The sequence below is a fragment of the Ictidomys tridecemlineatus genome, chromosome 8 (genome assembly GCF_052094955.1).
Source record: "Ictidomys tridecemlineatus isolate mIctTri1 chromosome 8, mIctTri1.hap1, whole genome shotgun sequence".
Taxonomy (NCBI): domain Eukaryota; kingdom Metazoa; phylum Chordata; class Mammalia; order Rodentia; family Sciuridae; genus Ictidomys; species Ictidomys tridecemlineatus.
In genome coordinates, this window is record NC_135484.1 from 132231996 (window position 1) to 132376174 (window position 144179).

Sequence of the window (144179 nt, forward strand, 5' to 3'; positions counted from 1 at the left end):
CCAGATTTTCTGGTTTTTGCCAAATGAATCTGGCTTATCTTTAGTCAATCTGGAATATTTGATTGCAAAGAAATTCTCTAATTTTTGCCCACTGAAGAATTTCACTGAGCCTGAACTCACTCTGAACTCTTCTCATCACTTATAGCTATTGGATTATTAAAGGAAAATCAATAGCCTCTCCATAAACTAGACTTTGGGCTTGTGTTCTTTGGAACCTTGGGATAATAATTTAAAATTAATTCTATAATTTTCTTACATTCTTTGAAAATCAGTTATTATTTCCTCAATAAAAATATTGTTTGATAACTGGTATAAGTTCTTTAAATGAACCTTTCAAACAGATTACCAGTCTTGCTCCTTTGTCATTCCAAAGCTTATATTAAGTTTTTGCCTATTCATTTACTTATAACCTGTTATTTTATAATAATGTCAAACATACATAAAAGTTTCTGAACTACTATAAAGGCCTTCTATTTTTCCATCACACAGAGTTCACAAATGTTAGTATTGAACCAGATTGGCCTTATCTATATTAATGCTCTTAAAAAAAAAAACAGCGATCTCTAGGGTGGATGATGGGATTTAGGTCATTTCAGCCAGTGGCAGGCAGTCAACTAACTCTAATGCAGTTAGTTAGGCAGTTTTTGTTCTGTTTTAGTTTGGTTTTTGGTCTCCCCCTCCCCCATGCAGGGATTGAACCCCCAGGGGCACTTTACCACTGAGCCACATCCCCAGCCCTTTATATTTTTAATTTTGATACAAGGTCTCACTAAGTTGCTTAGGGCTTCTAAGTTGCTGAGGCTGGCTTTGAACTTATGATCCTCCTGCTTCAGCCTCCAGAGCTGCTGGGATTACAGGTGCATAGCACCTGTGCCTGGCTAAATTTTTTATTGTTATTCAAAACTCATCATCAACTTTCTTAACCAGTTGGTTGTTTTCCTTCTTAGCTTTGCTTGTTTCTTGAACCTTGTTTCAAAAGGCGTAAACACATAACTTGTGGTCCATTTAAAAAATATTGAAGGACCTGAAAAAGTCTGTTTTTAAATTATTTCACAACTGAAACTAAAACAAGTCTTAGCATGTAAATCTGATATTGTAAGTCATACACAGGAAGCCCAAGTTCAGTGTACAGTAGCTTATTTTAGAAGGCTAAGCCTGGTATTATTGTTCCTTCCATAGAGCATTATATAAATTAAGACTGACACTCATTTATCAACATTCATACCTTAATTTAGAGATTAAAGAGACTTTCATTTTCTACCTAACAGTGACAGTGTGGTTATCTCAGTGAGTGAAATAATAACAAAATCCAGACAGTGAAATGAATCTGACATAATATTCCCATGTACCTATATCAATATAGCATAGTGAATCTCACCATCACGTACATCCACAAGAAATTAATATAAAAATAAAATAATTATGAGTAAATGGCAAAAAGATAAGTAGAGGGGAGGGTATAGGGGATGGGGAGAGGGGAGGGGAAAGGGAGGTACTGGGACCTGAACTAGAACAAGATATATTCTGTGTTTTATAATTGTATCAAATTGGATTCTCTCTACTGTCATACATAACTAAAAAGAAATCAAGAAAAATAATAACAAAACCCCAAAATATTTGAAGTTTTCTAGTTTGGGAGAGATAATATATTGATACCATAATTACTCTCTTTTCCTTTTTCTTTCTCATCTCTGGGTCTCAGTTTTATAGAATTGGATTACTCACAATCCTTGATTCACACCACACTTTGACCATTGCTCCATTGGGTCTTCTTTGCAAATTTATCCATTTTTTTATTTTTAATGATGTTTAAAAGACACAATAACTAAACTTTGAAACCAACACAGGTGCCCTTCAATAGATGAATGGATAAAGAAAGTGTGGTATACCTACACAATGGAATGTTACTCAACCTTAATGAAATGATGGCATTTGTAGGTAAATGGACGGAGCTGGAGAATATCATGCTAATCGAAATAAACCAATCCCAAAGAACCAGAGGCCAAATATTTTCTCTGATACGAAGATGCTAATTCACAATAAAGGAGGGAATAGGGAAAAACAGAGGTACTTTGGATTAAACAGAGGAGAGTAAAGGGAGGGGAGGGGTGTGGGAGTAGGGAGGATAATAGACTGAATCAGACATTATTACTCTATGTGCATATTATGATTACATGACAAGTATAAGTCTACATCATATACTACCAGAAGAATGAGAAGTTATACTCCATTTATGTATGATGTGTCAAAATGCATTGTATTGTCATGTAAAACTAATTAGAAAATTTTTTTAAAATTAGATTAAAAAATAAAACCCACGAACCTACCAACACAGAAGTAAAGGCCATGACAACTGAGCTCCAGTGTTCTGGCCCTTCTCCATCTAATAGCCTTCCCTCCCTCTACCTAACATTTAAATTGATAACTGTTATCCTAACTCCTGTGTCTATCATTCCCCTGTCTCTCTTTCTAATATAGGCTTTTCTGTTTGTGATTTTTCGATCAGCAAGTTGTGTTGTTAATTTATTTTTAATTCTTTCCCAAAGCATATGTCTTTCACATCCTTGCTCTTGAGATAATGTTTTTTGCTCCTAAGTTTTGAGGTAAGCAATTCTACCCTTAGTCATACGATTGGCAAAGACAAAGAATAATTCCAACTTGGATAACAAACCAAGAAGCAGTTTCGCAAGTTGTCTTGGTTACCTTGTGCTGGGTCTTGTCATGACACGCTAGCTTTGGGTGGTTCCTCCTCTTATTGAATAGTGTCTGTGGCTGGCCAAGCCCAGTGATGATCAACACCATGTGTTTCCTCTTTGGGAGTTGTTCCATATGATGACTGAATTGAGGACCTGTACTGAGGTGATTTTTAAATGGGGGAGGCTGACTTTGGGGGCTTTTTGCTTTTTTGAGGTCACTGGAAGTTGATTCAGAAGGAAGAGGGTATAGTAAGGTAGTGGAAAGAGCATTGGATTTAGAGCTTGGAGACGTGAATTGTAGTTTCAGTTCTGCTGCTAACTAGCTGTGTGACCTTGGGCAAATGGTTTTTTAACCTCTCTGGGCCTCAAGTTCCTCTTCTGTAAAATAAACACTTAAACCAAATGATTTCTACAGGTCCCTGCAGAGAAGGAACCTAGGGAAAGAGTGATTAATAACCTGCCCAAAGTCCCACTGACCTTCCTTCACTAATTTTGTTGTAAAGCCAACATGGACTCCATGAAGCTCCTCCACTGGGCCAAGGATGCAGGGATGCATGAGAACTGTAGTTCCTGATCCAAAATCTCGAAAGTTCTCTCACACTGGGAAATACTGTACGTGCGTTTTTCTGTCTGTCTTACTAAGTTCTTACTTCTCTGCAAGAGAACAAGGACACCGTTTTAAGACAACAGAAGCACACTGTTGCTAACTTAAGTGAAGTGCAGATTTATGGTAAGAACATAGGGACATTTGGTAGTTCATAAGTGTTACACAGAGGAATACAACTGGGGCTCTGTTAAAAAAATAAACTAGAGTGTGGGAGGGAACCCAGTAAGGCATCTCCTTCTATCTCTATCTCAGTCTACTTTATTCTTCACTTTTGCAGTAACTGCTACTTTGTAGGAAATAGCTTTGACAATGTTTTTATGGGAAGAGACAGACTCCCTCTCTCTCTATCAATTTTGAATTCCAGGAAAGAATAATGATGGGCCAGTTTTGAACTGGCCACTCCCCTATACCAAAACCATTCCACAATAACCAGGCTGGAGAGGAGGCTGGGGAGGTCTCTTATCTATCTAAACACAAGAAAGGGACAGGAGATACAGGTCTGAGAAAGGTGCCCTGGCTTCTAGCTCTCAGTGGGCGCAGGATTGATGCTGGCTTACTTGACTCTCTGAGCCTGACTCTGGCCCAGACCCTTAGCTATGCTAACAAAGAGAAGGAGAGAGAAAACTCAAATTACCAGCATACGTGATGAAAAAGGTAATATTACAAGAGACATTACAGAAATACAGAGGATAATTAGAAATTATTTTGAAAGCTGATACTCCAATAAAATAAGAGCTATTGAAGGCATCAACAAATTTCTTAAGTCATACGATTTGCCCAGATTGAATCAGGAACATATACACAATTTAAACAGACTAATATCAAGTGATGAAATAGAAAACACCATCAGAAGCCTACCAACCAAGAAAAGCCCAGGACCAGATGGATACACAGCCGAGTTCTACAAGACCTTTAAAGAAGAACTAATATCAATACTCTTCAATTTATTTCAGGAAATAGAAAAAGAGGGAGCACTTCCAAACTCATTCTATGAGGCCAATATCATCCTGATTCCAAAACCAGGCAAAGACACATCAAAAAAAGAAAACTTCAGACCAATATCTCTAATGAACACAGATGCAAAAATTCTTAATAAAATTCTGGCAAATCAAATACAAAAACATATCAAAAGATTGTGCACCATGATCAAGTGGGATTCATCCCAGGGATTGCAAAGTTGGTTCAACATAAGGAAATCAATAAATGTAATTCATCACATCAATAGATTCTAAGATAAGAATTATATGATCATCTCAATAGATGCAGAAAAAAGCATTTGACAAAATATATCAGCCATTCATGTTCAAAACACTAGAAAAACTAGGGATTATAGGAACGTATCTCAACATTGTAAAGGCTATCTACGCTAAGCCCCAAACCAACATCATTCCAAATGGAGAAAAATTGAAGGCATTCCCTCTAAAAACTGGAACAAGACAGGGATGCCCTCTCTCACCACTTCTATTCAACACAGTTCTTGAAACACTGGTCAGAGCAATTAGACAGATGAAAGAAATTAAAGGGATACGTACAGGAAAAGAAGAACTTAAATGGGCACTATTTAGTCTATGCTTTCTGAATGATTGCACAAATGAATGTGAGCCACTAAAAGTGAAATTATAGGGAAATAAAGGTTTGCTAAGTGAACCCCACTTTTGGTTTAAAAAGAAACTAAAAAAAAAATGATCTGAAGAGAACAAGCCACTCAATTTTGAAATGAGGTTCCTAGAAGGCAGTGAAACTTGACCCTAGACACTGTAAATTTACAATCGTGTTTTATTACTACGTAATAGAAAAAAGTTGATCATGACTCTGAGAACAAGTGTGTATTTTCTTATTATAAGTCATTGAAAAAGAAGGAAGTGATAATGAAATGATATTGTTTTTCAGTGACTTAAGAGATCTTTCTTATATTTTCTCACATCCCTTTAAAAATACTGACATCAGTAAGGAATGGATAAGGCCTGCAGAGAGGCCCATTTTCTATTTGCTTTCTTGTTGTCATGGTCTTAAATTCTGAAGAAAGTGTCTAATGTAAAATAGTGGCATTCTAGAGCTCAGAGGAACCTAACCCATCAGCTCATTCTTGTTTCTATTTTACAAAAGTCATTCCACTGCTTGCTGCTAACTGAGGCAGAGGGAACCCCCAGGTTAGTGTACTGGAAAATCTCAATCTTCAATTGCCACTAATGTTTGCATGTATATGATGCCTAAAGGCTGCATTGTCACAAAAAGCTGAGAGCAGAACCAAGAACAGAGTCACATATTAGGACTATTAATAGTTTAATGACTACTAATGCTATCTCTGATCTGAATATACCTGTAGCTGAGCTTTGTGATTATTTATCAAGTTATTTGTTTGGTATAAAGTGAAGCAGGAGGCATCACAATACCAAACTTTAAATTATATTACAGGGCTATCGTCACAAAAACACGTGGTACTGGCACCAAAACAGACATGAAGACCAATGAAATAGAAGACATAGAGACAAAGCCACATAAATGCTGTTATCTCATACTAGACAAAGGTGCCACCAGAGGAAAGATAGCCTCTTCAACAAATGGTTCTGGGAAAACTGGAAATCCATATGTAGCAGAATGAAATTTAACTCCAATCTCTCACTCCTACACAAGACTCAACTCACAGTGGATCAAGGACCTAGGGATTAGACCGGAACCCCTGTGCCTGCTAGAAGAAATGTAGGCCCAGTTTTCCATCATGTCAGATGGAAAGTTCCCAGCTTAGGAACTGACTTCCTCAACAAGACTTCTAAAGTCCAAGAAGTAAAATCAAGGATCAATAAATAGGATGGTATCAAACTTAAAACCTTCTTCACATCAAGGAAAAAATCAGGAGTGTGAAGAAAGAGCCTACAGAATGGAAGAAAATCTTTACCACCTGCTCCTCAGATAGAGCATTCATCTCCAGGATACATAAAGAACTATGATGATATTTTGAACTGATTTGTTTTTGACAGACAACACTTAGTCTCCCAGTTGTGTCTACAAGTGCCACATTAAGACCAGGCTATGTGAGTCTGAGCCTTACTGGCTCCACAGTGGATGACGGAAGAAGTTCACAGATCAGTATTTACACTGAAAGGCACCAAGACACAGTGGTAGGAGAGCTGGAATATTTTATGCTAAATTATATTCAATATATATTTATAGATATTTATATCATGTTTACATGAAATTACTTTTATAATTTAATGTTACATTATGTTTAATATTAATATTGTGCAAATAAATACGGTTTGTGATAGATATACACTTGTCATAGAGTCTGTCTATATTTTGTTTCATGGGCTTTTATAAAGGAAAGGAATCTCTGATATTTCATTTAAAAACACTAAACTGATTACAACCTTACATCAATAATCTGAATTTTGAACAGAGATCTAAAATTCCTTAAAGAAAACAGTTCTCAAGATATTTTTCAGCTTAAAAATTCAACTTACATTATTAAAGTAGAACATATGCACATACAAAGTCAACACATTTTTCTCTAAAACACTAAAGGTATTCTAGAAAACATGTACTTCCTGAAGAAGTGGTTTCCCTTTTAAAATTAATTTTATCTTCCTCTGACTGTTTTTGGTTGACTAATCATGAGAATTGTCCCAGTGATGAGGTAATTCTATTTCTGATGTTGTCACCAGAGGGAAAAGTTCCAATTTTTCCTTAAGAGAATGTCAGTGCCCTGGAAGAATAACATCTCCTGATAAGTAGAATCGTTTATGCTTTAAAAAAAATAATATTTCATTGTTTAAAAAGCAATGCTGTTGCCAGTATTTGTCAATGGGGCACAATTTAATGATTATGTTTGTAAGTTAAATTCTAGAAAAGAAACAATGTGTTATGATGGGACAGAATATTATTGGTGTAAAATGAACTTTTTACTTTAAAAAAATACATCTATGGGCTTGGATTTGGGGTGCTGGGAAGGACTCTAAGATATCCCTCAAGAAAGCAGAAGTTATGGCCAAGTGCTTTAAAAAAATGGCTCTGAAGATATTCTATCTCCTGATCAGGTCATGGTTGCATAGCTGGGGTGTAGACCCCAAAATGCCTTTACTCTCAAGTACTGTGCCCTTTACTGCATGTAGGTTACACCCCAGTAGAGAAGGCAGAGTGAGTCAGTGAGCAGGGGAGGGAGAGCTGCTCTCTCTGTTTCCCATCGGCCTTCCCTCTTGTTCCTGGCTCCAATCCAGCAGGCACTCAGCTCACTTTTTGAAAAGTTGCCCAAAGATGACTGGTAACTGGTCTAAGCCACTCCTAACCTCCGTTTTTATTGTTCAAGCTGGGAGTGCTTTATTATTGCTCACACTGTCATAGGTATGCACTCTTTCCATGTGGAGAAATGTCATTACTGGAATGCTCTAGCTGCTTTCCACATATTCCACTGTACCTCCTCACCTGTTTGGAAAGGAGAAAGTAAAGATGCCCCTCTCTCCCTTCTTCTCATTCTTTAGGAACAAATTATAGTTAAAAAGCTGGGGTTCTTCATTGTTCCCACTGTGAGTCTTGCAAAGGCAAACCTCCCCCTCCCCATCAGGAGCAGGGTGTTGCTATATTTGAATATGGTTTGTCCCCACCAAAATGCATGTGAAAATTTGGTTGTTAATATGGTGGTATTGGGAAGTGGGGCCTTTAAGAGGTGATTAGGTCCCTAAGAGGAATTAATGTCTTTCTAATAAGATTAGATCAGTTCTCACAGAAATGGATTAGTTACCTCAAGAGTGGGTTGTTACAAAGCAAGGCTACCCCTCCTTTTGCATGTATCCACTTGCCCTCTGCTTTCCACCATGAGTCAAAGCACCCTGCGGGAATTACTAGAAACTAAACAGGCTTATGTTCTTGAACTTCCAGAACCATGAGCTAAAATAAACCTCTTTCTTCTACAAATTGTCTGGTCTCAGGTATTCCATGATAGCAACAACAACAAAAAAAAAAATGGACGAAGACAGGGGCCTCTGACATCTCCCATGGGGCCTGCACTTGCTTGCAACTATGTCTATATAACTATCCAACTCATTGGTCTTATTTCTGAATTTGTTTCAGATTCAAGTGGGAATAAAGATGCCAATAAATAGGTTCTCACATATATCCCAACACTGGCAAGAATGGATACAAATCTTCCACTTCTCTAAAACTCAAACTAAGCCTGACATATCTGATTTCAGCCTCACCAAAGCCCTAAGAGAGTTATTATGAGAAAGTTTTCCCTGGTCTTCTCTTGTTTACTTTTAAATGTCTTCCATCCTTTTAAATTTTTATTTAAAAATAGGGCTTTATTAAGATCTTGGTACATCTACTATGGAAATCCAACATTTGTTGACTCTACTTTAGTTCTTCTTTGATTTGCCCTTTGTTCCTACAAAATCAGCCACATGTTTTAAAGCATCGTGTCGTATTTTAATCTGCCATTTATCTGAACCTGGAGATTTTTCAAGGAAAATCAAACACATTATTGTGGTTGGGGGTTTGAGAATGCTTAGTGATCACACTCCTTTCCTATTAAAGTTTTTACAAACTTAGTTGAAAACCAGGTACCAGTCAACATTTTTATTTTGCTCCATGTAAGCCTGGGTTAAAACTCTTGGCTTTGATCCAAGGACCAAATGGTCTTCAATTGAACTTGCCCATATCCACCCACCCACCCACCCACAGTCGGGACAGCTGTGGGCCTCCCCCAGCAAAGGTGCACCTGGCTTCTTGGGCTTACCCCATGGAGGGGAGGAGGACAGGTGCATCCTGTGGAAGGCAGTTCAGAAAAAAAATGATGAAAGAAAGAGAAAGAGAGAGAGGGAGCACACCAGTGAGGGAGGGGAGGGGAGCGGTGGCCTATATTGACCCCCAACCCTTGACGGGCAGCAGAATTAGTTGTCTATGCTGAGGAGAGAGAGTAAAGAGGAGAAGAGAACGATTCTGTACAATCCTTCTGAAAGGTCAGAAGTTTCCTTTTCCTGAGCTGAAGCAGAAACAAGAGGGGAAAGGGGAATAGATCTTTCCTTGACTGATCATTCCGCTAGGTTACTAATAATGATCTTCTGGGCCCAAACTGCAACTTGACTTTGCCGAATGTGGCTTTTCCCACAAAATTTGAGCTCCCAGCAAAAGTTTTAAATACTCATCTGAAAACTCTATGAAAGACATTCAATCCTACCTCCTCAGTAAACCAGCACCATGGCCTCACCATTAGAAGTATTAGCCCAGCTCTGGCCTCAGACCAGGCTGGGCACCAGCAAAGATGAATGGGACTGGAGATCCAATACTCCTCTGTGGAAATGGGGTGGGGAGCTTTCTCCTCCTCCTCTCTCCCTCCCCTTTTTTCCTGCCTCTCCCCGCCCTTTTTTTGGCACTAGGGATTGAACTCAAGGTCACTTGACCACTGACCCACATCACAGTGCCTTGCTTTTGCTGAGGCTGGCTTTGAACTTTCAATCCTCCTGCCTCAGCCTCCCGAGCTGCTGGATTACAGGCATGCACCACGGCACCTGGCTCTGCCTCTCTTGATTTGAGGAATTTTTCATGCTTTTGTCGCCATCATCAAAATTGTAACATCAGTTAAGGTGTTGAAGCAGAAGGATTTCATTCAAGTAATTGTTAGAATTCTCTCAACAGTTATTTACAGATCACTTGCTTTGTGCAATTCTAGTTGCTAATCAGGAAGCAGTAAACAAAATAGGGTTTACATTCTGGTAGAAGTGAACAGCAGTGACCATGTGATTAATCTTTGGAGAGAATTTTGCCTGTGTATATTTGCCATTTACAGGTTTCCATATAAACCAGTCTGTTAATAAGGCACAATGCATCTTACTTTGAAGACAGTCATTGAGACAATTCTTCAAGGAATGATTATTTTATGAAGGCATAATATAACAAATCAGATACCAACACAGATTTACATGACTGATTTATTGATCATTCAGGCTGTGCAACACTTTCATCTTAAAGCTTACTACACCGCAGAAAGCATATTATTCACTACAAACTGTTTCCTTTTTAATTGTGAACTTACATCTCTGCTTTGTAGCCAAAGAACAAATTTTTAATTTTTTAAAATATCTTTTTGAATTTTTTTCAAAGTGTAGTATGGTCTCACATAATGGTAGAATTCATTTTAATATATTCATAAATACATGTAACATAATTTGTTCCATTTCAATCCTCAGCACTTCCCCTTTTCCTCCCCTCCCTTATTGTGGTAAAATGTTGAAAAAATTAACTTTACTATTTTAACCATCTTCGAGTGTACAGTTTAACAGCATTAATTGAATTCACATTGCTGCACAACCGTCACCACCATCCATCACTAGAACCATTTTCACCTTCCTAAACTGAAATTCTGTACCCAATAAACAATAACTGCTTCCTCCACATTCCAGCCCCCAATAACCACTGTTCTACTTCTGTCTCTACTAGCTTACGTACTCCAGGCACCACAAATAAGTTGGAGATCATATAGAACCTATTTAATTTAGAAAAATCCCTTTAAATTTCTTTCATATTGTAGCATGTATCCAAATTTTATTCCTTTGTAAGACTAAATGATACCTCATTGTATGGATATACACATTTTGTTTATTCATTTCTTGTTAGACATGAAGTGCCTCATCATTTAACTGTTATGAGTGGAATTGCCGGGTCATGTGATAATTCCACATTTAACCTTTGGAAGAACCACCACACTGTTTTTCTACAGTAATCACACCTTTGTTGTTGTTGTTTTTTGTTTGTTTGTACTGAGGATTGAACCCAGGGACTCAGTCACTGAGCCACATGCCTAGTCTATTTTTTACTTTGAAACAGGGTCTTGCTAAGGTGCTTAGAGCCTAAGTTGCTGAGGCTGGTTTTAAACTTGCAATCCTCCTGCCGCAGCCTCCCAAAACACTGGGATTACAGACATGTGCTACTGCACCTGGCACCATTTTTAATTTTCATCATTAATATACAAGGGCTTCAGTTTCTCTACATTCTCAGCATCACTTCTCAGTTTTTGTTTGGTTGTTGTTGTTAATATTACTATTAATATTGTCGTTCTAGTAGCTATAAAATATAGTATAGCTCATTGTAGTTTTAATTGGACATTTTCCTAGTGATTAATGATGTTGAGATTCTGATTCATGTGCTTATTAACCAGTTGTACATCTTCTTTGAAAAAATGTCTATCCAAGTCCTTTGCTCCTTTTATTTATTTGACTATTTGCTTTTGTGTTCTTGTTGTTGAGTTCTAGGAGTTCATTATATGTTCTGTATATTAATCCCTTATCCAATACATACATGATTTGCAAATATTTTCTATCATTATGCAATTGTCTTTCACTTTTTTGACAATGTCTTTGAGGTACAAATTTTTTTTAATATTTATTTTTTAGTTGTAGTTGGACACAATATCTTTAATTTATTTATTTTTATGTGGTGCTAAGGATCGAACCCAGGACCTTGCACATGCTAGGCAAGTGCTCTACCAACTGAGCCACAACCCCAGCCCTACAAAAATTTTGATAAAGTTCAATCTATCTACTTTTTTTCCTTTGTAACTTGTGTTCTTAGAGTTCTAAGAATCCATTGTCAAGTTCAATATCATGAACATTTTATTCCTATTCTAAAAGTTTTTTTAAGACTTTTTTTTATAATAGTTCTAGGTTCACAGAAAAATTGGGTGGAATATACAAAAATTTCCTATAAATTCCCTACCTCCCCTTAGATCAATATCCCTCATCAAAGTGGCACAACTGATAAACCTACTAAATACAACAAAATCAGTCAAAGTCCAAGGTTCACCTTAGAATTTACTTTTGATGTTGTGTATTCTACAGATAGCCATCATTACAGCATCATGCAGTATTTTCAAAGCCCTAAAAATCCTCTGTATCTTCCCAAAGCTTATGACTTTAGCTCTTACATTTAGTTTATGGATCCATTTTGAGATAGTTTTTATTATGTGGTGTGAGGTAAGTGTCCAACTTTACTCCTCTGCATGTGAATATCCAATTGTCCTTGCACTATTTATTAAAGGAACTGTTATTTCCCCCCATTGAATGAACATGGCACTTTTGTCAAAAAGCAATTGGCCAGGATATATGGGTTTATTTCTGGACTCTCAATTCTATTCCTTTGGTAATCCCTACATTTGTACCATATTGTTTTGATTATTGTAGTTTTACCACATATTTTAAAATCAGGAATTGTAGTCCTCCTGTTTATTTTTACTTTTTAACATTATTTTGGCTATTCTGGACCCCTTGCAATTCTCTACAAATTTAAACATTAGCTTTTCCATTTCTTCAGCAGAGACTGTTGGAATTTTAAAAAGAGTTCCATTAAATCTGTAGATTGGATAACATTAACATCTTAACAATATTGTTTCCTAATCCATATATATTTATTTCTTTAATTTCTTTCAGCAAGTTTTTATAGTTTTCAGTGTACATGTTTTTCATCTCCTTGGTTAAATTTATTCCTGGGTATTTACTTTTTCAGATGCAATTGTAAATTTTCTAAATTTGCTTTTATGATTATTCTTTGATAATATACTTCTGTATACCTGAATTTTTTTGGTGGTGATCTTTTTATCTAAAATTTTGCTAGATTTTTGTCTTCTGGGTTCTTTGGAATTTTCTATCTATAAGATTATGTTCCCTACAATAGAGGTAATTTTACTTCTTTTTCAATTTGGATATCTTTTCTTTCTTTACTTGTCTAATTCTCTACCTAGAATTTACAATGCTAAACAGCAGGGGTAAAAGTGTGCACCTTTGTTACTAGAGGGAAATGAGAGAATCAGGGAGAAAGCATTGCAGCCTTTCACTACTGAAAATATGTCAGTCATAGAGTTTTTAAAATAAGTATTCTTTATCTCATAGAGGTTTTCTTTTTTGAGATTGTTAATCCTGAAAGTATATTGAGTATTGCCAAACGTTTTGTCTTTTTTTCTTTTTCCATCAGTTGAGATAATTATGTGGTATTTTACCTTTGTTCTACTAATGTAAATCAATCTATTAGATTGATTGTTTTTTTTTTAAATACCTTTGCACTCCTTTGTCTGTAATCTTCTTGTGATGTCTTTTCCTAACTTGGTATCAGGAGCTCTAATACTGGCCTTCTAGAGTAAATTAAGATATATTCCCTCCATTTCTTGAAGAATTTTACTGATTTGGTTTTCTTCTTTAAACATTTGGTAAGATTCACTAGTGAAATTATATGGTCCTGGATTTTTGTTGAGAGATTCTGATTACTGATTCAATCTTTTTATAGATTTGTAGAGGTTCTCTATCTTTAGGTGAGTCAGTTTAGGTGATTCTTATGTTTCTAGAAATATTTCCATTTCTTCTATATTATCTAATTGTTGGTGCACATTGATCATAGTATTTTCTTATAATATTTCTATTTCTGCAAATTAGAACTAATGTTCTGTAATTGGTAATGATTTAAGATATTTGTGTTCTTTTTCCACTTTATCTAGCTAAAGACATGACAATTTTGTTGAAATTATTTTGGGGTCAATTTTAATGAAGAGTCAGTTTTAGGACTTATTGATTTTATTTTTCAATTCTCAGTTTCTCTGATCACCATTCTAATTCTTATTTCCTTTCTTCTTCTAGCCCAACAAAAGGAAGTTTAGTTTTCTCTTCTTGTTTAATATCCTCAAGGTGTAAAGTTAGTTTATTGACTTGAAATCTTTTTCTTATTGTATAATTTAGACACAGATGAACATTTCCCTTTAAGCACTGCTTTTGCTACACTCTGAAATTTTGGTTTGTTGTGTTTTCACTTTCAGTCATCTCTGGTATTTTCTAATTTCCTTTGTGATTTCTAGCACTGGTTATTTTAAAGCATATTGTTTAATTTCCACATATTTGTAATTTTTCTTTCTGTTCTTGGTTCCTGATTTCATTCCCTTGTGGTTGGAGTAGATACTTTTAATTGTTTTAATCTTTTTAAATTGACTGACTTGTTTTATGGTTTAACACAGGGTCTATCCTAGAGAATGTTCCACATGCACTTGAGAAGAACATGGATTTACCTTCCTTGGGTGGAGTGATCTACACATGACTATTGGATCTGCTTGTTTTTTGTGCTGTTCAAGTCCTCTATTTCTATTTATCTTCTGTTTGGTTTACTACCCATTATTTAGAGTAGGATGTTGAAGTATCCAACTGTTGTACAACTATTTTTCCTATCAATTCTGTCAATGTTTATCTCATATATCTCGTGGCCCTATTGTGTATACCTGTTTATAATTTTACAGCTTTATTCATTAATTGAACCCCCACATTTTTGCCAGCCTAAGTCTTGCTATCCAACTTTTCCATCTCCGCCAATGTGCCTGCTTCATTTGAATTTTATTATGAGTACAAGTCAGTATCTTCTTAATTAAAAGTCATTCTCTCCTTTTTTTTAAACTCCATGTTCATATCTTAGCTTTTTTTCCTATTTTAAAATTATTGCTATGTATCATCTCTTTGTTACAAAATTTTATTCAAATATTCATTTCACAGTATATCTTTTGTCATTTGACTCTTCTTATGATGTTTTTTACCATACAAAAATGGTTGATTTTCATGTATCTGAATTTATAAATATATTATGGTTTTTATTCAATAATTTGTGAGGTATTCTTCATTCAAATTTGTTTATGAAAGGCTCTTTACCTTTAATTTTTTAGTCTTCTTATTATTTCTTTCTTTTGTTTTTTTTTACCTATTATTACAATCCTTTAGAATGTAATGGTACAATGTAAGTTAGGAATAATGTTAATTTATCTTTCCAGGTGGTCTTCCAAAATATATATTGACAAGTTTATCTATTCAATTAGCTTTGATGTGACTTAACTGTAAAAATGCCATGTCCTACCTGAGGTAGATTTCTGCCCACCACAGAACTCTCCTAACAGAAGCCCACCTGAGAATGCAGCTCCGTCTCATAGTTACTAAACCTGTTCTCAGAAGAAGAGGCACCTAAGGATTACTAGTTCAACAAGATAAAGAATTTTTCATCAAGTCAGTGTTCCCACTCTGACTGGCTGTTCTAGTTTTCTGTAACTCAAACTTTATCTGCACCCCATTTCAGTAGTCATATCTTTAATTTGTACAACTTTGAGTAGGTCACTGAAAACTTGTGTGGTACCCTGAGTTCCTTTATTACGGAAGAATGGAGCTCCATTATAGTCTGCTGTGGCGAAGCCAACCATTTAACTATGACCTGTGTGCATCTTTAAATATTTCTTTCTATTCTTATTTTGGTGTCCCAATCATCTGTGAGAAAATATTTTCAAATTACTTATTGGATAAAGGACTTGTCACCTGGAATATATACAGAATTTTTAAAGCCCAATAATAAAAAAATATATGCAATCCCATTTAAAATGGCCAAATTTTACAGATTTTTCAGAAAAAAAGATTATACAGAGGGTGAATAAGCCCTGTAAAGATATTTAATGTCATATGGTATCAAGGAATGAGATACCATATCACACTTATTAGAATGTCTAAAATTATACAGACTAACCAAACCAAGTGTTGGTGACAATGTAGAACCAATAGAATGCTTATACAATACTGGTAGGATTGCAAATCAAACATAGTCAAACACACACATACTACATGATCCACTTTTTCAACTCCACTGTGATTTGGGTGTGTCCCCCAAAATTTAAGTACTGGAAACAATCCCCAAATCATATGTTAATGGTATTTGGAGACAAGGACTTATGGCAGGCAATTTGAAGAGCCCTCATGAATGGAATAATCTATTTTTAATTGATGGATTAATTATGGCATGAGCACCTTTGTTGTAAAAACAAGTACCCTCCAGCATACTTCTTCTGTCTCACCATATAATGCCCTCTGTCATGTTATAATGGAGCAATAAGATGCTCACAGGATGCTGAGCAGTTTCCAACACCATGGTTTTAGACTTCCCAGCCTACAGAGCTGTGAGTTTAATAAACCTCTATTCTTTATAAACTACCCAGCCTTGGTATTCTGTTGCAGCAACAGAAAACAGACTAGATAAACTCTTTGTTATTTACTCAACAGAAAGGAAACCTTGTGTTCATACAAAAACTTGTATGTGAACATTCATAGTAGTTTTATGTGTCATAGCCAGAAATTAGAAACCACCTAATTGTCTATCAATAGTTGAATAGATAAACAAATTGTGGTATTCCCTTCATACAAAGTAGTATTCATACTACCAAAAAATAAAAATAAATCAAATGTTGGTACCTACAACATGGAAGAATCTCAAAACATGCTGAGTGAAATCAGACAAAGAAGTATACAAACCACATGATTTTGTGTGTGTGTGTGTGTGTGTGTGTGTGTGTGTAGAAACACTACTTACTTTGAGGGAAAAAGCTCAAACTATCACCACTTTGGAAGGTCAGTATGCAGTATGAACTTTGTCTTGCTTAATACAGATCGAGGCATATAAATATTTATAGGCATGTGTGTGTACATGGGTTAGGGTACATCCATGTATGTCTTACTCTGACCATTGAGAAGACCTAGAAGCAGTAAGAGACCACAGTAGCCATGAGCATACCCAATGCTGAAATCTTCCTTTCTAACTATTTTCAGCAAAAAGGACCAGGGCTCCTTGAAAAATGGCTCATTGTAAGACTGTGACAGGGAAAATATAAGGTGAGCTTGGAGCATCTGATAATAGCAATAATAAAATGAGTTCTCAGGAAGCAAAATGATTGGAATACGACAAAGGAATTCAGAAGTCAACTTGAAAGATCTCCCAGTGGCCAAAGCAATAATAATTGATCAACAAGTAACATAGTATTGGATTATAATACAAAGTGTAAAATTAACTTCTGTGAATTTATACTGATATAAAAATGAATAAATAAATAATAAACAACTCTCTCACATATAAAAATTATGAATAATATATAGAGATATTCTGCCTCCCTGGAGATGTGCTTATTCCTTCCTTCCTGGGTTAGATTGGAGGCATCAGTATGAACAGGGTGGGCTTTGCTCCTTTTCAAAGTGTAGAATATAGAAAGGGGAAAGAAAACCTATAATAGGAAAAACTGGAAAATACTACCATAGCCAGGTGATTAAGGTTAACAGCATCAATGATAAGTCATGTTGAAAGAAAAATGGCTTAATCTAACCATGAGAAAATATGTCAGACAAACCTAAATTGAGGAATAGTCTACAAAATAAGCATTATGCCTCACACTTGTCAAGGTTGTTAAAAACAAGTTAGCTAAATGCAATGATGGTATTCTTGATGTGATCCTGGAACAGAAAAAGGACATTAATGGGAAAGCTATTGAAATCTGAATAAAATGTAGGTCGCTAATAGTATTGGAGCAATGTTGGTTTCCAAAATTTGACAAAAATACCCAAAATATGTAAGTTGGTAACAATTTGGAAAATAGAGAGAATATATAGAAAAACTCTCTGTACTATCTTTGAAACTTTTCTGTAAACCTAAACCTATTCTAAAATAAAAATTTACTGGAAATTTCTATCCATTCCATATTGATATTTGTTTGTCTCAGAGTGATTTCTTATTGGAGAAGAAAGACTTTCTTCTCTGTTGTCTCAACTATAAGTGTTATTGGCCTAAGTTCTTAGGCTGCACAATTTAAATCTGATAGCACAAAATTTCACAAAGAGAATCATTGGAGGACTAGAAGGGACCTAAGGCATTTCTCTGGGGATCCCCAGAGATACAGGTTACAGTGAGAGTTTCTTCCAATTGGGAAGAGGAGCCTGAGAAGGAAAGTACCATAAGGTTTTCCCTAAGGACAGAGTGAGTGAAAGAGCTTCAGTGTCAGGAAAAAAATCCTAAGGCACAAATCCTTGGAATTCCCAGTTGTCATCTTGGAAGTCTCCCTCAAATGTTGTTAATTTCTGTACTTTCAACCTAGGTTAGATTCCCTACTCTGCATTCAAAGCACCCAAAATATCCTATGATTGCAGTTGTGATTAGCTAGCTTAGTATTTATTTTCCCAACTATAAACTTCATGAGGGCCATGCCTCTGCTTCTACCCTACCCCATCCCTCACCATACCTTCACCTGGGTTCTTGCATACTTTATGTGGGTTTCCAATTATTTTCTGCCATAACAAAATGTCACAGATTTAGTGGCTTAAAACAAAAGAAGTTTATTATGTTATAGTTCTGTAGGTCAGAAGTCAGACATGGGTTCTGCTGAGCTAAAATCAATGTGTCAGCAAGCTACTTTCCTTTCGGGAGATATTAGAAGAGAATCTGTTTCCTCTTCATTTCAGAATTCTGTTCCCTGTGGTTGTAGGACCTAATCCCACATAGTCCAGCTGACTGTAAGATGAGGGCCATTCTCAGTTTCCAGTGGTTACTGAATTTCTTTGGCTCATGGTTTTCTTCCTCCATCTTGAAAGTTGTGGTGACTTGACTCCTTCACACAGTGCCTCTCTCTAACCCACTCATCTTTTGCCATCTTCCACTCTCAAGGACACATGTTTAGAGTAGACCAGGCTGATCTCCCATGTCAAGGTTCATAACCTTAACTGTATCTGAAAACTGCTTTGTGCCTAACATATTCACATGTACCAGGAACTGGGATGTAAACATCTCTTTGGGGTTGAGGGCATTATTCTGCCTACCACACATTTTTTTTAATGTGTTGAATGAGTCAGAAACTTTAGACTTAGAAGTTATTTTTTTTAATATGTGATGAGAATTCTGTAAGTTTTCAGTTCATGGTCAACTGACTCTGTAGTTTTGGGGCCTGTGATGAGGCAGCACATCATAGTAGGAGTGTTGATAGCTGGGAAAGGGTCTGGAGTCCCAATGTTTCCTTCAAAGGCACATCCCAGTGAGCTAACTTCCTTCCACTAGGCCTCATCTCCCATAGGTTCCGCCCCCTCCTAATAGCACCACAGGCTGGTGACCAAGCTTTCAACATGTGGGCCTCTCAATGACATTTCAAATCCACTGCTATTGGAGAAAAAAGAGGCCTTGGTGAAGTAAAAAAAAAAAATAAGAGCAAGTGGGACATGGGACTGGAGTGGGGGCGGGGGCAGGAGGAACAGATCTGATCCAGGAAAGGAACACCATACACTGACCCGTGTGTGTGTGTGTGCGCGCGCACACACACACAAGCGCATATGCACATATATACATATATAGGTATAAGCTTATTTATCACTTCTCAGTAGTTTTTTCCCCCAACACTTTTATTGAATATAATTCACATTTCATAATATTCACTATTTCTATTGTACAGTTCAATGGACTGAAGTATATCCATGGAGGTATGCAACCATCATCATAATCTAATTATGGAACTTTTTTATTACTTAAAGAAGAAGACTCGTACTCATTATCAGTAACTCCCACTCCTATTCCCTGCCCCCCAGCCTGAGGCAACCACTAGATTACTGTCTAACTCTATAAATTTGCCTATTCTGGACATTTCACTTTTATAGAATCATACAATATCTACTCTTTTGGACCTGACTTATTTCATTTAGCATATGTCTTCAAAATTTAGAATTCCATTTCATTTTAAGGTTTACTAATATTCCATTGTATAAGTATACTACATTTTGTTTTCCTCATTCATCTGTCAATGGACATTTTTTGTTAATTTTGGACAATGCTGCTGGGAATGTGAGTGTGCAAACATCTACTCGAGTCTCTGCATTCAATTATTTTGTGGAATTGTTAGATCATATGGTAATTTTATGTTTATTATTATTTTTTGGAGGAACTTTTCACAGTGGCTGCACCATTATATTTATTCCCACCAGCAATAGTAATGCAAGAGGTTCTAATTTGTCTATCTCATTGCCAACACTTGCTATTCTCCGTATTTTTAATAGTAGCTCTCCTAATGGATATGAAGTGGCATCTCACTGTGGTTGTAATATGAAGATCTCTACCAATTAATGATGGTGAACTTCTTTTCATGTACTTATTGACCACTCATAAATCTTCTTTAGAGAAATATATATTCAAGTCCTTTGACCATTTTAGAATTGGGTTTTTAATTCTTTTTGTTACTGTGGAGTATTAAGAGCTTTTTTATGTATTCTGGATATTAAATCCTTATCTAGGTTTGATTTTCAAATATTTTTTCTCATTTGAGTTGTGGTTTGTGGTAAGAGTGTTTTTAATGCAACAAAAGTTTTTAATTCGGATATAGTACAACTTGTTCATTACTTTCTTTCATTGCCTGTGATTTGAGTGCATAACGAAAGACAGTTTTCAAATCCAATGTCATGAAAATTTTTCTAGAAGTTTTCCGATATATTTATCATTTTAGCTTTTATGTTTATATCTTTGCTTTAACTTTAGAATATGATGTTAAGTAAAGCCCAATTTTATTTATTTCCACATAGATATCCAGTTTTCCTTGTACCATTTGTTGAAAAGAATATTCTTTCCCCTTCAATAATTTTGAAATTTGACAAAAATCATTTGATCATGTACTTCAGGACTCCCTTTTCTATTCTATGAGTCCTTAAGTCAATCTTTATGTCACTACCACACTGTTTTGATTACTGTAGGTTTGTAGTGAGTTCAAAATCAGGAATTATAAATCCAATTTTTCATTTGTTTTCAAGATTTTTTGACTATTTGGGATATTTTAAGAGTCTATATCAATCTTAGGATGAAAATTTCTATTTTTGAAAAAAACAAGGTTAGAGTTTTAATAGGGATGGCATTCAATCTGTGGATTTCTTTAAGCAGTATTGATATCTTAACAGTTTTGCCACAATCCATTGAACATATGATGTCTTTCCATTTATTAAGTTCTTTAATTTCCTTCAGCAATTTTTTAGGTTTCTTTTGTACAAGTATTTTACCTTTTTTGGTTAATGATTAAGTATTTCATTCTTTTCAATACTATTATAAATAGAACTGTTCACTTAGTTCCACTTTGGATTACTATTCTAAGTTGTATAGAGAACAAATGATTTTTGTATTTTAATTTTATATTCTGCAAATTTGTATGTTCTAAGTCTATAAATTTGTTTTCTACATATAAGATTATGCTGTCTATTAGTAGCAATTATTTTACTTCCTTCTCAATTTAAATGTATTTTATTTCTTTTTCTTAAATGATTGCTCTGGCTATGTTATGGACTGAATATTTGTGTCCTCCCCAAATTCATATGTTAAGGACTTGATCCCAACAGTGATGATACCTGGGGGTGTTTTTATGCTGGAAAGAGTGTTGAATTTTGTCAACTGCTTTTCCTGAATCAGTTGAAATGATCATGGTTTTTCCCTTCGTTTGTTAATGTGTATTACACAATTGATTATCATGTGTTGAACCATCTTTGCACTGCAGAACTTGATCCCATTTGGTCATAACGTACAATCCTTTTAATATGCTGCTAAATTTGGGTTAGTAGTATTTTGTTGAGGATATTTGCACCAATATTTATAAAATGTATTCATTTATAGTTTTCTTGTATTTCTGTTGTCTGGCTGTGATATTAATGCAATATTGAATTCTTAGAATGAGTTAGAATTCATCATCATTTTTTTTACTTTGTAGAATTAGAGGACTCATGTTATTTTTTTCTTTAAATATTTCATAGAATATATCAAAACCATCTTGTCCTAGGCTTTTTTTCCCATGGGATGTTTTGGGGGTTTTTATTACTAATTTGATCTCATTGGAAGTTATAGGTCTATTAATCTTTTTTCTATTTCTGCGTGATTCACTCTTGGTAGGTTTTGTGTCTCTAGGGTTTTCTCCATTCAGTGTAGGTTATCCACTTTGTTGGTGTTCAGTTGTTCATAGCAGTTTCTTATAACTTTTTATATTTCTGTAGAAATGGCAATAATGTTCCCACTTCCATTTCTGATTTTAATAACCTGAGTCTTCTCTCTTTTATTCTTAGTTAATAGTGCTAAAATTTGGTTGATTTTGTTGATCTGTTGCAAGAACCAACTTTTGGCTTCAGTGATTTTCTCTATTGTTTTTCTATTCTCTATTTTATTTATCTCACCCCTAATCTTTATTATTTCCTTCCTTCTTCTAGCTTTGGGGTTAGTTTGTTCTTCTTTTTGTAGTTCCTTAAAGTGTAAATTTAGGTTGTTGATTTGAAATCTTTCTTCTTTTTTAATGTAAGCATTTACAGCTATGAATTTCCCTCTCAGCAGTATTTTCACTGCATCTTGTAGATTTTGGCACATCGTGTTTTAATGTTCATTCATCTCTCTTTTCTAAATTCTCTTGTGATTTCTTTCTTTGACTCATTGGTAGTATAAGAGTGTACTATTTGGTTCCCAGATATTTGTGAAGTTTTCAGTTTTCTTTCTGATATTGATTTCTAACTTCAATTTATGCTCAGAGAAATTACTTATATTAAGACTAGTTTTGTGGCATAACATACAGCCCATCCTGAAGAATGTTCTATGAACCTTTGAGAAGAGTGTGTATTATAGTTTGCTAGATTGAGTGTTTTGTACGTATTTTGATGTAGTTGTCTTGCTGTGCTGTTCAAGTCCTCTATTTCCTGACTTATCTTCTTCTGGGTATTCTGTGAATACATTTGCAGTCTCCAACTATTGTAGAACTGTCCATTTCTCCCTTCACAGAAGTTCATTTTTGCTTTTTATTTTTTGGGAGTCTGTTATTAAGTGTGTAAATGTCTACGATTGTCATATAACATTTCTTGGTTGAGCTTTTATCCAAAGATAATGTCCTTTTTTGTCTCATAAATATTTTGATTTAAGTCTGTTTTGTATATTAATATATTCTCCCTAGCTTTCTTTGGTAACTATTTGCATGGAATATCTTCACTTGTTTACTTCTAATATTTTTGTGTCTTTGGATCTAAAAATAATCTTCTGTATACCACATATAGTTGGATCATTTTAAAAATCCATTCTGCCAATCTCTGTCTTTTCATTTGATAGTTCAATTCATTAATATTTAAAGAATTTAATGATAAAGAAATCAGTTCTACCATATCTTATTTATTTTCTATAGGATATATAGCTTTTCCCCCTCATTTCTTGCATTATGTTTATTTTAAAATTATAATTATTTTTTATTTAAATGATGTTTTAGTGAAACATTTTAATTACTTTTTATTTTATTTTGTGTATGTACTAGTTATTTTCTTTGTAGCTAACATGGAAATTGCCATGAATGTCTTAAATTTGCAAAAGTCTTATTTAAATGTATGCCAGTTTAAATTGAATAGTATATAAAAATCTCTGTTCCTATACAATTCTGTCCCCACCCTTTACTTATTGATATCAAAAATTATACAGGTTCAAAAACAATCACTAAGAATTGTTTTTCTATGTATCTTTTAGACTGTATAGTAAACAAAAATGGAGTTACAACCAAAAATCCAATAATACTAGACTTGATGATAATCCATGTAAATGACCTTTATCGGAGATCTTTATTTCTTCATATACTTTTAGTTCCCTCTTAACATTGTTTCATTTCAACTTGAAGGATTTCCTTTAGAAATTTTTGCAGAGAAAGACAAATACCAATAAACTTTCTCAGCTTTTGTTTATCTGGGAGTGCCTTAATTTCTCCTTCAGTTTTAAAGAAGGGTTTTGCCAAATGTAAAACTCTTAGTAGACAGTTTTCTTCTGACAATTTGATTACTTCAACCCATGGTGTTTAATCTCCCATATTTTTATGGGAAATATAATGAAATTCTTAGTGAAAATCCCTTATATATGATGAATAAGTTCTCTCTTACTCTTGTTAATATTCTGTTTCTCTTTGGCTCTCAACAGTTGGATTATGGTTTCTCTTGGTGCAAGTCTCTTTGCATTTATTCTACTTAGATTCATTTTGAGCTTCTTGGGTTTGAAGATCCATATCTTGCTTGTGACTTATGAAATTTTAGCCATTATTATTTCAAATATCTCTCTTCCCTCTTCTATTCTTTTCCTTCTACAACTCCCACATGTATATGTTGGTCTGTATGATGGAATCTCACATGTCCTTTAGGCTCTTTACAACTTCCTTCAGCATTTTTTCTTCCTGTTCTTGATTCAATAATTTCAATTATCCTAGCTTCAAATTCTATCCTGGTTCTTTCTTCTGCATAAGTATATCTGCCTTTGAATCCTTTTAGTAAAGTTTCTATTTCTGTTATTATACTTTCAACTCCATAATTTCTCTTTTTTGTTCTCTGTGTCTTTATCAACATTTCCATTTTGTTCATAATAATTTTCTTGAATTTTTCCCTGTCTTCCTTTAACTGTTTGACCATGCTCTAGACATTGTTTTTATATCTTTGTCCAGAAAGAATTCCACTTGGGATGGTTTCTGTCAATTTATTTTGTTCTTATTCTGTCCAATTATTTTGTTCTATAAGTAAGCCACACATTCCTATTTCTTTGTATTCTTGAGATTTGTTGTTGTTGTTGTTTTAATCTTATAATGTCTTAACCATGTAAATCATATTCTCCCTTTTCCAGAGTTTTCTAATTTTAAAAATTGTTGTAGGGTTTTGAGAGATCATCATAAGGTATAAACTTAAGGTCTTCTCTGAAATTTTTTGAGTCTGCATCTTTTTCTGAGCATGCATAACGACTTTGTAAATTCCCCCATATAAGCAGGGTTTTTTAATGTTTTAAATCTTAAATTTCAACCATGCTTTTCCCAGAAAGCCAGAAGCCTTCAAGTAGACTCCAATGTCCCAAATCATTACATAAGATAGATTCTGGCAGTATAATTTCTCTCAAAGGGGAAAGGTGGATTTTCAGAGCTTTCTATATTACAATCCTCCTTGACATTCCCCTGTATTTTTAGAAAATTTCTTAATCAAGAATGTATGAATGTGTATATGTGCCATATATATGCATTGAATACACACACACACACACACACACACACACACGTATAACTTATATAACATATACATATATAACTCACGGTGTATTTCATATATTACTTTACTTTTGTTTTATAAAATTAAATAAATATAAAAAAAGAAAACACAAAAATCAAAATTAACTGTATTCTCTTTCAACAAAATATTCCAGTAGGACAAAGCTGTGATTTGTTGCACAAGTTCACAAATCAATGAATGCACTGTGCATATGCCCCACAGTCAACCTACCAAGAGAGTCTCTACAACAGACTCACTACTCAGAATCACCCATGCAGATAAATGATTTTCAGTGGTATAAACAGAAAGCAGTGAATCTTGACACTTTTCAGGGATTATTGTAGAAAGTCTTAGTATATTTCTTGACATAGTCATCAATAGACAGTCCTTGCATTATCACATTCACTTTAATCCAAAAGTTATATGAGATGAGAACATTAATTTAATGAATATATTCTAATATTATTTTGAGAAACAGCTTTCACTACATTGTATTGGTCATCATTATCATACACAAAAATATGACACTGTGGTATATATCCATTTATTTAAATCTTTTTTATTTCTCTCATATGTTTCATTATTTTTAAACACATACCTTACACATACTAGGTTTATACCTATGATTTTCACATTTTTTGGTATTACTGCTAATGATATTATTTTAAAATTTTTAATTTCTACTTTTTAAAATTACATTTATACTTAAAAACTATTGATATTTTATGTTGACCTTGTTTCCTATAGCCTTGTTAGGTTTATATTGTCATGCTAGCAGATTTCTCTTGCCCTGCACAAAAGTCAACTCGAAGTGGATCAAAGACCTAGGAATTAGATGAGAAATTCTGCAACTGTTAGAAGAAAACCTAGGGTGAGCACTCCAACATATAGGTTCAGGCATTGACTTCCTTAATAAAAGTCTTAAAGCTCAATAAATAAAACCAAGAATCAATAAGTAGGATAAAGTCAAATTAAAAAGTTTCTGTACAGCAAAGAAAATAAGAGCATAAAGACAGCACCTACAGAAGGGAAGAAAATCTTTGCCAGCTACTCTTCAGACAGGACTAATATTCAGAATATACAAAGAATTTTAAAAAAACTTAATACCAACCAAAAAACACATAATGCAATCAATAAGTGAACAAATGAACTAAACAAACATTTCTTAAAAGAAGAAATGAAAATAGCCAATAAATAAATGAAAGAAACTTTGACATCTTTAGCAATTGGTAAAATGCTAATCAAAACTACACTGCAATTTCATCCTACTCCAGTTAGAATGGCAATCATCAAGAAGACAAACAATAATAAATGTTCACAAGAATGTGAGGAACAAGGAACAGTTACACTGTTGGGGGGATTGTAAATTAGTAAAACCATTATGGAAGTATGGAGATTCCACAAAAGGCTAGAAATGAAACCACCCACCGTATGACTCAGCTATCCCAGTCATTGGTATTTATTCAAAAGAACTAAAACTCAGCATACTATAGTAGTGATGCGTGCATACCAATACTTATAGCAGCATAAATCACAACAGCCATGTTATGGAACCAGTTTAGGTGTCTGTCAACAGATAAATGGATAAAGAAAATGTGGTATAGATATACTATGGAGTTCTACTTGGCCATAAAGAAGAATAAAATTATGCCAATTTCTGGTAAATGGATGGAACTGAAGAACCTCATGATAAGTGAAATGAGCCAGATTCAGAAAGTCAAGAGTGAATATTTTCCTTCATATGTAGAAGCAAGAGAGAAAAGATTAATAAAAAAGGGATCTCACAAAAATAGAAGGGAGACCAATAGAGTAGAAGAAGGAGATGAGGGGGTGGGAGGATGAACAGACCTGAAGAACGAAATAGATGAAATTATGCTATCTGAATGATAACTATATCACAATGAATTCCACTTTATCCATAATTACAATGTTCCAATTAAATAAAATAGAAGGCAGAACAGTAGAGGAAGGGGATCAGAGGGAGAAAGGGAGGGAAAAGAGAAAGGTACTAGGAAATTAATCAATTATGTTATGTGCATTTTTAAATGTGTCACAATGAATCCCACTATTATGTACAATTATAATGCACCAATAAAGACATTAGTTTTTTTCAATTTCTGCTTTTTCACTCCTATTATATTTAAAAATTTGATATTTTATATTGACATTTTTATATTGGCCTTGTACCCTATATCTCTACTAAGCTCATATCCTAGTTCTAGCAGTGATATTTAGTATATCATTTGAGATTTTTATGTAGGTAATCATATCACCTTCAGATAGAGAGAGTTTTATTTATTCTCTCAATCCATATTTTTTATTACCCCTAGTCCCACCTTGGTGTTTTCAGCTAGGATTTCTAATATGATGTTGAATAGGACTGGTGAGAGTTGTCATGCTTGCTTTGTTCCTGATCATAAAGGCAAAATATGTACTCTTTTTTGATGTTAGTAGCAGATTTTTTGTGGATTTCTTTTCTCAGGTTGAGGAAGTGAAGAAGTCCCCTTGTTGTCTTAGTTTGCTGAGAGGTTTTTTTTTTAAATTTAATCAGAAATGGATGCTAGCTTTTTTCAGTTTTATTTTCTGGATCTAGTTAAATTTTTTAGTCTATTGATATGATGAATTACATTGTTTGATTTCCTAATGTTCGAAGCAACATTGCATTCATGAAATTAAGTCCACTTGATCATGATTTATTTTACTTTTTAAATATCATTGGGTTTGATTTGATAATATTTTGTTGAAGTTTTTTACATTTACAGTCATGATGGAAACTGATCTGTAGATTTCTTTTCTTGTTTTAACATCTGGTTTTAGGGCCAAGTCAATGTTGTCTTCACAAAATGAGTTGAGAGGTGCTGTCTCTCAATTTTCTGGAAGATTTATAATGGAATAAAATTCCTATATATGAATAAACCTTGAAAGAATTATGCTATTATACTAAGTTTGCATAAAATTGGTACTACTTCTTCCTTTAATGTTTGTTAAATCTCTCATTGACATTAACTAAGCCTGGGAATGAGAAGTCTGAAAGTTATTTTTAAATTTTTTAAAATTGGGGAGATATAGATATTTAATTTACCATCATGGCATTCAATATATTCACAATAGGTGAAACTATCAACAACATCTATTTCCATAGCTTTTTATCACCCCAAATAATAACTCATTCCTCCTTTTCCCCAGTCCCTGGTAATGTCTGTTTTACCTTCTGTCTCTATGAGTTTGACAACTTTAGGTGCCTCATATAAGTGAAATCATATCCCTTTCTCCTTGATTTATTTAACTTAGCATAATGTTTTCAAGGTTCATCCGTATATCATAATTTAATTCCTTTTTAAAACTGTTTACTGTTCCATTGAATATACACACTACACCTTGCCTATCCATTCCTCTGTTGATGAACATTTGTGTTGCTTGCACCTTTTGCTGTGTGGACATTGGTATATGTGTTAGACAGCCTTTTGTAACTGTGACCAAAATACCTGGCAAGAACCACTTAGAGAAAGAAAAGTTAATTTGGGCTCATGGTTTCAGAAGTTCAGTCCATGTTCAACCATCTTCATTGCTCTGGGCCCAAGGTGAGGAGGAACATCATGGCAGAAGAACATGACAGAGGAGAGCTGCTCTGCTCATGGCACCCAGGAAATGGGGGGGGGCAATGGGGAAGATGAACCCTTCCAGGGCTCATTCCCACTGACCCATTTCTTCCAGCCATGCTCCTGTCTATAGTTACCACCCATTCAATTCAAACTGGTATGGACTGATTAGATATGTCTCATTATATAACCACTTGACCCCCTGAATATTCCTGCATTAACACAGAAGATTTTGGAGAACATAACATATTCAAACCCTAATAGAATATAACCATCTGTTTGAGTTCTTGCTTTTAAGTCTTTTGTGCATATACCCAGATATATAGTATCCATTACTGGAAATGGGTATGAACTTTCTCTCTATATAGTTAATGTGAGAAGTTGGCTCAATCTGGGCAGGAGTTGAGTTGGATTTGGGTTTTGTTATTGCTCTGGATACCTTCAGAGCACCGCTAGCCTAAAGTTTCTGTAGTGTTGTATTATACTTAGATGGGTGCACAGGAACTGAAGTGTTTCCCTCAATGCTCTTGCTGCATCCTCGACTTTGACTTTCCTGGTGCTTCCACACCATGGATTCCCTGTCCATGCTCCTGCCATCTCCAGTGATAGACTGCTGCTGTTGGTTACTTAGCATGTGCTATGCCTGTAGTGGGAGGCAGAATTCTTTGTTGTATTGGTCCAGCCTCACTAAGTCCTTTGTGCCTGGGACTCCCCTCTTTTCCTTGGAGCCAAATGCTCCTGCAGATCCTTGGGAAGTCTTATATGAATGAATGCCTGTAGACAAATTCCCATTATGTCTGTGACAGTTCATACTAGCACATTGGCCTCTAGCAATCTTAATGAGGCCCTATTTCTTCTATACTATTTGGTTCCACAGGGCTATCTGCTAACCAGTTAGGGTTGTCAAACTATCACTAAAAAAAAAAAATAGCTTTTTTCCTCTTGTCTCATATCTAAGATTGTCTTCCTCCCACGATGTACTACTGTTGGGCAACTGCTCATAAGATTTTTAATCCTAAAAAAGGACTATCTTTCCTTACTAAGAAGCTATTTTGTTACTCTATGGCATCAGATCTCCAATTGACTCAAGAAAAGTTATGATAATATGGTTTATCAAGTTTTCACTTTTTATTTCTGTATACAGATAATATAATAATTCAGCTTAATGATTTCTCAACTTTTTTGGTGCAAAAACAATATACATTAGGGAGAAACTGTACTTCAAATTTGATTTTGGATCTTTTAGCAGGTTAGCAATGTGCAATACAATCCTTGTGATGCATTTTCAATTTCTGATAATTCAATAAGTCATGGGTTTATTGGGATGCAGCTCCTTGTAATTTGAGAATCATCTGTATTTGGAACTCCTCCTATTTCTTTCTTTCTAAGTGGAAATCTCAATAATGTATAAACAATAAAACTTTAAATGTACGCATTAGATCATTCTTTAATTTGCCTTGCTGAAAGGATAAGTTTCTCTATTGCAATAAAGAAAAGGCATAGGGCCTTATCTGTGTTATTCTCTGAATGTATATTAGGAATATTTTGGGGACAGTAGTACACATGCTTTATTTTGATGCAGCAGCAACCCTCTCTCCCCAAATTTTTCAAATAGGTCCACTTTATATGAGCAGCAAACAAAGGCCCAGTGCCAACAGGTTACTTAAGTGAGCACATGCTCACAAGCAGATTTATGACCTTGGGTACATATGCTAAATGTAGGTATTTATGACCTTGACAATATACTAAAACATAGCTGGCTGGAAGCACTGGCAAGGGATCCTAACTTTACCCAACTTGGGCCTGCCCCACAATCCAGGTGTTTAGGATTCCTTGCCATATAATCTATGCAGTTAATATCTTCCACAATCATCCCTTAGTGAGGAGGGCAGAGTCCTGCATCCATAGACACAACAGCAGTACAAGCAGCAGCAACATATAGCCAGAAGACAGCCCACAACCTAGGATTTCTAAAAACCCTTGCCAGTTTCATCCTATGTTGAAGTGGTGATGGAAGCCTTTTCCAGCTACGTCCAATTGTCAAGGAACATAGGCTGGATTTGCCAAGTTAATCCAGCAGTAGAATTCACTGTGGCACTTTGGTGCTTACCCAACAGGCAGAGAAGTTTGCTGCTCTGGCATAAGTGCATGCACAGTGCACAATGGTGTTGGCAGGAACACACCTGGGCTGGTCTTGCCAGCTGTCCACCAGAGCCATTCACTGCTATTGTTTCATTTTTTCTGTATCACCACTGACTTGGCTTGCAGGTATTGATCCTCCCCTCTTCCTCTTCTGACTCCACCAACACTCTGGGGGAAGTCAAGGGGTATTTTCAAGGTAAGGAAATTCTCCTCTGTTTTCCAAAACCTATTCCTTATTTTGCAACTCCCTCATCTCAGTAGCAATATTTTTTTGATCAACAATATAACCACATAGATGTTATTGAGAAGGACTTTCAAAAGTATTAGGAGCCATCTCTTAATGAGGCCCTATTTCTTCTATACTGTTTGGTTCCAAAGGGCTATCTGCTAACCGTTAGGGTTGACAGACTATCAAATCACTGAAGTTAAAGTGGATAATAAGATGAATTATTTCAAGATCTCATAAACCTGTCACGGGTTCATTATTTAGCATTAACAGGCATTTTAAATTTATTTTTCCAAAGTATGGCATTGCATAGTTCACTTTCTCTATATTTGTTGCCTATTTAACAATTTTAAATGATGGGTTAGGAAAAAATGTACTGCATGACATGCATAATTTGCTCTCCCCTGGGATTTAAGAGCTGTTGTTTTCATCTAGTCTCAATGCCTGCCATATTTTCTTCTGCTGACAATATGACTCAAATGGAATTTGTAAGTATCTCTCATTATCATATCAATGTTTAGCTGTGAACTTTGGAATGCACCTGCACCATGTCCACATTGATTACTCACTCAGCACTCCATCCTCTCTGGCCACCCCCTTTTATTCATGTCAGGATCCCAACACCATCTTAACCTTCCCATCTCCCAACACTTATTTTATTTATTGCATATAAAATCAGAACTCCATAATTGCTTATGTAAAAAATTACTAAAATAGCATGGTTATTATTGTGACCTAACCATGGTGCTATGTTCTCATCACTCATACCAAAGCTGGGAAAATTCTTACTTCTTGCATAAATCAAAATATTGTGATTTTGCTGAAGATATTTGACAAAACTGAAGTTGTCATTGGGTTTGTTACATTTTTCTCATGTAATGTGGCTCTACATTTCCTGCTTGGAAAACTCAGCATCATTGAATGTTGGCTGTCCAGGTGGCAATTATAATTTTCTCCCTGAACCTGTTCCTCTGCCCATAGGAATGAAGCCACCGTCCGTGCAGTTTTTCAAAGTAAGAATCTGAAAGCCATCCTTGGGTCCTCTTGCCATCTTCTTCCTACTCCTAATTAGTTTCTATGTCCTGTGAATCTCCTGATTCATTTTCTTCATGCAACACCCTTCCCTCTGAACCCACTGCACATCTTGGTTAAAGGCCCTCACTATTTTTCACTTGGCTTTCTGCAATGCTCTTCTAACTGATTTCCCCTCCTTTGGTCTCACTTGCTAGAACATGATGTCCTCCACACTTCCCTCAAGGTCCTCGTTCTAAAATCCACATTCTTCAAAGGCTTTCCCAAGTTTCTGGGAAGGAGTTCCCAGTTCCTGGCATGGCATCTGAGGATGTTCTTTATCTGTCCCTGTCTGCTTTCCACTCACTTCCTGCCTCTCCCCTCTTGGCACTCAGCACTGGGGTCCTCAAAGGTATGTAGTCCCTTGTGCTAACAGGCCTTTGTGCCTATGCTATCCTCTTTTGGAACTGTCCTCTACTCAGGCTTCCTTATCTGACTAACAACTTTTCCTCAGGGGAAACAAACTTGGCCTATGTGAATGCTGGCTAAGCCATATACTCACCCTAGCTGGACCTACATTTTTTATACATAAATAGAAGAAAGCAATAGCAACCTTCCAGAAATTTCTAGGAAGAACTAGAAATAATAAATATAAATAGTCTGATGGTTAAAAAATACATAATAGCTCTTACTACAGGACAAGAAGTATTCTAAGTCCTTCAACTCATATTGGCACATTTGTTATTCCACACTTAGTTTAATACTCACATTCCCCCACGCAGCCTACCTTGATTTCTTGAGACTTGATTGAATGCCTTTACTGATCATTTTCTGTCCTCCTCTCTGAATTCATCTCACCACTCCCTGCTCTACAAAATGCCCTGGAGATTGACACAAATTAAACACAATGCTTGGGCTCCTTATTTGTCTTCCAGGTAGGTTTGGTTTTTAAGTGAGAACAGAAAATAGTTTATGAGAAAGGTCAGGATATTTCTTCTCATCCCTGATCAAGATATGTTCCTGGAAGTGGCTGAGTCTCTTTGCATTAATTGCTATGACTACCATAACAAAGCACCAACAGAAAATTATTTTCTCACAGTTCTAGGGGCTTGGAGTCCAAGAGTAAGGTTTAATCAGGGTTGGTTTATCCCAGGGTTTCTACTTGGCTTGTAGATGTCCATCTTAACCCTGCATCCTCACATGATCTTTCCTCTTTATGTGTCTATCTTACCATCTTCTTCGGACAAGGTCAACAGTCATAAGGCATTAAGGCCCACCCTAAAAACCTCATTTTACCTTAATTACATTTTAGTTTCACATAACATTAGGATTCATTTTGACATAATATGAAAGCAAAAAATGTAATTTCCTCTAATTCAGTACCCAGTACTTCCCCTTTCCCACCCCTCCTCCCCCTCCCCCGTTCTGTTCCCTCTACTCTACTAATCTGTCTGCTATTTACTTACTTGTTTAAATTTTTAATTGGTGTCTTGTAGATGTGTATAATGGTGAGATTCACTGTGATGTATTCATATATGTATATAGGAAAGTTAAGTCAGATTCATTCCACTGTTCCTCCTTTATCCCATCTCTCCTCCCTCCTCCACGATTCCCATCATCTAGTCCACCAATCTTGCTTCTATTTCAAGGAAATTATCTCCGTTCTCTCTCTCTCTCTCTCTCTCTCTCTCTCTCTCTCTCTCTCTCTCTCTCTCTCTCTCCTCTCTCTCTCTCTTTCTCTCTCTCTGTCTCTCCCTCCCTCCTTCTTTTTTTCTCTCTCTCTTATCCCCCTAATTTGGAATAGTTTCCTCATATCAGAGAAAACATTTTATCTTTGACTTTTGGGGTCTGGTTTATTTCATTTAGCAGAATAGTCTTCCATTCCATCCACTTACCAGCAAAAGCCATAATTTCATTCATTATGACTAATATTCCAATGTGTGCATATTACCACAAATTGGTAAAACTGCAAATTAGTAAAACCATTCTGGAAAGCAGTATGAAGACTCCTCGAAAAACTAGGAAAGGAACTACCATGTGACCAGCTATCCCACTCCTTGGTGTATATCCAGAAGATCTAAAATCAACATACTATAGGGATACAGTTACCACAATGTTTATAGCAGCACAATTCACAATAGCCAAACTATGTAACCAACCTAGTGCCCTTCAACAGATTATTGGATAAAGAAAATGTGGTATATGTACATTAATTACCTTTTCAAAGGCTATATCTCCGAATTCAGTAATATTCCAAGATATGGGAATCTAGGGTTTCAAAAAGATGAATTTGAGGGTATTTTGTTTGTTCTGCCTATAAGAATCTTCACCTATAGCTCCTTTGGGTTCTCTCAATGCTGGTATACCACCTGTGAATCAAGTCCTCACTGAAGTTACTTGATCTCTCTGACTGGGTTCAGTTTCCTTCCTGAACACTGTAAAGTGCCTTTTATGTGATTTTCCTTGGCCACTTTCCTGTGCCTGCTCCCAGCACTTAGCTATACATCTAGCTCCTTGCCTTTGTTCTCTGTGGGGCTACCAGTTCCTTGAGGTAAAATGTTTTTACTTTATCTTTAGGGCCTCCCCAGGTATCTGCTGTATGTGAGCACGCAAAGTTCACTGTACAGTTGCATCATTGACTAAGGCTCCCCTTGCCCATCACTTCCTCTGCTGTATCTTTTGGTTTTAGCTCCCTACCACATGCTTGGACTGTGGAAATGGAGTCTCAATGGATTTCACCAGTCCCAACCTCTTCCATCTTTGGCACTACTCCTGTCCTCTCATGCCTGGTTAATCTCCCTGGTAGGTGACATTCAGAGATATGACATTCCAGGCATGCTCATACAGTCTCAACCTGCCTTCAACTTCTCATGCTCTTACCTGCTCCTCACCACACTTCCCATCATCCAGATCATCCCTGTGCTCACACACCTCTCTCTCCCAGGAGCCATTGTTGTGCTCCATGCTTTCCTTTGGAAAAGCCTTGAGTGATGGGGTGATGTTCAAAATATCACTATATAATGAGTACTGACAAACAGAAGCAGAGTTTAAAGTCTTGAAGGCTCCAAGTGTACCAGACATTAACCCTCTAATTGCTGGAGAACAAGAAGGTGGGGGATCCTAGAGAAGAGGGCTGGGTAATTAGGTGGGAACTTGGGACAGCAGACATTTTCAGATTCTGCTCACTTTTTTGTGGCTCTGAAAAACCACTTCATGCCTCAGTTCACCAGATGACTTACACTAGAATCCAGGGGTCTTCAAGGACCCTTCCAGTGCTCTGACTTAATTTTCTCCAATATATGCATTTGATTTGCTTATTTTAGCTCCTTACCAGCTATGATATATATATATATATATATATATATATATATATATATATATATATATATATATATATATATATTTCTCTCTCTCCCTCTCTCCCTTCCTTCTTCACTCTCCAAGGTCTCCCTAGGTTGCCCAGGCTGGTCATGAACTCCTGGGCTCAGGTATCCTCCCACCTCAGCATCCTGAGAATGAGTGCTGGAACTAGGACTACTCAGCTATCAACACACACACATACACACACACACACACACACACACACTTGGTGCTGGGGAACTAATTCAGGGCCTTACTCATGCAAGGAAAGTGCTCTACCACTAAGCCATACCTCCAGCCCCAACCATGTATCTCTTGAGGCTGGGTTTCCCCCCAGAAATGGAGGAGAAAACATTTCTCTTTCTAAAGCTAAACATTTCCCAAGCCTGTGTTTACGTAATTATATTGATTTTATTGTCTATATTTGTAGCCTCTCTAATTTCCAAAGGGTTTCCTTGAAAATGGTATCTGTGAGAACCCATGAAAAGGAAAGAGACAGGACAGGCAGGAATGATGAAATGTGGGAATCAACCAAATTAGTTTTGGCTTATAAGCAAGGACACATTCTACACAGCCCCCAGTCTATCCAGGCATGACACACTGGCCCCCACTCTCTACCTCTCAGCTCCTCTGGAAATGAAAATTTATGGACCAAGTGCTTCATAATATGGCCCTAAGACATGCCAATCTTATTTTCTGGACCTAAATAACCAAAATTGTTAAGCTTAAAACACACAGGAACAAGTATGTATGTTTGGGGAAACCTATCATGTAAGAGGTATGGAAATATCAGGATGCCTACCCTTTACAGAAAAGCAAAGCCTGCTGAGGCATGTCTAAGCAACTTACAAACTCAGAGTATCCCTCATTGCATGGAAATTAGTTATGCATATCTCCCTTTTCTCACGGGCTTATAAATAAATGTGAGCTAAACATGGGACCAATTTTGTTTTTACTTGTGGAACAGTGCCTAGAATATAGCAGGTTCTAAATAAATGATTGAGTGAATAAAAAGGGCACCTCCATGCTTGAGATAAGCAGTGTGCACAAGTTCATTTGAGACCCTATCAGCTGGAGGGCAGTAAGTGGGCTGAGGGACAGCAGGCAGTGAGGGGACTTCAGAGGAGGAAGGAGATGAGCTATTAATGCATTATACCCAACCCCTCCACTTTACGGAACTCTAAAACCTTTAGGAGACTGTCCTGCTCATTTTAAAAATACTCTTTTAATCACTGTGATCCCCTGAATTTAACATTATAAGGAAAAGCTACAAGACTTTTGTTGTTATTCTGGAATGATTTCTAGGGAAATAATCAGATTAGAACCCAACATGCTTATTGATTTATTTGGGGAAAGATCAAAATGCATTTCACTCCCTAAAACAATACTGACATTGATTTTCCCTAGCCAATGTTTTCCTTTTGGAACATATCAACTGCCCATCACAAACCTCAAGTAGAAACATGTTTCTGCCATATGTTCAAAGCTGAAAATGCCTGGCCCTGCCAAGTACAGGAGGAAGTTGCTTCTTTTCCACATTTCACAGATGAGAGTATATGTAAATGAAGAGGAAGATGTTTAAATGATAATTGAGTATTTTTCCAATTTAAATTTCACCAAAATATGCCACAGATGTAGGGGAACTAGTTGTCCCAAACTGCTGGGGACTAAAGATTCCTGGGACACTAGACTTTCAGTTTTAAAATCAGGAAAACCCTGGACAAACCAGGACAAAATCAGTTACCCCATCAGACAGATATCTTATGCTACATCAAAGACCAAATTATCCCTTCTTTACAGATGATAACTAAACATCTTCGAAACAAGAAATGCTTAGAAATAAGAAAGTAACTAATGCAAACTAAAACAATATGTATCTTTAAGGAAATGAGAAGAAAGGGCTAAGGGATTCTTTTTATCTGCCTTCTATGAAACTATTACATTTAATCAATAACTAGAAGACAGAAGGTTCTGTCTCAGGACTTGATTAGACATCTTAATCTGCAGCCATGAGGCACAATATACAATTCTAGCCTTCTGGATCAACACCTATACTGACATTGAAGTTCTAAAGTTACTATTACTTAAGAAGAAACTAAACATACTTTTTGGCAAAAAAAGAAGTTTCATACTACAGCTTGAATAAGGTAATGATGAGAATTGCTTGTCCCCTTTGTATTATTGTTATGACTGCAACAAAAATAGTGAGATTTTTATATATTTTTAAAGCATTGTAGCAAATAAAGATAGCCACATATTAAATTGTTTTATATATAAGTTATATAACTCTCTTTCTACTACCCACTGTACTTGCCCACCTCTTGGGCTGCCCCACAAAACCTCAACAAGCAGAAGGGGAACTGCTGCTTAAAAGTTATAGTTTTCTGTCTGCAGAAACAGAGATCTCCTAACCTTTTGAAACAAACTCACCTTCACTTGAGAAAAGTCACCTTTATGGACTCAATTACATAAGAAATAAAATAAGAAAATAAGTGCATCTTGTATTTGGGGATGGGATGAGGAAGAAATTGATGTCTTTATTAAGCCAAATAGAGACTGAGACATCATTCTAGTCTGGTCAGTAATGGAACTTGTGGGTCAACCAAAGAGGGTGATCTTTGCTATGTTCTAGGAGGAAGGAGGCATATGAAAGGTGAAGGAGAAATTGACCAAGCCTTGTGTGATCCTATTATATCATCTTTGCAGCTGTCATTCTTGTCTTAGTCATTGTTTATAGGGGTGTGGAGCTGAAGTAGCATGCAGAAAGGACACATAGGTGTGACAAAGATAGTGAAAGTATAGGCCTACCAGCACTTGACATGGTCTTTGAGCAAACACTATAGATTGGTGCTATGCTATTGCCTTGGGTGAGGTTATCTTATCTGGGCCAGGGGCAGGTATCCTCCTTCAGGCCAAGTGGTATTGAGTGAAAAACTGTGAGCACCCTGTTGTAGATAATAAAGAAAATAATCCTGAACCTGTTGTCTGTCCAGCTCAAGTCCCATTGTCCAGCATTTGTGTGATGATTTTCTCATAATTCACGGGGGTTTTAATGATGAATAACTAATCAAAATAACAATAGCTATTAATAAATGTAAAACCCAACAGAATGTTCAATAACAACAGTGTTATGTCATACTAAACGGACTTCCCCTCTCAAAGTAGTGAAGTTTCTCTTGGGACATTCCATTCTCTTAGGAAATCCCCTGCTCCCTCCAGCCCCTATCCAGATATTTTTTAGTATCTTCTGTTCCAGTTCAATTTTGGTTTCACATAGAAAAGTGAATAACAAAATCAAGCAAAACCAACGATAAGCCCTCCTCTAGGGAAGAACTCCAAAGTAACTCCAAAGTAAGGACCTCTGAAGAGGGCTTGCCTTGCCCAGTCATTGCTTTGAGCTGGGCTTCCCTTGCTGTCTTGACTTCTGGGTTGCCCCCTGGCCTCTGCAGGCATTTGAAGAAGCAGAAGTGAGCCTCAGAGAGGGCAACTGGCTGTGCAGGTGCAATAAGTATAGAAGGATGACATCCTCTGACCAAGGACACTTAGGGGCTATCCAACTCTACGCTGCAATAGTTCACATAATCAAAGGGTTTTATGAAGATTTGGAGAATGTGACTAGAGGACTAGAGAGAAGGAAGCTGGCAAGTGCTCTTGGGTGTGTCTCCTTATGCCCAGGTGAGCTAGGGTGGAAAAACAAGACCCAAGTTGGGTCTTACACCAGTCTTGTCAGATACTAAGGAAAGGAGGTTCATACTACTGAGGCTAAGAATATATGAGGGGTTCAGATTTTGTTAGTTGGGGGTGTTTGTATTTTAAACCATGAAAGTTTTAAAGGATCTACTTTGTTGCCTTGGGTAGACCTTCCTTGACAGAGAAAGGAAAGAATATGGATCATGTCAAACCATTCCAGACAAGAAAAATAACCACAGGCAACTCACAAGATGGATGTGCATAAACCAGGCATGGTTCCATAATCAAATCTCAAATAACAGCATGATGCCAAGGGGCAGAACCACAGGAAGTAGTGGATTCTGCTATCTACAGCTACAGCTGCAGACCAAGCAGCAGATTTCAGCAATATGTAAAAGCACTGTTTGCAAAGACTCCCTCTTTCTCTCTCTCAACCAACCTCCCTCTCACCCTTCTCCCTCCCTCCTTCTCCTTCTCTCCCTCTCTCCCTCTCTCCCTCTCTCCCTCTCTCCCCCTCTCCCCCTCTCCCTCTCCCTCTCCCTCTCCCTCTCCCTCTCCCTCTCCCTCTCCCTCTCCCTCTCCCTCTCCCTCTCTCTCTCTCTCTCTCTCTCCCTCTCCCTCTCCCTCTCTCTTACTCTCATGCACTGTTTCAAAAATGAAAGACTAGAACTTTGGTCACTCCTAGATCACATAACCACCCCTCATGGAAGGTAGTAACATTGATCTAGAAAATAAAAGATAGCTGCAGAGTTGATAGAGTAGCCAGCATATAAAAGCATGAATTACTTTTGGGCCTCATACATGGACAAATTCAACAACCTCCCAGCTGTGCTGCATTGCTTAATAAACATTTAACTGATTCCTCACATATTAGGAATTATCTCAGGTGCTAGATGCTAAGAGTGATAATAACTCACCCATAGGGCTGGCGGGGAGGCTCAGTGGCAGATCATGTGCTTACCACATGCGGCCCTCAGTTCAAGCTCTAGTACCAAAACCAATAAAACAAACAATCATATTTAAAAAATTATCCCTCCCTTCATAAAGCTACATTTTTTTTTTTGCAAAAACCTGGCTGTACTGACAATACATAGGCATACCTGTTATGACATGGAGGAGGATAAGCATATCACCTTCTATTCAGGGTTAGGACCAAGGGCTCTGTCTTTGCATGACACTTTATTTATTTATTTATTTATTTATTTATGGTACTAATTTTATAACCGAGGGGGTTTCTTTGCCACTGAGCTACATGCCCAGTCCATTTTATTTTTTTACTTTGAAACAGGGTCTCACTAAGTTGCAGAGGGTCTTGTTAAGTTGCTGAGACTAACCTTGAACTTGCAATTCTCCTGGCTTGGCCTCCCAGATCACTGGGATTATAGGCATGTGCCCCTGTGACAAGCTCATGATATTGTTTTAAAATCTGCCTCATGCTTTTATTCCTGCAAGCCTCTGCCAATCCCCTCCCCAGGAACCCTACATGTCAACAGTTGATCAAATTCCCAACTAAATGTGTCCCCAAGCTTGAATGTACTTTGTATGCAACCAGAGATATGAAAAATTTTGCTCTATATGTATAATAAGAATTGTAATGCATTTTGATGTCATATATAAATTTTAAAAATAATTTTAAAAATAAGTAAATAAAATAAATTTTTAAAAAGTGAAAGGTAGAAGCCAAGTTTATATGACTGCTTAGAGTTATGGAAATTGATGGCCTTTTAAAGGTTGAGGACACACATCACAGGGGCCAAACTCATGATCAGGCTGTTCTTCATGGCCCAGTAGTCAACTGAGTATCTTCTAACTGGGTAATGCTAGCAAAAGAGAAAATGTTTTGTGTTTTTGCTTCTATGGTTCTAGATTCCACCTTGTTTCTTCTTTCCACAATTTATGGAATCACCTTTCTTTTTATTAATTAATTTTTATTGGTACATTATATTCATATATAATAGTGTGATTTGTTATGCCATATTCATTAATGCACATTATTTGCTCAATTTCCTTTCCCAGTACCTTCTCTTTTGAAGGGAATTTTAGTGAATTAAAGTACCATCATGCTCAGTTACTATATAAAAACAGCTGAATTAATAAAATTCTGATATTTGAGTTAGGGAAAATATCTTCCTTCCCCAAACCCACTTGCTCTAATCTATTTCCCTTCTATTGTTATCATTATTTTATTTAGTATATTATAATTATATATATAATCAGGATTCTTTGCGGTACATTTGTACCTGGCCATAGCATAAATCTAGCTTTCTTTTACTTTCAAGCCATGCTTTGACTAGATTAGCTCCTCATTTTAATTTCTTGGTTTTTTTCATTCTAATTCATTTTTATTGAATTGGAATAAGTACAATTCATTAAAATCATTGAAGAATGTGAATGGTTTTAAGAGAGAGTCATGGGATATTGTAAATTCAGCTGTTATTTATACAGTAACTGAGCATGATGGTATTTTTAATTCACTAAAAAATGTTTTGAAAGTGAAATAATTGTCCATGTACTAATGAGTAAGTTAAGTTGTAAAATAATGTAAAAATAATCATTATTAAATATTTAAAAGTGGATTACCCAAGGTTAAAATCCCTGACATTGAAAGTTCAAAGCGTTATGTCTTCACCATTCATAATTCAGCAAGTTTAAAAGTTAAAGTGTTTTTAATGATCTTTAATACACATAGAATGCCCTCTGAACATGTATTTTTATCATTAAATTAATGCCTTTATCATTAAATTAATGCATTGGTTGTGAAATCCTTTGTCATTGCTATTTTTTATTGATGTACTATAATTATACATAATGGGGGATTTGACTCTTGACTTTCTGAGTTTAGCTTATTTAATATATCCCATGTCTTTATTCTTTCTTTCTACACAAGATCATAGAGAAAATCATGGCTTGTGTAATGGCCAATAATTGTAGCTTCTTGTTCATAATTTGTTCTTATTTCACAAGGTGGCCTTACAAATCTGCAGAGAATGAATGTGATCTATTAGGATAGATTTAACTGTAATTTTTAAATTTTAAAATTTTTAACTTCACTTAGCATTATCTGCTCTAACTCCATCCATTTACTTGCAAATGCCATGATTTTATTTTCTTTTATTGCTAAGTAATATTCCATTGTGTATATATGCCACATTTTTTTGTCCATTCATCTATTGAAGGGCATCTAGGTTGGTTCCACAGTTTAGCTATTGTGAATCGTGCTGCTATAAACATCCATATGGCTGTAACCCTGTAGCATGATGTTCTTAAGTCCTTTGGGTATACACTGAGGAGAGGGATAGCTGGGTCAAATGGTGTTCCATTCCCAGTTTTCCAAGAAATTTCCATACTGCTTTCCATATTGGCTGCACCAATTTGCAGTCCCATCAGCAGTATATGATTGTGCCTTTTTCCCCACATCCTCGCCAAAACTTATTGTTGTTTGTCTTAGAGTGTTTTTGGTTTGCATTTCTCTAATTGCTAGTGATGATGAACATTTTTCCTATATTTGTTGACTGATTGTATATCATCTTCTGAGAAATGTCTGTTCAGGTCCTTGGCCCATTTATTGATTTTTTTTTTGTTTGTGCTCAGCTTTTTGAGTTCTTTATATACCCTAGTGATTAGTGCTCTAATGGGTGAGGAATAAAGATTTGCTCCCAAGATTAGGTTCTCTATTCACCTCACAGATTGTTTTTTTTGCTGAGAAAAAACTTTTTGAGATGGGGCAAATATATTTCATTTATAATACATCCCATCCCTGTAGCCTATAATACAGATGATAGTTGTGGGAAGTATTTTTCTCTCTAGATTGTCATAACCAATGGAGTGCTACTGGAAGGAAGTGAGTAGAAGTCAGAGATGCTTCTAGACATTCTATGATGCACAGGACAGTCCCCCAAATCAAAAGTCATCCAACCCCAAATGTCAGTAGTCCTGAAGTAATGAAGCCCTGGATTATAGTATATTCAAGAGACTAAGGAAGATTGCATAACTACTTCTCACTTCAACAGCGGTTTATCTCAATTCTCTGAAATCATCACTAACACCTCTAATGATTTGGCTGACTCTAATGGTTCAACTTCTGCTTGTGGGATTTTACTCATCTCTATCTTAAAGTTCAATGATTGCTCACTAAATATGCTACTCATCAAATATCCTTAACCATGTTGAAGTACGGACCCAGCTGGTTCCCATGACTTGCGGGCATTGTTTATTGTATACACATGAAAGCTTCACTTTTGTTTGGGAATTATTGGCAATATGTGTGATGGTGGCAGTGATGAGAAACTGGAAATGACAGGAAAGAAAAGGAAAATAAAATCTGTAAATGGAGTAGAAGTAGCACTTGGAATTTTTTATGAGAACACAAATGAATTAACAGATTCTACTTTGGATATGAAACATGCTAGCGTTGTTTACCAGTTTCTTTCCTTTTCTTCTTTCTATAATCGGTAGCTAGAGAGAGAAAATTCTTAGAATAGCAAGAGATGAAAAATTTATGTTTATATTGTCTTATGATAAGAAGTGGTTTTGGGCTCTAGGGTTAGGATGGAAGGGAGCAAAGAGACAGTCTTGAGAAGAATACCTCAAAATTAAAGAATAAGATTAAATTTAAAAATAAAATGTTTAAAAATATGACTCTTTCAACTTCTGGTATTAATTGTCTTCTCTTTTCCCACTTAAATAAAAAGAAAAATTAGGAAATTTGAGATGAGCTCTGGGTATGTGGACCTTCTAGAGCCATATTGAATGCAGCTATACTGAGGGCTAATTTTGACTGCTGGGAGATAGGTTTTGAGGAATTGTCAAGCAGATGATCTGAGCTGGAGAAATAAGTTTATCAGGTAAATATGTATAAGAAATGTTGCAAATGAATGACGGAAGAAAACTTGGGTATGGATTTGTCATTTATGGGAAAGTGCCACCTCATGAACCGGGGGTACTCTGAAAATTCATCTTTCTACTGGAAACAACAGCCCAAGGACATCAGAGGGAAATAAAAGCAGTTGGCTGATTGCTGTAGAGAACCTTCAAAAACTCACAGTTCAATGCTCTCATTTTAAAAATTTTGAAAAAGCTGGCTCAGAAAATTGATCATTTTGCCCAAGATTATTCTGAGTTAGGAATGGAGGTGAGCCTTGGGATTTCCGGGGTAGTTCACTAACTATGCTGTGCTCTCCCTAAACACAAGGTCAGTAAAAATAAAGACACAATGATGGTGTGGTACAGAGCAGATAGAGGCAGGCTGTTCAGCTATTGAGTGGGAGGCAGGAGGGAAAACAGGAAGTGAAGGTGATAGGAAAGGAACAATCCTAGAGTAAGGGGCAGAAAGGGCACAGCCTGGCTGGGTCCCATGTGGCCTATTAGAAACAATGCATGTGCACATTGAGTGGGGTTTCCTACACATGGTGTTCTGGTACCTTTTGTTGCCCAGAGATGTGGTGTGCAAGCAAAGAAAAAGCAGATGGAGTCTGTATGCTTTTCTTAAAAATGTTACCAATCTTCACAATATCACTTTTGTTTTTTCAGCCTACAAGAGTTCATTAATTTATTTGACAAATATTTACTACTCCCTATTTTGTGCGAGGTGACTGATAAAAAAGTAAGAAAACAAATATGATCATTTCTAATCATATTAAATGCTATAAAGAAAATATCATAGAGTACTGTGATCACAACTGGAGGCTCACCTTTAAACTGAGAGGTCAGGAAAAGCCTCTTTGATGAGATGACATTTGGGCTAAGACCTCAAAGACAAGAGGCTGCTACACAAAGAGCAGGAGACCAAAATGTCTGGGTAGAGAGTATGGCACAACACAAGTCCCTGGACAGGATCAAAGCTGACAGGTCTAAGGAACACACAGGAGGCCAGAGCGTGCAGCTCCATGAACAAGGAAGGGCCAATTAAATGAGTCAACAGTGAACTAGTTAGTTTGATAGTAGTGTTCGCTCATCAAATAATTTTTTAAGTACCTGCTATATGTAGTCATAGCAAGGATAAAAAATGAAACCAAGAAACCCCTAGCTTGAGTATTCTATGCCCAGAAAGGAACTTAATTAATAGTTTAGTAATTTAGTAATAATTTAGTAAGATAAAATACCCCCAAACAATTCTTCAGGTTAGAAAGTGATCCATTCCAGATAAAACCCCAATGCTATGTTGTTCAGCAATGAAGGGGCTTCTAGAAAGCAACCATATATATCAACATACCTAGGCGCCTATTAGAGCCAAGATACACTGATGAAGAGACACATCTAAAGCCTAGAGGTATGAGGTCCCTGGCCAACTGCTCCCCCAAATAAGGAGGTCATGCCTCCCCAGAGGTGAGTCACCTAGCCCACCACTCCCCAGCGGGCTAGCCTTCTCGGTGTGGTGGGTGGGGCAGGGCCACAGGAATGCCCCAGCCTAAATCTGTCACACACTCAGAAACCCCAGATAGGGGAGCCCCAAAGACTAGGGCTCTGATTAGCACCTGATTCACCAGGCAGGCAAGGCAAGGCAGCGACTGCTGGTAACAGCCCCCTCAAAGTTGTCCCAGGGGAAAAGGCCAGGGGGGGATTTGGGGACCCCGGACCACAGAGTGACCTCCCTGACATAGGACGTACAGCGCCTGCGCGTACTCCCAGGCCAGCTTGGCCAGGCCAGCCTCCCGGAGCTTGGACTCAGATTGCGCGTGCGCGCTGGTCTCCGCGCTGCAGCCAAGGAGCCGTCTGCCCGGCTCCTCCCGGTCCTCCGCAGAGCCTCCGCGGTCGGCGGGGGCGGGCGGGGCGCGGCCGCCGGGAATCCAACTACAAGTCCCAGGGTGCGCGCGGCGGGGCGCGCGTTCCGCCAGCCGACTGCGCACGGGGGCGGGGACCGGCAAAGCGAGACCATTTCCCGGCAAAGCCGCGGGCGCTTCTGCCCTGCTCGCGCTGGGAAGTTCCGGGGCGGCTGAGCGGAAAGCCCTGCCATCCATGCTCGATCCCTAGCGCGCGTCGGGTCTCCCGGGCGGACCCGGACGACAGTCATTGTTATTGTTGTTTATACAGCGAGCACTAACTCCCTCCCGAGCGCCTCTGCCCCCGCCCTACCTGCTCCTCCCTCCCGCTGTAATATGCCATTAGTGAGCCTGCGACCACATTGCCAAGGGTGCTAGAGTTCGCATTCAGCCACCATGGGGAATGGGATGAACAAGGTAACGTGTCTTTACGTCGTTTGTGCTGTTTCTGCCTCGACTTTTCAGCCTCCCTTCCCGCGGGCGTTTGGGTCGTCGGGGGTCCGCGCCAAGGTGAAGGGCGCTGGCCACCTGCCTCTCGGGACCCGCGACGTTAACACCAGACGCACCTTTCCTGTGGCGGGCAGAGGGAGGGCGTGGTGGGGGACGCGATCGCCGTCGGTGTTTCTGGGGTGTTCCCCCACCCCACCCGCGGCCGGCTTCCGGGTAAGCAGCCCCCCACCGCCTGCTGCGCCAGCCGAAGCGTTTTGTGGCTGAAACACGCTGTGCCCTTTAAAAGCGTTGACACTTGTTCTGCTGAGATCTCAGCTGAGCTCCGACTGGATGTGGTTTCTTCTCCCCTCCCCTCCGCTCCTGAATTGGGTTCTTGAAGCTTCACCACCCACATCATTCGTAAACTGGTGTACATGGGTGTCCTCTGTTCTGTAATTTCCTCTTTTCTCCCCCCATTTTTTTTCTTATGTACAGATAAGGGTTTTTTTTTTTTCCTTTCTTTTCCTGGTTCATAGAGAAGTTGATAAAGGCCTAAAAACTGAGCTGGTTTTAAATCACGGCTGACAAAACATTCATAGTTGATCTGTCCCTAGGTGATGTGGCTTCTGCTACAAGGGCAACCTGTTGGCTGTCTGCTTGTGCTTACCGATGCTTCTAGAAAATCAGTGTTGCTTTCTCTGTCCAAGTCCTCACCGTTTCCTCACAACCCCATTCCCAGGTGACTCTTTTCTTTGCTGTCATCCGAAGGTGCCAGATTCCAGCTCTTGCTTAAAGAGTTACCTGGGTATATTCATGTCGGTCTCAAGGTTAAAGGTTTTGTGATGTGGTACTTGATGGCTTAAAGGAAAGTCTGACAAAACTTTAAGAAGCCCTCAACAGGACAAGGACGTCTTTCCAGGTCTTTGATATGGTCTTGGTAAAATTAGTGTCTAACGTTCTGTTTTTCTTCCTCCTTTGTGTTCCACTTACTCATATCTTCAGATATTCAGCTTCCATATTTGGTGGGTACAACAAGGTGGCTTGCTTGTTTTCTCTCTTTTCTCTCTTTTGTTTATCTCAGCGTTGGGGTCAATAGTGGTTTGGTTCTTTCATTGGTAATGCGGAAGTGGGGACTCAAGACAGGGAAGGAAAAGTGTAGCCGATGGAGTCCTGTGTACCTACCAGACCCTTTTCACCTGTCCTCATCAAGTCTGTTGTGTCCTGGAGATCCAGTTCATGAAAGAACTGTGTTTTGTGCCTGCCTATCACTCACTGAGATATTTTGGAGACTAGATTTTTCATTCACACTTCTTTGTTAGGCAAGTGATCAAGTTTGGAAACAGACACTCTCTCTCTCGGATAAATACTTGCATTGTGTTTCCATTAGCACCGGAATCTATCAACACCATGAGCTTTCTGCTTTTAAAATTAAAACAGTAAAGATATTCATCACATGTTTGAGGTATCCATTTACCTTCCCATTGATTGTGGGGCTACCTCCGCTTTCCATAAGTTTGTTTCTAGAGTTTTTCCCACTAAGGTTGTTCCCTCTCAACATCTTTCTGTATTTAATTTGTAATATTTTATATTATAATTCAAAGACTTATTTAGAAATACAGTGATTGCCCAAGAGATCAAAACTAATTCCATACCTTTCAGCAATATTAATTTTTTTAACCTTTCAAAGGGAGTAATTTCTTCTCTATTATAATTATTTTGTGTTTAAACAAAGACACCATTTCCAATATAGAATGGAGAAACATATGTAGAGAGAGGTTTAGAGAATTTATTAATAAACACATATTGATTGTGTACTTAATAGGCAACAGGTATTGTGCTAGTTGGGAAAGGAGTCCCCGTGCAAGTGACAGAGACACAGTTCCTTCCTAGAACCTTTAACATAGACCAGCACTTGTCCAGTAGAAATATAACATGAACTATGTGATTTAAAATTTTCTAATAGTCACATTAAAAATAAAAAGAAACATAAAATTAATTTTACTAATATATTTTATGTAACTGAATATATTAAAATATTGTCATTTTAACATGTAACCAGTGTAAAAAATTATACGTGGAATATTTTACATTTTTTTCCTACAAAGTCTTTTAACGTATGCTATGTCTGAAATACTTCTTTGGAGACTAGCCACATTTTAAGTGCTCAGTGGCTACTCTTTTGTACAACATAGGTTGCTAGGTGTCTGAATGTGTCAGAGAGAAAGAACACATAAAAGGTAAGGGGACTGTCAGTTCCAAGATAGACAATTTCAGGAGAGTGGGGAAAGTAGATCTTTTTATAGAAACCTAAAATGGGCTTTCAGTCCAGGAAAGGATCTCCCAGATGAACATACTTAACTTGAGATCAGAAAGAATTATCCAATATTACAAGGTTAGTTAATGGCAAAGAAAATTGTTGGAAGGCAACAATTAAGACTTAACTAGAACTTTTCCACCTATCACTTTGTAACTTGTAATGAGACTTCCCGTTTTCCCCAACTGTAAAAAACAAAAGAACGATTGATTATTAGAATCAATGGAAGATGCTAACCATAGAAATGCTTTTTAAAGAACATGTGTAAATAAAAGAACTAAAAGCATAACTTGGAGTTTGTGGGTATGCTGAGGTTCCTGGGACAAAATTTCTTTCTTATCTCATACAAATTGCTCTTCCTTGGCTAAAGAAGGTGTATTAATTAAACAATGCAGATTTGACTGACTGCCCTTCGGATAGCAGTTCTTATTGTATATTTCATGTCCCTGTGGTAGATTTCCATCAGTATGTCCCAGCTTCCTATGGACTATTCAGAGGATGTGAGGGGAATTGGCTTCTATATTCTGGTCAATTGAAGATAACAAGGAAATAAAGATAGGCAACATAGCAGTTTGGTCTATTATGTTTTGAATTTCATGTCCTGTGCCTGTACTGTATAAAATCTAAGCCTCACAGGAACCTATGAGGTCAGGTCATCTTATCCTGTTTGTACAGATTGGGAAATAGAGACTAAGAATAGAATGACTAAGGTAGAATGACTAAGACCTAATGCAAAATAGTGGTAGAACCGGGTTTGGTCCCCAGTTTCCACTGATTTTCAAAGACAGTACAAGTCTTTCCTTTGAGCTACAGCACCAGTTCATCCCAAGCAATTTCTAAAGTTCCTAAAAAAAAAAAAACCCTGAAAAGATCCCCATAGTTTCAAATTAATTACAAAACAAGTCTCCTCCTCTCTTCCTTCATGTCTGATTTTGATAAAAGGGTGTGAAAGTATCTGGTAAGACTAGTGTTAAATTACATAGGCTATGGCCTGCAGACGTCATGTTTCTATAGAGACTTTGAAAACTCTTAGTTGATTCAAAGTTATCTCAAAGACTCTGAGCCCCCCACATCTTTTGGGGGAGGTCCCACACACTAAACTATCCTCACTGTCATTTCATTAGTCTTTAAGTACTACAATACCCAATTTAAAACAAAGCAAAGCTAAAAACTGGCCTCTGTAGATGAGCATTACATCAGAGAAGCCTGATGCTTCTTATGTGCATACCTTTGTCTAGATCAGCCTTAATAATGAACTAAAAGTGTGTGGAAGCCTTTTCCTAGGGCAGAACATGAGGACCCTGTGGCTCTACAGCTTGTCCTCCACTGACTGCCAGGGTTAGTTCAGCTCATCAAACATTGAGCTCCCTGGTCTGGTGGCTTCTTCCTTCCCCCCTCTTTTGTGTTCTCTGAAAGTGTCCTATCTGGTGGGAATGGATGTTGTCCTGTGTTTGTTTTTTTTTTTTTTAATTGGTTCTTTTTAGTTACACATGACAATAGGATTAATTTTGACATAATTATAAAAGCATGTGGACTGGGTTGTTGCTCATTGGCAGAGCACTTGCCTAGCATGTGTGAGACACTGAGTTTGTTTCTCAGCACCACATACAAATAAATAAAATAAAGGTCCATCGACAAACTAAAAAATAAAATAAAATAAAAGTATGGGATATACTCTGTTCTAATTCACTCCCCAGTGCTTTACCTCTCTTCTTCCCCCCGCCTGTTCCCTTTCCTCTATACTACTGATCTTTCTGCTGTTAAACTTTTTTTTTTAATTAGTATCTTGTGGACATACCTGATGATGAAATTCACTGTGGTATATTCATACATGTACATAGGAAAGTTACGTCAGATTCATTTCACTGCCTTTCACTATCCCATCCCTCATTCCTCCTCCCTTTCCTCCATCCCCTTTGTCTATCCACTGATCTTTCTTCTGTTCTTTTTTTTCCCCCTTTTGTCCTGGTATTTCATGGAAAGCTTGCTCATGGTGATGGGAGGCCAATTTGCAATTAGTGGGTAAGTTTTCCTTGAAAAGCTCACTTAGAAGGGCAGAGCTATCAAAAAGTCTGATCTGGGACATCTCTGCCACTCTGCTGATTCATTCATGTGATCTTGAACAAGTCACTTAACATTTCTGAGCTTCGCTTTCTTTTCCCTCCTGAATTCATAGATGTTTACAACTGAAAGACCTTTGTGGTTAGCTTAATCTAGACTCGTTATTTGCTCTAAAAGGAATGTAATGTTACCTTTTCTAATTTCTACATAAGTTCTTGGGAGAAGCAAATGAAAATTTATCAGAAGGCATTTTTACAAATTGTAAAGAGAAAAATATGCCCTATTATTGGTTTGTTGGATTTTTTCCTATCAATGGTCACGGTGATGGCATCAGGCCTTGGATATGATGAACACCTGTTTTAGATGGCTCTTTCCACTTTAGAAAGGGAGTATAGTTAAGAAAGGATCGTAATTCAAGGGGAATGGGTACCCCTAGGCATAGAGAAGGATTCCTCAACAACTGCACTGTTGATATTTTGGGCTGCATAAATATTTGTTGTGGGGACTATGCTGTACATTATAGGAAGCCTAGCAGCATCCCAGACTATGTCCAGATAGATGACAGTCACATCCTCCCCCCACAACAAAAAAAAATGTCTCCAGACATTGACAGATATCCCTGGGGTACAAACTTGTCCAAAGTTAAAAACTAGTACTCTAGTGTTCTCTGTCTCAGAATCTCCAGAGGTCTGTGCGATCTAGAACTGGATGATCATTAATAGGTAGACTAGAGCTTTAAAGTTTGAGGAGTATTGTTTTTGTATGGAGGTGGGGTGGGGGATAGAATGTCTAGTGTCCTTGTGTAACTTAATGCTGCTATTTCCATCTGGAAGCAAGTGACTTGGCTGCCTTCATAATTCATTCATCTGTCCATTCATCTATTCATCAAATTGTGAATACCTGCTATTGTCAAGGTACATGCAAGATCCTGTAGTGGGAAATAAATATGAAAGACGTTAAGACTCCGTTGCTCAAGTTCTAGGCAGCTTACAGAGGAGCCCCTTTACAGGAGCTGAACACACAGCCACAGCTCAGAACTGATGGACCAAAGACTCCACAATGGTGATCTCTGTCCTCTGTCCTCTGCACCGCCTGCTGAATGCTTTCTCTTTTCCCCTTTTAATGTTATATTTTTTATTTCACAATGACAGAACTGATATTTGAAGCAATGCTGTAAGGGCACACAAGGGTATTCTCAGATTCTTTCCCTTATAAAAGCATACTGGTTAGACCCATGCCAAATGGCATTAAGAAAGTCTCTGTGACATTTTAACCCTTCAGGGAATCCACCAAAGTTTTCCCCCATCATCCTTGGCTTTGAAACCCAGAAAGTCCTTTCTGACCTAGGAAGAATTAAGATTCCGCTCCCAACCTGCTCTCATATCCTTTTGCTGGCTGTTTGACCAGGAATTTATCTCTTACGTCTGTTTGGGTGGTGTTCTTAAATTCCACAGCATCCTGGAAAACTAAGAGAAATGTTTAAAAATAAACTCAAAATATTTCCTGCCTTATTCTTTTGGACGTAAGTATTTTTTTTGTGTGGCTCAGGATTTGGATTTTTGTGTTTCTGTGTGACCAGTGTTCATGCAGTGTAGTGTGTGGGTGAGAAGGTTCTTGATCAAGATTAGCCTCCCACCACCACTGAGAGTCTTCACTGTGATCTCACAGTGTTTCCACAGGAGGATCTTTCTTTCATTACCTATGCCCAAATAGCCTTGCAACAGAAAACAGGAATCTTTTTGAACCCATAGAAGGCAAGACAGCCTGTTCCTCTCTGGTGTGTTAATTCACTTGTTAGTGTGACATATGCTAGGGCAAGTTTTGGGAGACCCATCAGAGAACAAGACATGTACCCTGCAATGGTTTAAATATGATTTGTCCTTACCAAAAGTCATGTTGAGTCGTGGTCCCCACTATAATGTTGCTGAGAGGTGGTGACCTTTTGGAGGCATTTGGAAGAATAATGATTTCACTCTTGCTCTGTTTTTTCTCACTTCCAGCTTGCATTCAGATTCTCTGTGCATTGATGGGTTAGTATTATTGTCCCAAATGATTACTCCATTCCTTCCCAGTCACCTCTATAAGCCATATTTCTGACCAAAAATTTTTTCATTTATTTCATTTTCTTACTCTCTATACTCAGATTACCCACAATAATAACATCAGGAAAGTGAAGGCTCAGATTTTTTGTTTCAAGCTTGAATTATGAAACCGACTGGTGTAGAAGTTTAACTGTTGACGGACTTTTTATTTAGTTTGCTGGCAGCCAGCCTTCCCTGATCTTGTTTTATAAGTCTGTATGGAGGAGAACTAAAATCTGGCTACAAAAAGAGGGATGAACAATTTGCTTTCTCTTTTTAGCCCTTGAAATTCTAGGTTGCTCTTGTGATCTGAAAAAAAAAAAATTGAATTAAAGGTTGACTGACTCAACTCTGTTCTTTCTTTGTATTATTTGAAATTATTTTAAATGCATGTAAAATACCAATTTTAGATTATTTTTAGTTAGTTGCTTCTTCTTTCCAGACTTTCTGTCTGCTGATACTCTGCTTCAGCATTCCTTTGGGTCCCTGCTTGTTCCCATACCATCCCCAGAGCTACTGATGTTGCTGGTCACTGTTTCCTACAGGGAAACCCAACCAAGGCAGAGACAGACAACATTTGTTCTCTCTGACTAAGCTCACATCAGGCTTTATCAGTCATCATGTTTTATGTTCCTTCTTTTTCTAGCTTCATCTCATTCTACCCTCTTGATATTGTTTATTTGTTCATTTGTTCATTAAAGAAGCATTTATTTGAGTACCTATCCAGCAGAGAACCAATCACATTTAGAAAAAAATACAGTCAACCCTCATTTCCTGTGGGTTGTGTATCCACATATTGAACTAACCACAGATTGAAAAAATTTGAAAAACAAATTCCAGAAAGTTCCAAAAAAGCAAAACTTGAATTTACAGTATGATGAGTACACACCGAATTCTTACAGGTGAAGCAATGCTTAGGCCTAGGGTGCTGTAGCCTCCTGCTGTGTTACACACTTTCATTTGAGCTTTGTACTCCTCATCTCTCATTCTTGTACTATGTGGTTAGGCCTGTGAAGGTTTCTTTTATACTATACATGTGCAGAGGTTTTTTTTTTTTTTTTTTTTTCTTTTTTAACACTATCCAGAGGAGGGTGGAATCTCCTATCCTTGTGATATTCAGCATCCTAGAGTGCCATTTGAGCTATTCCTTGCAGGGCAGTTATGCATTTGTTAGCCAAGGTAGGACGGGAATGACTGTGCTGTGCCTGTGACTTGCCTCAAGGTTTTGGCTTGCCTTTCTGCGTTTGTGCCATTTTTCTGGATTAAAAGTCCACATAAAGGACCTGGTTATAAGCAACAGGTTCCAGATGCAGCTGCCTTAGGTAGAACAGGGCAGATGGCCAAGAAGTGAGGAAAAGCAGACATAAGGGCTGCCCTTCCTAGAAAGATCCTGTAAGTGGTTAGATGAGAGCATTTTGGGGACTGCCCAAAATGCCCATGCTGTAGTCACAAGGTGCTGAGTGTGCCATCAGCACATACCTTCTGCTGCCAAAGAAGATGCTCAAGTTGTTCCCAGATTTATGGTTTGCAACAGGCCTTTTATGGTCCGCACTCAGGTCTTGTGTCCATGCCAGAGCTGCGAAGTCTTATATGAGCAGGTGTCTGGTACTTACAGCCTCTGTAGTAAGAGGCTTTGCTTCCCACCAAGCTTGCTGTGGGAACGTGGGGAGGAGGGTTCACCAAACAGGAAAGGGCTTCAGAGCCTGAGAAACCAATAAAAGAAAGTAAATGTACTTTATAGGCTTTGTGATTTTTTTGAGCATACTCAAGGGATGAGGGACCCTAAACACAGAGGACCTCTTCTCTGTTTAGGGAAAATACTGAGAGAAAAAGAAAAGATGATAGAGCAAGGTGGGACAAGGGTTTTGGAAAAATGAGGATTACTTGGCTTGGTTGTAGATTGCAAAGAAGGGGAGTTTCAGAGGTGGTTTGGAACCACCCTGTGTTTTATGGCTCAGATCTTAAATGCCTACATGCTAGGCATGGTCGCCATGCCTACACACTAGGCATGACTGCCGTCTGTGGAGCTGTTGGGAGGTGGTGGAACCTTTAGAAGGATGGCTCTAGTGGAGGGAAGTCAGGTGTGTCTTGGAAGGGAACCTTGGGATCATAGCCCATTTCCCTCCATGCTGCCATGATGTAAACAGTCCTCCTCTACCAGTCGCTTCCCACCATGAGGTACTGTGCCATCACAGGCCCAAAGCAATGGGGCCAAGTGACCATGGACTGAAACCTCTGAAACCATGAGCCAAAATAAATCTTCCCTCTTTTAGGTGTTTATCCCAGGTGTTTTGAAGTGACGAACATACTATGGAAACCATGTTGAATTTTTATTTGAAATGTTTGCCCATTGTTTTCTTAGCAGAGGGGTTGTTACTGAACATTTTCACCTGGAAAACAACCCAGTAAGAATTTGACTGTCAAAAATTAATTCTGTGTGACAGAGAATAAGTTCAGTGGCCACTGCTGTAGCCCATGTATAAATTAGAGATCTGGATTTGGGCTCAGAAGAGAGAGAAGTGAGGATCTTCTTCACCCACTGGGAGGAAATTGAGAAGCAAGACAGAGGGTCCATGATGGTTTGGGTGGGGGCTTTCCCTTCAAGATGACTGGAAGAAGGTGGCACAATCAAGGGGCAGGAGAAATTGATAATAGTAATGGGAAAATAATAAGCTGTTTCGGAGAGTCCAGCAGGAGTTGAAGATGAGGACTAGAGCTGAGTTCCCATAGGTGGATTTAGGAGTTATAAAGTGTTGGCTCTAGAACATCAGAGGGCAGAGATAATCTGATCTCATTGCTTCTTTTATTTTAAAAATAATGTAAAATATGTTATGTTTATTAGAGAAGGTAGTGGGAGTACAAGAAAAAAGAAAACAAAGCAAAAGTGTGCCATAATCTTTTCTCCAGAAATCCCTTTTGCCTACCTAGAAAACAAAGGGTAAACTGAAGTAATGCATGCACATGATTAGAGCATCTAAACCTTATGGGAAATTTTAAACAAAAATGCAAAAATTGCCTTCCCAGATTTCTGACCCCCAGGATCCCCTGCACAGAGGCAAGCATGGTAGTAAAAGCATGTACTATACACATGATTTTACCTTTCATTTTTTTGCATGACATTTCCAAGATACATTAAGTAAAAACACTTAAGGTCTTCTAACAGTTCCATGCATTTTAAACATCTTAGTGGTGTTTCATTTCATGGCACTTAAGCTACAACCCTGAAAATGTCCAATCACCGCAGTGTCAGCAGCATAGGACCAGCTCTCCCTGCTATCCAGCCATTTCCTCCCATAGAGAATAGACTTCCTCCTTCAGGCTATTCCACTGCTCCCCTACTAGTCCCTCCTTCTCTCCTGGCCTGTTTCTCTTGGACAGCAGATCCCCTGAGTGTTATGCCTCCTGAAAGTCTTCTGTGACCCCCAAATGATCAGGTCACCTCTACCTTTCCTGTGGGATAAGCTCCTTGAGGACAGGACTGTGTATCTTTTAGTCAGACTTGTATCCCCAGTGTCATAACAGGAACTAATAAAACATTGACCCTCTGGCTGTTGTGATAGCATTTTGTGACATCGGGCCTGCAAACATGCTTATAACGTCAATTCCATGAAGATGGAGCCATTTGCAATCACATCTAGAAAGAAAAATCATTCTGACCCTTTTTAAAAATGGCAGGGAGGACTTTATTCAGGACTCTTACAACAAGGGGAGAGATTGAACTCAACTCCCAATAATATAGGGCAAGAGAGGATTTAAAGTCGAGGAGCAGGGCAAGGAAGTGGGTGGAAAATTTCTAAAAGAAACCTGATTAGATATTAAGAATGGAGGAAAAGGAGCTTGGTGAAGGTCATGGGTCAGGGGATTCTCCTTAGACTGGCTTATTTTCAGAATTCTTTGCCCCTCCCCCGACTCCATGCGCCAAGGACAAGGTCTGGTAGAGAAAAGGGCTCAAAGGAGCCTGACTGAAGTTTGGTCAGAGGGAGTTCTTCTCACCATTAGCCAAAAGAGCCATGTGATGGCCTTTACTATCTAATACCACATCCTAATAAAGATAGGAAAGGCCCTGGGGAATCAAAATTCACACATGGAAGAGCTCTCAGCCTCCAAGAGCTGCCAGAGAACATCAGCTTGGTCAGTCTCCAAGATGAACTTGCATTGTTCTTATGTTTTAAAGCAGGCATGATGAAAAACCTACTCCACCCTTCCTCCCAGGAGAATCCTCAAGACTGTGTTTCAAGAAAAACCTGTCAAATGTTGAGCTCCTTAACAATGGAACTGGTGTCTTCCTCTGAGATATTGTTTCATAGTTCTTAGCTACAGAGCTAACCTGGCCTGCCTCCTGCTGTGACCTCCATCGGGCACATGACTGACCTTGAGGATCCATGGGACACTCTTCAGGCTAATTTTGTGTCCCTGGGTATTGGGTCATCCAGAGCAATACTTCTGCCGCCTGCCCAGATGTCCCACAGTAATCACTCACAGTTTCTCCTTTCATTCCCAGAAGTGTTTCAGTTTGGCTGGTTGGCCCTCTGACCCCTCAGTCTACACAGAAGCTAACCCTGTGGCTCTGCCAGGTACCACAGGAGACCCCCTGCAGTGATTTGATCCATGTCATGGGTATGTAGCAAGGCAGCCAATAGTCAGGAAGATGCCTGATGAATCAGCACATGTGAGGAACATGACCACAGGCTGCTTTTGGCTTCTCAGTGGGAGTGGATGAAAATAGGGACCATGAGAGGCCTGAGCTGGCAGCGAGTGGGTGCTGACAGGAGGGTGTGGCCTAAGTATCTGTGCATCTGCAAAACCAGTGAACTTCACATACCTTCAAATCATAGCAGCAATGTTTAGATTCCAGAGCAGTGTCCATGCAAAGGACTAGCAAGATAAGAATTCTGAGCAAATGTGTATCCTTATCAGCCTAAGTATATTGAGTATATTCGTGCAGTTATCAATTCTTTATTGAATGATAATCATAGGGTCTAGGAGCCACGGCTACAGTTTTCAGTGACAGGATATGTTTGCTACTCAAGGGGCTTTCCAGTGCAGCAGAGGGATGGGCCTTGGCATGCCCTGCCACAGCATCACTGAGTGGGGGACACAGAGCACTGTGGGCATTGATGCAGTGTTATCCCCCCAGACTTGGGGTTCAGGATAGGCCCCACCAGGGTGAGTTCACAGCTGCCTGGCAGTAGGCAGAACATGTGCAAAGGCTTCGGGCAGCAGAGTTTAGGGTTTGTCAGGGCCTTCAGAAAAGTGCAGTAGTGGAAAAGGTAGGCAGGAGGGTTGGGGGAGGGGACTCTCAGATTGCCTCAGCCCTTGAGGGAGGACAGCATACAGTTTGGGTCTTCAGCCTAGTGAGTTGATGGACACACATGTGCAGCCATCACCAGGTCCTTTGAGCAGGTTTCCTAGTGGCTGTGGGCTACGAGGGTTCAATCCCTAGGAACACAAAAAAGAAAGAAAAAAACTGCTGTTTGAATTTGTGAGCTCATGTTCAGATGGTTGGTGCAGTCTTTATGATTTCTCCGAATAATGTTTATTTCCCTTTCTACCCTAGTAGTCCTGGTTACTAGGACTCTAATACCCCTAATCAGCCTCAAAAAGAATTGAGCACAAGGAGCTGACAGCTGACAGTCTGGAGGTTGGAGCTGAGAGTGTGGGGTCCCCTATGCCCTCTGTCAGGAGTGTTTCTAGGAAGTGGGTGTGGCAGGTGATATGACCAGGTTGTACTGGGTCTCACAGCGCAGGTGAGGGCTCCACCTCTGTGCAACACTGTCTTCTTGGGGTCTACGACACTCACTTCCTGTGTCTCTCTCCTAGATCTTGCCTGGCCTGTACATCGGCAACTTCAAAGGTGAGTTCTCTTTTTAATTATTGAGAAAATCTGCCATCTTAACAATTTTTAAGTGAACAAGCCAGTGGCATTAGCTACATTCACTCGGTTGGTTGTGTAACCATCATGACTCTCCATTTCCAGAACTTTCTCCTCTTCCCAAGTTGAAACTCTGCACCCATTAAACACAAATTTCCTGTTTCTCCTCCCCAGTCCTTAACAGTGTGAATCAAACTGTAGTTGTCCTATGACTGGCATATTTCACTGAGGGTAATGTCCTGAGTCCACACACATGGTAGCAAGTGTCAGAATTTCCCTCTTTTTAAAGACTGAATAATATTCCATTGTGTAGAGAGACCACATTTTGTTTTCTATTCATCTGTTGGTAGACCATTATATTGTTTCCATCAAAAATAAGTTCACTTTCTAAAAGATCATTTTTAGACTCCTCACAATATGATTGGCAGGCAAGGTGTAAACTGTCTACACACACCTATCCTGGAAGTAGCCATCATTTGCACCCATGTCCTGACTCCTTGGCCAAGGCTCACTGAGTGGTGTGGGGCTGTGTAGATGCCAACTTGACCTTGGATCCTCCTCTTAACTCTACCCTTCCTGGAATATTATTATCAAAAGATAGTGAGCAACAGGCATTTAGCAGCAATGTAGCTTATTTAAATAAATCCTTTATTACTTTTATTTTCGAGCTATGGATAATAAATTTCAGAAGCATGTTTTTTTAAAAAATCATCTGGGAAACATGAGTGGCAATTTTGCTGGAGTTGACCTCCCACACATTTCTTTGCTGATTATTCAGTATTTATTGATTTTCAATCTATTGACTATTTTTGACTCATCCACAGAACCAAGCAGATGGTGGGCTTCTAGGGAGGGGACTGGGCCTTCTGCTCTGTGACATTTGAGTTTGGGTAAGTGAAAACACTGGTTCCTTAGCACTGAGATGAAGTACACTTAACAGGATGGATGAACCTAGGAAAATCAGACAAGTCCACACCTGTTTTGAGTTGGAAGCGCCAAATCTGATCATATGAGAATCAAAACTGCTCCTGTTTTCAGGGCTGGGGATATAGTTCAGTTGGTAGAGTGTTTGCCTTGTATGCAGAAGGCCCTGGGTTCAATCCCTAAGAAGACAAAAAAGGAAAAAAAAAAAAACTGCTCCTGTTTTCTGGCTGCTACTTAAATTTGTGAGTTCAGGTTCAGGCTGATGTTGCAGTCTGTATGATTTCTCTGAATAACGTTTATTTCCCTTTCTACCCTGCTGTAGGACTCTAGTACCCCTCATCAGTCTCAAAAAGAATTGAGCACAAGGAGCTGAAAGCTGCTAATTACTACTAGAACATGTTAAAAATAGTAGTGGAGTTCCTAAATTAGTAAGCTCAGTAGTTCTGAAAAAAGCAGTGAGTGCTTTGTGGTAGCCAGGCTGGGTGCCTGGTGGGATACATTAACGGAGCAAATATCTTTAGAGAGTTATTTAGTGAGCTTCTATTAACTGCTTTCATGGGGGTCATCTGTAGGTTTGAGAACAGAGTTTAGGCTGTGTTCTTAAAATTCCTAGGTATGTTTGCAAATGAAAATTTTAAATAAACACAGACCAAATTTAGTACTTCTGTCAACAGTAGATCAGAATTTTAACCTGATTCATAGAAAGCTATCTTCTTTTAGAGGGATACGCCACGCACAGCATTAAGAAAATGTTTGAAACTCCTTTATACTAAAATCCATATTGTGTTGTTAAGTATTCAATGACACAGGAATCCTTTACAGTTTTGGGGTTCTCGCTTGGGGTTTTACCTATGAAGAGTCTTATTCTAAGCACACCTCTCCCTGTTCAAGTGTTTGATCCTTTGCTGTTGCCTTCAGTTGTTCTTATTAGTATGTGATTGTGTTGTATTCAGTCCATAATTCACCAAATACTTATTAAATACCAGGCTTGAAGCTTACCTACAACAAAGGAATAAAGGGCATAGTTTATCTCACGGTAGAGCACTTGCCCATTGAATGTGAAGCCCTGAGTTAGATCCCTGTCCCTCAAAAAAATAAAACAAAGGGATGTTAGTGCAGTGCATTGGCAAGAAGCAGGAGAGAAAAGTCGTGCTTCATCTCTATAGTGCTGTGAATTAACTCATTCATCCTGCTGCTTGTTGAAAGCTGGCCCTGTGGATGTAGGCAGGTGTTCTCATCCAAGGATATTCAGAGTCCAGGGACAGGTAGGGAACAGGAAGGGGTCTGCAGAGTGCAGAGAGATGTCAGGTGGCTTGCCTTAGAATACCGGGTACCCCTCTACTCACAGCCAGTGACGTGTCCACAGATGAATTATATAGTCTGGGCATGCAGGGTGGGACGGTGACATCAGTCTCATGGGCCATCCTGGTGAAGCCGAGCCAGACAACACAGTCATGCTATTAGCTCAGTGTCTGGTGCCTGGTGAAGGAAATTTTCACTCCCATCTGTAAAGTGCACCACACTTCAGGTTGTCACTGTCTTGAGAATAATATAGATGCTCATAAAGTATGGACACCTTGGCGTATCTGTAGCCGGCAACTGGGCAGTGTGAGTGAGCAAGGGTGGAAGCCCAGGGGAAAACGTGGACTCTTTCTTGCTCCAGGAAAATGAACCCAGTTATTATCTATGCATTAGTATGGTGTCTCATTTAGTCACTTACCCTTCCTTTTAAATTATAAATACAGTAAACCTAGTGTAATACAACAAGAAGTATAGAAATGTATGAAGAAAACTAGTCACTCCTCTTTCCTGCCCCATCTCCTTCCCTCCCAGTCCTCCACTCCACCTTCTCCTTTCTTCCTTCCTTTTGTCCATACCCGCTCCCTTCCTTAATACTCTCTGTCCTTCCAGTGGGATCTCCTACATATTATCTTCAACTCCCTTTTTTTTTTCCTTCTCTTTCTCCAATTTTGCGTTGAATCACAGTTTTCCAACACCTGGTGATTTTCCACCTCAAACTCAGCCTTCAGAGCCAGGTCTTGGAGGATTTGCTGGGAGCCCTCCATTGCAGTGAGCTGTACCCAGCAGCCAGTTCTGCCCAGGTGTCAGGAGGAAAGGCAGGGAGTGGCATCGAGAAAGAACCACTCCTGCCTGGGCTAGTGGGTGGGGTTCACTGCTTCCTCACAACTTGGCACAGGCAAATGTAGATGTCAGCTGACAAAGAAAGCCCTCATTGTTCGAAGATGTCCACAAAAATCTAGAAGGGTGGGAACAAGCTATTCACTGTGTGTGAGGGGTGCTATGCATGGAGTTCATGTTCAAGGTCACAGAACTTCAGTTCTGTGTCTGCTGGTGATACAGACTGTATCAGGTAGTGGGTCCCATTGGTTCAGACGAAGTTGAGTGAGCCAATAACTGCATTTGAGTCTGAGCTGGTCTTCTGTCAGCTTAACCTGGATTTGAATGTCTTTGCAGCCAGTGTGGATTTGAAAACATTCAGAGGTGTCACAGATTGAGACCCATGGAATAATAAAAGTGGTAGTATATTAGACTGTGTAATTAATTAATTAATTAATTAATTTACTTACTTACTTACTTACTTACGTACCAGGAACTAAACCCAGGGGCGCTTAGCCACTGAGCCTTTTATTTTATTTTATTTTATTTTATTTTATTTTATTTTACAGACAGCGTGCTTAGGGCCTTGCTAAGTTGCTAAGGCTGGCCTCAAATTTGCACAGACCTCCTTCCTCAGCCTCCCAAGTCACTGGGCTTACAGGCATGCAACACTGCTCTGGCTTGGATACTTTATAAAGAAAACAAATTTATTCAGTTCACAGTTCTGGAGGACCAATTGCATGACACCAGCATTCTCACAATATGGTAGAAAAATCAGAAAGGAAACTGGGTATGCACAGAGGGTCCAAGCATGTGGGGAGGCCCCACTTTATAACAGCTTGCTCTTAGGAGAACTAACTCACTCCTCAAACCCAGAATTCATCCCTTCTGAGAGCAGATCTGATTACCTTCTACTAAGCTCATCTCTTAGCAACACCACAATGGGGATCAAGCTTCTAGTGCATAAACCCTTGAGGCACAAACCACATCCAACGCTTTTCAGATGATGAAAATGACCATATGTTTACCACATATCAGGCACTGTTCCAAGCCTTGTTCTATCATTTAGTCCTTACAGCAGTCCTTTAAGGTGGGTACTCTTACCATTGTCCCTCCTTTACAGATGAGGAAAATGAGGCATAGAAAAGTGTGCCCAAGGTCAGCACCAGAAAGCGTCAGAGCCAGGGTGTGGTCAAGATAAGAGCAGGTGGACTGACCCGTCTCAGTTCCCACTCCAGGTTGGAAAGTGTCTGGCTTAACGTTGACCCCACCTACACCAATTTCATAATTCTAGAAGTTATAACTCAAAACTCTAGATGCCTTTAAATTAATTTCTCATTAGGAAGTAGAACATAAAACAAGAGTAGAAGGTTGTTTGGGAAATGATTCAGCATGTGGCCTGGGCACACAGAGCAGAGGGTGCAGGCTCTACTTCCCCTGACCCTGGAGTCTCTGAAGTAGAGTGGCAAGTGCTCCAGAAGTTTTTCCTACCCAAACACCCATTTTTCTAGAGGGTGTGTTGAGGGGTGATTTCTAATGCATGCCCCAATATAGTTTTGTTAAATTTTATTCAGAGATGGTTCTGCTTGCCTTTTGCCAGACTGGCTCATTTCCCATGGCCACTCTGGTATTCCCCATACCTTAGGACAGGCTGCCCGGCTCACTTTCGTTATCACCCTAAGAACAAGAGCTGTAATTCCCCTTCCTAAGGAAGCATGTGGAGTCACTTTGCCCTTTTGAGTAGAGTCTTCAGTTAAGCTCCCTGATACCCCAGTAAGGTCTTACCAGTATCCATGGGGCCTTCCGTGCCAGGTGGGGAATAGACAACCCAGAGGGGACAAAACTGGTGGACGTTACTATTTCAGTGCTCACTTTATGCAAAGAAGGTATTTGTTTCTTCCAAAGTCATGGAAGCCTCCAGGGTAAACAAAGGCAGGAGTACGCAAGAGTCCAAGGGCCCAGAGAGGTCTTGGCAGACAGGAGAAAAGAATTTGGTTAGAAATTATCTCTGAGTAATTGGCTGTTCATGTTACTTATTAACACATTTATACTTGGGAACAATATTTTTAAAGTTTTATTTTTCCTAATTATAAAAGTAATGTGTGCCAATTAGTAAAACAGATCAACAAATCCAAACATGATTGAACAATACTAAAGATGAGACTTCTCAATAACCCCATATCCTGAGACACCTATGGCTAATGTCCCTCTAGATTTTTTTTTAACATGTGAATTCTAACCTCTAACTTTCCTGTTGGTTTTGAACTTGTTGCTTTTTTTATTCCAAGTGACTCTGAGTAGTTTTTAGAAATAGTACATACCAACACTCCATGTTGGGTTCCATTGACAAGAGGTCAAAGGTCACTCACTCCATGCCCTCCAGGTCTTGGTTGCAAGGCACACAGGAACTGGGGTTCTTAATTAAAGTACAAATTTTAATCACAGAGTAGATCTGAGATGGGCCTGGGAATCCGCATTTCTGATACCATGCTGTTAATTGGGGGGCTGCTGGAAACTTACATGCTTGTGCATATGCAGGCTGGTGCACACTGGTGGCTCCATTTTGAGCCTAACAGCTGTGTTCATGACCAATCCTATGGCCCTAGGTTGCCACCCAGAGAAACCAATGATTTGATGTCAGTAAGAAGACAAGATCTTGGGAGGAGGCATGGAGAAATGTTGGTCAGTGGGCATTAAGTTACAGTTAGACAGGAGCAAGAAGTTCTGTTGTGCTGTCATATAGCAGGGTGACTGTTGGTAATGATAATGTATTGTATCTTTCAAAAAGCTAGAAAAGACGATTTTGAAAGTATTCATCATAAAATAAAATAGATGTTTGAGTTAATATGTTTAATCTGATTTAAATATTTTACAACATATACATGCATCAAAAGATCAAATGACACTCCATTCATATGTACAATTTGTATGTTTGTATGTATCAAAAACTAAATGTGAAAAAAGGAATGAAAAGCCCATTGTCATCCTCTAGCAGTGTTGAGTGACTCCCAAGTTCATGGATGGAGCCTTTGCCTATGGGAAAAGGTAATCTCAAAGTAGTGCACCTGTGCAGATAGCGCTGAGTGAGATAAAGCAGACAGCAGGAGAGCTGCATTGGCCTGGGTCAGGTCACTTCCCTTTTCTGTAGTCCATGGTTTGTATGTGGTATTGATTGGGTTCTGTATTCACATCTGTATAACATTATCCCTAAACCACCTTTTAAAAATCTTAATCTATATTATAAAATTATATTTAGATTATGATTATGAGATTAGTTGTGTAGTGCTGGTTTCACAACTCTGTGAATGTACTAAAAATCATCACTGTACACTTTTTAAAAGGTGAATTTTTATGGCATGTGAATTATATCTCCATAAAGCTATTATAAAAAGAAAAAAAAAGCATAGTCTTCACTCCATATCTTCTGGGGATTGGTTCCAGGATACCCCATGGATACCAAACTTTGTAGATGCTCACATTCCTTATATAAAATTCCATAGCATTTGCATATAACCTACATATATCCTTTTGTATATTTTAAAATCACTTCTAAATTACCTATGATACCTAATACAATATAAATGCTATGCAAATAGTTGTTATACTGTGTTGTTTAGGCAATAATGACTAAATAAAGTCTATATGTGTTCAATATAGATGCAGTTTTTTTTCAAATTTTTTATCTGGTATTGCAGAATGTGAAACCCTTGGATATGGCAGGCCCATCATACATTTAAATAAATATTGGTTGTTAAGATTCAAATGCTGGAAGAATTAGAATCTGGGAGAACCCTGGAGAAGACCATCATATGAGCCTGCTTCATCAGGCTGTTCCCATTTGGCTACATTGTCTGTGGGCTTCAAAAGCTCCAATTTATCTTGTTTCACTACTTGTCTAAAAATACACATATTGGCAATGATTGGCGAAATGCATTTTAGTATGAATGTGGGAACCAGCTGTCTGTGGGTTCCTAAAGGATTCCTGTTCCTGCCTGTGTTAGTCAGCTTTCTGTTACTATGATAAATATAATAGGCAGTCAACTTACCATGTTGTTTTGGCTCACCATTTTGGAAGTTTCAGTTTGTGGTTGTTGACCCATTGCTTTAGGGGCCCATGGTAAAGTAACACATTGTAATAGGAATGCATGGTACAGGAAGCTGCTGATGTTATGGCAGCTGGGAAGAAAAATAAAGAGAGGAAGAGGCTAGTGTCTCACCAGTCCCTTTCAATGTCACAACCCCAGCAACCTAAAACATCTCGCTACCAGGCTCCACCTCCCAAAGTTTCCGTCACCTTCCAGTAGCACCAAGCCGAGGGTCAATCCTTTAACACAAGGGCCATTGGGAGAACCTTCCAAATACAAACTGTGTAGTACCGTCTAATTTAAAATTAATCTGGCTAATATCCCAACTTGTGGTAGTGGCTGGGGGCTAGAATTGTGTCCCTATGTGTGTGATGGAAACAGTACTGTGCATATTGAAATTTGAAGCTCAATATAGTTAAACAATGAAGAAAGTAAATATAAACCAATATTGTACTATTACTTTTAAGGGCTTTTTCCTGACCTTGCTGAGTATTTGGAAGAGCATCTCTTAAATTTCTGCTTCATCCTCAAAGCCCGTTAGAAGTGAAAATTTCTTAGTTCCACTGTAGACCTAGAACTTAATCGTATCCCAGGAATCTGCCTTTCTAACAAGTCTACAAAATAGTTTGGGGCATGTTGAACTCTTAGAACCGCTTGTGCAGAATACACACACCTTACAGAAGGAAAAGAAAACTGGTAAATTCTGTCTCTTAATAAACCTGTATATCAGTTCAGCACCATGTGTGTGTTTATCCTTACATGTTTTTACAAATTGGGCATTACAGATTTGGTATACTATATTTATAGTTTGATTATTGATTTTTCTCCTGGCTTAACATTATATCCTGAGCATTTCCCCATGCCATGAAGTGTTCTCCAGAAACGTAATAATAAAGCATTTGCCATTAAATCCCTTTGAACCTGTATCTTTTGAAGAACTGGGCCAGTCCAAAGGCTCAAGAAAGCTGACTTCTTTCCTCCTTTTTATTGCTGGCTCCCCATTTTTGTAAACTAGCAGAGGGTTTTAATTTGGAGGATCATGTCATTTGGGTCTTTTCTATAGGTAAGAGTATGAGAAGGAAATATAATTTTGATGTCTCTTTAGATTCATATGCAGATAACTTATTAGTCCATTGACAACTGATAGACAATTTTGTTTGGAATGTCTAAAATATGTTCCATTTTTCCCTTTGCTTGGAAGTGAATATAGATATATAACCAAACCACAGTCTTACCTCAGTCTAGACTTTTCCCTGCTTTTGATGTCAGGGTCAAGAAATACCTAGAAGGTTCCTCTGTCTTGTAAGTGATCTTTAGTATTTAGTTTCAAGTTAGAGCACTAATCATTAAGAGGTAATTGGGCTTTTAAATATTTTAAACATCTTTATTGTTACATGTCTCATGTAAAAAGACTGACCTGAGGATGAGTGGCTTATACACGCTGACTATAAAATGACTTCTTTTGAACAACAGCCATCATGATCATAATGTTTGTTAATTTAAATACATTTTAAGTTTTAGAGCAACACTTTGGATCAAAAGATATGCCAGTCAGAAATAAATTGAGGCAAAATGCATAAAGTAGTAGCCCTAAATTCCTTCCATTTGATTGTTCTAGATAGGGTCAATTATGAAATTTCAAGAAAGAAATGTGCAAGTCATGTTGTGTTGTAATTAATTTGCAGAGAATATTAAATTGTCCATCCCCTTTCTTGGATGACAGATGCAAGAGACGCAGAGCAATTGAGCAAGAACAAGGTGACACATATTCTATCTGTCCACGATAGTGCCCGGCCCATGTTGGAGGTAAGAGAGAACCATCTATATGTTCTGTGAGAGCCCATGCATGCATTTGTATTCTGCATATGACATTAATGAAGGCATCTGTATTCTTTCCAACATGAGTGTGCTCCTGTGATTGCTGGTGGTATTAATTTTGGGCTCAGTGCAAGTTTATGTTTATGTTCTGCCTGTGGCCTGGTGGAAGGGTGTGTCCTTCTTTCTGATTGTACTCCTGCTGTATTGCTGGTTTGGCTTTCTTGGTTAAAATTTTAAAAAATTAAAAAAAATTAAACTGAGGCTCCATTTCCCTCTGGATTTTAAGGACATTTAAAATCCATTTTCAAGACACAGATGTAGCTCAGTGATGGAGAGCTTGCTTAACATACCCAAGGCCCTCTGTTTGATTCCCAACTCCACAGGAACAAAAGTAAAGAAATAAAATCTATTTTCATTCTTTCAAAATTATTTTTGGTTTTAGAATCCACAAGAATTAAAGTTTATTATTCACTCCTACCCCCACCCCCTTGTAAACTGAAGGATCTTCTATTTGCATTCAGGAGTAAATTGTCCCTGATAAATTTCCAGCACTATTCTGGGATGGAGACTGTTAGTGTGGAAATTGTCATGTTTTACGGTTTTGGGTAAACAGGGTGTGTCTGCTTGTACACTAATTCCAAAAACATCTTCAATTTACCCTGATGGATGGTTTGAGCTGTTGGCCAGGAGTAAAATCTATTTCTGTTTGTTAGCCTTGACACAGCCCAAGTTGCCTCTTTTTAGAAAATAATGCGTGTATGGTTATGATGTGTGTGTTTTTCTATTTTAGGGTAGGGTGTTGGAAAGGGAGGAGTGCTTTGTTCTGAAAGAAATAATTCTAGTTCAAGCTGTTTTTATTGAAATTCATATTGTACAAGAGTAGGTAATAATTTTTATGTTAAATTTATCTATTTTCTTTAGCCATTAGAGCTGGCAGATTTTGGTTAGTGTACAACAAGCTAAATCAAACAAGGATATAGAATGATAAATGATTCTATTAAACAATATTGTACCAGAGAACCAATCATAGGTGGTAAACAAACCTCAGTACATCCCTCCAGATCTGGGAGCTGTACTTCCTTCTGTTGTTTTAGCTCATAATTTTTTTGCTAAAGTTTTAAAAATTTATTTGGAGCATGATTTTATCAGAAGCAACAGCAAAACTTTTTTTTTAAGTCAACATTTCTTTGAAAATATTGGTTTTATTTTTAAAACCAATAATAATCATTGCTGTTTAAAATATAGCCAAGCTATGGCCAAGTTAAACTACAAACTGGTCTTGATTGACTTCCTCTTAAATCACAAAAGGAGACTTGAGGTTTCCTTTATTTTAACAAATTACATAGAAGCTTCCTACCCTCACCCACCAGGCCTGCCTTGCCACTTCAAACTCCATCTTATAGAACACATCATGTGGCCATGGCCCTTAAATCTTTCCACTTTGTTAGTTCTCTGTAAGGTACAAGGTCTTGGAGTGTTAGAAATGAGGTAGCTCCAGCCCGTATCTGTCCCACCTCTACCTTCTACACATAGAAACCACAACTGGAGAATGAAACAAGTAGGTACAAAGAGACCACTGTTTGCATAAAACCTCAGAGCTGTGGGCAAACTATGTTTCTTCATCAGTCACTACAGAATCTTTTTTATTCCCTGGATATATTGTCTATAATGATAAAATTCTGCCTTGAAAATGAAAGAATGGGGTGGGAAAGGAGAGAGGGAGAGAAGGAAGAAGGGAGGAAGGGAAGGGTTATGTGACCCTTCTGTGATGGCTTTTACTTAGAAACATCTTATTGCATTCTTTGGGCACTATTGTTACCTTAACCTTATAGTAACTTTTTCCATGTGATTTCATATTTATTAAGGGTTATACTGTAGCATAATAGATTTAAACAATGCCCATCTTATTATATTTATTTTTAACATCCACAGGTAATTCTTGAATATGTTATTTTAAAAGTCATCAATAATCTCTATTCCTGCACACATGGGGAAACCAGGGCACTAAAAGTTATTTGAGCTGATGTGCCCATAAGAGTACAGAGTCTCAAAGGTTTCAGAGCTTTGTTCAACAATCCTCTGTCTAAAATTTTAAATTCAGTTCATGAGTCAGCCTAAAATGAGTCTAGGACATTGTTGGAGCTGGTAGGGAATTCACAGAGGGATTTTATTCTTCCATAGGACCACGCTGTGGGAGGGAAATAGGGTAGGGATGGAGGTGTGAGGGGAGAGTATAGGGGGTGAGTTGATCCCCTTGCCTGGTAGGGGACCCTAAATGATGGTTGAGGAACAGGTGTGGGAGAGGAAAGAGCTAGCCCCCCTTCATTTTATGAAATCTTCAAAACCAAGCTTGTTTACTGAATGGCCCCTAATTTACTTTGGGCAGCTGTAGTCTGGGGATGGGAATAAAGTGGAGAGGTGGGTACCATCTAAAATGGAAGGATTTGAGGGCTGTTACGTCCATGTAGCAGAGTCAGGATCCTTGTTGCCAGGAAGGTAGGCATTGAGCACTTCACTGTAGATGCTTCCTTGGTTCATTTCCAACTTATATTTCAATGGGTTTTAAAGCTCTAGGGAGCTTTGTATCAATTTTCAAGGGCTTTTAGAATCTTTAGGTCTAATTCTATTGCAAGGGCAGCTAAGCAAGAGAAGATAGGCATATTGAATTTGGTTTCTAGAAATGAGGAAACAGATCAGAGGTTTTCAGTATTCTCAAAGGATAGGCTATTGAGCCAGCTATGGTGGTACACACCTGTAATCTCAGGGGCTGAGATGGGAGGATCACGAGTTCAAAGCCAGCCTCAGCAAAAGCAAGGCACTAAGCAACACAGTGAGACCCTGTCTCTAAATAAAATACAAACTAGGGCAGAGGATGTGGCTCAGTGGTCAAGTGCCCTGCGTTCAATCCCCAGTACTAAAAAAAGAATAGGCTGTTGAACAGTGGGCCCAGGATATGCTTCTTTAAGGAAAAATAAATTAAGGGAATTGAACACACCAACATTGCCCATCTTATTATATTTATTTTTAATCTGGAGATTTCATAGCAGTGTTGACAGAACAAAGCTTCAAAAGATTTGTGTTGTAGACATGTATTTATCATGTCTTTCTGAGCAAGGATCCAGTTTATGTTATGCATGTTTGTGTGACCACCTACTAAGATCTCATGGAACTGTAGTCTGTGGACTACAGATCATGGGGAGCAGGAAGAGGTGATATTAGGCCAAGGACCTACTACCCCTGGAGTTAGGGTGAGCCTCCCAGGTGCATACTTGCTCAGAGGAATGCCATACATCTCCCAAAGCTCAAACAATGAGAGTAGAGGACCTTGTTGCCAGCTGAGGCTATCTTGGTAAAGATCAACATCTTTCCATATTGTTTTTCTCATTCTGTTTTGAGAACTTGCTATGGATAGAATGCAAGATTATCATCTGACTCCATCATTGTGTGGGCAAAAAACCCTTCACTTGGGAAATGTAGAGGGAATTGCCAAGATCCCACAGCTGATCAGAGGGTGGGAAGCTCAGTCTTGTCTCCCAGACTAGAATTTTCCTGCATGCCCCCCAGCCTCAGTCCCCTCTTGGTATGGCTAATGCTTCTTCTTTTCTTTTCTTTTCTTTTCTTTCTTTCTTTTTTTCTTTCTTTCTTTCTTTCTTTCTTTCTTTTCTTTCTTTCTTTCTTTCTTTCTTGATAAAACCCAGGGGTGCTTAACCACTGAGCCACATCCCCAGCCCTATATTTTATTTTTTAATCTTGAAACAGGGTCTTGCTAAGTTGCTGAGGCTGGCTTTGAACTCGCAATCCTCCTGGCTCAGCCTCCCGAGCCTCTGGGATTATTAGCATGTGCCACCATGCCTAACATGGCTGATGCTTCTGACAGCTGTATTGCCAAATATTGCCAGATTAGCTTTAGAGCTGCACCATTTGTGCTCTTACTAGCATTGTATGAAAGTGCTAGTTTACTGGTACCATCAGCAGCACAGGACTTTCTTAAGCTCCTATTAATGCCAGGCCCAGGGACAGGTGCTCAAGATAACAGTAGTGATTTTTTTCCACTCTCTGCCCTGGCAGAGCCCTTGGTGTAGAAACAAGATAGATAGATAGATAGATAGATAGATAGATAGATAGATAGATAGATAGATAGATAGATAGATATCCTGGTTATTTTATAAACATTCATGATCATTACAGTCCAGTGAGAGAAGGCAGCTGGCAAGTCAAATAGGAAGAGAGTAGAATAGAAGCCCAGAGAACAAGGTCCCTCTTCTGTGCATGAATTTGAGGCTATTTGCAGTGAGCATACATTTGACTGGACCTTTAGTGATGACTAGGAAATCAGAAAGTTTGTTTTGTGATATTATAGCCAAAAGAAGGCTGATAGAAAAAGCCAGCATGTGACTTCCTCTGGATGGCCTTGACTCCTCACCACAATCTTAATGATTTTCCAAGAATTCTGAGCCCAGTAGGCAGATGATGTTGTCCAGGTTCCTTCATGGTATAACTCTTCTGGGTAACACATCATTGCTAATGCCTGGAAGAGTCAGTGCTGGAACCCGAGGCCTTCTCACTACAAAGGCAAGGATCTTCCTGCCAGACATAATCCTTTGGAACTGTATTTTGGTATCAAAACTTTGGAGCACATGTTACTGGCTCACTATAGGAAAAAAAAATCATTGACACATGTGTTCATTTCAAATACAAAGACTCAGATTTGAAATTGTAATATTCAGGGATATAAAATACCTTGTTACTTCTTTTCCCTGCCTAGGATTTGGCCAAGGAATTGCTTTTGTTTACTCAGAACTATTTCCTAATTTTGGAGAACAGATGTGAACAGGTGTCTTCAGCATCTACTGTTTATTGTAGATTTTAGCAGGGGTGAAAACTCCTATCTCAGAAATGGTGATTTTTAAAATCAGAAACCTGATATTGTTTGTAGGTGCTGAGGAAGTAATACTGAGCAATGAAAGGTTTCTCCCTTCCCCTGAAAAAAGAAACACCTCTGTCTTTCTAATGTAAAAATTTCAGAGTTTGTTTCATTTTTCATTCTTTGTATTTAACCAGACCACCTGCAGGAAACAAAACTATTTTTTTTTCATTATTAACAAAAATACTTTAAAAGTATTCTCATTTCTTCCCATGGTTGGTAACACAAAGAATTTTGATTTTGAAATGATGCATATTGTTGGATTCAATGGAGAAAAAATGTACACATGTATGCAAATAAGAATATTATATATACCAGGTAGATTTTTATGAGCTAGGATTTGACTGGTGTAGTTTTCATATTTAAACCATTTAAGTGTATATGTGCATTTTTGAAGAGAAGGGTGTTTTCATAGGCAGACATTTATTCTTGATTCTGCTTTATATATCCTTTAATACTAAAGACATTTTTTTGAGACATTTGCTCCCAGAATTTGATTTTCTCAGTCTTGTTTGTAGTTGGCCACTTCTCCTCGTTTTGAAACATATTGTTTTTTCTGTGTCTGCACTGCTGTCTTCATTTACCTGTTTATTCATGAGGAAACTCACTGAGATGAGATAGATGCTCATTGGGCTTGGATAGTCCTGTGTTTTCACCCTTTGTTGATGCTCTCGGTCCCTCTGTCATGTGTCCCTCCATTGATCCTTACCATTGCTCTTAAAATTTTGTTGGCTGCCCAAATATAAAGCAAATCAAAACCAGATGCTAAGTAGTGTTTGAAGTATGAGAAATAGGCTTCTATTCCTCCTTTTTTCTTCCTTCCCTTCTTGTTTTTTAAACTTTTTATTATCATGTAATAATTGCACACATCAGTGGGGTTCAGTGTGGTGTGTCACATGCATACAGTGTGCTCTAATCTCAAATATGGTCTATGGTCTCCCTTTGTCCACCCTCTTCCCCCACATCTCAACTTCCAGTGATCATCACTCTACAAATTGATTTTTTTTTAATTCCACATATAAGTAGCAACGTATAGTATTTGTCCTTCTGGGTCTGCCCTTCCTTCCCTCAAAGCTCAGACCCAGCCCTTCTTCCTCTAAAAGGGATGCTTTGGTGGCCACCAATCTCATGCTCCCTGCTTTTTCTATAAATTTTGTCCTATTGGTTGGGGCATGACTTATATCCACTCTGTGGCAGCTCTTGTACTAGATCAAACGGTTACCTAATCTCTGTTTGATGTTTCAAGTCTTCTGGCCCATGCCAGGCTCCTGAGCTGGTCTGCAAGCCTGTCCCAGACAGGTGCCACAAGTGGGGTTTCTTTGGTTCCGACAGCATTCAGCTCAGGCCCAGCACATCCAGCTCCCCTCTGTGGATGCTTGCTGAAGAATGAGAGCTATGTGGGTGTTTAGCTCCATTCCAAAGCAGGACATCACATCTTTAATTACTGTGGCTCATTGGAAAGCAGAATGAATAAATATATATATATATGGAAGTTAGGTTAGAGTCATTCTTCCGTTCTTCCCTTATCCAATCCCTTCTCCTTCCTCCTCAGTTCGGGAGGAGATGAGGGAAAGGAGAAATACTGGGGACTGAATTTGAGCAAACTATATTCTATACTTTTTAAAAATTATGTCAAAATGAATCCTTATGTGTAACTAAAAAGAAGCAATAAAAATAGCTGACTTGTAAAATTTAAAGCAATAAAAAGAGTGGGGAAAAAAGGATGGTTAATTAACCACGAGTAATTAATGAAGCAGCCTCCCATACATGGGCTGTTTGTATGGTTCCTTGTTTGCCAGGAAGCATTGGCATAGTTGGATATCCAGTTTTATAGAGTTGCATTGGTGTCTAGTTCAGAATGATCATTTACTAAATTAGTGCAACCCAGAATCCCCAGTGAAGCTTCTGTGATTTGGATTGATCTCTATAGAGTACTTCAGCTGCCTTTGGTTGTATTAGAAGGTTGGTCCTATGAGGAGGACCATTCATCTAAGACATAAACAATTAAAAAAGGATTTGCCATGCTCAAGTCTCCGTGCCTGAGTTTGGGGCAAAGATGTTGGAGACATTATCTCAGACTTCATGGAACTTGTTGTCGAGTCATGAGAAGCTGAGAGAACATTCAGGTCACAGAGATTCACATTCTGGCCAGTGCTCCTCCTCTGGCAGCCATACAGGCACACCTTCAGTTCAGACCTATCACCTTCTCTCCTCTCCTCTCTTTCTCTCTCTCTCTCTCTCTCTCTCTCTCTCTCTCTCTCTCTCTCTCTCTCTCTCTCTCTCTGCTTGGTGACCACATCAGTCTTTGGGGTCTCAGGACCCAGAAGCTCTTCCTGCCTGAACCATGTGCCACTATTTTTTCTAGCACAAGGAGGATAACCACCCAAAGACCACGTCTTGTACACATAGAAGTATACAAATATCTCTGTTCATAATAACAAAGAGTTGGAGCCAACTCACCTATTCAGCAAAAAGTAATGATCAGTGTGGTTTGTGTCTCGTGAATTCATATTTGATGCATGACATGCTATATCTTTGTGGTCCATGGTTAACAGGTACAAAGTAATTATGTCATTTAGGTCATCTTACTCTTTAAAGGAATAAGACACATCTTCAATAGTATAGACTATATTCAACATTAGTATGCTGCCGTTTTTCTGTATTGATTGGACATCAGAATGAATTTATTTCCTTCTTTTAGAATTCACACATTCCCCTAGTGATGCAACTTGAAGCATTAAGCAATATTTCCTACTTGGAATGGCCACTGGTTCCTCCAAAATGGCTTATTTTATTTATCTCACTGGCACTGCAAAAACAACCTGCTATAAAGTTGTTAGTGAAATCCAGGACCTTTGAAACAAGTCATTGTTTGACCTGGAATGGTTTTCAGATTGGTAGTTGTTTCCAGAAAACCTCAGTTGTTTTCACTTCTCTAGGAAAATCTCTTTGATGTCACCCAAGAATCAGTGATACCAGCTCTACCCAAGCTTGCATCAGCTTTCATGTGTCAAGGCAAATTTGTTTGAAGCCAACCCCAGACTTAAATAGATATGACTCAAATAGAAATGATCATGGTAGGTATCGAAAACTGCCTCGTAATCGCTCTTTCTAGAATCAAGCTGTCTCCAAGTTCCTTGTGTGTGGGCAGTCAAGTGCCTGAGAGGCACTTCCATCTGCCTGACAGCACTTCTACCACCAACTCACTTGCAAATAGAGTTCTAGAAGTACTGCAGCACAAATAGACCAGAAGGACTGAAATTTTCTAGTACTGAGTTGATTTCTAGAGAGGAAGCTATTTTGTTTCTGTCTATAAATGAAAGAACTCTACCTTCACCTTCTGTTGGCCCCAGTGTTTCCTCTGTGGACCTTGTCTTTAGTGTTCTTACTCACTGACCAGTATCTCCTCACACTTGAATACTCTTTCTAGATTTTTCTTTCAAATCTCATTTTCTTTTTTTTTTCTTTTTTGAGTGTATCTTTAACTTTTAATTTTAAGATAACTGTAGGTTCATATGAAATTGTAAGAAATAATACAAAGAAATACCTTGTACCTCTGCCTGAATTCTTCCAGAAATTGGGAATAGCTTGTACAACTAACTCCCAGATTCTTGAGTATTTCTTGCTAAGCTCCCTTCTTGTCCCTCTTCTCCTGATGCTTGTGTATGATTGGGTTCTAAGTAGATGTGTGCAAGGACTGTGTTCGTAGAGTGGACTTGCCTGGTTTGTGTCCCTCCAGTCCTCAGTGGAGAATACACAGGTAAGCAAGATCAGCCAAGATCTTCAGACCAAGATTTTGGGAGAACCATGTACCATGCAGCCTCCTCTATCTGTTTTCAAACTGGTTGCATCAAGGTTGCACATAAGTGTTGAAACATGTGGCCCACATGGTAAGAGCTCTGCCATTCTACACAGATCTAAATTCCCATGGGCTGGGGAAGACTATAAAGCCCAAGGTGTTGAAGCAGCTTCATAGTACTAGTATAGTTTGACCAAGTGGGAAGGAGGAAGAAAGATGTCTCCAGAGTGAGCAGCCCTTCAAGCAAGTCCGGAAATGAGAATAAGCCCTGGAGCCATAAGAGATGCTCCAAGAAGGTCCTTCTGATGATAGATTGGAGAGGGTGGTCTGTATAATGGGGCAAAAGTAATACTATCTTCCTTTCTTCTTTTGGCTAAATTGGAAGTTATTCCTCCAGATTAAGCCAACATTTATTGAGCACCTACCTTGCAGCAAGAATTAAGGATAAAATTTGAAGAGAACAGGAGACCTTCCAATCAGTCAACAGTTACATAAAATCTTAAAATAGCAAAGTTTCAAATGCACACCAGATGCAGAGTTCTCCAGGGAACCCAGGAGGCAATGGTAGCCAGCAAAGCTTCACCAAAGAAGTGACAATTTTATGTGGTCCTAAATGGTAATACAAGTGTGCTCGATAGTAATTGCAAGAAGAGACAATTGGAGTTGGGGATGTCAAAGAGTAAAGAATACAGGACATTCAATGACATGGGCCATGCAGAAGGATAGAGTGTACTAATGCACAGGGTGTGCAAAAGGCAAGGTGTGTCCTAGCTCTCCTAAAATGGAGCAGGTATTCAGGGTTGCCAGGCTGGAAAAGCAGGCTCAGAGCAGATTAGGAAAGATCTTATTTGTCATGCTGAGGAGTCTGAGCTTTATCATGTGGGAAGTGGAGACTCATCCAAGATTTATACACAAAGTCAGGAGACACATTCCAACTGCGTTTCCAGGATCTTTACTTGGAAATGGAATGTAGTGAAAGAGATGGATATCCCAGAGATCACTGGGAAGTTTTTGCTATAGAACTGATTAGAAATGATGAGGGTTTGAACTGGGACACTGAGGAGTGGGTTTTCCCCCCTAGAAGAAAATCCACAAAATAACAAAACAATATTTAAAAGGAAAAGGATGGGTAAAGATTGTGCAGCAAAAACATGAACCAAAAGAAAGAGGGCATAGTGATAGTTTTAATAAATACAACAGAAGTATAAGCAAAAGAAAAAAATCATTGGGGTAAAAAAGGAAACCACATAAATGAAAGAGAACCCATAGTGATGCTATAATGCCATCAACCTGTAGGCACCCCATAAAACAGCTTTGAAATATAGAAAGTCATTTCTCAGGTGGAATGAATAGAAATTAGCTAGAAATTAGATGTGGGGGATGAAGCAGCAGAGGTTTCGGAATGTCTGAGGTTACAGCTTGAGGGACTGATAGAACAGACAGCTGTGCCACTATGGATGTGAGTGCCCAGAGGGTGAGTTCAGTCCAGGACTCAGACTGGATATAAAGACTTGAGAATTATCAGTGTATATATGCAGCCAGGCCCTTGGATTTAAATAAAATCATGTAAGAAATGCTAAGACAGCATGATCAGGAGATGACAACGGCATCATAATCCCATCTTGCTTTTACATAGTGTTGTGGTAAATGCTTTCAAAACATGTTAGCACAAGATCTCATCACTCACCACATTTACATTGTGAGATGGATGCATCTTTATCATTCCTATTAACTCCTTGTGTCCTTGTGCATTTTAGTTCATCTCTACTCCTCAGCATGTAGTCCTTGTGGTTCTTTACAGGAGCACCAGCAAAGTTCAGAGTTGTGTTGTGTTTTACCCCAAGGTGAGACTCTGAGGTGCCCTGGTCATCACTCCTAACCAAAGGGATCCTTCATATGTGGCTGCTTTAGGGTCTAAAAGTGACATAAAAAAGCAAATCTGGCAAGATTCAGTAGGGGACATGATTTTTGTTAAAGGAATTTCAAAGGGAAGAATGGCTTAGTTTTGTGGAAACAACCCAAGGAGAGAATCCGTGGAGGGAAAGTGTGTTTGAATGGGAAATCAAAGATGGTCAGTTGGTTAAGAGCCAAAGCAGGTTTAAAGGTCATTGTGGGCACTGCTTTGTTTTTAGCCATAAGAAAAGTGATTTAAATGTAGCCTGGTTTACTGGAGATTGGTTTAAGCAAATCTTCTGTTTTCAGGTGCTCTTAATAATTCATTGCCGGGTAGGCAATGCAGGTGGACCTGCCACACCTGCAAGGGAAGTGATCAGCCTTATTTAAAATTCTGAGAGTAAAGCAATAGCACCTAGCTGGTTTCATCATCTCAGTGCAAGCCAAATTAACAAGCTGTGTCCTAACTACTTTGTGAAATGTGTTCTCCTCTCTTTGGTCTGATTCTCTGGGATGTTCTGGAGATCTGTATGTGTGTGTTTTCAGGGAAAGGATGGGTTTGAATTGAGAAATTATTTCTCTCCTTTCAGTTATCACCACAACTAGGGCAGATGTCAAGTTTCAACCTTGATCACTGCAGGAGCACTGTCAGCTACCTTTTACCCTCTTCTATGATGGGAAAGAAATGAAATGTGTGGTGAAAGTTCCAGCAAGCAATCATAGGTGGCTTTCAGTGCTGAGCTAGGGAAAAGAAATAGGTGTGTCTGAATTCTAATTAGACTCTCTTTCCCTTGACCCAGATTTTTCCCAACTAAAGGGAGATGATCCACAAGGCCTGTAACCCCTTTGGTGAGAATCACAGCCACTACCAGAACCAAGGGGTGGATATATGGAAAGTGGCGAGTGGGCTGTCCTTTGTCATCCTAGAACAGCTGCAAGGAGATAGGCTGCCTGTTACTTTGTAATTCTGGGGCGAGGCATCTCAGAAGAACAAAGCTGAGCCCAGACATTTGGCTTAAAAACTGTTCCTAGGCAGAGTAGTCCATAAGTCATTTCAGGCTATCCACAAAGGAGGCAGAGACTAGCAATAGTGGAGTGGTTACAAACTGAATTTGCCTACTCATGAAATACTTCGTCCATGAGACCAGCTCCACAGCACCTAAGTGGAAGGCAGTTCCAAATCACTCTAAAGGATTGTCAGTTTAAACAACATTAGGGAATAGTCCAGCCCTGTGCCCTAAAGAAATTTTAAGAAGCCTGTGTTAGTCACCTTTTCATTGCTATGACCAAAATACCTCACAAGAACAACTTACAGGAAGAAAAATTTATTTAGGCTCATGGTTTCAGAGGTATCAGTCCATGGTCGGCCTACTCCATTGCTCTGAGCTTATGCTAAGGTATAACATCATGGTGGAAGGGTATAGCAGAGGAGTGGTGCTCCACTCATGGTGACCAGAAAGCAGAGAGAGTGTGTAAGGAAAGGATAACAGAGAAGATGCACCCTTCCGGGACATGCCCCCAGTCACCCACCTCCTCTAGCTGCACTCCACCTACCTTCAGTTATCACCCAGTTAGTTCATTCAAACTAGGAAGCACGATTAGGTCACAGCTCTCATAATCTAATCATTGCACTTCAGAACATTCCTGCATTAACACAGGAACTTTAGGGGGAGCACCTCATATCCAATCCTCATACTAACAAAGTAGGAATCACATTCCCACATGTTGTGTTTTTGTATTGTCTTATTTTTACATTAACCTGAAGTTTCCTGTCTGTTATTCCTGCATGTGTGGTGGCATCACAACTGATGATTTCCACTGGTCATCCTGAGACCCTGCTGACTGCAGTGAGGGGCCTCCGGCCTCCTTGGTAGCTGAGGCTGTTTCTACCTTTGTGTTTTCTCACATGTGCTCTGACCAGAGTGGCCTGGGGCTTCCTTCTGTGCTACAGTGCAAGAGGATGCAGCTGTCAAAATAAAAATAGCCTGTTAGATTGTTCCACCATGGCAGGCCTAGGGAGGGGTTATGATGAAGTGCCACCCTGAGAGAGAAGGCTCTGGAACACTGATTCATTCTTCCTTTTTTTTTTTTCCTTTTGGTACCAGGAATTGAACTGAACCACTGAGAGGTGCTCAACCACTGAGCCACATCCCCAGCCTTTTTTACTTGTTTTTAATTGAGAGGCAGGGTAAGTTGCTGAGTCTGGCCTTGAACTTGTGATCCTTCTGCCTCAGCCTGAATTGCTGGAATTCTAAGTGTGCACCACCGCACCTGGCTCTGGAATGCTGGTTCTTAAGTAGAATGAAGAACATGCTCTCCAGCCACATCTGCTATGTGTTAACATCAGACATTGCCATGGAGAGCAGAAGTACAGGCTCTTTAGTTCATTTCACCACATTGTGAGACTCTTCTCCCCATCCTACCAGCCCCTGGGCTTGTTTTCTGACAAGAGCTTCCATGGCCCTTCTGTGCTGCCCATGCTTGTACCTTCACCACCTCTGGGCTGTGCACATCATGACCCTGAGCCCTACCTTTGGAGGACTGACCAGTCCTTGAGGGTAGCACCATGCCCGTCAGCATTTGCCTTATTCCCAAAACAAACATTGCTGGGGTCTGATCCCAGACAAAGGACATGGAGTTAGGCTCAGGGGTCATGAAAGCTATTAGAAAGCATTTCCTCAGTGCTGCACATCATGTCCAAGCCTGAAGACAAAAGGCCACCTGCAAAGCCACTAACTCACACTGCAGTTGACAAGCAATGGCACCTGAGACCTCATTGGTTTAATCATCTGCAAAAGAGGAAAAAATAACCCCTGGCATAAAGAGTTGAGAAGATGAGCCTGGCTCAAACATGTGTACTCATGGAGATACAGCTGGTGTTCACTCAGCCCAGTCTCTGTGATACTGCATTTGATGGTAACTGAGCAGAGAAGACTGCCATTGAGGGTGAGCCATTGACCACAGGCCTGCCATCAACAGTTTATTGCACCTACTGTGCACTGGCATTACAATTAGAGTTTTTACATATTGAATCTCATTTCTTGTTTTAAAAAGTCCTATATTCAAGAGAAATCCCTCCCTCTCTCTTCTTCTAGCGAGCAAGGAAGAGACCCTAGCACAGCTCTTGATTAATGAGGAGGCTTTCTAAGAAACCAATGTTCTCTGTCAGAAAACATTTAAATGGGAAGAAAATATGATGTGCAAAATGGACTTCAAGTCATCAGAATGACTTTGTGAGCTGGGAATCTCTAGACAAGGGCTCAGCATAGTTTTGTCTGTCAAGGCCCAGGAAATAAGGTTTTGGGACATTGAGGGGACACATAATAGGAGGGTATGACTGTGCCTCAGTAAACACAGCCTTGGTTTACCCACCCAGGCTTCCCTGACAGGTAGCTAGAGAAACCTCTGTGACTGAGTAGGCATGCTCACAGGAGCTCAGGCCAGGCTTGAGCCTTGGGGCTGTGTTGTCCCTAGTTTAATGCAGTCCTGAAAATGTCCAAGAATTTTAACCTGGGTATTTACGAGTTATGATTTTGCATTGTTAGTGATCCCTCTCACCACGTGCTGCTGGGACCCTTGACAGTGGGTAATAGAGGTAAGGAGGATGCTTAGGCCTTCTAAGACTGCTGTTGTTACTCTGCAGCCTACTGCAGGTACCTCAATCAGCTTAGGAGCAACACTTTTAGGGCACAATGCGGGGGTGGCCATAAGTTTTAAAATTCTAAAAATATACCTGTCCTCTCAAGCAAATGCTTCCCTCAATAGCAAGCATTTACTAATGATCTATAAGAGCTAGGAGACCAGTAGAAATGTAATTACCATAGGACCTGGCCATTCCAAGTTTGGGGAGGTCTGTTGAAGACATTGGCCATTCACAAGCAGTCCTGGACCCCTGTGCTGGACCATAGTACCTGTGTAAAGGTGATATCATCTGATATTCAGAATAGGTAGCTGGGCTCTTTGCAGGAAATAGAGGCTCAGAAGGTGAGGGGAACCGGTACATTAGGGATGGTTTTTATAAGGAACAGCCATTGGGATGAGCCTAAGGAGGAGGTTATTCTAGACAGATGAAACTATAGGAACTCAGGGGTGGCAGTAAAGTACAGAACATTTGGAGACACTCACAAGCAGCCCAGTGTCTCTGGAGCTAAGAACAGAGAGAGCACACAGGTAGAGGTTAGGAAAGGGGCTTGTAGACAAGTAGAAAAGGACTTTGAAGATGAAATGTCTTCATTCTCAGATAAGGAAGAACCACTGAATATGTTGTATCTGCACATGACCCATTAAAATATTTATCTTTTACAGAGAGAATGTTTTCCTTAATGATATTCATAGAACACTCCTGAAGAGTCAATTAGTGATCTATCTGCTGATTCATGGCCATTTTTTGATATGGTTATATAGCAGTAACCTGCGTGAAGTGATATGCAGACTGCTTTGGTTTGAAATGTCTGCTGAAACTGGCCCCAGTTTTCATGAGTCACAATTGTGTACATCAGCAGGTCCTCACACCGAACCGAAATTACAGCAGAGGCTTTCGGTGGTGAGATGGAGATGGTGTGAATCTCCTCTCTATACCTCCCCATAACCCTCTCCACGTTGGCTGAAGGAACTCCTATGTGCTGATGAGGCCCACTTTAGCTTTTTCATTGAAATACCTTGAACAAAAATAAACATTGAGTTCTCATCTGTTGATCTGCCGAGTCAAATGTATGTCGATTTTTGACTAACCTGAAAGAAGCCAGCAGGTGTAGGAGGCTTCTTATTTGCATTTTGTCTCACAAAATCAAGCCCAAGGCTAAATCTTGTCTGTCCACTCTGACCTTCCTACCCACTCCCCACCCCACCAAGGACCACAGATTTCTTGGAAGTTGTTATTTGTAGCACTGCTACCTAAATTTAGTGCATGCAGGAAGAATCAGGGGCAAATGGGTACTTTAAGAAAATAAATGCCTCTTCAGTTTAGAATCTAGGCTTAAAATGTATTACGTAGCATAACAACAGGACCATATTTATCTTCAGTGATGATTATCTACAGTAATTTCTTTGAGAATTTTGCTGTGGTAATATTAATAAAAGAGGAGGCCAAAATCTCACCTCCTTTATGTTACCTATTTATTTTTTTATACTGTCTTCTGTGTCTCAGTCCATAGGCATACATATGTGCTTTTTGAATATAATCTTCTAGAGATATGATTTGGACTTCTACTCTTTACTTTTAATGTTTCTACAAATGTTATAGGCTGTATGTTAATTCTTAAATTTTGAGGAGAAACAGTAATCAAAATGCAAGGGCCAGGTACTGTGTTTGACTCCCATACACATATGTGAAGTGGCAGTCCTCATAAGCCTTCTCTGGAATAGAGTCACACTCAAAGAAAAGCCTGTGAGAAGCCTGTGTAAAGGAGACTGAGATGATCCAACATACAACATACAGCCTACAAGAGCAATTTCAAGTCAGCAGTTGCCATCTCTTGGATCTGTGACTTTCAAGAGTCCAGGCTAAGTTTTTTTTAGCGTTTACTTACCAGTAGGTTTAGATACAAGTGCAGAAGTAGTCAAATTTACAGACGGAAAGGAGAGGGTAGTTGTAAGGACTGTGAATAGGAAGAATGGGGAATTAGTTGAATGAGTACAGAGTTCCAGTTTTGAAAGATGAGACAGTTTGGAGTTAGATAGTAATGATGTTTGTACAACCACATGGATGTACTTAATTCCATGACAATGATCAAAATGGTAATTGGGCTCAACCATACATGCCTATAGTCCCAGCTACTTGGAAGGCTGAGGCAGGAGGATTACTTGAGTCCAGTCTGGGTAGCATTGTGTGACTACATCTAAAAAAATAATAATAATAAAAATAATCAGTATGTTAAGTTTATGTGTGTTCTGCCACAATTAAAAAAAAAAAAAGTTTTATAAGTGGTTGTCCCCAATGGAAGAAGCCTTTCTTTTTGTGTTTTTTTTGTAACAGTGTGATCTACCTTCTGATCAGATGAAGATAGTCCAAATTTAAATTTTGTTTTCAATTTTTCTCTTTGGGAGCCAGCTTCTTGGGAATTTGGTAAAATCAGAACTTGATAGGTTCTCTTGCTTGTTCCACTCAACTCATTCATGGGTGTTTGATAATCAGAAGTAGCAGAGTTTGTGTGTATGTGTGTGTGTGTGTATACACATGTGTACAGGTATATGTGTGCAAACTACAAAGGCCAGCTCAACACTTCCTAAATGGACTTATTTGTCCAAGAAAAGATGATCTCTGTTGGAGGAACCACTTTGGATTTGTCTGTGCTGTGTCTGGTACTGGGTGGGCTAAGATGAGAAACCAAGGGTTCTAATCATGATATTTTTGTTAGCAACCAAAATAACTTTTCCACTGCATGAACATCCTGGTTCTGGCCCCTTTGGGAACTTACTCTCCTACTTATATTTTGAATTTTCTTCTGTAGGGATACAGTTGTAGTCTTTTTTTTTAAATAGACACACAATAAGTACAGATACTTATGGAGTACAGTGTGACATTTCATGACATATATACAATATATCAGATGAGGATAATCATCTCTGACATTTATTCTTAATGTTGGTAACACCAAGAGTTAAAATGTACTCTACTAGATGCTTTGAAATATAATATTTCCAACCCTCCTTATCCTACTGTGTTGTAGAGCTTTAAAGTGATTCCTCCTATCCAACTGTACCCCTGTACCCCTTATCATCCTTTCTCCATTACCCCTTCCCCCAACATCTTTCCCAGGCTCTGGGAACTATTATTCTACTCTTTGCTTCCAAGTGTAAGATCATGCAGGCCTTTTCTTGCCCCTGACTTACTTCATTCAGCATACTTTCTGCCAGTTCCATCCACATTGCTACAAATGATGGGACAAAGATCTACTCCATAGCTGGCTTTAATTAGCCTTCCTGGGGGAGGGCTGGATTTTCTTTTTGAAAGTAGAATGTCAACTGAATTCTTCAAAAGACTCTTACAATGTTTCATAAAGAGAGAAACAGTGAATTTTAGAAATTGTACTTGAAACAAGCGAGAGTTTGATCTCTTTTCTAGTATTGCAATCAGAATCTCAGCCCTGCTTTTCAAGTTTGTTCCCGTGTATCGTTTTAAGTGTAGTCTTTAGTTTCAGACCCAAAGAAAGGGCCAGAACTTTACTTTTGGTGGTTACTATAATCATTGAAACAGAAAACTGAAAAATATTAAAGCTTTAAAGAACGTGGCCTTGGACAGCTTTGATCTTTGGTTCACATAGAGCTTCTAGAATACTTTTTGAACTTCTTCTCAGCCCAGGGATGTCTATCGTGTCTTTAAAAACCCTAAACACAAAAATGTCGCCAGAAAGCTTTCCTTGGCAAATAGCTCCTAACCCTTTTACTTCTTTTCAGTGCTTTCCTAATTTTTTATCCTGTGTGTTTTCATACTGATTGATGTGATGTTTTGGTATAATGAATATTCAGTACAAAATGAGGTTACCTTGAAGTAGGTAGCGACTTTTTAAAATTGTTCCCCCTTTTTCTCCCTCTAGTGCCCACCTCATCAGTGTTGCTGGAGTTCTCTGGAAATGTTAAGCCACTCAAAAGGCCATGTAGTCCAAAGAAATTAGCAGCTGCTCTTTCTTTGTCTACCACAGCAATCATGACAGTCTTAGAGCATTGACAGGGCCCTTTCTATTAACCGAACTTGTTTTTTGTATTCAGTGCAATACAAAACAAGCCTTGTGCATTGAAAAGCCATAAAGACATCTGATAGTTCCATAAAATTTAATGTTAGTTGACTTTTACCAGTTCACTTTTTTGAAACTTCATGGAAAGTGCTGAGTTTTTATTTATTTACAATTTTAATTTCAAGGGAGAAGATAACCAATTTCATTTTTATGTTTTTTAAAAATATTTAGAGGTAATGTAAGGAAATGAATACTGTGCAGCAAATGTTATGCCCCTGGAAACATGGCTATTTTTATTCCAGTGTTTTCAGATTGTTCTAAAGTTTGTATACATTTTTTTAACCCATGAGTTTGCTATAATTTTTGTGATTTAACCAAACATATCCTACCCCTATTCATTGTCTTTCTACAAATTTCACCACCAGGGAGCAGTCCTTTGTATAAGTCATATTAGAAAAAATAGCTGTTCCACATCACATGAAAACTTTTGTGCAACTGCACTCATTAGTACCAGGGTAATTTTAAATGAGTCCAGCTTTTTTATGGTCCTGGGGTCCGTGTGCTGCTTTCTGAATTAGTAACTAACAGTCATTAATTGTGCACATGTGCAGGCATCTGATGCCTTTTTTAGGTAGCTCGAGTTCTGTAGTCTGTGGCCTTCAAGAGATGTTGCTTTGTTAATGACTAAGCCAAGATAAATAGATGTTCTTGGGCAGCAAGCAGCTGAACCTTTTTGACAGTTTGACTCCTTCTGTGGCTGAATTTGCATACTTATTGTAGATCACAGTGAGTGGTTCACCTCCCCGTTGGAGTACACAGGAGGTGGGCTAGTGTCACTGGTGTGTGTATAGAAAACATGCTTTTGGCCAAGCACAGTATTGCAAACCTATAATCCCAGCATTTGGGAGACTGAGGCAGGAGGATCACAGATTCAAGGCTAGCCTCAGCAACTTAGCAAGACCCTGTCTCAAAATTAAAAATATAAATAAAAAGGGTTGGGGATGTGGTGCTATGGTTAAGCTCCCTAGGTTCAACCCCCAGTACCAAAAAAGAAAAGAAAAGAAAACATGCCCTTTACTTGCCTAGTGTGGCCCCAAACCCAGCTTTTCCATTTCTGTGATCCCGGGATTAAGGAATGGGTATTTGACAGTATTTTCTTCCCTAGAACTATTCACATAGTGTGATCTTTGTGGGAACTGATTTTCACCTTGGTCTCAGGACTCAGCAGACCTTTAGTGAACACCTATGTGGCAGGCATCATTCTAGGGAAGTTTATTATTGTTCTTGTTATTCTGTCTTTGAGAAAACTCAATCTTTAGTTTTATGTTCTCCATCCTGCCTTAACAGCAGCGGGTCCCCAAACTTTGTTCCAGAGTTGCACAGATAGGAAGCTGTAACTGTCACTTGCTCTTCTCAGCTGTGCAGGTGAGGGGCCCAGCACAGCCAAAAGTTGCCTCCTCATCCTCTGTGCCTCCCAAGGGATAATACCTTTTGTCATCTTCCTTTGATTGGCAGATTCTCCTTCCCCCTGACAGGGCTCTCCTGCTTTGTGGGGCCAATGTCTTGTCCTTTGGTATACCAGGCAGCAGCTAAGGGAATGTGCCTAAAAGAAGCACAGTGCTTTCTACTCACCCTGCTGTTGGCATTTACAGTAACTGATCTTAATAGGCAAGAGCTATTTAACCTACCTCAGTCCATTTTCTTCTTTCCTTCATTATTTCTTTCCTCCCAATACGAAACTGGACTGATTGTAGATTCTACTTGAATGAGGTGGTTGTTTGTTGACGTTTGGGACAGGCAGGCATTTTCATTATTACAGGGCATTCTGTTGGAGCCCTTTCTCTGTTGAAGTTGCTGAGACTGCAGATGGCAGTAGCAGGGGAGGTGGACACTTGAGAATCCTCTTGTCCCTCTGGAAGTATGGCCCGAAAGGAGGTCGGAGGAAGTGTGTGGGAGGAATGAATTTCACAAGCTCCTGGATTGGATCCAACTGCCAACTCTCACTTAAAAAAAAAAAAAATCAGTGAGTCATTTCAATGGTGGCTGTAGAAAATAATCGTAGTATATATCTAGACCAACACACTTGTTTGGCCTCTATGGAAGTAAGGAGTGAAATGACTTTTTTTTTTTCTTTCAGTAGCATTTCCTTTTTAATAGTCTTGCCCCTTCCATCACAGCATAATACCTATCTGGGTTTGGAGGGGCTTTAGAATGTGAGACATTCCCAGCAAAACACAGCCCCCAGAGAGTCCAGGAAAAAATAAGGACAGCAACAGAAGGAGGCTGGGTGTGGAGTGTGACAAACGAAAGCTCAAAGAGGGGTAATGTACTGCTTCCCTTTCCTCTTCTGCCAACTGATCATTAAGTATGACCTTTGGCAAGCTAAAAGCCCATTTTATCTCAGATAAAATGCTTCCATTTGGATAAGCAGCAGTTACATTCATCTTCTTCAAGAACTCAGGAAGCCTTTACTGGAATATATAATGATTGGCTACATGATTGGTAATGCTTTTGTCTTCAAATCATGATTAAATTATTTGTTTCTTCAAAGCTGAAAAAAACATATGTAGAAACTATGCAGGGAAAAAGTTATTTTCTCACCTCTCCTAATTGTGGGAGATAGGAAGTGTTCCATCTCTCAGGGCAGATTCCAATATGAGCCAGTTTTAGCAGGAAGGAGTTTATTAAGAAATGGTTGAAAGCTTAAGGAATGCTCAGCAGAGCTGAAGAAACAGGCTGTAAACTAAAGTTCCAGAAGGATCCCAGACCTTATCACACAGCAGCCCAATGAGCTCTGCAGCCCACTAGTTCCAAGTCCATCTCCTGTGTGTCAGATCAATGAAAACTGATTGTGTGCCTTGATCCTAAGCATCAGGGGAGATAGGGAATGGAATTCCCCACCCTGTATTGGAAAAGTCATACTGTAAGGAACTAGCAAAGTATGGATCAAATTGTTCCTTCTAAGACTATTATTAGTAAATACAGCACATAAATTCCTAATGATAGGAGTTAAGAGAGTTCAATGAAAAATTACCGATCTTCTGAGGAACTTGGGGTTGCCTATATCGCCATTCTACATATCTGTCCTTTGTGTATTCTCTTTTATTGGTTATTTTTCTAATTTCTGGTTTTTCCCCTTATTTTCTGAGACGCATGACAATATTCTATGAGATTAGGCAATTACAAGAGGAGGGTTTAAAAATGATTCATCTAATTCTTTAGACATATTCTTCTGCAAAAATTACTGAGATTTTTATATTTTATATTTTTACTTGATATTAAAGACCTCTTGAACTGTCACATCAGTAATCCCTCTGACAGAGAGGTGAGACTGGCTTTTGATAAAACTCAAATTTATCATGATTTTTATAGTACAAATTTACATAAACTCTTTTTTTATTTTATAGGGTTGAAGTTCATTTTTTTTTTATCTGTTAGTTTGTTTGTTTCAAAATAGGCCATTATTTTTAAAGAAAAATGTTAGTTTGGTACCCAAAGTTACTGTTCTGGAAAACAAGCAAAATAAAGCAAATTATTTCAAGGATCTAAAACTCTTATTGGCGAAATTGTAGCTGTCATGATACTAAAATTAACATAGAAAGCTATAACATGACACTACACTTTTTAGCCATTGTGCTAAAGTTTTGACTAACAGTGCTTCCTTTTTGGATTTTCAAGATCCTAAATGACATATATAGGAAATGTGGAATATGTGTACTAGTATGTAAGATGATAATTTTGAAACTTGTTGACACTTACTGAAAAGTACTCAGTTTTTACTTTTTTGAAACCCTTTGAATTTTGTCTAAACCTACAAGCTGTTTGCAAACTAGACCATATTTATAGGCAAAACCACAGAAAAGAACCAGGAACTTTAATTAGTTTTTCTCTAGTTCCTTGGCAACAAAAGATGAATGAAAAACTTCTCCTTTATTTTTTTTTAAATTTTTTTGGCTGAGTAAATAGTTATAGTTTATTCAAATATTTTTATACACTGACTATAATATTTTCATTTTTATTTATATATATATATTTTATCATTTTACAGGGAGTTAAATACCTGTGCATTCCAGCAGCAGATTCACCATCTCAAAACCTGTAAGTTTTTCACTTTTCTGTATTATCTGAAGATATTGAAAATGGATACTGGGCTATAAAATCAAATAAGTAAAGGACAGTGAGAGCCCAGGGGACCCTACACAACTTTGTCCCAGAGAAGAAGTAATAAGCCAGCCTGCAGAGTTCTAGCTGACTGTTTGATGGATGAGATGTCCACAAGAAGGGTGTAATTTTTAAAAAGGATACCTGAAACCAAATCTTCAGTACATTTGTCTTTTCTCTAAAAGCAAACCCCTGGTATTATATGTAATTGTAATGCACCAATAAAAAATAAACTTTCAAAGTTAGGAGTTTTGCCTGGAGCAGAGCTGTCCAATAGAAATCAAATATGAGCCACTGGAACACAAATGCAAGCCACAGGAGTGATTTTAAACTTCCCAGAAACCATATTTTAAAAAGCAAAAAGACATAGGCAACATTAATTCTAATTATATATTTTAATTAACTCAATCTATCCAAAATGTGAGCATTTTAATATGTTCTCAGTACAAAAAGTTTATGAGATATTTTTGTATTATTTTATTGTACTTGGTCTCAAGCTTCTGATATGCTCTTTTACATTAACAGTTCATCTCATCTTGAACTATCTTCATTTCAAGTGCTCAATAGCCACATGGGATAGTAGCCACCATGTGGAATAGCTTACATCTAAAGCCCATCCAAGTTGGGTGAATAGATCTTTCCAATTTAGGAAAATCCAGTCCTCTATTTCTTTACAGCTGAGGAAATCTTTGATGTCATTTTGACCCTGTTTGTACCTATAAAGAAAGATTCACAATTGCGACCCTTTCCAGATAACAATAGTCATGTGAGGAGTGGTAATATTATCAGGCTTCGGCAGGGAAGGGGTAGGGATCCAGAGACCCACAGCAGTTATGGCTGTAACATTAACCCTTGGCTGCACAGAACTGACCCCAGAAAAGACTTGGCAGGCAATAGAGTATAGTATCCTGAAGCATGGATGTTTCCCTTGCAGGATGACAGGCTGGGTACAGAAGTTCTTAGCCATGCCAAGCAAGCATGGCTAAGAGAAAACCCAGGCACTGATTCTCAGACTGGCCCAGTGCCAGACATTGGAGGTCAAATGCACAATGAATTACATACTGTTGCATTTTAAGGAAAGTTATAAGCTCTGGTCATGTTTGGGAGTTTGAGGGGTTCACAACCTTGTTAGAATTCATCCCTCTTAGCTCCTGAGTGCTAATGCATGCACATCCTACATATCAGTAGTATAGAACACGTACTTGTGTTACCTGTCCAAAGTGACTGGCCTTTCTGAAAATCTTCAGAGGCTGGAACATCATTCCACCTTGAGTTTTCACTATAGGAGAGCAAAAAAATATATAAGAATTTTGTGAGATCTACCTGTTTGAAGAAAAATAGGGCTAGAGTCAGACAGGTTGACGTGGGGAAGGGTGAGGTGGCAGTGCAGTGAACAGGTGGCATAGAGTTCAACCAGGAAAGGACTCAGTAGGTAGGAAGTTTCCACACTGACTCTTGATGCTCACAGAAAAGTGAACCTTTAATATTGAAGATAGTGGAGGAGGGATTTTACTAGGAAAACAAAGTAGTAGGCTGGGCCTAGAAGGAGGAGAAGTGTTAAAGAACTTCCCTGGTTACTAGTCGTGTCAAGAAACAGAAGTGGTTGGAAGGGCCTGGTCTGTACGGAAGGAAGTGAGCCACTGCCTTTCTCCGAAGCCCACAGCATTCTTCTGCCCATGTTTTGGTGATTATTTTTAGAATGGTTGTTTTACTCTTATCTTGAACCAAGATTTTGCCATACTGCTGAACTTGTCAATAGGTGATAAGAAATTTGATTCTACAAAATCAAATTATAACCTATTCAGGGTCAATCAGTTGTCAGGGCAGATGCCCAACTGTCCTGCTGACCCAGGATATCAACTTTGTTAGGTACTGAGCGCTATCTTCAAGGTCCCAGGCAATGATCATATTTAAGCATTGAAGGTTCTGCAGTTTAGACAAGTAAGAACAGACCCAGATGTCCAAAGATCTAAAACCAGTTTCATTTATCTCAGGCCAGTCATTTTAACTCATCTACACCTCAGTTTCTCCCATTGGAAAAATGCCTACCTTTCAGATTTGAGATCAGCATATGTATGTAAATATATTCTCCATGAACTCAAGGCACTTTAAAAAAATAAGGGTATGTTTCTACTTAAAGCGTATTAACGTATCTTGAGAGTTATAGAAAAGATTGTTGAAATAACAAGCTTTGGTGCCCAGGAAGCCTATTCATTGCTCAGAAGATATGCTTATATGGAAGGACAAAAGAGACAAAAGGATACAACAGCTTCCTCTTTAAGTTCCAGGGTCTCATGGATCAGTGCAAATATTCTAACAAAACTAGCTCAAACACGGTCATCCCTGGGCTTTAAGGACTACTCATAAGGTTAAATCAGCACTTTTATAACCCAAATATGTAAAGCAGTCCTGTGAAGCCTGGTGGTTCTCCTCTTAACCCTTTTCCTGTACCTGGATCAAAGTGTGACTGGAATCTACCTAGTTCAGGAGGCTCGGGGCAATGTGGTGCTCAAGCACAATATTTGGAGCTGAAGGGCAGAGAATATGTTCACATTGTTGTTTCTTGTGAAGTCCAACAGTAGTACAACTTCTGTTTTGGCTGCAAACGGAAGTCAAGACCATAATTCATCAAAGTGGGGAAAGCTGGACAGCCTACAACTGAGACTCTTGCTTATAGGAACTTGTATGGCTCTTTAGGGAAACTTTTGCTGTTAGTCCACTGGTAACTGCAGAGCTTACGCATAGGGGAGGCTTTGGACACCCTAATATCCGTAGTTCTAAATGTTATTACTGTTTTGAAGTTATGTGGAGATTGTGAAGTTCAGTGTGGAACTTTGAAGTGTATATGGTTTGTTCAAAGACAGCCTATCAAATACCTTGATTTTGCTTTACCTATTTTAAGTGTTCCACTGGGAAGCATTGCATTTTTTTAATGAGAGTCTTAGGTCTGTTTTCTATTGTTATAACAGAATATCTGAGACTGGGTAATTTATACAGAAAAGAGGTTTATTTTGGCTTATGGTTCTGGAGTCTGGAAATCCAAGATTGGGCCACCATCGCTGGTGAAGGCTTGTGTTGCTTTTATAACATGGCAGAAGGAGGAAGGACAAGCAAGTATGTTCAGAAAAGAAAAAAGAGGGTCAGACTTTTGTGATACCTAAAACCCATTCCTATGGAAAAAAAAAAAAAGCATTAATCCATTCTTGAGGGTGCTGTCCCTATCACCCGAACATCTCCCACCAGGCCCCACCTTCCAACACTGCTATACTAAGTAATTAAGGTTCCAACACATGAATTTGCAGGGGACCCACTCAAATGATAGCAGTGAGAATGTTTTCATGATATAATCAAAGATTAACCTAAAGTTAATGCTTGGCAGAATCACAGACTCTCTGTGATCTAATCATTTAGAGTACACTGGATTTATTATTCACCAAGTATTAGGAGGTAATAATGAACCTTCACTTTCTGTATTATTATCCAATGTGGATGGTCAGGAAACAGATATTCTTAATGTTCTATAAAACAAAAACCAGAGAAATTATGTCTGTCACTTGTAAAGCCTGCTCTGGGGAACCTAAACAATTAGAAATAGTAGCTCTTTAGTCTAGCCACCTTGCATTTCTGATGCCTAAGAGTTCCTCTATTCAGTGAAAAAAATAAATTCTGGAAGACCATATTGCATATTGTTTTAAACTTATATATCAATTTAAAATATTATTCCAACTTTGAAGATAATTTTGTATTCTAAATCTTACCCTACAAATCTCTAAACCAACGGGAATTATAGCTGGTATGCTTAATAAGAGATATGTGACCTTTGAAACTGACTGCTGTCACTTGACAGTCAGTTGCTACAAACTGCCCAAAAAGGTCAGCTGTTTGTCTTGGCCTTAATCCTCAAGAATCTCCCTCTTTGATCTTCCAGGAACTCAAAATGCAGAAACCTGGTTTGAGATAACATTAAAATAAAATTTTAGCTCAGTTCCCCCAACCACCTAGTCTTGCCAAGTCAGGAAATGTAAAAGTTCAAGTTTTCAACATCCTAATAGCCCCAAAGACCCAGTATGGTGTTTTTGTATGATTTTGTTTTAATTAGAGACATCCTCAAGTGGGTGACAAATGCACATACTGCATGCTCCCCGAGCGGCAGGTGTTGAGGGGTTAGTGAATTTAAGCTTTTGGAAATATACATTTGCTTTTGCTTTCTCTCTGGGTTTTTATAAGTAAGTCTTCTTAACTTCTCTCATCTACAAAAAACTCACAGGATTGTTATAGTATTAAGCAAGATGATATAAGCAAAAGTGTTTTTCGTTAAACACTAAGCATTTCCAAAAGCTAGATTATACCTTCTATCTACTCAAGTAAAAAGTGTTTATGTAATTTGAGAGTGAATGGTTGAGTGTATATTAACCTGTATTTGCTCATTGTTATTTCAGTATATATTAAACTGGTAATAACTATATAAATAGCATCTCTTTCTTCCTCCTCTGTCAAGTCCAAGGGAGTTTGGTGTTTACCAGGCGATAGAGTCCATAGGTTGCATCATTACAGTAGTCTTTGTAACATTCAGTGGTTTGAGAATTGAGCAGGTCTCTAAATTTCTTGAGGTTTTTGTGGAGAGTAGAAGCATTAGCAATACAGAGAGCTTCTATTTAAAACATCAGGAAACTTCCTTGCCCTTAGTCTACCTCCCTATCTTTTTGTCTATGTTTTCTTTAGTTTAACTGATACTATGTATACTTCCAACTCCCTTTTTCTTTCATTTACTTTTTTATTTATGTTAATTATTAAAGAGTAATTCTGTAAGTTCAGAGCTAGATGAGCCCTTAGGCTACTGGGATCTAGTTTTCAGACAATTCCTGAGGACTTTGCCAGCCCACAAAGTAGCATTCTCCTAGTCAAAGAAAAAATGAGAACTCTGGAAAAGGTATAATAGTCTCTCATATGACCTTATTTATTAACCCAAAGAACATTTAGTCTTAGACTATGTCCTTATTTTTTGGTGTTGAATTATTCCTATTTGAAATGATATAGTAATTGGTAGGGAGTTGTTTAGGAATATATTTATTTTGTTTGTCAAGTTTACTTCTAAAATGACCTGATCTGGCAAAATAAAAATACATGGCATATGCACGCCCCAAAATATGTGTGTGTGTGTGTGTGTGTGTGTGTGTGTGTGTGTGTGTGTGTACACTTTCACCCCTTTGGTACTGGGAATTGAACCCATGGACTCACTCATGCTAGATACATGCCTTATGCCTGAGCTATTTTTCACCTTTTTTTTATGTTGACATTATATGAGATATAAAAGTCAGGGAATCATTGATATAGATGTGGGTTACTTCTCTGTGTTTAATGCTGTGGATTGATAGAGCAGCCTCACTATATCTGTATGGTAAGGAATCTTCTCCTGCTGCTTCTGGGATGAGGGGAATTTGAGGGCTTCACCTGCAGAGTTTCAGCTGGAAGGTGGGCCAAGGTAGTTCCGGGGAGCCTGGAATAATTTTACCCCAGGAGGAAGCAGCTCTGATCTGTGACCCACCTTCCAGAATCTGAGCCCAGATAAACAGCTTACCCATTTGCTTCCTCTTTTTTCTTTTTTAACATACCACTCTAAGGGAAAAAAATATATATATATATATATACATACATACATATATATATATACACACACACACACATACATACATACACGCATGCGTTTGCCTTTCCTGGAATTTTCTCTATTGCTTTCATTTGTATACTTTCCTCTACATATAGACACACACACATTCATATTCAGTTGAAGACACACATTCATATTCAGTTGAAGAGAAGGGGGCGCAGCCTGCATTCCTGTAGTCTTCACTATCAATATAGCCTAGTCTGGTACCACTAGTTCTATGGTAAACTAGCTGTCATTCAAGGTCTCAGCCAGATCCCTGGGCTCCCACTCCAGCAAGCAAAGTTCTCGTGAGTAGGACCTGACTGTTTCCTGTCCTACCATGGGGATCATAGCCTCCAAATCTCACGCTCTTGGAGCAAGAAGTAATTATTGGCTTTGAAAATGAGAATCCTCTGATGTGGTTTATGAGAGCCATCCACTGTCCTTCTTGAACTCTCAGAAGGTCAGAAAAGCCCATTTGGTCACTGACTTTGTTGTCTGATGCAAAGAGATGGGGGTGAGTGCCACTGGTCATTGAGCTGGAAGGGGGACAGTTGGCTGCTGCTGGGCTGTTTGCTGAGTCCACATAGAGGCCACCTGTCTGTGGACACACTCCTGCCACTCACTAAGGTGTCCTCCCAGGTCTGTCAGCAGAAGCAGGGCATGATGACCCCAAGGTGCTGTGGGTAAGTGTAACACACCTGGAAGTCATGCTTCCTTCTGGATGTTCTTAGCTTATTTTCTGCATATAGAGCTTATAACATGTCTTTGTATGGAAGCAATCAAATAAAGAACAAGAATAGGGAACTTGCCTTCATTGAAATAGCTCGCGGTGGCATGGTGCCTCAGATTTGTGCTTCTGCTTCAAATCGGAGTTGAGCAATAGAAGAACCCAGGCCGTGGGTATTTCCCACTGTGGAGGGTGTCTAATGACCAGAGCTTGGGCTTATGTCATTGGCTTCCCTGGAAATAAACCCCCCCACACCCACCGCACACTGTCAGCCACACACAGTTTTATACCAGTGAGCTTGCCTGCCTCCTGGCTTTTCCTGGAAAAGGCATTTCTAGCAATGTCTGCCAAACTTGGCCTCGTGCCTAGTTATGTGCATGAGTCAAGTTTCACAATGGGGTTCTGAGCAGTCCCCCTCAGGAGTTTTATTCATACCCCTGGACTGGGACTGTGAGCAGCCCTTTCCCCCAACAGAGTGTTGGATGGGAGCCATATACCATGGGTTGTCTTGTATTTAACCCTTGTTATGGGCAGACCAGAAGGAGGAAAGAACCAGCAGGGAGCCAGGAGTGGGGAACATCTCCCCTCTGCTTCCTAGATTTCTTTGCTCACCTGTTCTGGACTCAGGGTAGGTTTGGATATTCCCCAGATGAGCACAGCCTTCCCTTATTTTAAAGGTGGAGGATCAACAGCATAATCTATAGGAAGCCTGATTTCATCATACCTGTGGTTTGCAATGTACAGGGGTAAAAACAAGTTGTCCTACTTTGAGCCTTCAGTAAAGAGATTTAGTTATTCTCTTTGTAAGACCTTGATGAGCCCCTACCAGCCATGTTTCCAAGACTCCAAGTCCTGCTCTGGATCAGAGAGGGTCCCTGCTAACTTGTGTCTTCACAGTGTTTTCTGAAGGGCTCTGTGGTTTACTCATTCATCCAGGTAGTTGTCATCATTTCTAGATTTGCTTTTGCTATTTTGGCTGCCAGTGCTCACAGACCCAATGCTCCCCAAACGGGAAGAGACCCCACAACAATAAGCAAGATCAGAGGTTACAGCTGTGTGAGGATCTCTTGGGGGTCACAGTGTGGACAACCTGGTGGACAAAGGAACATGCCTTCCCTGGCCACCTCCTGCAGTCAACCAGTCTCTGCGTCTATTAGAAGAAAAAGTAGGTCCTGGTCTTCATCATGTGGTATTAGGCCCTAACTTCCTTAATAAGACTCCTATAGCATAAGAATTAAAACCAAGAATCAATAAATGGGATGGATTCAAACTAAAAAGTTTTTTCTCAGCAAAAGAAAAAATCTGTGAGGTGAACAGAGAGCCTACATCTTGGGAGCAAATCTTTACCCGTCACACATCAGATAGACACTAGGATATATAAAGAACTCAAAAAGCTAAGCACCAAAAAAACAAATAACCCAATCAATAAATGGGCCAAGGAACTGAACAGACACTTCTCAGAAGAGGATATACAATCAATCAAAAAATATATGAAAAAGTGTTCATCATCTCTAGCAGTTAGAGAAATACAAATCAAAACTACTCCAAGATATCATCTCACTCCAGTCAGAATGGCAGCTGTTATGAAGACAAGCAACAAGAAGTGTTGTCAAGGATGTGGGGAAAACGGTACATTCCTACATTGCTGGTGGGACTGCAAATTGGTGCAACTATTATGGAAAGCAGTATGGAGATTCCTTGAAAATCTGGGAATGGAACCACCATTTGACCCAGCTATCCCATTCCTCGGTCTATACTCAAAGGATTAAAATCAGCATACTACAGGGACACAGCCACATCAATGTTTATAGCAACACAATTCACAATAGCTAAACTGTGGAACCAACCTAGATGCCCTTCAGTATAAGAATGGATAAAATAATGTGGCATATATACACAATGCAATTTTACTGAGCAATAAAAGAGAATAAAAACATGGCATTTGCAGGTAAATGGATAATGTTGGAGAATATAATGCTAAGTGAAGTTAGCCAATTCCAAAAAAACAAATGCCAAATGTTTCTGATATAAGGAGGCTGACTCATAGTGGGGTAGGGAGGGAGAGCATGGGAGGAATAGATGAACTCTAGATAGGACAGAGGGATGAGAGGGGAAGAGAGGGGGCAGGGGATTAGCAAGGATGGTGGAATGTGATAGACATCATTATCCAAAGTACATGTATGAAGACATGAATTGGTGTCAACATACTTTATATACAACCAGAGATATGAAAAATTGTGCTGTATATGTGTAATAAGAATTGTAATGCATTCCACTGTCATTTATTTTTTTAAATAAATAAAATAGAGAGAGCCCTGGAATCTGAATAACCTGGGAGCTACTTCTAGACTACACAAATTGTCCCAGAGTTTTATAAATTGTTGAATTAGTTGCTGTTATCAGGGAGAGTGTATTTAGCCATAAGTAGAAAACTGTGTTCTCGATTAATTAGCAAGCAGGGAGAGGCTCGGCTGCGACCAGGTGGAATCCCACCAGCCAAGCCCGCACTGACCCCCCGGGCTGAGTACGGGAGTTTAGACGGGGAAGGAAGCGGTACAGTCCCATCCCCCGCAGCGGACACTCCACCAAGGGAATCAGCAGTCAGCATCTTGAGCAGCTGATATATCCACCCATTCTCCGACAGATCTCAACAACAAAACAGGTGTGTGGCACTCAGCCCATCCCCCATACATCGGGAACTCGCATAAACTCTCTCCTAGGCTTGCCGGGGGAGGGAGAATCAGAGTGAGCCTGCATAAAGACTAGGGGGGAACTAGAGGCACCTGACCTGCAACCCCCCCACCCATTTGCAGCCAAAAGGAAACCGGTCTGGCTAGAGCTGGGGGTGGGGCAAGCAGGAAAATCCAAAGGACAGAGTGCCTGGGATCCCAATTGCCAACTGTGGGACCCCGGAGATCCAGGCCCACTGATTCCTGCGGCCTGCCCTGCGGCTACAGAAGGCGTGGCGCCCCAGGGAAGCCATTAATTAGCAAGCAGGGAGAGGCTCGGCTGCGACCAGGTGGAATCCCACCAGCCAAGCCCGCACTGACCCCCCGGGCTGAGTACGGGAGTTTAGACGGGGAAGGAAGCGGTACAGTCCCATCCCCCGCAGCGGACACTCCACCAAGGGAATCAGCAGTCAGCATCTTGAGCAGCTGATATATCCACCCATTCTCCGACAGATCTCAACAACAAAACAGGTGTGTGGCACTCAGCCCATCCCCCATACATCGGGAACTCGCATAAACTCTCTCCTAGGCTTGCCGGGGGAGGGAGAATCAGAGTGAGCCTGCATAAAGACTAGGGGGGAACTAGAGGCACCTGACCTGCAACCCCCCCACCCATCTGCAGCCAAAAGGAAACCTGTCTGGCTAGAGCTGGGGGTGGGGCAAGCAGGAAAATCTAAAGGACAGAGTGCCTGGGATCCCAATTGCCAACTGTGGGACCCCGGAGATCCAGGCCCACTGATTCATGCGGCCTGCCCTGCGGCTACAGAAGGCTAGCAGGAGAAACCAGGAAGCTAGAGGCAAGGCCCTCAAGACTGGGCAGCTGGAAATTGCAGGCCCGCCGGCGACAGTTCACCCACTGCCCGCATAGCTGGGTGGTAGGAGAACACCCGGCCACAGGTGACCGATCACCCGCCCGCGGCCTGTGATACTGGGCGGCTAGAGACCGCCTGCCTGCCGCGACTGGGAGCTGAAATCAAACAGAGACAGTGCAGTCACACCACCTCATCAGGACACCCAGGCAAGGAACTGGGGCCAGTCATAGCAAAGTAGTGTCGTCACTGGAGCTGGGACGTCGGATCTTCCTTCACAGTGGAATCCACGTCAGCAGGCATAGTTTAACAACACTAAGGAGAGGCATCAGAGTAAAACAGAACCAAAACAAATCTATAGAAGAGAACAGAAACACGACAATCAAATAGAGCTGGAAAGCAACGGGGACAGCATGAGAAAACAAGGGAAAAAAGGAGTACAAACAATGCAAGACAACTTAATTCTACAAGAGGACATAGAAACATCAGAAGCAGGGATAGGGAAAGAACTCAAGGCATTCCTAACTCAAATGGAAAGGAATATTAGAGAAGACATGAGACAGCAAGTCCAAGCAATAAAAATATATTTTGAAAATGAATTAAACAAACAAATTCAAATGGCAAAGAACGAGCTCTACCAGGAGATAGAGATCTTAAAAAAGAATCAAACTATAATCCTAGAATTGCAGGAAACTATAAACCAAATTAAAAACTCAAACGAGAATATTACAAATAGACTTGATCAAGTAGAAGTCAGAACATCAGATAATGAAGACAAGGTTTATCAACTTGAAAAGAGTATAGTCAACACAGAAAAGATGCTTAAATCCCATGAGCAATCTATTCAAGAGATATGGGATGTCATTAAAAAACCAAATTTGAGAGTCATCGGGATAGAAGAAGGCACAGAGATTCAAACCAAAGGAATGGACAGCATATTAAATGAAATAATTGTAGAAAACTTCCCAGAGATGAAAGATGGAATGGATTGCCAAATCCTGGAAGCCTACAGGACCCCAAACATTCAAAACTATAATAGACCAACTCCAAGACACATAATTATGAAGATAGCCAACATACAGGACAAGGAGAGAATATTAAAAGCTACCAGAGAAAAGAGACAGATTACATTCAGGGGTAAACCAATTAGGTTAACGACTGATTTCTCAGCACAGACTTTGAAAGCGAGAAGATCCTGGAACAATGTATTTCAAACGCTGAAAAATAATGGATTTCAACCAAGAATACTGTATCCAGCAAAATTGAGCTTCAGATTTGACAACGAAATTAAAATCTTTCACGATAAACAAAAGCTAAAAGAATTTGCAGCAAGAAAACCAGCACTGCAAAGCATTCTGAGCAATATACTACAAGAAGAGGAATTGAAAAATAGTGCCCAAAACTAACAACAAGAGGTATCTCAGTAAAGGAGGAGGAAAATAACCAAAAAAAGTAAAACTAGCCAAACTAAAATAAATAAATAAAGAAGCATGACTGGAAGTACAAATCATATCTCAATTGTGACTTTAAATGTTAATGGCCTAAACTCACCAATCAAGAGACATAGGCTAGCAACCTGGATCAAAAAAACAAATCCAACAATATGCTGCCTTCAGGAGACTCATATGATAGGAAAAGACATACACAGGCTGAAGGTAAAAGGTTGGGAAAAATCATACCACTCACATGGCCCTCGGAAGCAAGCAGGAGTGGCCATACTCATATCAAATAAAATCAACTTCAAACCTAAGTTAATTAAGAAGGATAAAGAAGGACACTATATACTGTTAAAAGGGACCATCCACCAACAAGACATAACAATTATCAATTTGTATGCACCAAACAATGGAGCTGCAATCTACATAAAACAAACGCTCCTCAAGTTCAAGAGTCAAATAGACCATAACACAATAATTACGGGTGACTTCAACACACCGCTCTCGCCATTAGACAGATCCTCTAGACAAAAACTGAATAAAGAAACTATAGAACTCAACAGCACAATCAATAACCTAGACCTAACTGACATATATAGAATATACCAACCATCATCAAGTGGATACACGTTCTTCTCAGCAGCACATGGATCCTACTCAAAAATAGACCATATATTATGCCATAAGGCAAATCTTAGTAAATATAAAAGTGTGGAGATAATACCATGCACCATATCTGACCATAATGGAATGAAATTGGAAATCAATGATAAAAAAAGGAAGGAGAAATCCTACACCACATGGAAAATGAACAATATGTTATTGAATGATCAATGGGTTACAGAAGACATAAAGGAAGAGATAAAAAAATTCTTAGAGTCAAATGATAATACAGACACAACATACCGGAATCTATGGGACACAATGAAAGCAGTTTTAAGAGGGAAATTCATATCCTGGAGTTCTTTCATCAAAAAAAGAAAAAACCAACAAATAAATGAACTCACACTACACCTCAAAAACCTAGAAAAGGAAGAACAAAACAACAGCAATTGTAGTAGAAGACAAGAAATAATTAAAATTAGAGCAGAAATAAACGAAATTGAAACAAAAAAAACCATTGAAAAAATTGATAAAACTAAAAGTTGGTTCTTTGAAAAAATAAATAAGATAGACAAGCCCTTAGCTATGCTAACAAAAAGAAGAAGAGAGAGAACTCAAATTACTAATATACGGGATGAAAAAGGCAATATCACAACAGACACTACAGAAATACAGAAGATAATTAGAAAGTATTTTGAAACCCTATATTCTAATAAAATAGAAGATAGCGAGGATATCGATAAATTTCTTAAGGCATATGATTTGCCCAGATTGAGACAGGAAGACACACACAGTTTAAACAGACCAATAACAAAGGAAGAAATAGAAGAAGCCATCAAAAGACTACCAACCAAGAAAAGCCCTGGACCTGATGGGTATACAGCGGAGTTCTACAAAACCTTCAAAGAAGAACTAATACCAATACTTTTCAAACTATTTCAAGAAATAGAAAAAGAAGGAGCTCTTCCAAATTCATTCTATGAGGCCAACATCACCCTGATCCCAAAACCAGACAAAGACACTTCAAAGAAAGAAAACTACAGACCAATATCTCTAATGAACTTGGATGCAAAAATTCTCAATAAAATTCTGGCGAATCGAATACAAAAACATATCAGAAAACTTGTGCACCATGATCAAGTAGGATTCATCCCTGGGATGCAAGGCTGGTTCAATATACGGAAATCAATACATGCTATTCACCACATCAATAGGCTTAAAGACAAGAACCATATGATCATCTCGATAGATGCAGAAAAAGCATTTGACAAAATACAACATCCCTTTATGTTCAAAACATTAGAAAAACTAGGGATATCAGGAACTTACCTCAACATTGTAAAAGCTATATATGCTAAACCTCAGGCTAGCATCATCCTAAACGGAGAAAAACTGAAGGCATTCCCTCTAAAATCTGGAACAAGACAGGGATGTCCTCTATCACCACTTCTATTCAATTTAGTTCTCGAAGTACTAGCCAGAGCAATTAGACAGACAAAAGAAATTAAAGGCATAAAAATAGGAAAAGAAGAAATTAAATTATCGCTATTTGCAGATGACATGATAATTTACTTAACAGACCCAAAAGGATCTACAAAGAAGCTACTAGAGTTAATAAATGAATTCAGCAAAGTGGCAGGATATAAAATCAACACGCACAAATCAAAGGCATTCCTGTATATCAGCAACAAAACCTCTGAAATGGAAATAAGGAAAACCACTCCATTCACAATATCCTCAAAGAAAATAAGATACTTGGGAATCAACCTAACAAAAGAGGTGAAAGATTTATACAATGAAAACTACAGAACCTTAAAGAGAGAGATAGAAGAAGATCTCAGAAGATGGAAAAATGTACCCTGTTCATGGATAGGCAGAACTAACATCATCAAAATGGCGATATTACCCAAAGTTCTCTACAGGTTTAATGCGATGCCAATCAGAATCCCAAAGACATTTCTTGTAGAAATAGATAAAGCAATCATGAAATTCATATGGAAAAACAAAAGACCCAGAATAGCAAAAGCAATTCTAAGCAGGAAGTGTGAATCTGGAGGTATAGCGATACCAGAGCTCAAACTGTACTACAAAGCAATAGTAACAAAAACAGCATGGTACTGGTACCAAAACAGGCAGGTGGACCAATGGTACAGAATAGAGGACACAGAGACTAATCCACAAAGTTACAACTATCTTATATTTGATAAAGGGGCTAAAAACATGCAATGGAGGAAGGATAGCATCTTCAACAAATGGTGCTGGGAAAATTGGAAATCCATATGCAACAAAATGAAATTGAATCCCTTTCTCTCGCCAGCCACAAAAGTTAACTCAAAATGGATCAAGGAGCTAGATATAAAAACAGAGACACTGCGTCTGATAGAAGGAAAAGTTGGCTACGATCTACATATTGTGGGGGCGGGCTCCAAATTCCTTAATAGAACGCCCGTAGCCCAAGAGTTAATGACAAGAATAAATAAATGGGACCTACTTAAACTAAAAAGTTTTTTCTCAGCAAGAGAAACAGTAAAAGAGGTAAATAGAGAGCCTACATCCTGGGAACAAATTTTTACCCCTCACACCTCAGATAGAGCCCTAATATCCAGAATGTACAAAGAACTCAAAAAATTAAACAATAAGATAACAAATAATCCAATCAACAAATGGGCCAAGGACCTGAACAGACACTTCTCAGAGGAGGACATACAATCAATCCACAAGCACATGAGAAAATGCTCACCATCTCTAGCAATCAGAGAAATGCAAATCAAAACCACCCTAAGATACCATTTCACTCCTGTAAGATTGGCAGCCATTATGAAGTCAAACAACAATAAGTGTTGGCGAGGATGTGGGGAAAAGGGCACACTTGTTCACTGCTGGTGGGACTGCAAAATGGTGAGGCCAATCTGGAAAGCAGTATGGAGATTCCTGGGAAAGCTGGGAATGGATCCACCATTTGACCCAGCTATTGCCCTTCTTGGACTATTCCCTGAGGACCTTAAAAGAGCACACTATACGGATACGGCCACATCAATGATTATAGCAGCACAATTCACAATAGCTAGACTGTGGAACCAACCTAGATGCCCTTCAATAGATGAGTGGATAAAAAAATTGTGGCAGCTATACACAATGGAGTATTATGCAGCACTAAGAAACGACAAAATCATAGAATTTGCAGGGAAATGGATGGCATTAGAGCAGATTATGCTAAGTGAAGCTAGCCAAGCCCTAAAAAACAAATGTCAAATGTCTTCTTTGATATAAAGAGAGCCACTAAGAATAGAACAGGAAGGAAGAGCACGAGGAAAAGACTAACAGTAAACTAAGACGAATGGGGGGAGAGAAAGCAAGAGAGAAGGGAAAACATATGGAAATGGTAGGAGACCTTCAGTGATACACAAAATTATAAGAGGTTATGAGGGGCAAGGGGGTGGGGGGAAAAAAAAAAAGGGGGAAAGAATTGAACAACAGCAGAGGAGGTAGAGAGGGAAGATGGGAGGGGAGGGGAGGGGAGGGGGGATAGTAGGGGATAGGAAAGGTAGCAGAATACAACAGTCACTAATAAGCCATTATGTAAAAATGTGAGTATGTAACAGAAGTGAGTCTGTATTATGTATTTGGGGAGTACAAAACCCAATTGAGTCAAATGTATGAAAGATGATATGTCTTGAGCTCTGTAATGTTTTGAACAATCAATAAAAAAAAAAAAAATAAAATAAAAAAAAAAAAAAAAAAAAAAAAAAAAAGAAAACTGTGTTCTCAGGGATAGAGGCCTTTGCTAGGAAGCCTGCTAGTAGTACTCCCAGGCCTGGGCAGCAGACCCTGGATGTCCTCTAGGAGTCTGGCCTTTCCATCCTGTGTCCTTTCACTCTGGGGAGTTGTCACTGTGGTCACAGGTGGTGATACAACCTTGAGCATGGTTCTTGCCATTCCCTGGCAACAAACTAGAGGCAAAGATCGATCAATTTCCTTTCCTCGGGAAGGGAACACTTTTCCAGAAATCACCACGTACATGTAGCCTTCCCTTTCCTTCTCCATTGCCGTAGCTGGAGGAAACTAGGCCATTCCCCAGGCCTGAGCTCTTTGCTGTCCCCCACAACCGGGGCAACTGGCCATGTCTGGCCACATATCCAGTACTTCCAGATCAGAATGCTTCACTGTCACCTCTCAGTGGCTGGTTTTGCTTGAGAGATAGGAAGCTCTATCAGCACCAAGCCTTCCTTCTCTCCTGTAGCCCACAGTGGGAAGCCCAGCACCCCATTTCACCCCTCTTTGCACTCAGTTTTGCTGCCTGGCTCCTCTGAGGTCTCTCAGTACTAAAACTTCAGATTTCAAGATTAGAGCAAGAATGCTTTCTTGCCTGCTGTGTACAAAGCCAGTGTTTGGGGAAATGTTGCAATTCTGAGTCACTTGATAAATTTATATTCTGGGAGCATTTGTCTTTAGGACATTTATGGAAAGCTGATCTTGCAGTGTCATGCTATTTAGACCCTTCAGGTAAGAGTCTGGAATCTTTGGGTTAGCCTACTTGGACTTTCCACCTGAAGCAACACTTTGGTTATGGACAGAACATGGGTGCCTGGGTTCCTTATGTATGTATGTATGCAGGTTTAAAATGTCTTCTACCTCCCATTCATCCCAATCTCAGTGAGCACCTCCAGTGAGGCTTTTGGGTTTCTTCTGTAGTTAGTAGCTGAGAGTTGTTACGCCACACCTGAGCTTCCCGTTCTGATTCATTGCACTTGCCCTCTCATTCAGCAGTCAGAAACATCATCTTATTTGTCACTGAATGTCTTGAAGCTTAACAGCATCCCAGGTAGATAGTCAGTACTCAGTGTTGAAATGGAAATGTATTTAGTTCATGGGTAGCTTTTGGTGTTTTACTGCTGTAGAAGCCAGTCAAAGATAGAATGTACTTTAAAAGCAGGTACTTGGTCCACTGGAGTACCTGCAGTTAGGCCACAGCTCAGTCCAGAATGCTGTACATTTAGTATAGGGCACACACACCAGTTGGGAACTCATCAAAGTGGGTCCCCATATTTGTATCTCAAACAACCCAGCATTTGAACTTGACCTCTGAAAAGCTGCTCAGAAAGGAGCGGCCCATGCCTGTGAGCAAGGACATATAAATAGGCACTTCCTCAACAGTTAGGAGCCGAATAAGTGACTAGTGAAAGGGGTGGCCCAAAAATCTGAGGGTCAGAAGAAGGAAGGATTGTGGCATTAATAATCATTTAGAATTTCAGAATAGGTTGATACACATGACCCGGTCCACCCCGTGAGGGGTCATGCCTAATCTCTGAGTTGCATTCCCCAAAATACAGGGAATGGCAGAGCAGGGATCAGAGGTGAAATTTCCATTTCCCCATAGCTGTAATTTCCATTTCCCCATAGCTGTCCAGTGACATACAGACAGAACTACCAAAATCTGGAGAGTCCATTGTGGGAGGATGCTTTTAGGCTTCTCAGGTTGTCACAAGTAAACTAGCTTCTAGGACAGGGAACACACGGCCTGGACGCCTTCCTTATCTAGTTCACTTGACTCTACAGCATTCACAGCCAGCATGAAGGTCCCTGGTTGAGCCATTGATTCGGATTGAACATAGCAGGCTGAGCAGAAATACCAGTAAATGACAGCTTTGTGTTTCATGGATGCTCTGTAGAGAGATTCTAAAAATTCCACACCATGGGCAGCCTTCCCCAGACTTCAGCATGCCTGTGACCCATTCTAAGGCTAACGCAGCCCTGGTCCCAGATAGTTGACCAGGTTTTGAAGGTGTAGGACTCGAGCTCTTTCAGAAAGGTGTTAGGTGGATTTTTCTTTTCATTATATGTTGAGTAAAGTCTATGTCACTTCTCTCTCTCTCTTTCTCTTTTTTATCCTGTGCCTAGGACAAGACATTTCAAAGAAAGTATTAAATTCATTCATGAGTGCAGACTCCAAGGTGAGGGCTGTCTGGTGCACTGGTACGTATGTTTCTTTCTGAATAATACCTTACTTAGTATTTTCTGCTTAGCTTGATGTCTCGTGAGTGTCTTTCTCTGTGTGATTCTTTCATCTCCTAATGTTTTTTCCTAAACCCAGAGTCTCAAACACACATTCCACCTCTCCCAGATATGCATTAGTCATTGCCTGTTTTTGTTTCAACAAAACCCTACCTGGTTTTGCTTTTCTTTTGTTGTTTTCCATTTTACTCACTGTGAGGATTTCTATAGGGACTGTGAGGGTTACTAGTCAACAGACACTGTTTTTTGCTAGCCTGTGTCTTAACATTTCATCAGAAGGGCCTCCTGGAAACAGTGTCCCATGGACACCAAGAGACAACTACCCATTCTGTAGGTTCATCCCTGAAACCTCAGTGACCTTTTCAAAGCACTGTTTCTTCCTAGAGAATTTTGATTGCAAATGTAGGTGTTTAGTAATGTGTTACTGTAACACCAATATGACCATTTCCTCTCCATTTACAGCCTGGGGCTTTTAAGAGTGTTTGGCTCACTACTTTTCTTTGAAACAATCTAAATAGACTCAGAATTAGTTTATTGACAACTGTCTACCTATACTCTTCTATATTTTATAGAGATGGTGGGGGGAGAGAGAAAGAGAGAAACAGTGTTGATGCACCCTATCCACGGATTCTGAATTCATGATTCAACCCACCATGAATCAAAATCATTCAGGAAAAGAAAATGTTGCCTCTATATGAAACATGTACAGACTTATTTTTTCTTGTCATTATTCCTTAAGAAATACCACTATTGACATAGCCTTTATGTTGTATTTCTACATTATAATCCAGAGGAGATGTAAAGTATGATGGAGGATATGTGTGGGTTCTATGCAAATATTATGCCATTTTGTATAAGAGACTTGAGCATTTTGGTATCTGGGGTGTGTCCTGGAAACAGTGTCCCATGGACACCAAGAGACAACTATGCACACATATACATACTGTGAAAAGAAAGTTACTCTACATACTCAACCCAGAGAATGCATATAAAATTCTTGGTCTTAGGCCTGGAAAATATTATATCTGGCACATGGTGAGTTCTCAGGGGAATGTCATTTGTGTTACCAGTAGTAATCATGGTAATAGCTAATTTGTCTGGGGAACTAGTAGTCAACATTCTGGATGCAGGGCTCTGTTGTCTATGAAGGTGCAGGCTGGACCTGCCCCCTTTCCCTTTGAATAAGGTGTGACATTAATTATCTTAAAGCACAACAATCTTTTTTGACTTCGCCCAAAACAGCCACCCTTGCAGTGCAAAACTCTTTGAAAATGTGAAGCCAGCTCCTGGGAGTGTTGCTGCTAAGGTTGGTGGCAGCCCTGTCAGGACCGAGAGAACGCATGCATGGTAGCCAGAGAAGCCACTTAGGACAACTGCAATGTGTTCTGAAGGCTAGTCGGGGCATGAGCAATTTCAGTGACTTCGAGAGTGGTGTTCTGCCAATTTATACAACTTTGAAATAGTGTGATTTTTTTCATTTCACTTTTTAAAAGAGTAGGAAATGTGACACATACAAATGGTTGTTTTTTTATGTTCAGTTACATTTGACTTTAAAGCACCTATGAGTGCATTTGGAGGTAAAATAAAGAGAAGTTCTGAAATTCCAACCCCTGGGCTTTTCCATGCTCCTGGTGAATTCAGATATTCAGGGTTATAGCCTTGCTATGAGGGTTTATTTTTGTAAAACTCCCTTAGTGTTTTTTATTTAAAGTCCTTATATAAAGAACTACTACTTAAGAGTAAGGTAGTGGTGTTATTATTATTATTATTAATTATTTTATTATTATTTAAATATGTGTTGGCCAGATAGTCTAGAAATTCTTATTTCACACCACCATATACATCTAATTATAAGGCTTTTCTAAAAATGAGACATTTGCTAGACTTCCCAATCTTAAACCGTTGCTGGAACACTCTAAGTCTGTCAAAGCACAACTTTTCTATGGTTGCCTTAATTTGCATATGTATTTTAAATTGGTCTCTATGTTAGTCAACTTTGTGCCACTGTGACCAGAATACTATACAAGAACAACTGAGAGGAGGAAAATTTTATTTTAGTTTGCAGTTTAAGAGGATTCAGTCCACGGTTGGCCAACTTCCCGGCAGAAGTATCATGGCAGAAGGGCCCAACAGAGGAAGGTTGCTCTGCTTATGTCAACCTAGAAACAGAGAGTGGGAGAGGAAGGGGTCCCGGAGAAAATAAACCCCTCCGGGCATGCCCTCGGTAACCTGCTTCTTCCAACTAAGTCCTACCTCTCAGTAGTCCATCCAGCTACCAGTGGATTAATCTATCATGTGAATTAATTCACTGATGAGGTCAGAGCCCACATGATCCAATCAGTACCTATGAACCTCGCTACACTACGGACCATATTTTTAATATGAGCTTTTGGAAGACATCCCAGATCCAAACCATAATAGTTTCCTTACTTAGCCTGCTGGAGTTGACCGTTAGTGCCACAGAGCATTTGACCCCAGGCCCCAGAGCACTTGCAGTGTGCCTGCTCTAGTATTCTGCTCAATTATGTCAAAAAAAATACAAAAGTAAGATTTTCTAAGGGCTTCTGGATTTCATGGGTTCTAAAAATCAGTTTTATTCCTCATGTCGATAAGAAAACCAAACCAGACTTTTAAAAACCATGACACATTCTAAACTAATGCAGTTTATAAATGGACTTGTTCCACAGGTCCAGGAAGCCTCAAGTCCCCTTGGTATATTTGAGTTATTTTATTTGACCAAAAAAATAGGAAGTGTCTGAGAAGAGGTTCAGGAGCAATTGAACATCATAAGGTAGAAGTGTCTGTAGCTCTATCCTATAGAAAATCAATGAAGCATGAGGCCAAATGTTTAAAGGATGCCTGAGATCTAGTGGCACAGAGTAGGGGGAAACTGTTATGTTTCCAAAGGATTTCCTGGTAACATACTTTCATGCTGTCCATGTGTAATCCAAAGCAGGAAGACTCCCTAAAATTAGATGCTCTGAATCCCCAGCCCCAAATGGGTTGGGTGAACAGACCCATGGTTCCAAAACTGCCCTTGCACTCATGACCCTCTCCATTCTGCAGCTTGGCTGGGGTCTCCAGGAGTGTGACGCTGGTGATTGCTTATATCATGACCGTCACGGACTTTGGCTGGGAGGATGCCCTGCACACTGTGCGTGCAGGGAGATCCTGTGCCAACCCCAATCTGGGCTTCCAGAGGCAGCTCCAGGAGTTTGAGAAACATGAAGTCCACCAGGTAAGAAATGCTCATTTGCACGAGGCTTTTCAGACGCAGGCAACTGCCCTGGGACAATTCCTTCAGTCCCAGAATCAAGAAGGTTGGAACTGAAGAGGCCCACAGAGGATATTGGGTTCAAGGGTGCTCACCTTTATCCCCACAGAAGTTGTCACCAATCTATTGTGCCCCAGCTACAACCATAGGGTCTTATATCCCTTGTCATTTTCCTTACGCCTGGTACTCCTAATATTAGCATGTTCCTCTTCCTTTCAGTGAAATATCATTTTCTTCATTTGCTTTGCTTGCTTGCTTTTCTTTTTTGCTTTTAATTCATTTAGCCTTTAAGTTTTTAAAGATGTATTTAGCCAAGAGAGGGTAGTAGGGAAATTGTTCACCACTAATCATGTAAACTCAGATTTTAGGTTCTTCTTTATAAAATTACTGAATTGTAAAAATTCTCCATGTTTTTCTTCTGGATTCAGCAATTTAATCTTGGCTGCCAGTATTAAACAGATAGCATGAAGACACTTATTTCTTGTAAGGAACCCTCAGCAACAGACAGTAACTGCTGCATCCAAGTCTGTCAAGTAGATGCATTGATTTGACTTATTTTTATGTCCTCAGGCCCAAACCTTGAAGGAATAGTTATTTCTGTTAGCTGTGATTGCCCAGTGCCCTTTGATTTCCCTGTTTACGTGTGCCATCATCTCGACCATTAAGTAACAGGTGAAAATCACAGTGAATGAAGGTGTGTGACATTTCAAATTTATTTCCAATTTCTACAGTATCGGCAGTGGCTGAAGGAAGAATATGGGGAGAATCCTTTGCGGGATGCAGAAGAAGCCAAAAACATTCTGGGTAAATATAAAGAGCAAGGGCGTGTGGAGTCCCAGCCTGGCACCAGGCGGTGGAGCAGCTTTTCGGCCTTGCCTCCCCTGGCCTACAATAACTATACCACAGAAACCTAACACAGAGGGATCTGGTGCCTTCCTTCCTGCTGCTTGTCTTCCGGGTTGCCTGCAGGCTCCCTGTGGTGTGCTGGTGTGCTGGCTACTTCCTCCAAGGACTGCAAAGTGAATGACCACTGCAAAGTGGACAGCTCAGGGCTCTTTCCCCAGTGACCCCACCCAGTCCCAAGTCCTTTTACGTCACCCATCTTTCCCCCTGACCTTGGATTATGGCCTCACCTGAGCTTGCTGTACCTGGGATGCTACTGGGCTGACACACACACACACACACACACAATGTGTGCACATGTCAGTGAGTGCATATGTACAGCACTGAAGAACATGTGAGAGTGTATGCCTGTGAGCATGTAGAAGGGTATGCATTGTGTGAGGGTGTGTGCAAGTGAATGTGTCTGCGTGGGTGAGCTCTGAATGTTCATATTGCTGGGAGTCATAAAATTCATGCTGCCAGGATTGGCATGGCCACCTTTCCCTTTGGCTCCAAATGGAAGGCATTTGAATTTGACTTCTGAAAAGCTTCTCAGCAAGCAGCATGGAATGTATTCTATACCTGGGAGCAGAGGTTGAGAACTCAGGGGATGAGCAGCTGAAAGCAATAGCCTCTCCCAGAACCTGGGATGGTATAGTGGGGAAAGATGGGGCCCAGACCCCTCCTGAGGGAAGGTGGCTCCAGGGACCCTGGAAAGTGTTGGGGGGTGGAGGGCATACTCAGTATTGCCTCAAGCTTAGTATAAGTGCACCAGGCCCTGTACTCCTTGCTGCCTCAAGCCAAGGCCACCCATCATGTGTCTGGGTTCTAAGTGATGTTTGTTCCATGTAAGACTGACCTTGATTGAATTCCATGATGAGCAGGAGTACATCAGCCAAACTTGGCATACATTGTTGGGCCCTTCCTGTCTCCTCCTGTCCAGCTTCATGCACTCCCAGCCTTGCTGTTCTCACTTTGCAGGGCCTTTCTCAAGGTTTGCATGTACCTACAGGAAATGGAAAGGAAGAATATTTGTTAGACACTGTAGATGTTTGCATTTCAAAATGCCTGATCATTTATTAAGTTCCTTGGTGTATGCTGTGGATTTGATCTTTGATCTCAGCTACCTCATTAAATAATGTTTGAAAAGTTTTTGTGTGTGTTTGTGTTAATCCAGTGAATTCTGCCTCATAATTCAAAATGTTCAGTTCTGATTGCTTTTGAAGCCAAAGGGGAAGACATCAATATCATTGAGCTGCTTAAATTTTTTACTTGGGTTCCCATAATGCTTTCTGAAGGGCAAAGTTCCACATTCAGGCTGTGAGAGCACCCACAGTTTGCAGCTAGGCAACAGGCATCCTGGAATGCTGTGCCCAACTCAGTGGTCAATCCTTTATACCAACTTAAATTTCTTAAGCACGCAGAGCCACAGGAAAAAAATATACTCAACCTCTCCCTAAAAAGATGTTGCAACCTGGGTTCTCCGAATTCCACCACAAAAAGAGCTCCTGAATAAGAAGAGCAATTTTCCTGTTCATGTAGAGGGTATGTCAAAGGTGAGCTCTTTGGGGACCAAGGAAAACAAAGTCTCTGACTGTGCACATGTACAGGCCCCAGATGTGCAACCAAAAAGGGAAATGTGGCCCTAGAATCATTTCTTCAGCTAAAACAATTTGCCTGTTGAGTATATTTTTTTCTGTAAACCAAAAGAAATGTAAATATGCTAACAGAAAAAGCATTTAAGAGGGCTAAGGATGTAAGTCAGTGGTATAGCAGTTACCTAGCATGTATGAAACACTGGGTTTGATCCCCAGCACTTCAATGAAAGGACAGAAAAATATTAAGGCTATTAGAGTGAATGGTTAAATATGTGTAAACATTTATGAATGACCACATATATTCCTGTAGGTTTTGAATTGTTTTTATATTTGTTGCCAGTAATGTTCTTTCTCCACAGCCACTCCAGGAATTCTGAAGTATTGGGCCTTTCTCAGAAGATTGTAATGTACCTGAAGTTTCTGAAATATTGCAAAGTTTAGGCTGGTGCTGCCAAAAAGAAAAGCAACATAGAGTTTATTTTTAAGTGTCCAACAGTGGTTTTGTAAACTTGCATACATGTCTAATGTTGTAATACGTTGAGAACTGTGAGATTATTTAGCAAAAGAAAATATTTTTACCAAAACTCCACTTCTGTGTCTGTTTTTTTAACCTGACTTTTGACGCCCATACAACTATCTCAAGAGCCCTCTTGCACTGTTTTGGTTACTGTTTAGGAATTGTAAATTGTTTCTCATGAACAACTACTCAAGGAGGAAGCCAGTACTGGGGGATTGTGCAGTGTGAACTCTTTCCTCATGTTCTTAAATTCCCCAGCTTGGGAAATGTCTCTTGATGTATGTTTTATCCCATGGTTTGTGTTCTCCACAGTGGAATTTACCAAAACCTACACATTTTTGTTAATAAAGGGCAACTTAACCAAGTTCAACATCATGTGCAAGGCATTCTTCCTTTATTGGAGCTTGAAGATCACATGGGTTTCTATGAAGGCTAACAAAGCAAGATTGAACCTGCTACAGGCTCAGTTCAGAGGCTGTTTTCCTCCAGTAGATAGTACAATAGAGACTAGGAAAGACAAATCAATGTCTCCATAGCAGAAAAATTGATCCTTGGACAGGGGGAGTAGCTCAATTGGAAACCACTTACCTAACCAATGCTCAAGGCCCTGGATTCATTCCCCAGCACTGAAAATGCATGCACACACACAAAAGACACAACGAAAAATTGATCCTCAATGCAGGGTTAAAGAAATTGAAGTTATACTTTGCCTGAGCGGAGTGAGAACCCTGGAATACTGCATTTAACATAGGAATACACAAGCCCAACTATTTCATGAACATTTGCCACACATTATTCGCTATTCTAATTTGATGCTCAGCTTTTAACTTGAAAGAATACAAACTGTCTTGAACCAGTCACGGTAAATGGAGATGGCCAAGCAGACAAATGGACTTGAGAGGAGGGAGGTGGAGGGGGGAAAGTCAAGCACTCATGGTGACTGTAGAGCCATGAAGGCTTAGTGGCCTGTCTACTCTCTGGGATCAGAGTGCCAGTGCAGTTGTTCTTTTGTATCAGCATCTTCCAGCGCTGCATGATGGTATGTGTGCCTCTGCCTTCATTAAGTTAGGTGTGAGGAAAATGTTAAAGAATGACCTGACTGAGTCCCATTCAGGGCCACTGAGTTAAGACTGTTCAGGCACCTGGAACACAGTCCCAAGGGCTAGGCTCATGAAAATTAATGTAGAATTCAAATTTCAAAAGTTCTTAATTTATTGGGGAGGAGAAAATGCTGGTTTTGCAAAGACTAATCCCCTAGAAAGGCTGTATCTCTTCCTCTCATCAGAACTTTTGGGAAATCAGTGTATCCCTTGAGTATTGTGTAGGGAACATTTTTTTCAAATCTAACTTTTATCATTGCAAAAGCACACCATACCATATCAGAGGTATACAGACATGAGTTTGAGAGCTAAGGGCTTTGTCCTGATCTGGCCATGTCCCCAGGCAAGAGTGCTATTGCCACAGCCAAGGAAACATGTGCCACCCATGGTGTCTCCACCACCCCATCCCTCTCCTGCTTGCTTCCTGAAGCTGCCTTTCCTGTGTCCTAGGCAGACCACCCCTGTTCGTGGACTCTACCCAAGGGAATTTGGACATTTAAGTCACATTTTTTGGAGCACCCCCCCCCTTAAAATTGAATTTACACTTTTCCCTTACTAGGGGATCCTGCTAGAGGCCCTTTAAATTTTATTGAGTGCTGTCTAGTTTCTATGTGCCAGGGAACCCAATTTCCACTTCTGGGATACTTCATATCACTCATCCACAGAAACAGCTATAGACTGGTGACTGAGGTGTGTGTGCACATGTGTTTTATTGTTTGTTTATTATTATTATTATCTCAAAGAACTTCTTAGCTTCCAGGGGAGTCACATGTGCCGTGCCTCAGAGCATGCTGAGCTCAGTCAAGTACCTAGACACTTGGGTGGCTTAGGCAGCAGGTACCTGGCATCACACAAGGAGATATCTGAGCCCACATTCCACAGCCAGAGGTGGTCATCAAGTGCTCTTCTGCATGCCAGCCTCCAATCACAGAAATAAGGAACACACCAAGAGCCACACCCCTGCCATCCTACATCATATGGCTCCTCCCAGAGTTATTAATAATTTTATTGAGAACATGCTTTCAACACACTTGTATTTATATATGTACTTAACAAGAAATCACCAAGACTGCAGAGGGTGGTTCCTCTTCCCTTTCCTTTTTATTGCCCAGAGAAAGGATGAAACAAAAGAAAAGAAAGAAAGAAACTTAAAAAGCCTGTCACTTGTCACTTGGAAGCTTTATGCCCTTCTTTGACTCAGTGCAGTCTCCTTGTCCTCAGATGCACCAAGACACAATCCAGGGTTGAAGAGGGTCACACACTGGCAGTGTCTCATCTTGCAGAAAGGGCTAGAGGCCTCGCTTTCTTGTTTCCCAACCCCTGCTTGAGGCTTTTGAGTTTTGTGACAGCAAATAGTAGGACATAATTATTTCAGTGTCATTTCTACCAGTATCACAATTAGTGTCCTATTTTGCAGCTCAGGCTCAACCAGCTGTATTAACATCCGACAGGTTGCAAGTGCTGAGCCCATGTCACTTTCCATATGGGGAAAGAATTGCCAGCGCATGTTTGAACATCTGCAAGTTAGGGTTTATGTTGGCTTCAGATCTCTATGCAAACTGTTGATCATAAGAGTTAGTAGTTCACAGTTAACTTTCCTGAATCTTCAAGTTCGGTTATTAGAGTTGGGACGTCAAAAGAGCTATTTTAGCAGATGCCTGAAAGTACAGGGCAGTTCAATATTCTAATTGTAGTGACTAATGACTTAGAGCTTGGATTAGTAGAAGAGAAGTTTTGGTTGGGATCATACTTGGACAAAGGACTGATTAAGAAAACCAGATGGCAAGGGTTTTCAGGGTGAGAGGTTTATTCTTTTGGGATATTCAAGGAATGATATTTTGGGGGACAGTGTTTGGCAACAGTGGTGATCATACCATTTTGCCAACTTCCTAGCTTAGCCCACGGAGCCACAGAAGCTTACAGGGGCCCTGCCATTTGTTGCTCAGCCCTCCAGACTGCACTTTAGTAACAGGCATCCAGGTGCATGGAACATGCCAGAAATAAGATTGTAGGCCCTCTCTCCACTTACTATCCAATGGCCCTGCCCTCAGCCTTCGCACCCACCCCCAGGAGTGGTGAAGCTGGCACAAACAGGCACGGTGCTTGCTGGTGAGCAGGTTTGCTATTTGCTGACCAGCTCTGGGTTTCCCCAAAACACCAATGGGGAGCCTTTTTAGACAACAAGAATCAGAAGGCCTCTACATGTGCATTAGAAAAATGTCACGTTCTGCTTTGCAAAGGGTGTGTATTTCACAGCACCAGGCCCAAGTGGCACCCAGCTTTCTCAGATCAGGAGTCTTCAGGGAGGCCTGTCATATGTCAGGGGTCAGCTGTTGGGATTCTTCTTGGTTTGGGGATAAGCTGCCCTGAGGTGGTTGCAGAGGAAAAGGCAGAAGGGTACAAGAAGAGAGAGGAACATGGCTCTGCTATTTGCTGCAGCTGTTAGCTGCTGCAGGTGTGTCTGAAAGGGGTCCTGCAAAGTGGACTGTGACCATTTCACACTGTGGCGGTCACTGTCCCATAGCTTAGGGGCCTGTTCTCTGCTTTTCAGGGCCCCTTCCCATCGTCTCCTTCCTACCCAGGAGTGGGAGGTGCAGGTCCTGAGGGTGCAGTTTGGGGATGGTTTCTTAGCAGATGAGAGACCCAAGGCCCTAAATGGTGACTAGGTGAGCCTGGGAGTCACATGCCAGACATGCATGGCTGAGGTCTGGTTTGGTTCCAGTTCTCTGGAATACCTTGGGAAAGTCCCAGAGGAGGCAACCCACTCATGTGGGGAACTTCTACTCCAGTCTGCCATAAATGAAACTCCCTAGAAGGTATGGAAGGGGCAGAGGGCACTGTATCTGGTGGCACAATGATGTGTCCTGGGCCAGACTTCCTAAATGGCATTTTAAGTGTCTGATTCCAAAAACCTCTTGTCTAGATGGCAGGACAGTCACCAAGTCATTGAGCACTTAATAGATCACAAGAGTGGACACTAAAAAATGTGTTCTTTTGAAATCACATCCTCACAGCAATCTTGAAAGACAAGTTTTACTATTATTCTCATATAACAGATGAAGAAATTGAATTCTAGTCTCACAGCCAGAAAGTGGCCAAGTTAGAATTAGAATATAAGCAGTGTGACTTCCCAGACAAGTTGCACCTAAAATTCCCCCAATCCTTTGGAAATGCCAGTACTGCGGGGTAGGGCCCCACAAAACTAATGAAATGCTAGTCATTCCAGGCTGCAAAGGATGCCCTGAAAGGAAAACAGAATGGCCTCCACCCACATCAGCCGTTGGCTTTCTGTCCCCACACTCCATTGTTATGCAAGGTTAAGAGTCCCAAACCATTCAGAAGGGTATTTGCCTAAGCTTGGAGGCTTGCTGTGCTAGACCAAGAAGGCAAAACTAAGATGGTATGTTTTCCACAATCTGGTACCAGGGTCCTGGCAGGAAACAGTTTAGCTCAAAGAACTCAAATGATGTGTCAAGGACCAGAGGCAAGGAAATCAACAGTGGATGCTGAGGCAACCAGAGTCTGGCAGGACTCCTTCGGACCCCTTTGGCCAAGGGACAGGGCTGCAAGATTATGTCACCGGAGCGCAGTAAGAACTGACCTGTGGGAGGGTGCCAGCAGGACCTGGCCAGGGGGTCCTTAAGAAGTGTGATGATGCTGCCAGAGGAGGCTACAAAGAAGGGCCAGTCATTGGCACCATGTAGATTGCTCCCAGGGAAAAGAATAATTAAGCAGGACAGCTGTGTCCTCAAAGGCTTTGTAATCAAGTCCTGTGTCCTCCTGTCCATCCTGGGGGAGGCTTGGCCCCCAGGGACAAAGATCACAGAGCTGGCAGTTGCCTTACATGCAGGAAATTCTGGCCCTCAGCCATGGGTGGGGCCCGGGACTTAGTGACAGGACAGAGGAAGTGCCACCAGCTTCCAAGAAGCATCAGAGCTTCAGAGGTTGATACTAAAAACAGGTCTGAGTGGGGAATCTGAGCTGTCCTACCCATTTGTCTCAGAAACTGGCTATTTGGTACTCTGCCTGTGACTCACTGCTTTCATCTTCAGAAAGCGTTCTAGAGATCTTCACTCCCATGTGGCCCCAGTCATCTGTGCTTTCCCTAGTGGCCTGTGTGGAGAGATTACCCTCCAAGGTAAGGTTGTGTTGGTTGGGTAAAGTCCAAGCATCTGCTATGAACTGGGCCCTCATGAGACTCCTACCCCACCATGAATCAAGGAAGGAGTAGCCTACAGTTCCACCAGGCCCATGACCCATTGGCACCCTGTAGATTGCGTCCAGGGAAAAGAATAATTAAACAGGACAGCTCTGTCCTCAAAGGCTTTGTAATCAAGGTGGAGAGAGAAAGCAGCCACTCCCAAATTTTCTAGGAGCAAATGCTCCTAGAAAAAGTATGAGCAGAAAACAAAGTATAGGCAGAGGGGACCACAGATGCTCAGCAGTAGGTGCTCTGGGCAGGAGATGGTAAAATTGGATGAAGGGCCAAGAGCATTCTGGGTGTAGACTACATGCAAGTAAAAACACACACCCAGAGTGAATTCAGGGTTCTCGTGGACCTATGGGGAGCCACATCTGTGGCAGGAGTAGGAAGAAGACCACAGCTCCATCCCTCCTCCTCTCACCAGCTCCATGGGTGCTCCCAGCAAAAACTGACCTTTCAAAGAATCTAGGGGCAGACACACTGGCTTGAGCCCCCACCTTGTTTGGGGGGGGGGGGTCAGGAGTCCCAGGGGAGTGGCCTGGGCTGGCAAGCAAAGCAGGCCCTGAAGAAACCAGAGCTCAGGGGACCCACAATGCTTTCAGTGCCCAGCAACATGGCAGCTCTCTAAGGGCATCTGCTGCCACACAGAGACCTTGCAGAAGAGATGTCTCCACAGTGCAACCCACAGGCATAGCTGCCTAAAATGCTTTACCCAATTCCAGGGTAAACAGTTCTGAAACTAGATTGAAAATAGTCAACAAGTAAGAGACTTCAATTCCAGCTTGCTAGGTGAACACTTAGAATGTTTACCTGTTTTCAAAGTTTTTTTGACTATAAAAGTATTTGAAAGCCACTAGAACTAATCACCCCAAAACATACACATGCTATTATAGAATGGGTTGTGAAATGAGACTGAAAAGTCTCCAGATCTCATCCTATCCTAACTACTGTGTATCTGTAGCTTAAACTGAAAGAAACTCTTTGCAATGAAACAAAAGTCTAGTTTGATCAATGAGTAAAAAGAGATTGGAAAACCTGGCGTAAGAAGTTCAGTTTGACAAAATAATTGATAAATTTCAAAATATTAGGCTCAGAAACAGAAATCGTAATTATTCATTAATGTAACCAACAAATATTTCCTCCATTGTTTCAAAATATATATTATTGTAATTTACAAGTATTAGTATATGATTTTTTCCTCTCTTACTGTATATGTGTTTATTAATTTATTTGCTTATTTATTTATTGTGATGCCAGGGATAGAACCTAGGGCCTCATGCATGCTAGGCAAGCACTCTGCTACTGAAATAGATACTTAGCTTCATAATATTAATTTTTTATTTATGGGCATAATAATAAAGTTTCTAAAAAAAACATTTTTGCTGCCTGCATTTTCTTTCTGTCTCTTATCATTTATTTCATTTCATGATCATTATTGATTGTCCCATAGCTGGATGTCAAGCATACTAGCCATACCTCTTTGTTTCTAGGCTCCTTCATGAAAAACAAAACAAACTTTTGCATACTTTGCTTTCTTCTTTCTCTGTCAACCCCATCTTTCTCAGGAATTATTGGACACACTGGAAGTCCAGCTGAGCTGATTGATGATTTTTCGAGTGCACCATCTCCCTATTCTAATTCGATTTTATGAGAGTTCCCAAACTCCTGAGACTCAGCCAAATGGTTCTACTTTGTTGTTTCTACAGAGACAGAAGTGAAAAAAATCAAAAAGATGCTCTGACTTTTTACATGTTCCTTTCATTTGAAAATTCCTTGGTTATTTTGAGAACCCTGGATGGTAATGCTGCTTTGTTTTTCCTGAGCTCAGGAAACTTTGCTGATCTCATAGAAAAGTATAATAGTGATCACCAGAGGCTAGGGAGGAGAGCAGAGGGGAGATAGGGGTGGTTGGTCAATCATTCTTTAATAGTTAGGAGAATAAATTTTCATGTTCTCCAACACAGTGGGGTGACTACAGTTTACAGCAATTTGTGATATAAAGAACTAGAGGAGAGGAATTCTAAGCTTCCCAAAACAAAAATATAATGATAAATGTTTGAAGAGATGAAAATCCTAATTACTCCAATTTGATCATTGCTAGTTTTATACTTGCATCAAAATATCATATTGTACTGCCTCAAAATGTACAATTATTTAAAATTCTTTTGGAATTGAATCTCAGCTTTTTTAAAAACATCTTTTTAGTTGCAGTTGGACACAATGTAATATAATATATTTATTTTTATGTGGTGCTGAGGATTGAACCCAGTGCTTCACACATGAAAGGTGGGTACTCTACCACTGAACTACAGCCCCAGCCCCAGCTTCTTAAACTTTCTATTTATCAAACCTTTTCACCAGAATTCTAGTTTTATTTTGTTTTATAAAAATATTCATTTCCTTTTTCTATATTTAAATCAGTAAATCAAAATTATCAACAGCCCTCACTATGAACCAGACTTCCACCTAGCTGATCCCATGCCCATACCAAGAGGGTCAGATGAAAGGCTAGCTGCACTAACTATGTCTGTCAGTTACTTCTGCATCCCCAATCAGAACCAGTTCTGGCTTCCTCTACCTTCCTCTGGCTTGGATTTTTAAATTATTATCTATTGTCTATTTCTTCATTTTATTTTTTGTTTTGGCACTAGGGATTGAGCCCACCACTGAGCCACATCCCCAGTCCTTTTTTTAATATTTTATTTAGAGACAGTGTTTTGCTAAGTTTCTTAGGGCTTCACTAAGTTGCTGAGGCTGGCTTTGAACTTGCAATCCTGCTTCAGCCTCCCGAGCCTCTGGGATGATAGGTATGCACCACTGCACCCCAGTTCTACTATCTAATTTCTTACCATCACGTTGACCGTATTCTTGTCACTCTTCACTCAGATCCATACACTTTCTATCTGATGGCCTTGTCTGTTTTCTTGATTGTTTCATTCACTGCCTTTCTCACACTTCACTCTCATTTCTCAGAAGAAGTTGATGTTGATGGTTTGCTGTGAAACCAGCTCTGAACAAAGTTCACCGTACCAGTTGACACAGGAGTGTGAAGCAACATTTCTTTTAGAGATATATGACTTATGATTCTGGGCTTCCACACTGCTCTACAAAAGATCTGAGCTAACACTGAGCACCTTGCACCATTGTCCCCAAGCCAACACAGGACACCCACAACAACTTCTGTCTCAGATCTCACAGTGCCTCTGATCCTACTGAAGTTAGGTACATAAATCTGTTTAAATTTGCAATATTTTTTTTCTGTAGGTTTCTTTAAAAAATAAGCCAGACCCTCTAGATTTTTAGTCTAAAAGCTTCTTTGGGGGATTACAAAAATTTGTTTTTCCTTCAAAATAAAATAAGTTCACTTTAGAATCCAGAAAATTACTTTTATTTGGTCAATTATGTATTACTTTTAAAAGTATTTTTCATTTATAAGGAACTTTCACAGGTATCAATTCTTTTCCCCAACAAGCCTTCAAGTTATCTATTACCCATTGTTAGCAGAACCAGATCAAGCATTTGGGTTTGACCCCTAATCCAGAGTTATTTGCTTTGCACCACATTGGAACTGATGGACAACAAGCTCTTCGTGTGAGAAAAACAAAGACAACCTGCCAAAATAATTTGGAAGTACTACAAAGTTTGATGCAACATTATCATATGACATAGCTAGTTCCAAATGGACTAATTTATAAGTTAGTAAACAGAAATGAATAGTGGAGGAATCCAGTTAACTAATCCATGAGGGGTAATACATTTATGCAAGGGATTATGCATTTATGCTTTTACCAAGGGTTTATGCATTTATGCATTTAACTAATCCACCACATAATACATTTATGGCAGAAATTTCTTTCCTCAAGGAAATGCCTTAAGGCTGCCGGACTTTGCAAATGAAATCATCTTTGAGGTTTGTAGACTTGAATTGTGCATCTGAAATAGAAGTAATTTCTGGTTAAGCCAACAGTTGACATCTCAATTAAAATAGAGGCCACAAGATAGACATGGGTCTATCTGGAAAGAACATTGCTGGAAGAGACAAGAATAAGACCAAGATGCAAATGTGCCAAAAAGAAGCAATGCTCTTGGTAGAAACTACATGGGAGAGTGGAAAGAAGGAAAGGAGGGTTTGATCTGAGTCAGGACTTTGGCTGAGAGCACATTTCTCATACAGAGGGTAACTAAAGTGCTCCCAGGGACCACCACCCAGGAAGACTGGGTCAACCCATGCCACAACCATGGTTAGACAGGTCAGCACTGAATCATGTGTTCTAAGAACTGTAGTTAGGATAAGTGCATGTATGAATATGGCATAATGAATCCAGCTTTAATGTATAATTATAATGCACCAGTAAAAAAAAAAACAAATACAATTCTGACCAATTCAGTCTAATGCAGAATCACTGATACTTGTAAGATCATGGTCAATATCCCATTACCCCAGAAATAAAAATGCTTTGTTACAAAACTTAAAAAAAAAAAAAAACAACTCTGAAATCTATGAAAAGAATTGACTTTTCAAAAGTTTGAGTAGAACAAAAGCAATGGCCCATCTCAAATCTAGTTATGACAACAACCATTTTAAAGAGAAAATGACTAAGAAAACGGGCAAACATGCCTCTGGCTTTCTTAGCTGGAATAAACTAGGTTTATGTTGAGTCAGTGGACAACCCCCCCCCACCCCCCCCTCTGGTTTCTATAGATCCATACTGAAGGTTAGAAAGCAGGAAACTATAGAGTAAAAGGAAATTTGATACTTTGGAAATTAGCCAGCCTCTCATTCCTTGGCCCAGAATTTTTCTTTGTTGCAAACATAAATAATCTGATAACGGCACTTGACAACTGGCCATATGTGAAAACTTTTCAAAATGACTTCTGGAGTTTATATTTATTAATTTGCAACCTTCAAGGTAAAGGGGGACAACACTGAATCTTCTTTAGTGATGTCATATTCTTCTCATATCCATATTTTGAGATCCACGTTTCTAAAGTATGTCTGTGGCCCAAATCATATGAAATGCAGTGTGTACACTTTACAGAATATGTGTGGGAGAAACTTTGTTGTATTGGCAGTCTTTCAACAAATATGAGCGAAAACCAAAGACAATGTTCTACACAACGTTTTCTAGGAAACTGGTGGGATTTAATCAAGCAGATCAGCACCTTCCTGCCCTCAACCTCCAGTTTTCAAGTTGGGCCTGATCTGAGTTACACGAAACTTCATTTGTTTTCCCTGAGTTTTACCAGGAACTGGGTAAGGTTGGTTTCCTCCCTGGCTGCCTACCTGCTCAGATAGATCTAGGATAACCACTTCACGCCTCCGTTCACCAAGTCATAACCATTAAATGAAGAAAGTGTCTTTGTGTGGCTTCTGTGGGAAATTGGAATTTTTTGAATAACCTCCTCTCTTCATAGTCCTTGTAGTTTTCAACTAAAGGGAGGGAATGAATTTGCTATCATTATCTTTCTTTGCTCAGAACTTTACTAGATTGACATCTTGGGATAACTTGTCTTCCAAAGCCCCAATTTCTAATGCACTTCTCACTTTGCTGAACTCCTTCAGACTGAAGATTCTAGAAATGTCAATTGTTCCCTCACTTAGGGTTGTGCATTCAGTCGGGTTAGTGTTTACAACATGGCTGGGAGAAGCCTTCACCCCCACACGAGGAATAACACACACACACACACACACACACACACACACACACACACACACACAATCCACTAGTATCCCTGACCCTTGGACAGGTCTCAAGTACTCTGAGGATTACAAGGTCTCTATCTAAACAGTGCATGCTTTCACAGTACATTAACATCAGCTGAGCATTGTCCCAGAAGACATGTGCTGTCCCATTTACACTAAGACAGTCAGTCCCTAGAATTTCTCTGAATAATAGCAGCAGCTGTCATTTAATGCAAACCAAAGAGAGAGAAAGAGAAAAAATTTTTTTCTTGCTATTATTGAGGTTTGAGTGGGCAATGGGGAATTCTGAGTGGTTTCTAACCATTTTCTTCTTTATATCTCATGCGACTTGGCATGTCGCAGCATTGATGTGAACTAATTTATATCCTAACAGAACATCGACTGTAAGACATGCCCAGGCCGATTGCCTGACACTTTCCTGACCATGTTGAACATGGGTGGCCATGCATACACATTATTTTCCATAGAAAGAGACATACCAGAACTAATTAAACAGCCCGTTGGGTTGCATCAGGTGCTAACAGACATTGCAGCTGTCTGACCAGCAAAAACATGGTTTGTTTCAACGGTCATTTGACTATATAGAATGTGGGGAATATGATCTGACTGTTTTCAGATGATTTCTCATTAAGGAAAACACTGGAATTGGTTTAATCTCCTACTTTGGTTCTCCTGCAATACATTCTCAACTTCCTAACTGTTTCATGTTTTTTTTTTTTTTTCAAGAACAGCTTTATTGAGGTAAAATTTAAAGACCATAAAATATACCCATCAATGATGGGCAAATTAAATGATTTCTAGTAAATCTATCATGAGTACAGACATCCCCAAAAATCTGGTTTCAAAATATTTTTTATTGCCTCAGTAAAATTGTCCCTACCCCTTGCAGTTAATTTCCATTCCCACTTCCAGCAGAGATAACCATTAATTTCCTTTCTGTCTCTGTAGATTTGTCTTTCAGATATTGTATGTAAATGGAATCATATAGCATGTAGAATTTCCTGTCTGGCTTCCTTCATCCAGCATAAAGTTTTTGAAAGATTTGCCATGCCATAGCATGTATCAGCATTTCTTTCTTTTATATTGAATAGTCTAGCTTGTTTTTTACTGGAATTGAGGACTGAACACTAATGGGTTGGACCAGAGGTTCTCCCCTGGGGCTAATTGTGCCCCCAGGGGACATGTGGCAATGTCTGGAGACATTTTTGGTGTCACACCTGGGATGGGGGCTGCTACTGGCATCTTTTATATAGAGGACAGGGTGCTGTTGAACATTCTGAAGTACACAGGACTGTCCCCACACAAGAGAATTAACTGGCACAAATGTCAGTAGTGCTAAGGTTGAGAAAATGGGGTTAGACTTTACTGAATTACCACTCACATTGTGGGTACCTGTTTAAAATCAAGTGGCACAAGGTATGAACTTTCCCTTTGAGTGTGCTGCATGTCAGAGTATTGGGGGTTTTGTCTGATTTTTATGTAAATTTCAAATACAAACTCGTGAAATTGATGACTTTTTTTACCATTTGGATAAATTCTGGAATCTCCTAAAATATTTTTGATAGTATACACTGTCCATCAAAAAGATAGAGAAAAGGAAGTAAAACTCTTCTTTCCCAGTTGAGACTTTAAAACAATCCAGTTTTGAAATTTAGTAATAGAGAAAGAAAAAGTGCTATAGTCTGGCACTGGCTGAGATCCAGGAAGGTTCAACAACAGTTGGAAGCATCTAAAGGATTATAAAGGAATTCAATAAAGTACATCCCGTCTGTCAGGCAACAAATTGCCACATGATCTTTATAGTCTATGTGAAACAATGTTCTGCACTCCATTTTTGTTCTACCAGATCAATTTCAGAATTCTGAATCCACTAAACTAATCTTAATGCGAAGGAATAAAGTTTACACAAGGATAGAGTTTGAAAGAAAACAGATCAGAAAAAAACTAAAGAAGTTCTTATCACCCAGCATTTGGCACAATATAAGATCCCTCTGAGAGTAAGAAAAAATCAACCATAATTAAAATATTTTGTTTTCTCTGAGATCAGGGACTTGCTAGACACTCAGATTTTTTTTCCTCTAGGGGTGGCTGCAGTGCCAAGAGGTGGAATTCTATCTCAGTTCTTTGGAGCTTTGTGCCATGATGAATTAGCAACAAAGCGCTCTGTTTGGAGCTTAATAACGTAAGAAGAGACTGATATGATGTGAGTTGGTAAACTGTACTTGGCAGAGGGGACCTTTGGGAATTTGACAAATAAACAGTAGTATTTCAGCTGCCCCAGGCAGCTTCTCCTCACTTTGACCCCTCTTTTGCTCCAGTAGGCAGCTCTGCCTCAGCTTCATGAGGCTCAAGCAATGACAGAAGAGGAAGAACCGGTTTCCTGGAGGAGAATGTGCTACTGGGAGAGAAGATGGTTCCTGGTAGCTCTGTTGCATTTAATTTCCTTTTATCATCCCTCCTGTCTGCACTAACAGCAAGCCACATCATAAATGCATGGTGGAGGTTACCGAGGACAATACACACACGCCACACACATGCACGAAACACACATCATGTGTGCATACAGACACCCGCACACACACACACACACACACACACATGGCTCAGAATTATTACCCATTTCTGCTAGATGGATGTTTAGTCTGTGTTACAGTTAGAAAATCCTCCACTCAGAGAAGCTTAATCATTTGCTTAGACCCTTACTGCTGATTAAGTACTAGAGTCTGGACTGAAACCAAGCTTTCTCTGAATCCAAACACCAAAGACAGAAGTAGTACAAAAAGTCTACTTTGGCTTTACAAAGATGAGACTCCACACATAGATATTTCAACCCAGTCTTTCGAGGGCAATCGTGTGCCCAACCTGAATTTGAAGCATGGGACCCTGAAATATTGAATTCTTCCCACTTTTCTCTTCCTGTCTTTCTTAATATAAAATCAGAACTTTTTTTTCCCGAAAGAAAAAAAACATATGCTCATTGCTGAAATAGGATATATGTAAATAAAATACACGTATTAACCTAGAGATATCTAATCTTAAAATCTTGTCAATATTCCTCTTGCTATGGGTCTGAGCAGATTACACAGATAGACACAATTTTATATAAATGATATATATCACTACTTAGATACTGTAACACAGAAGTTTGTTTGCACTCAACAGTGTGCGTTGACAGTACATCTAATTCTAGATCATCATTATAATGGCACATTGATTCATAACCATGATATATTTTATCAGTATTCTCTGTTTTAGACTTTGAAGTTGGAGCCATTGTTTTTCAGTATCATTCATTGTTTCAACAAATGTTAACTGAATGCCTGCTCTGTGTCTTCTATATCTCACAAATGTATCAGCAAAACCCTGTCCTAGGGACACTTACCTGCTAGTGGGAAGAGAGAAAACAAGAATGAGGTGAGGGAGCTGCAGAGCTAGTGTTAGGTATTGTGCTCCGATGGACACTACATGCAGTCTTCTTTGCAAATCTAAGTGATTTTCTTCTTTAGATAATTTTTCACAAGTACCACTATGGGACAAAATATTGCACATTTAAATGCACTGCAGAAAATACAGATTAGATAGACTGCTGTTCACACAACAGAGAACAGAGTATTGTGCCTTTCCACTTAATATTTCTCTCCCTCTCTCCTTCCCTTTCTCTCTCACTCAATCTCTCATTAAAAGAAAGAGATCGAATGCTCTTTTTCCCTTCTTTCTTCTAAACTATCCTACGAATAAGCATTTTGACTTTTAGTTGAGGGAGGTGGTAGTGAGACGGAAGTGTTCTGAGAAATATCTCAGTGTTGTCTTCCACCTCAGAATTGGTTAATGGGTGAAATTCCCAGAATCCCTGGGAGGAGGACTTGGTCTTCATTTTATGTTCCTCTCTAGAATGGGTCCGTTTCTCCATGAAAGAGGTCCCCTGCTCCCCCCAAAAGTTTGCTTTTGATGGAGACCTCATCTCTTAGTAGGAATATTCAGTAGGAAGCTGTTACCTTTAGATTGTACCCCAAAGCCATATCCCCATCCCCTGACCTCATCTACATTCCCTGGTGGGACTTGTCTCACAGCCCCAAGATGCTCTTCACTTATCCAGGATTCCGTCTATGACTCTCTTCTTATTCTTGGATCTTCTTTGGAGACATTTTATTTTTTAAATAAAATGGTTTTAATTACTGTTACTTTTAAATTTTTTTATTTGTCCTAATTAATTTTACATGACAGAAGAATGCATTTTGACACATCATACCTAAATGGAGTATAATTTCTCATTCTTCTGGTTGAGCTTGATGTAGAATCACACCAGTCATGTAATCATGTTTGTATTAGGGTAATGATATCTGAATTTTACTATTGTTTTTTAATGGGATTTAATGAGACTCTGGCACCAAGGAAATGTTTGTCTCAACTTTGGAGGAATACAATTACCTCAAGTGCAACCAGGAAAAGAAACATCAGTCCTAAATGGCAAAATCTCATTAGGCATGTAGCCTTTGTCAGTTTCCCACATGAGAGGACCTGCTACCCTGTTACATACTATCTTTCCTACCAAAGAGCATAGTATATTATTATTTTTTGTTTTTAACTGACAAATAAAAATTCTATTTATTTATAGTTTTCATCATAATGTTTTGAAATATGTACACACCATGGATCATGTTTAAGAGATTTATTGTACATCATAGTTACCATAGTTAATAACAATGTACTTTAAAAATGCTGAGTAGATATTAAGGGATCTTATAACAAAAAAATAGTAAGTAGGTAAGGTAATGCATATGTTAATTAGCTTGAGTTAGCTCCTGCACAAAGCATTTTGACAAGAACATTTCAACCTTCATTATATTATCCTTAGGAGATACTTTTTATGAGTGCTGAAAGGAAGGGAAATTCATCTCATTTTTATTCCATCAGAGTGAGTCAACTCTTTGGAAAAAGATGCACCAGCCCACTGGCTGACAGCATTAGATATCACATATTAGGCATTAGCTTCCAGTTGATTATTTTCACTCTCAGACTGCTGGGAAACTTTCTCAGGGTCACATAGTCAGAAATGGTGGAGTCAGGTCTCAACCAGAGAGAGAGAGAGAGAGAGAGAGAGAGAGAGAGAGAGAGAGAGAGAGAGAGATTGCACTCCATTTTTGAAGGTGGTAATGGAGTCTTATTCATCTAAGTACTCCCAACTTCCAACATGACACCTGCCATAAATTTTATGGAATAAGTCATTCACTCAGTGAGTGCAGGGTTTGGGTGATTAAGTCTGCATACTCCAAACTGCTACATAACACAGTTCCATGGGTGGCTGGGGGGATTTAAGCTGCTACTTGGCATCCCCTGAATTAGAGCTGATAACATTAGTTAATACCTTAGGGCAAAATACACATCTGATCCGAGGTTCAATACTGATGACACAGGATGGAAATCCACATTTCAAAAAGCTGTTTTGAGAATTTCAGATGTAGGGGGCTGATTTTTTTATCAGATCTGCTCCACACTGCATGTTGGTCTTAGAGGAGGCTGACAAAGAGGACAACATTCAGCTCTGCTATTCGCTCACTTTCCTATGCTTTATATTAGTATTCTCTTACATTCACTGTTGTGTGTTACCAATTGTTCATTTCAGGATTGTCGACTGAATATCAGAATCCACAAATCCATTTATGGTGTCCGTCTCCAGTGGGCTGCAGCAGTCACCAAGGAAGATCCCATATCTGAGTCTTGGCTTCAGGAGCCCCCCTCCCTTCAGGAACCTCCCGTGGAGCACATGGTACCTCACAGACACCCATGTGGGGCCCCTGTTTGTCTCCAGGCTAAGGATTGCTTCAGCTTACTTTTTAACATTTTAAATTTAGACAAATAAAGATAAATGGCTGATATATCCTTTTGGAGACCCTTTGCATACTCTGCTCACACGGGTACAAGCTCTGAGGTGGCCAGAGCCACCTTATTCTACTGTACCCTAAAACAGTGCCTAACATGAGGCAGGGCTTCAGTAGGTGTTTATTTACCAATCTAAGGTACTTGGGTTGAAATACATTTTCATGAACCAAAGACTGGCATGATAACAGGTAACTAATGCTTATGCGAAGTCATGGCATATGGTTGGCTACAGGTCTAAGCCTGTCTTCTCCAAATCATAGCTTCCTATAGGATGGGAAGCCCTCCAGCAATCTCCCAAAACTCTTCTACACACTGCATATGAGTCTGAACAACTTCTCTATAAATTAGCAGAGAGGTTCTGGAATGGCTGGGATTCAGTTTGTGGTCTTCAGATATGCAAAGAGCTCACTTCAAAAGAACTTTGATGCCAGCTTTTCAAGAAGGGGCTACTTACAAAGATACAAAAGAAGTAGTAAGTAATAGTAGTTTGGGTGGCAGTAGCAGCAGTTATAGTTCTGGTAGCAGTAGAAGCAGTAGCCAGAGTAGTAAAGTAGTGATCAGAGGAGCAGTAATTGAAAAATAGCAAAGGAGCAGCAGTAGCGGCAGTAGCAGTAGTGGCAGTAGACAGTTGGAAAAGAGCAATAGCAGTAGTGCCAGAAACAGCAACAGCTACCCTTTATTTAATACCTCCTATGTGGCAAACCCGGTACTAGGTGTTACCTCTTTAATCCTAAAACCATCCCTGTTGAAAACCCTGAATGGCTTCAGTTCCCCTAAAATGCATCTGAGCTCACTTGACTCAAACCCCTCACAGTAGCATCTGCCCTTCTCAGCCCTCCTCCAGCCACATGCCCCACCAGCTCTCAGCCTGCATCCTTCTTTCAGTTCCTCAAAGGCACCATGCCATCTCCCCTTTGCACTTTCCACCCCAGCCCCATAAGCCTCTCTCCCTCATTGCCAAGGGGCCCGGTTAAGTCAGTCTCCTTAGGTGGAGCTTGTTTAATCCTTATCTCCCCATCTGGGGAGTCAGAAGAGAAGCACATTCAAAAAAAGATGCAAACCTCTCAGAAGGACAGAGTCAGCCTGAGAGCTGAGGGAAATTCTGCAAAGAAATAAATAAAGGTATAAATAAAATAGTATTGGATTCTTATTTTTTAAATAATATAAGCATCCATTTGTCCACATTGACATGGTCTGAGAGTATTGCTCAGTGACTGTGCACTTGTCTAGCATAGGCAAGGCCTGGAGTTCCATTCTCAGCATAAAAAAAAAAATGTAAAATCAGTGAGAGAACGGAATTCATCTGTTGCATCTGTCTAGGACCTAACACAGACCGTGGCACATAGAAGGTGCTTAATAAAGAAGAAGTAAGTGAAGATTACTATCACATTAAACAGATGAGGGATGAAGGCTGAAAGATTAAATGGTTGCCTGAGGAAGCACAGTTTGCAGTGGGCAGAGCTGACACTGGAGCTCAGCGGAGCCTGATTTTAAACTCTGTTTTTTCTCATGAACTTCCAAAGGTAAGCCAAAATCTCAACTGGATTTCTAAGTTCTCATGTCCCAAAATGACTCAGAGCCAGGATTGGCAGTTGACAATTTTATAAAACACAGAAGAAAACTTTGACTTTTCTTAGGAAGCATAAAGGACCAGTATTTACAAAACTTTATTATGTCACATTTCCTGAATCTTTGTGAATCTAAATGGTGAATCTCCTGGTTTTAACAACGCAGTAATGGCAAATGGAGAGATCATTATAGCATATCTCATGTCACTCAGGCTGTATTTCTTAAAACCTTGGTTAGTTAGAAGGTTTTGCCAAAGATAAAATAACTGAATACATTTTTCAAGTACTTTATTTTAGGGTAGCACTATTCAACAACAACCCTGATGCTTCTCACATTGCTGTTCAGAGTCAAACCGACTCCAAATGCTTAAAGAAATGCATTTGATGACCCTGCTGAGCAGTTCACTGCCTGGCCCTTAAATGTTTCTTTATAAATTTAATAAATGCATGCCAATGAAACCTTCAGAATTCCTGTCAGTATTGCACATTGAGTATCAAGCTTAATGCTGAAAACCTTACTGAATTGCCCCATGTACTGTCCCCGATTCCTGGCTGCCTGTGGAAGCATTCATTTCTGTGGCCAGGCTCTCCTGAATCCCATTTCCTGAAGAGCTATTTTTAGAAAAATAAGGACAGAGTTTTGATTCCTGGTTTCAGGCTCCCCAGGCTGGCAGAAGCTGGAATTGCTTCAAAGTCATCCGTTTCTTCCCTGGACACTCTCCAAAACTCTTCTTGCTAAACGATAAAGGAAAACCAAATGAGACAGAAGTAAGTCCATTTTGCTGAGAATATCCATGAGCTCCTAATCTGGATCAGATGCTCTTCTGGCCTGAGTGGCTATTGCTCTGTCCAGACAAGGAAGCTCCTTGCTCTCTGGGGCCAGCACTTCCACCACAATGTGGTGACTGAAAGACAATGGTGATTATGAACAAGATTCGAAAACCTAAGGATGGATTTCATGGAGAAAGGGGTTGATTCCAGAAACAGCACAACACGCAGGGTGCAGTGGCACATGCCTGTAATCCCAGCAGCTGGGGAGGCTAAGGCAGGAGGATCAAGAGTTCAAAGCCAGCCTCAGCAAAAGCAAGGTGCTAAGCAACTAAGTGAGAACCTGTCTCTAAACAAAATAGGAAAAATAGGGTTGTGGATGTGGCTCAGTAGTCGAGTGCCCCTGAGTTCAATCCCTGGTACGAGAGAGAGGGAGAGAGGGAGAGAGAGAAACAGCACCACAAATAGGGCCTGTTAGCATCACATGCCCTGGATGTGATGCACACAGGAGGACACAATATCACTTCAGTGGATTTCTGAAAATATCAGACAAACCCAAACTCAGAGACATTCTGCAAAGTAACTGGCTAGCACTGTCAAGACTCAAGGGCACAAAAGATAAGGAGAGATTGAGAAACAATCAGAGAAACCATGAAAAAAAAATGTCTAGTGATCTGCTCTCTTAAAAAAAAAACAGAATGATAGGTGTTGGAATAATGGGATACTCTTAAGCCCTAGCTAGAGTGGAGTATCATGTGGAAAGCTGGAGAACCACATAAAACCTACCTCTAAGTTCACTGGAATGATAGTGAGTGGACGAGGAAGAAATATCTGAATTCAGCCACTGTCGATGAACAAGACAATGTTGCATGCCCGGAATCCCAGAAACTAAAGAGACTGAGGAAGGATTACAAGTTCAAGGCCAGCCTCAGCAACTTAGAAAAGCCCTCAGCAATTTAGTGAGACCCTGTCTCAAAATAAAAAAGAATAAGGGCTGGGGATGAAGCTCAGTGGTAAAGCACCCCTGGGTTCAATCCCCAGTATTCTGCCCCCCCCCAAAAAGGAATCCCTGATGGATTATTGATATAGCCAATGAAAACACTAAGTGAAGAACTATCTGCATGCCAATGTTTATTTAAGTATTAATTGCAATGTCCAAGATATAGAATCAAACTAAATTTCCATTAATGGATGAGTAAATGAAGAAAATATGCAGCCTTTAATAAAAATTAAAAACTTGCCATTTGTGACAACATGGACAAACCTTAAGGACAATATGTCAAATGACATAAACCAAGCACAGAAAGATCAATACCACATGATCTTACTGGTATGTGGAATCTTACATGGTTGAACTCATAGAAGTAGAGAATAGAATGGTGGCTCTCTGAGGCTGGGGGCAGGGAAGTGCGGATAGGTAGATCAAAGGATACAAAATTTCAGTTAGCAGAAATAAGTTCTGGTGTTCTAATGCACAGCACAGTAAATACAGTTAACAATACACAAACCAAAGATTAGAAAGCACAACCAGAGGAAAATGAAGTCCAGTAATTTCAACAACCTGGATGAACCTGAAGGACATTGTGCTAAGTGAAATAAGCCAGGCACAGAAAGACAAGTACTCCTCCGTGGAGTCTAAAAACATCCCAGGCTGAAGGCTGTTGGTCAAAGGATACAAAATTTCAGATTAGATCTCAGTTAGATTTCAGTTAGACAACAGATCTCTTGAACAATGTAGTAACTATAATTAATAACAATTAATCATATCCTTGAACATTGATCAGAGTAGATTTTAAATGTTTTTACCACAAACAGTGAACATGTGAGGTCATATGTATTGTGATTAACTTAGCCATTCCACTATGTGTCAATATATCAAAACATTAAAAACTATGGTTTGGAAGTGTCCCCAAAGGCCCATATGTCAAAGACTTGGTTGGCAGCCTGTGGCACTGTATAGGTGCTGGAACCTTTAGAAGGTGGGGCCTCATGGGAATATGGTAGGTCATTGAGGGCATGCCCTTAAAGGGGACAGTTGGACCCCCAGTTTCTCATCTTTGTCCCTCTCTACCTCCCAGGTACCATGAGGTAAACAAGCCTCCACAGCCCTGTGCTCCTGCCATGATACACAATGCCACTGCAGGCCCGAAAGCCTGTGAAGCCAACTGGTCATCAACTGATACCATGGGCCAAAATGTACTTTTTCTCCTTTTAAGTTGATTTTCTCAGACACTTGGTCACAATGATGGAAAGCCGACCTACATCATAAACATCTACAACTTTTATCAATTTAAATAAACATTTTTAAAAGGAAACGTTATCGGAGGAAATCGCTGGGTAATCCTACTATGCTATTTTTAGATATTAGTTACATTACAGAAAAAAAATATGTATTTCAGCTTGGATGGAAGTTTCCATCCATACACTCTGAGTTCTAAACTTGGGGCAACCCATTAGAGGTTGAGTGGGTCAGGGAGGACCAGTCCAAAAGAGGAAGTTGTGGCTAATAGGACTGGGCTGGAAAGAGTCCTGTCACTGCTATAGCAAACTCTTTAGGAGTGGAGATAGGTAGAGGTCAATACAGCAAGGAGGTTGTGGGGAGAGAGTTGAAGAGGAAAGCACAGGCCACTGAACTCAAGGTGATGAGGACAACTTGTATCATGAAAAGAAAATCTTTCTATCCTTGAGAGTGACGCAACAGCACAGCAAGGCCTAGAAAATTCCAAAGAGAAGGAAAGGAGATCAGTCCGATGCCCAACAAATTGTGAATGCTCTGTGGGTGTAGGACATCCAAAATACCATTCTTGGAGAAATGTCTGGAGAGAAACAGAGGTAGTGAGAGTCCCAGGGGCTCAAAAAAGGGATGGAGGCCCTTGGATTTTTGCCAGGAGAATGTCTCTGGTGGTTTTGGTAAAGACCAGAGCACCGGGAGCCACTCAGATGAAAATTTATTGAGGGGAGGAACCATGCTCTGATATGCTTGTATTTCCCCCAGCACCTAGCCTAGTATGTCGGCTTCAAATTTTGACAATGGGGGGTCTATGTTTCCCTGCTAAGAGCTTCAATCATTCAAAGTCAGATTTCAAGCCACCCAGAAAGAGACATTCATGTGAAAATAGAAGTAATTGGCATTAAGACATCAATCCCCAAATAAACAGGAAGAGTGAATAAAATTGAATAAAAGCAAAGGCCAAGAAGCATTGCCCTAGCCAGGCATGAGGCACACACCTGAAATTCCATGGAATCAGCAGGCTGAGGCAGGAGGATCACAAACTCCAGGCCAGCCTCAGCAATTTAGTAAGACCCTATCTCAAAATTAAAAAATAAATAAAAAATACCAGACATCAGGTTGGTTTCTCTGCAGTTTGCCACCAAACTGAGTTGAGTGGCTGGGGATGTAGTGGCAGAGTGACCCTGGCAGGTTCTGTCCACAGTCAAAAGAAAAGAAAAGAGGCATGGTCCTCAGATTTTGACATCAATCAATATGATTAGTTAATCCTGCTGTGTGTTAATTTTCTGTTCTTAAGAAAATGTCTGTGGTTTTCATAATAATGTATGTTTAGACCCCCAAAGGAGCATTAAAGTCAGGAAAAATAGAGATAAGAATTATTTATATAAATACTGTGTAGCCCCACCACACATGCTGGTAACGTATTGGGGATTTCCCTAACTCTTATACGTTTTTCTCATAGTTAAGATCATATCATGCATGCAATTTTACATCTGCTGTCTTGCCAGAACCTCATATCATAAGCCTTTCTCCCCAAATTAACAAAAATTTTCATACATATGATTTTCCAACTGTGCGAATATACCAATGTGTATTTAGTGGTTCCCCCATGATTCAATATTTAAATTATTTCTAAGAGTTACGGTAACCAATGTGGAGATGAATATCTTTGAACCAGGGTGTCCACTTGATCTCTTAAAGGAATGTATTTATCTCATCCACACAATTTGTTTTGTGTGTGTGTGTGTTCTCATTTAAATGGGTGTGAATTCGCTTCATTTTAATGAATAGGCACTCACTTATTTTTTTTAATTTAAAAAACATTTATTGAGCAACTAATATGTTCAGATGCCGTCCTAGTGCTGGTGATGCCAGAGAGCAAGAGAATCAGAGCAAGAGGGAGCAGAGAGGAGACAAAACACACACCCCCAAATGACAGGAGTAAAATGTGATCAGTGATTGATGCTACTCAGAAAAATTAAGGTCCATGCAATGTGTGAGTGTTAAGGGCACTAGAAGGCCCCCCACGTGAAGTGGCCTTCGAATGAAGACCTGAAGGAAGTCAGAGAGCAAACAGGCTTCCAAGTGGGGTGATTATTAAGGAAGTGGACCTGTTTTTCCATCTTGATCATATTGGGTTCATTTCTTGATGATGCATGGGACAGACTCTCCTCACTCCCCAGATGGTTCTGTTGACTTTGGGTAATTCTAGCAGTCTCCTAGACCTCAACATGTTCATCTCTAAAATGGACTTATACTGCCTACTTCACTTCCTTGCCAGATTATATGAGACACTATTGAAGATCCGTGAAGAGAGTCCCACGTAGCTGCAGACCCGACATCAGGTTTGCAGTTTTACCACCAAAAGCTAATCCAGAGGGGATCTGGCTCTTATGGAGAGTCCTCTGGCCTCCCCCAGGGCATTCCTCAGTGATGGAAACAGGTTCCAGGCTGAATACAAGACTTTCGGCTCCTTCCTTCCAGAGTGTGTGGCTTAATATGTCAAAAAAACAGCTGGGGAGAAGAATGCTCCTAAGAGTGCTTGCACTCCTAGCAAGTTTCCCAGTATCCTGTGTGTGCTCCACCTGTGCAAAACTAGCCCCTGATCTTTTTCCCTCTCTGAGGTCTTCTCCCCTCTCCCCTCTGTTGTGAGGGGCATGTACATGAAGCATTTCCTTCCTGTGTGCAGCAGCTTGCTGCAGGCTTCAAAAGGAAGTCACCTTGGCTGTTCCCACCCGGGGTGACTCCAGACCGTGCTGAATAAACCTGCTGGGAGGGAAGTGATCAGAGTCCATGGTCAGAGGAGACCTAGTTCCTCCTGACCTCCTCCTGGCCTCAACCTGACAAGACAGGGGCAGGGAAAAAGAGAAGCCTGCTGCTCACCACAATATCCACTATGTTCAAGACAATTCAGCATTCCTGTGTTCCCTCCAGGTGCTCAGACACCAGATCCCATCACCTAGGCCTGGGCCACCCACCTAACTTCCTCGGGAAGTGAACTTCTCTGTTTTTGTTTTTTGTTTTTGTTTTTTTAAACAGAACTATCCACCTAAATGTTCATCTGGCACAGCAAACCCAAGTTCCCGAGTCAGGCCATCTATGTATCTTAAGCTCACCCTCCGTCAGCATTTCCTTTCTGCATCTGGTGATGGCACAGCAGTCCCTGGCATGTCTGAGGTCTTGCTTCTCCTTGACAGTGCCTTCTATAAGTTCCAAGGCTTTCCCCCCACCCTCAGCACACCCTGTCTTTCTAGCTCTCTCTCTCTTCAGTCCAGCCAAGCACCTCTGCAAAGTTATATTTTTCAAGACTCAGGTTTGGGTGTGTCCCTTCCAACTGGGAAAGTTTTAAGGTGCCCCTTCTCTTCCAACTGTGTTGTTCTTAGGGTGTGGTCCTCAGACTCCCCCGAATTGAAATCTCCTGGCTGTTTGATGGAAATGCAGATTGCAGACTCCGCAGACGGAATCCCAATCTCAGGCTGGAGACCTCAAGGAAATACGATCACTGTGGTGTTGAAGAGCCAATGTCATGCCAATCAAGTACAAGTTCCTTAGTTGGTCTGGAGACTCTCATAGAAAGGGAATTTCAGAAGGTAGCTTCAGAGCTCCATAAGGCAAATTTCAGTAGGAACAAGATGAAGGACCTAGTTTCCTTCAGTAATTGCTGAGGACCTCCAGTGAGCTGGAGCTCAACAAAGAGCTTCCCTGCAGATGATCCCAGGTAATGAGAAATTGCCCCACCACACAACGGAATCAACAAGTGATGGAGTGAGAGGACAGCCAAGGTGCTCCCAAGTTCGGCTTTCACTGGACAGCTCAAGACACTTCAACAGAATTGACCTCTTAAAGCCATTATTTGGTGCTTCTTGGTATAATTTATGAAAAACAGCTTATAATAACATATTCCTCTTGAGAGTGCCAAAAAAAATTAGTGCAATGTCTAAACTCTCCCGGAGAACTGAATGCCCTCAATAGCATATGTGTCCATGCCCCCAGGTACCAGTGTACCACCACTGGTCTTCATACTCTGTTCATATCCTTTCAGAACTCTGAAACTGAGAAATGGCTAGGTGACACCAAAACTCAAGTCTTGCTGAGCACCTGGATCTGACTCTGCAATGCGTCAGAGAGATAGACCGAATAAGCATTGTACGATGCTCTCCATCTTTCCTTTGCTCACCCCTTTGGCCTTTAGGATTAACTGAAGGTAGAGGCAGAAGTCTTCTCTGAGACTGGGAGAGGGAGAGGGGAGAAGCCAGATGGTCACATGTCATTGTGTCAGTCTTCTCCATAAGCAAGGGAGGTGGACTTGCTGAGAAGCAGTTAGGGCAAAGGCACAGGCTACTGTGGATTGCAAAGAGTAAGGGAGGAAAACCAAGAGAACAGGATCCAAGCTGGCAGGCCAAGGCTGGAGGGCTCAGGTACAAGCCAGGCCATGTCCACTCGGATGTGCTTCTTCAGGATCAACCTGAGTGAGGGAAGAGGAGAAAAGTGGAAAGGGACAGATCCTGGCTGGGTACCTCAGAGGGGCTGAGGGGTGCAGGACAACCCTCAAGGCAAGTGACCACGACTATCCTCACTCCCCCTCAGGTTCTGTTGACCTCTGACTCTAAGTAACCTCATTAATCTTAATAAGCATCTCTAAAATGAAATCATAAAATCTGCTTTACTTTCCCACATGGTAATAATAGTGAAAAAAATATGGAGGAAACGATGGTTGAATGCATTATAATGTCTCATTGAAGCATCAGAACTGAGGGCTGGCATTACCTCCTGTGAGATAAGAAAGGGCAAAGATTTCCATCCAAAGTCAGACTACATCTAAAGAGCAAGTCCCATATCCAAATGAAAGGGACAGAATTCATGTTGTGTTTTCTCCCAAGAAATGTCCAGGTTTGTATGACTGTATGAGTCTGTGGGCACTGCCATGCCCAACTGACCATGGGGCCAACCCCACCCCTCAACCCCAAGGGGGAAAACAACCTGGAAAGCTCTATAAGAGCGATCCCTCCACAGGAGGTCAAAGATCCAAAGCAGGAATTCCACATCAAACTTATAAGGATGTCCATTTCCATGGATGTTGGTATTTTTACAGATAGATGGAAATCATAAATTTAAGCTCCTACCCAAATATAATTGCTGTCCGACTTGTCCTGAGCAATCCCCTCATGCTTCTGAAAGAGGAAAAAAAAATCAGCTTGATTCATAAAAGAGACTCTTAGAACATCAAAAAGAATCTATATGTTCAGATTTTTAAAACATGTCCATGGTTTTAAAAATATGTATGGAGGGAAGTTGAAAGAGGATTGTTTTATGAAACAGCTAATATTGAAATTGAAATAAATGTCACAACACTCTTGCTAAAACCAGTTCATACACATAAAGTTCTTAAACATTTATATTCCACAGTAGCACAAACATGGAGCAAGCATGACTTAACAGTTCTCACTCTAAAATGTTTTCCACGAATCCTTTTCAAGCAGCCAAATGGGTAACTCCAGAACCCAGAATCCAGAGTAGTCTCGAGAACCAGTCCCTGGTTTGCTGACCTGTATGTCATTTGTTGCCTGAGGTCACTTCCTGGGATTTTTTTTCCACCCTGATCTGCCTGGAAAAGCCCTGCTGAAATGTCACTTCTCATGCATGATACGTTTTCTTTGTAAACTCTCAGCAGTCTCATGCATGGTTCTACCAAACAATGTATGGAGTCTTTTTCTGCTCTTATCTCACTGAGAGGTGCAATGAACTCAAATGAGGCTGGCCCTTCATATGCCATAGGTCTCAGCAGCACTGGCCTAAAAGAAGCAATTATACCATGTGTGCATTTATCAAAATATCACATGGTACTCCATTAACATGTATAATTTTTATCTTTTTATGTATCAGATAAGAATAAATTTAATTTTTATTTTTTTTTAAATTTTTTAGTCGTCAATGGATCGTCTGTTTATTTATTCATTTATATGTGGTGCTCAGGATCGAACCCAGGGCCTCACACATGCTAGGCAAGCGCTCTACCGCTGAGCTACAACACTAGCCCTAAATTTAATTTTTAAAACATAAAAGCCCCTGATTATGGAAAGTAACTTTCATTCTGCTCCAACCTTGTGTGGGCTAATAATACTTTGGAGTGAAAAAATAATAATTATACTTTGACTTTCTGCCCAGGAGGGCTCAATGTCACCTTAAGTGGACAGTTTCTTTTCATAAAGATTAATAAAGAATCAGATGTGAGAGTCATAATTTTAAAGTGACTGTTTTAGCAGTTTTTCTTTCTGTGTCCTGATGTGGGGGAAGCTGTACATTAATAAACTATGTCTCAATGCTAGCAAAAAAAAAGAAAGAAAGAAAGAAAAAGAAAAGAAAGAAGCCAATGAATTGCACAGATAAGACAAACCCTGCACAAGGTCCTAAGAGGACACTGGGAAACGTTGCCCAGGTAGCCCTGGGGAAAGAAGGGCTCATTCCCTTGGCTGAAGAGGGTACGGGAATTCCAGGAAGTCTCTGAACTTTCTCACCCTTCTTTTAAAGGCTGTGTTTGGAGAAGATGCAGAGGTTTCTCCTTCAAGTCAACTGGATCTGCCCCCTCAATCCTCCCGGCTGGCCTTTAGGCCAACAGCCAGGGTCAAGTTACAAGATGGTGCAGCTGGGGTCATGTTATGAATGCCCAGGAAGAAAAGGGGTCTGCAACTAAGAATGGCTTGACTTCTTATTTTCCGACTTTAGAAAACTGTATTTTGAATTTTGAACTTGGATCTTTTCCTGATCTAGCCACATCTAATATAATCCTCTTCCTCATACTGGGCAGCCCCCAGTCAGGCCCTCGATCACGAAGGGAAACAGCCAACACTCTACAGTGTGTTTTTTGGTAAGCTAGGATGTGTGGCAGGTTAGGTGTATCAGTGCATTTTGACTTTTGATATTTTTAACTTTTGATGTGTTTATTATCCAGATGTAACGCCATCAGAAGTTCAGGAGCATCTGTTGCTGCCTAGATGTGTCCGTAGAATCCTGGAGAGCCCTCATGGGACTGGGTTCTAGATTGAGATAACAGAGGATCACTGTGTGACCACACTCTTGGGACACAGCATTATATATTCATCCAACAAGACCATTGGAGATGCTGGCAACACGCAGCTCTATATCTCTCAGAAGTATGAGAAAACAGAGGCCCACGAACATCAGGGCATAGGTGCAACAGCCAGCCCAGGTGGTGGGAGAAGGGATGGGAGGATGCAGCTCACACTGAATCAAAAACCTTCACAATGTAATCATCCTCAGTAGGATCTACAGTTCAGAGAGCCATGGAGGAATGAGTTGTTCCATTTAACATCCTTGCCAGTAGCCTCTGGGGAATTTGTGTTCTGGTTCTAAGAGACACAAAGAGGGTGCCACTGGACTAGAAGCTAAGGCAGGCATCTGAGAGGCTCCTTAGGTGGGAGCTGGCTGGGAGAAGACACCCTCTGGATCTTGATCATCAGGTGATATGGGGTTGTTTTACCATGTGGCAAGGCCTGGTGATCCACTGGGCACCCCTTAGTTTTCCCTTGTGCAGTATTGATAGAAAATAGTAAGTAGGAGTGCATAACTTTTAAATCAGGAAGGGATTGGTGACCAGGAGTTCAACTCTTGCAAGGTTGGGTCTTGCTGCTGATCCCGAAGAGACAAATGCTGGCTGTACTAGCTCAGTTTTCACTGAGACCACAAAACACCTGTAGCTGGCTACTTTATAAAGAAAGTTTATTTAGTTTATGTTTTTGGAGGTTCAAGGGCTGGCGCCAGCACCAGCTCTGTTCTGGTGAGCAACTTGCGGTAGATGGCATCACAGTGGCAGGGATACATATAAGAGGGAAAGATCACACAGGAAGCCACAAACCAGGCAGGAGCTGGTCTTTGATCAAAACCCTGTCGTAACAACAACTCAGAGGCCCACAAGAACTGCATCAATTCTTTCCAAGTGCAGCACCTTCCTGACCTAATTCTCTTACATTAGGCCCCACCTCTTAAATGTCATACCACTTCCAAACTGACCACACTGAAGTCCAGACTTCCAGCACAAGAACACTGGGGGAACACACTCACCCCTATCAAACCATGGCACTGGTTAAAGGTGGAAGACTCTAGAAAGAGGAGAAGAGGAGGTCCTTAATGAGTTTCAGTTGGGGCCCCAAGACCAGCTACAGGGGCCAGGGCTGTATTCTGTTCCACTGACCTTCCTCTTCTGTTTTCTCCAGGACAGGTCGCCAGATGTCTTCATTTGTTTTCTGTTTGTATAAATGAATACAACAGACTGGGTAATTTTAAAAGAATAAAGGTTTATTTAATTCATGGTCTTAAAGGCTGAGGATCCCAAAAGCATGGTGCTGGCATCTGGTGAGGGCTTTCTTGGTGCATTATAACATGGC

General features: G+C 39.8%; 1 protein-coding gene across 9 annotated transcripts; it reads left to right on the forward strand.

The window, feature by feature from the left end:
* Window positions 1-45890: 45890 nt before the first annotated feature.
* Window positions 45891-114693, forward strand: Dusp22 (dual specificity phosphatase 22). Of its 9 annotated transcripts, XM_005335155.5 has the most exons (8): window positions 45891-46351; window positions 58640-58673; window positions 67542-67624; window positions 89974-90023; window positions 107939-108013; window positions 111119-111290; window positions 112058-112130; window positions 114166-114693. In XM_005335155.5, exons 1-8 carry the CDS (start codon window positions 46331-46333, stop codon window positions 114210-114212), a joined length of 555 nt encoding a protein of 184 aa, XP_005335212.1. In that variant the 5' UTR covers window positions 45891-46330; the 3' UTR covers window positions 114213-114693. The 9 variants fall into 9 exon arrangements, with proteins under 9 accessions (XP_005335212.1, XP_005335211.1, XP_013218260.1 ...); XM_005335154.5 differs by having other exon boundaries at window positions 45892-46351; window positions 112058-114693; XM_078020429.1 differs by lacking the exon at window positions 45891-46351 and adding an exon at window positions 57384-57393 and having other exon boundaries at window positions 112058-114693.
* The last annotated feature ends 29486 nt before the right edge of the window (window positions 114694-144179 follow it).

Excerpts from the sequence above, each read along its gene's own strand:
- Dusp22 (XM_005335154.5), top strand. The coding sequence starts at position 46,331 with ATGGGGAATGGGATGAACAAG. Across the intron at positions 46,352-58,639 it reads TGGGGAATGGGATGAACAAG|ATCTTGCCTGGCCTGTACAT; the intron begins GTAACGTGTCTT and ends TCTCTCTCCTAG. Across the intron at positions 67,625-89,973 it reads GTGCCCGGCCCATGTTGGAG|GGAGTTAAATACCTGTGCAT; the intron begins GTAAGAGAGAAC and ends ATCATTTTACAG.